The 144179-nt window shown below is 39.2% G+C and overlaps 1 protein-coding gene across 1 annotated transcript; it reads right to left on the bottom strand.

The window, feature by feature from the left end:
• Window positions 1-31428: 31428 nt before the first annotated feature.
• On the bottom strand, window positions 31429-115127 carry grik3 (glutamate ionotropic receptor kainate type subunit 3). The gene is made up of 16 exons (XM_010731656.3): window positions 114205-115127; window positions 67391-67564; window positions 66914-67171; window positions 66646-66827; window positions 64200-64253; window positions 61216-61386; window positions 59559-59702; window positions 55282-55389; window positions 53053-53166; window positions 50026-50229; window positions 45015-45238; window positions 40752-40870; window positions 35800-36017; window positions 32951-33176; window positions 32442-32692; window positions 31429-31726 (listed from the first exon to the last, which is right to left on the bottom strand). The coding sequence occupies exons 1-16, from the start codon at window positions 114317-114319 to the stop codon at window positions 31532-31534; spliced, it is 2757 nt and encodes a 918-aa protein (XP_010729958.1). The 5' UTR covers window positions 114320-115127; the 3' UTR covers window positions 31429-31531.
• Window positions 115128-144179: the final 29052 nt, after the last annotated feature.

The following is a 144179-nucleotide window of genomic DNA, read 5'->3' as shown; positions in this document are numbered from 1 at the left end:
CTTCTTTAATGAGTTAAGATTATTTTATGAAATAAGCCATCAGTTATGGATTAAACAGATTAATGTTGTTTAAAGTAACCATACCTCTTTAACACTAAGTAGTACCGGAAGCTACATTTTAGAGAGGAAATGAGAAGTGAGAGAAATGGTTCGTGTGTTTTTATTTCATGTTCCAATATCTCAGAGCTACGACTAGTTTCTGGAACATATTAATTAACATATTAATCATTATTAATTTATTCAAGTGATTTAAATGGTCACCATCGCCACGCAAACCATTGTTCTCAGTGAATGCTGATGTTGGAAATGTATATAAAAGACCATTTTAAGTAAAAAGTCTGAGATGATTAAACTACCTCCTCTAATTAACATTACGTCTGATCCTTTGACAAACATTCTAACTTACAGTCTGTTCCTCATAATAAAATAACCACGTCATAATTATCCTATAGTGGAAGCTCTGAAAATAGCTCTTGCCATTGGTGCCATATGGAAACAAAACATACACAACCTTAAAATATCATCATTGTGTGGCAGCTGTTTATAATCTGTAAAGAGTAAGCGACCAACTTCATTCATATGTTTGTCCATATGGCATGCAAAGTTGGGAAGAAATGCTAATTTTATTTCTGGCATTGGTTATGAGAAACATAAATACATGAGGTGGCAAGGTGGCACAATAATTTATGGTGTGTGGTGAATATATGGTAATATTTGGAATAATAAGTTGTAATAATAACTCTCCTTTCTGGCATGTGACATCAGAGCTTTACTGTGAATGGCACGTACATATTCTGCCAGCATCCCCAGCTAAAATTATTCTACCCTCCTGATGACTCAGCAGGATTATGGTTTCAATGTCGATGATGCTGTAAACGGTGCAGAGTCAGAAAGAATCATATCCATTCTGGATGAAATATGTTTATGAATATTGCGTTTTACTGAGAGTTGTTTCTAATGTTTTGTCCGTAGACTAAATATTAGAAGTATAAAACAAATACAAAAGCTACAGCCTCCAAACTGACTGAAGTTAAATAAGCATTTTTTTTTTCAAATAATTATAACCTTAATGAATTTAGGATTTATTGCAGGGCTGTCATATTACGATGCATTACTTTTATCATTGGGAGCAGTGATGCTACTAACCCACTAGTCCTTGTATCCAGATGCCAGGTGTCAAAGTCACTTATCGCACAGTGCAGCAGATTCAGCAGATCTGAAATGGATTATAATTTTCTCAAAATCACGACTGAACCAGGTGTCACAGGCCCCATTCAAAAGAGGATCACAAGGACATACTGGGCATAGTGTTATCAAACCTGCAGCATTTAGATGGAGGAGGGTGCTTGCCTGTCTGAGAGCCCTGCAGATTTATAACGATGTGTCCTTTTTTAGCCTCCATCAACCACCACCAGCATGCTCAGGCTACATTCGTTTTTAACTAAATGACATTTTGAGTGCTATTTCTAAAGCCTGATATTCATACATTCAGGATTATGTCCTGGTAATAATAAATGATCCTTAAAGAGAAGCGTGCATGATTAATTTTAAAGTTAGTAGACATTTTGAGTGATGTTTTTTGATCTGATAGAGACATCCATTTAAAAGAGAAAAGCTTGAATCAAAGTTTAACAACTAGCGTCCAGTTAACTTTAAATCTATCACCTTTTTTTCCCCCCTTTAAAAATCCAGTAATCCTTAAACCTGGCTCTCTAGGCTGCCATGTGTCTGAGCCAGCAGCAGGTATGCGTCTGCTTCCAACCACTTGGCATCTCTCATAGGCCTCATTACAGGTTCCTCCCAGCGTTCCAGCAGAGCTTTGACAGGCTGTACTTTGCAGACCTCAAATCAACAGGTCAGTAATGTTAGACCTAAATCACACTTTTACATTAATCACTGAACATAGACTCATGTGTGGGGAGGCATGTCAGTGTCACTTTCTATTACTGATTTTCCTATATAAATTCCACTGACTGAGATCAGTGGTGAGAAAATAATTGGAGGGATGGGATGTGCGAAAGCGATGTGAAAGGAATTACTCATCCGCTGACAACTACGTCTTATCCATTAGGCAAGAAACCAAAAGAAAAACACAGAAGCCCTTCATACAGGAGACTTTAGCAATACTTAAAGGGAGAGTTCACGCAAAGCACGAGATAAATACACACCTTTTTCCACTTACCAACAGTAGTATTTGTGTTCACAAGGTTTTCAGATATCTATTGTTGATACTTCTGCAGCCACTACAATATGAACGAGGCAACTGAATTTTTATATTTCCTTTACAGAATGTAGATAGTGCAGGATATTCTGCTGAAATTAAAGATGTTGTGTTTGTGTTATCCACTGTGAGAAGTATGAAACCGTCCACTTGAAATGCCAATGTAATTCTTTGCCCCTATTAGCATTACTGCCCACAAAGACTCTTAACCAAGTAATGTATTTATAATAGCCAGAAGCAGTTGGATTTTTGAAAACAGCGGGTGTGTTTGACTTCCAAGAGGCAAACCTGCAATTAAACAGATTGTTGGATTCTGACTGCGGAAAATCCATTGGTGGGTTTACCATAGTCATTGATCCATGATAACCATGAGTACAAATGTGGATGCACAATTATGGACGTGTCAAAGTCCATAAAGTCTAGTATTGTTAAAGATGTACTAATTAACAATGGATGAAATGACTGCATGTAATATTTAAGGAGTTGCTCGTGGTGTTAAACCCACATAGAATTATTACCCAAAGCTGCCGTTCCACTCATGCTCACTCATCAGCCTCATTTTCAGCCTCAGCAGACGGATGTTTTTTTAGCAAAGACGAAGTTGGTGACTATAGCCGGTGAACATAATGGAGCATTTAGCAGATATTTCCCTCAGGAGTTGATGGAGACCAAAACAAAGCTGAAAGGAGAGAGAGCATTGAACCAGTGGCCAGATGACACATGACTTTAAATGAAAGTTTGCTGTCATTAACTTTTGAAGATAATAATAGGTCAATACTTCAGTTTAAAATGTCTTCCTCTTCTTTTTCCCCCCATCATTCCAACAATCGGTTAATAATACATCTCCAGAGTTATGCTCCTGCGGAAGAATCTGGATAAAGCCAAGCTTGTTTTAGGCATTAGCTTGCGCTTGACGAATAAAGCACTAACGAGATAGCGATCAGAGAGGGCCCAACTCCAAAGGCAGCCTGCTTGCCTGGCAGCGCTTGATAATCTCTTCGTTGGTTTCACTCAGCTCCCTTTAATCTGACTTCACATAATCCTTTTTTTTTACCCTCCTGATCAAGTAAATGCTTAATTATGGCTAATGAATTCCATCCAGAGCTTGGGTAAACACGTCTATCAAATAAGATCATGTTGATTTTTTTTTTTAACTGAAGAGAGGATAGAAGGGAAAAAGAAAAAGAGAAAAAAAAAAAGAACAGATATGGGAGAGCAATCACTAACGGTGAACATTTTCTGTGCCAAAACAACCGTGGTCCCACTAAGGACTTGGAAGACAGACGGTTTTGGCAGAAATATGCTGCTAAATGGAAAATCTGTGTTGTCATGCTATTATTTTGTAAAACTGAATCCCCTTATGAATTTATTTAGGTTGCCGTATTATTATTTCCAGGATACAAATATGATCTAGGTACATTACACACTATTCACACCCTTGATTTGCAAGTTGTAATCGCAGTTTCAGAAACCAGCAACACATGGATGCATGCTCTTGGCATCTTCAGTGTGTACAGGTTTACATACAAATCTTCCACAATAAAATAATAGGTCCGAATGATGAGATATAGCAATAAAAAAAAGATTATTTATTGCGATCATGAGAGGATGCATAACTTTTATTGATCAAATTTAACAAGTCTGACCCAAGTCTGAGAAATAAATTTCATCAGTTGTTTAACGGATTGTCCTTTTTTGTGCATTGCAGTAATAAATGTGAAGTATCCAGCCATATTTTGAGAAAATATCAGTAAGCGAGTTTGCATGTTGTGTTTTCTTGTGCTTGAGGTCTTTGGGTTTCTTAATTTGAATGCATGTAGTTGTTAGAAGCAGTGTAGCTTTTGTGAGACTGCTGTGGTGTTTGTTTTTCTTGGCCTCTGTTTGTTTGTGTGTACGTGAGAGTAAAGTCCATACATTTTTGATGAGGGGTCTGTGGATGGCAGGAAAGCACATGGAGGATGTGCTGTTTTTTTTTTGTTTTTTTTTTGCAATATTAGATGGAATTATGTTGTCAGTGCATTTTAAAATGTATTTATGTCCATGGCAAACATCATATATAAGCTGAAATAAAAGTAAAATACATATTTGTGTCTTTAGAGTAAAGACTAGTTGATTATATGAGAATGAAAATCAAAAAATGAATGTGTCTCACTAGCTGGTTGATCGGCCACCAAGCTGCCTGTCCCGTGATGTTATTTACTCCAAGGAGGCGACCGCATTGAAACGATTTAGCATGGTGCTACACGGGTTATTATTATGACACAGTCCATCAGTTTAAGAAGCTCATTACTTATCTTGGCTCTGAACGTTGTTTACCGGAGGATTTGAGCGGTCTACGAGACGCGACTGTTTACTTTAGGTTGCCATTGTCATTCTCTGCCCATGCTTGACAGTTGGGCCTGGGCAATTTGTGCTTGGCATCCTTGAATAGGTTTCCCCTAATGAGCCTGATAGAATGACCATTCATCCACAGGGGGGCTCTTGATGTGCCACAGTTCAAATGTTAATCACCCAAGCTACTTTGGCAAATTGACAGAGCTCCATTCACTGCTCGCTCTGTGAATGTGTTCTCTCTAAAAGCCAGGCTTGTGTGTCCTCTCTCATCTCTTGATGTGGAACTAGACACAGGGAGTCCCCACTGACCCTGTTTTACAGTCCTCAGCTTACCTCTCCCTCATTTTTTTTCTATGTTAACGGACAGAGCGGTGGCATCCACATCCGCTGTGGCGCTGCTGTGGGGGATGGCGCTGTGGCCCAATGACAAGGTCCCATCCGGACTCCCTCCATCATCATGTCAGCGTTCACTGGGAGTTCAGTCTGCTGAACAAAAAGGGTTCTTGTTTACACTTACTACTCAGCTAACCTCCCTGGCTCTGGTGTTTCTGACCCCCTTCAGTTAGTTTGGATAACTAAACAATCCTATTCAAGCTGCAGTGAAAGCAGCAGCATTATAAAGTTTATAATTGGACGCTTGCTAGACCAATTTATTCTGACAGCTGAATTCTGAGAAATGATGAAATTGGTAGCACTGTATAATTCCACTGAAAGTCAATACATAACATTGGATTATCACCAAACCCGAATCAGAAGTATCACTTGCATTTTAAACATGAGGCTCTTCATATTTCCTCTTTTCTTCTCACAAAGTTTCACCTCTGTTCTGATTTTTTTGCATGCTCTAGAGAAAATTACTGCATTTTTTAGGCCTAAGAGTTCCTAAAGTCCAAGTGGCATGCAGCATTCATTCCTATACTGCATAACCAAGACAGAAGTCAAACAAGGATCAGCCAACTTCAGTCTGCTGTGTTGTACATTCACAAACTCTCCCCTGGACCTCCTCAAAAGCACACGTGTGCTTGTTTAATCCATACAGGTTACGTTTCTTTATAGATTGTCCTGTTTGCCTTCAGCAAATAAAAACTGGCCTTGGCCATATGTTAGCCCAAGACCAAAGCCTCCCAGGTCATGGTTATGGATTTTTCCCCAGTGAGAGCAGAACAATCTATATTTATATTGCACTTCAACAGCATGACGTCCAAATGATCCAGCGCTGGCCAGCTCAGAGGTGCAGTGAAGTCTGGGTACTCCATCACTGAGTGCACAACCTACTCATTCAGATCCACACAATTGCACTCTAGTAGTTTATGACTACAACTCATTGCTGGGCTGTGGTTAAACCCTCAGTGGTCCTAATGGCCAGCAGCAGTGCACCTCCCTTGAAACAGGTGATGAATTACAGCTACAGTCACATTTCCAGCTGGGGATCGGCTTGTAAATGGCTTTCTTCCTTGTCTGAGGCGTTTTTGTGACACTATGTTGGAGCCAGATATCAGGGGGACACTTGTTGTTCAGGATGATGCAGTATCTCCTGCGTAAACACATATCACTGTATTGATATTTTTTACAGAAAAAATGCACACCAGTGAACGCTTCCTCCCCTCGTCGTATTAGTCTGTTGCGATGAGGCTCCTCTGCTGCGGCTCAGTACGGCGGAAGGGAGATCGCGGCATCTGTCGCTGACAGTGATGAAACAGCCGTTTAACGCAAGGCGACAACCAACATGTGTAGAATCATCACTTTCTCAAGGTGTGGAAGTGGCACTGTCATATTCTTAATCATAATATTCTCCCCAGCTCTGAGGCCAGATTAAACAGCCCATTACCCCAACTCTCATTAAAGTGCAGGCAGACACCTTCATAGGTAGAACCAGTTGTGTAGTGATAGATGGCAGAATTCTCTGTAGTGCTGCTTTAAATGTGTAATGAAATCCTTCATTATTGCATTTCATGTTTAGCAATATTTGTCATAATAGCACTGTCTGCATTACCACAAACAACTATTTCTATTCAGTTTCATGACTTATAAAGGGTGTAGATTTGTTTTTAACTTTATTTGTTGGACAACCAGTGTACAGTGTAGAGTTTTGTATGTGCACATGCTCTATTTATCTTAGAAATGTACACCTGAAATTCATATTCAGTATCTAAAACTACCTGTAATTCTGTAAAGTTTGAATAATTCAAACCACATAACCAACATGTTCATTTTTTTCTGATTTAAAGACGCTACTGCTAGTGCAGCCGACAGCTAACAATGTGTAGCTTTACTACAGCAACCTTGCGTTGACTTAACATATTAAAATGAAGTTCATCTGAGGGACATACCTTGACATACCAAAATCAATGCCTGTGCTGAGAGTAGATTACAGAGTAGATGACACTGTAGCATTTTATTTACCACATATGGTAATACACATTACCAGCTTTTATCATCCTGTATAGATGACCAAAATATACCACTTTGGGCCTCTCGAACACCATGATGAGTCAATTAACAATAAAACACCAATAAAGTCAAAGTGGCAGAAATTCAGCCTGATTCTAAAAGTAGTTTGGAGCAACCACTTAAATCTAAAATTGGGAGCAATCCATACGTTTTCTGCCCAGCTTTACAATCCTCATAAATCAGTAATTATTGCCTATGAATTTTTCATTTACAAGCCGTGCCAAACATCGAAGACATTTATTGTCTAAGTCTATTATTTCCTGTGCAGTTTTGTGACTTGGATGCGGCTTTACAATCCTTATGAATCTATGATTACTGATTTTCTTTCTGCATTAGCTGCTACTGAATATCTAGATTTTAAAAGAACACCTGTTTTGACAGAAAGGTTACTGACATCTTCCCAAACACCGATGTGACCGGCTGAGATATTACTCTCCACACAACTGAAGGCAGCGCTCTAAGTGTAAACATGGTTAGACCTTGGGAAATAACCAAGATTTATTGCCTGACAGCATGTGTCTTCTTAACCCAGCCTCAGATATACAAGTGTCAAAAGGCAGGGTAGATAACACGCTTTAATCACTGTTGTTTACACTACATCCCACCTCATTGGGAATGTTATACTGCTGACATAACAGCAGAGGTTATCAACCAAATTATAAGAGTTCATTCAGTGTGTTACGTGGGTGGAATGTCCATGGATATCCAGGCTGAGCATGTTCAAGCTTTAGTCAAGCTGAAAGCAGAGGATATTCAGAAGAAAATAAGTTCTGAATAATGGTTTGAATATTACGGTGAAAAAATAAAATGCATGCTTTCCCAAGAGGAGTAAATGGAAAAAAAATCAATTTTATACTCTGCTATATTAATACTCTCCCACACTGTTATGACATATTGACCTCGAATATCAAAATAAATGAATGTAGTAAACTAAAAAACAAGTGTTTTTAATTTACATACCATAATTTACCTATTTAATTATGCAAAAACAGCCTAATATTCTACTTATAGCAGTTAAAAAAAAAAGGTATAAAGGGAAGAATTTTAATTCCTAACCAACCCTTCAGGCAGTAGTGATTCTTCATTAATTTATTGCATCATATTATTTATTTTTTTCCAGTACACTAAGCAGCACTCAGCCTCACTGATTCCAGCTATGAAGATCATTTTCTGCTGCTGCAAATATGCATTAATGTGTCCATCAGCAACGCTGTTTCTGCTGTCTGCACAGCATCCTACTGTGCCGTGACCAGGATAATATACGAAATATTCTACGGCATCTAAATCCTTTGCAACTGCCAACATGCTCGATAAAAACACGGCAATGAAGTGTATCAAGTATATAGAACATGAAAAGCAAATCTCAACAAACAGTGGTTTTCAGTTGTGTCATTCAGTTATATTTAGAATCCTGATCAATAGTCTGAATGAAGTGATCTTGGACTTAATCGCTCCATCAGTTTATTCTAATTTAACTGATTAATTATTTGAATTTGATCTACAGTTGCCACCGTTCTCATGTCAAGGTCTAGTCCTAATGTGACATTGCAGTTTAATGCAGTCCTGTCAGCATGTTTTGTCCATTTCCAAAAGAAAATATGCGGTTTGCAGTGTCTTTAATTTCTGCCAGTCAGTCCAGATTTAGTTTTTTTTCAGAGACATGCAGAGCTACATTAATGGCAGCTATTAAGAGTGCATATCAAACCACAAGCTTTGAAGATCTGTACATTTAATCTGGAGGTGCATTTTTTTTCCACGAAATATAAAACAACTGAGAAGTCGCAACATAACACAGTCCATAGCTGAGAAAGAACAAAGCAAAAAAACGGATAATGGATGCAAGAAATGTCTAACAAGTGTCTATGCCTCCCTCGAGATCTCAGGGCACATCAGGAAATGAGAACACAAGCGATATGAGGGCAATATCCAGCAAACACTCATCAGTTTGTAGAGCTGAGAACAGGATTGAGAGATTTTCACTTCATCAAAAATTAATGACTGGCTCAGTCAAACTGTTTTGCTTCTTTGCCTCCTACAGGCTGCCAGTGGTAGGCTATTTTGTAAGTGCTCCCTCTTAACATGATTTCGGCTCATATGTTTGGCTTTTAACTGTTAGAAATTATTTGAAAAAGGGACAGGATAGAAAACATTCTGCTGCAAGAAAATGTTGTATATAGTTTACAGTAAACAACAATAATAATGACAATTATATATTTGTTTTATGCAGCGCTTTAAAAGGTCATCAAAGGCACTTTACATGGTGGCAAAGGGACAATAACAAACAGAAGAGGCAATATCAGTAAAACAATTACTATTATATCTATAAACAGGAGAAGCAAAAATATTAAGTAGTAACCACATGTGGTGAGGATGGATGGATCCCAGATTAAAAGCAGATTTAGATACATGGGTTTTGTGTACATTTTTAAAGGCCCTGTCCCCTCCAGGTTCAAGCAGGTGAGAGAAGTGAGGAGGTTCGTGTCAGCGGATCTAAGGTTGCAGGTAGCAGGGGGTCAGTGAGGTAAGAGGTAGCTAGGTTGTGGAGGGCTTTGTATGTGATGAGGAGAATTTTGAACCGTATTCTTTGTTGAATTGGGAGCCAGTGGAGGTTTGAAGGACTGTGGTGATGTGATGTCTGCTGCGGGTGAGTGGCTGACTTTTGGACATTTTGCAGTTTGCAGAGGATTTTGGTGGATGTGCCATACAGAATGCTGATCCAGTCGTCAAGGTGTGAGGTGATGAAGGCCATCAGCATTCTCAGCATTTCAGCATTTGAGAAGGAACGCAGGGGAGTCGGTAAGGCTCACCACTAGGCCTTGTATGGATCTTTGAGGTCTAACAAGTGCTGTGCGGTTCTCTCCTCATGAAACATTTGCAAAGCTGGATTTGAAAGTATATAGTAGATGTTTTTTTGTTTGTTTGCTTGTTTTTTGGGCTTTATTTCCAGGGATATTGAGCCTATTTGAGCCATGTTTGGACCCTACCATGTCCTGATCCATTCTTCTTCTCTGATATGACACCCAATATTCTCAATTTATGTAATTATTGTAAATGCACTTCAATGTTTTATTACTAAGTTAAGCTTGTTTTTTCACTAAACAGCAGATAGAGCATGAATTCTGGAGAAGTGGAGGGGAAAATCAAGCAGCTTTCCCGAAGTTTTTACCTTCCCCCTCGGGCGATGAAACTTTTAAGGCAAATCTGCCAGTGGGAGGAGAGGGAGGCTATGCTCTTCATGCTAGAGCTCACCTGGGAGACTGACAAGACCTTGCTTTATGGGTCTGCAATTCCCTTCATGTACAACATTTGAGTTAATAGAAGTCCTCATCCCTGACCAACCTCATCAGGAGCTTACTGCCAAGGAAATTATGGGGCTAAAAATGGCCGTACAGCAGCAGCAGGGTAACTGGGGGGCGGAGGAGAGCTGCTGAGACAGGGGGAGGGAATATCATTACAAGGTTAGATGAGATACGGATATCACAAAATCGTAATCAGAGCTCAGTTCACACACGGAGCTGAGACTGTATCCAATAGCACAATGTAGATGGCAGAATTTACTGACAAAGTTGAAGCTGTTGGCTGACATTGTGTTGTGAAAAGCAGCTGCCTCTGCCATGACAACAAATCGGAGGAGTCACCTGATAAAAATAAATACCCCCAGTGAGTCAGCTGAGGCATCAGGAACAAGTGGAGTGATGTCAACTGTACAACCTTGTCTGACCGCCTACTCAACAAACACAGTGTTAGAACACTTGACATGACACCACGTGGGAAAATATAAGAACAAACGTGAACAAAAGCGTTCCAGTTGTCATGGGAAAAAGGTAGTTTTAAGTAACACATAACTGTAAAATACATATTCCATAATTACTTACTGCAGGATGTCTTTGTTATAAACTGTTCAGCTCTGTTCCCAAGTACTGTACCTTGTAGTTGCCCAGTATTTAGAATAATACATAGTATATTGTAATTTCCTGGATTTCTTTTGCTGTACCCATCTGATCCATACTATGAACTTAAACTGTAGTCTCAGTCAATTACACTGTAAATTGCACACTGTATCACCAAAGTACACCCTAATGCCTTCAACCATGACACCTGCCAACAAATTTGGCATGGTACCATAATTTAGGCATCAAAACAATATATAATACATCCCTAGAAGATGCTGTTGGACATATGTGGGTTAGGGATTTGAGCATTACTACAGTATGTGGTATTCTGTACATCTGCAGCCCAACAAAGTAAAACCTCCGAGCAGATAAATGATGTAAGATATACAAAGTGGATGGATAACAGGGATCTAACGCCCAAATAAAAGCCCCCGTCCCTTTTTGTGTGTGGTGTCTGGGAAGTGACTGCCTAAATGAGCTTTTCGATTGATGTATTATGGGAAGGACAAGGGTAGTGTCAAAACCATGCCGTCAGTGCCACTTAGAAAGGGAAAAGCTCCGGATAAACATATGGTGTATTCAATCTTGCTAAGCCTTGGGGGGCCCAGGCAATGAGCGATACAGTGAGGAGTTCCATTAAGGACCGGCTGCTTGTATTTGCACTTTATTATTGCAAATAGATGCTCTCCCCCTTTATTCCATTGTTTCGTGAGTGCTCAATTTCTCTACTGACGTCCCTTTGACAAAGCGCTGGTTTGCAGTTTTGATTTTTAAAGTCTGTTGAGTGGAAAGCCTGTGTGCCAATTGATCATGTTGTCTTTGTAGAATGGTCAAGTGCACCACACTGTTTTCCATTTAAGACAACACTGCTAGACAAATAGATATGTTTGTCTAACATATGGTAATGGTAAGCCATGAAATCAATCATTCAGGATGTAGCGTACCAGTAAGTAAAAGCGAGCGTTGCTTTGAGCGCTGGGAACAGATTCGTTCTTTTTTGTCATAAGTGCTGTAAGCAGTAGGCAGGCAGGCGTCTTACTCTGTGTCTGTTGGTTTTGAACCCAGGACTCTTGCCAAGAGATTTGATATATGATACAGCCGTTCACCCAGATTACAGACCACATGCTTTGCCAAGTTAATGTCCCAACCCTTGCTAAAGATTGGTTAAAAGAGAAAGTAAACCTCTTCACATTCACTCTGACCTGCAAGGAGAGACATCTGTCATAAGCATCGGGGAAATTGGGGTCATACGTTATATTTTCTGGCAGTTTATTCACCCCGGTACATGGCTGGAGAAAGTATTTAATTCTCCTCATGTTGAAGCAATGCCTCCATAGAGCCAGCTGCAGTATGTCAGTGGATTATAAATGACACCTGTCACATTTTTTAGAAAATAAGAAGTGATAACGTTCATCTGTTGTTGTTCTCCAGCAGACATACCATCACAGTGTTAGGACACAGTGAAAGGTTTTTTTCCAGAAACCTTGTCAAGTGATTGTTTGATTGACAATGAAAACACGGTTTACCTGAGTTACAGCTCTCCCTTGCAGGATAAAAAAAAAAAGAGAGAGAGGGAAGACAAAAACCAAAACATCCTCTGCACCCGATGTGTAAAATATTTGTAGTGGCATCCAAAATACTTGGCACACACGTTCGCTGAAGACAGTGCTGGCTGTAAGCGGTGTCATTTTTAGCTACTTTGGGGGATCAGCTTGGCAGGCCTGACATGTTGCTATTCCTCAGTATGTATAACACGCTCTCCAGCCAAATTAAATGTTCCCGCAAAATTAAGGTCATTTCTATTCAGATATTTGTTGTTCTGACAATCCAACAGGAGGGAAGAGATATTACAAGAATAACTGCGATGACAAAGGCAATGTTTAGTCTAATGATAACATTGTTAGACAGCAACCAGTGAAATCTGTTTTTTTGTATTTCAAATTATGTTCATAATTACCTAGAAAAATGATAATATAAATACATGCACAGCATTTGCATGCATATTGTCTCTGTTGCATGGTGTTGTTGCTTCAGGTTGAGCTGATTTTAACTACTTTATATACTGTTGGGTAGTAATCACCAGCAATGCATCATAATCTATAAGATCATTGTATGTTTGTAGTGTTGTCCTGCGAGAAACACACCATGTAACAGTTTCCGGTTTATGTTCTGGTTTATGCATCTAACTCTGAACCATTCAGAGTATTTCAACCAAAAAATAAATTCGTTCAGGTCCGGAAAGGTTGGTTTTCCGCAGACATAGCATGTGGACCTTGATGTCTTGACCTTTTTTTGGATGAAAAACAAATAATCCGTAATAACTCAACAAATGCTTGCAGGTCCATCTTGCCTCTACTGTTTACCTCTGTTGTGCATTATGCAATCCAGTCCTTGATTACAGTGGTTTTGCTCAAAACTGGTGGAATTGGGGGCTACTTTGCTAGATGGTTTCAAGACTACTGAGCAGAACTGGTTCAATAAACAAGAGCTAATTTAACAGAAAGTCAACTTAAGCTCAGAAAAATAGCCCTGTTTTCCAACTAATTCAAGTGTTTTTAAAGAAACTATGTCTATGTCAAAGAAATTGAATTTTCTCAACCAGAACATTTGGTCCTTCAGTTTATCAGAAGAAAAATCACAAAATTTGAAGCTATATGGAAGATGGAATCGATTTTAAAAGAAATGTAGTGGAGTAAAAAGTATAATATTTCCTTCTGAAATGTAGTGGAGTAGAAATATGGAGTGGCATAAAATGGAAATACTCAAGTACTCAAGTCTACATTCCACCAGACACTAAAGACATTCATATCAAACTAGCTGTTTTTGGACAGATTAGCACTAAGATGAATGCATTCTTGTTCTCAGCCTGAATCTCAGAGTTTCTGTAGGATGTGTAATACTATGCTTATGTATAATATATTTGCACATGAATGAAAAGCCCTGTGATCTGGAGGATTTGTAATGCAACATAATTTGTCTGAGCTTCAGCCTTAGTATTTTACTTGCTTAATCAAACTGCAAGAAAGGGTAGTGCACACTACTAATTGGATTGTGTCATTTAATTCAATAATGAACATGAGGGGAAAAAATAAACAAATGAGCTATCCTACTCATTTGTGCAATTCCTTCCAAATCATATTGTAAGTGCCAGTACACTGAGAGTTAGGAATATTAAAGCTTGCTCTTAAAATGCCTGTAATAGCACAGTAGACAATGCAGTAAAGTAGCATTAAAAAGCATTCTGTCTAAATATTTTCAGCTGCTCATACCGTGTGATTTCCACCTGTATAGGTCTACTCCTTTAGTTTACATTCAGATCAAGCCAGAGTGAAACGTGTTTCATCTCAAACACTGCTGTGCAAGGTTTTTACTTCGGGGCAGATAAGATGATTAGCTGCCTCATTTTAAACACCCTAAATAGCATTTTTTTTTTTTGATCAACTGACGTTTTATCTAAAAAATCTGCATAACACCTTTAGCGTTGACAGATTATAATTATTTCTATGACTGTAAAACACATGATAGTAGCGCTGCTGAGTTTAATACCATCAAAAAACATGGCTTTAGATCTCACGATAAATCTGATATTATTATGCTCTAAGCAAGGCACCACAGTCCAAGATGCTGTAATTCAGAGAGAAAGTTTTCCCAACATTAATCAGCAAAGCCTTCACGCTGTAATTGTGGATTTTTATTCAGATTGAAAGCAAAGTATCTCATCCTGATCCATCTTGGTGGTTCTACATATAGCTGTCAGGCATGTTCTGCTTGAAACTGACAGCAAGGAAACTGGATCTGGGCAGCCGTTGGCGATTTCCCGAGGGAAACCCAGGACATATGGTTGTTACGATGCAGGGACTTGTTATTCTGCAGTAAAGGAATCCCACTGGACCAGTTAAGTGGTAATGACAGTATGGAATGAATTGACGAGAGTCATATTTCCACAGGTGCTGCCTTGAAGTCCATTTAAATTGATACCCCCGACTCATCAAGGAATGTCGTTCCTTTAGAAAATAAAACATATCTCGCGGTAGTTCTTGTGTGGTAAGGGGTCGTCTGGGTTGTTGTTATGGTGCTAGAGGCTAGTGCTTACCTTCTCAAGGCTAATAAGACTCTGATCACATTTAGTACATCTTGATATGGCAGGTCAACAAGCGTGTAAAAACCAGTGTTCTCATTAGAGCACGGAACATTGATTAAGATTAAAATTAAAATGTGCAACGGCGTAGTGAAGCCCAAGGACCATGCATAAGATCATCAGCAATGTTTCATGCACCGCAGCCTGTGTTTGGTTCATGAAACTTTAACTTTCCCAATTTACAAAGCGGTATTTGCCACTCACTCAATAGAATTACGGAAACAGAACATTGCCTACACTTCCACTGCACATCACGTGACCTATAATGGTTATGTTATGCTCAATATGAAGCACAAAAAGCTAAAACATTTTAACCGAATCAACACTGTGTTATTGTAATAGTGGCAGACTGTTGGACCAGACGTAACCAAAGTGGACATGTAGGGCGAGGTGAACGCTGCAGAAAGGTGAGCGGCTTCTCGACTGTCTTGGGTCCACTGATTATGATCAGCCAGCGTCAAGCAGCTCCCAGCAGATATCAGCACATTATCTCAGGTTTAGTACAGCCTCTTAATCACACCAGGCACAGAAATCCATTAGTCTCTGTCACTTTCTCCCCAACTCAGGAAGCTAGATCCCAATCTGCCATTTGAATGTTGTGGCCCCTCTCTTTCCACTTTCCCCCCAGATTTATTTATTTTTTTCCTTTTTTTTTTTTGCTTCCATCCCACAAGACATCCATCCAAACACCGCCTTCCCATTACCTTTTCTGCATTTGTTGCATATTGTGTATTTCTATTTGTGTCTCGCCAGCAATCTCTCTGTATATCACCTCACCATTCTATCAGCTTCATCCCCCCAAAAAACATATTTCCTCCACATGCACTCGGCAGGAAAATGTATAGCATACAAGGCAATCTTGCAACTCGAAAGCGATACTCTTTCCAGTGTCATACCATAAGCATATGAAGTCGTGATGTGACAATCAGACTGTATACACTTTCCTGGGAATTGATATAGCCCGATAGAAAAATTGAATAGATAGATTCACATTTGATTTCTTTTTGTTCTTGTTTTAGAGAAGATGCATCAATTGTACAGTTCATCTTTGTAAAGTTACGCGCACAGACAAAAACATTTCAATATTGATCTTTAAAAAGGCATGTGGACATAACCAATATTTTTTGTTTATGCCTCTGTGCAGACTATTTTTGCTTATAGAAAAATCAATAGAGCTTGAGTTATCAAATCCAACGTGTGTTGGAAGAGAGTGCCAAAGGGGAGAGCGAGCGGCAGCAAAATCGATCCTGAGATATTGCCTTATTTAACAGGTGCCATAAATAGCAACATTATGATGTTAACTATTGCTGAAGTTACAGAGAGGACAAGGAGAGGTCAGACTGCATGGTATACTCTTTTTGCCGACTTAAATGCGTCTCATCCAAGTACAGTATCCTTTCTTGCCTAAATGCAAAATGCTGCATCTAATGCCCTTATCAGAGAATGTACATTGCCCTGCTGCTTAAATTGGACTTATCAGATTTTATCAGCAAAACGGAGATCACTCCTCATTTTATGATATGGTAATCGCCGGTGACCTGAGCTTTGCTGGAAGGGAGCCTGTTGACTGTTAATTTAACAGGTCTGACGCCCGTGCAGACACAAATGCATGTGCGGACTAAATAAAGGAGACATTTGTGACAAGATAGTGAAAATTAATCAATGAGGACAATTAAGGGGAACACAAGCAGTTTACAGAAATCAGTCCATCAATACGAGCAATACATCATTTTGAAGAGGACTGGCAGGGCTAAGTCGATTCCATTAGGTAAATAAATGTATAATCAAGGTGATTAATTGACAGATGAGGTACATTAATAGAAGAAAAGCTTCATAATAAAATGGAGAGAAAAGAGGGTTGGGGAGTCTAAATGCTCAGAAAAAGAGACGCATGTGTTACATGAATGTACTTTAAGACAAGAAAGACTTGCATGAATTTATTTTACAATCCTGTTTCATTCATTAACTCTTTGGATTCATATTAGTATTGTGGCGAGGCTGCTCTCAGCTGCTACGTTTCTTATAATTAGCCTCCCCCATCTGATCTGTGACTAAGTGGCCATGCTCCAGCTGCATCTGGTGAACCTGTACTGCCACCCTTAGTGTGCCCTACTGCCGGTGAGCCTCAGGTATAACCTCTTCCTAATCCTCCCACCACCATCCCTACTTGCCTCTCTGCATGTGTGCCATCTTGGCAGAGCTACAGAGAAAGATGGGCTTATCAGAAATGTTCCTCGTGTTGCCCAACGTCACAGCGAGGCCTACTCACCCATTCGAAGGATAAATCTTGCGAGAGTCTGAGCTTAAAAGTAACATGATTAAAACGTTCATTTCAAAACATTCACTCTAAAACATCTTTGCATTAATTGTGTGGTAAATGGAAATAATTACTTCAACAACAGCTAATGACTACCGTTTTGTGACCCAAGCATACGCCAATCGGATTTTTGTAAATCGATGGTTCAGCCAATAGTCCAGTATGAAAAGGGTTTTGTGGTCAGAGGTGTGTGAAACACCTGTGGCGCAGAAACTTGGTGGGAGATATCAGTGGGTGTGATAGGAGCTAGCATTAGTCATGGCAAATCGAATCTCTCTTCTCTCTTATTCTTTGGTTTAAAAGCACTACACTCCCTGCCTTGGTATACCATGACATTTCATAATGGTTAGCAGATAAGAGCGAAGACCTGCTTCTGTAGAGATGAAACTTCTTATCCGAGAAGTTGCACAGTTGCAAGGCACAAATATGTTACCACAAAATGAATCTAATATGCTGCCTTCTTTATTGTACCATTACTTGGGGTCAACATTTTATTACCCATATTGTGACATATTCATGTGCCAACCAGTGTCAAACTAATGGCCAGCATGAGTGGGAAGCACTGACAGAAATGTGCATTTTACCAACAATAAATTCAACCAAGTGAACTAGAAAATCGAGGACAAATCTTTTATTTGAGATGATAATGTACGCCCTCTTCGTATATTTATTTTAAGGTTTAAGATGCACATAAATATATCCCTGGGGTATTTCTTCCATATCTCACAAGTAAATATGTGCAGACTTATATAAGTATACAGAATCTTAGTTGTACGTCTGGCAAGCATATAATTTCACTGGGTGTACTCTGGCTGTTAGTTCAACCTCAACATTAAACTTAAACAGAATTCTTTAGAAAGACTTTTTTAAATAGGCTGGCAGACATTTTGTTACTGGCAAGCTGAGTTGCACCTGTTTTCTGCCTTGGTGTTGCTTTATCCAAGCAAGAATAAACTGTGGGCTAAATCCATAAAAGAGAGGGAGAGAGAGATCTCGCTGTCTTTGCTCATGTTCCTCTGACAGCTACAGAGGCATGAGAGGCCTCCTCCAGGTTACAGGTGCCATGCCGCAAATGTCAAACAAATAGATGAGCTTGTGTTGTCTCCAACAGTGGGATGGAGAAGGGGTCAACCATGCAATGATGATGAAAACCAATACCATACAACAAGGTGAGACCGGCAAAAGCTTGACACTGACATGTTTCAAGAAAAGAAACTGAGGATCAGAAGTCATTCATCCAAATTTTACCTCCAATATCAAAACCAGAAGGTCACTTTGGCCTTTTCATTTAGATAGCAACAGGACACCAGAAACCAACCAGTTCTTCTAGTATGGTAGACTATTGCTCTTCTTCACAATGAAATATAGCAAAGGTTATGGATTGCAACTCATTTATCCTTTTTTTTTTCAATCTGTCTGCGTCTGTAGACCAGTAATATGAAAGCAGATTGCTAAATATATGTGTAAAACTGCTAAATCAATGTTAAAGCATCTGTTGGATAACTCAAAAGGGGCCAGTCGTAAAGATTAGAAGACATAGTGGTGTGATAGGTTGAATGTTCTGGACCAAGAGACAAGCAATTGAATACACACAGCAGACAACAAGTTGATCTTCAGTTGATTGTTTAATATCAGCGCTGAGGAGACCACAGACAATCTGGTTCAACATAGAAAGATACAACCTTAATGTCCGTTGGCAAACTCCACATTTTTAAACCCTGCACATTTTTCTGGACCTCCTTCTGAAGCCGGTCCTTTACTCATCCTAGGGTTTGCCTCCACAGACAATTCTACGAGATGTGTGCATGTCAAACTAATGAATTAACTCAAACATACTTTTACACAGGACATACATCTTAACACAAATGGATCCCGAGTCAGTGTTTCTTGAGATGTGCTTGTTGGATTTTAAATAGAGTTAAAAAGACCCATGCCACTCTTTACTGTGCTACCTTTGTGGACTCAACAAAGTACACACAACAGAGACTGACCAGAGTGTGCTTTTCTTATTCATTGAGCAATGCAAGTTATCTCGGATGCTGCTAATCAGATAATAAACATTTGGGAATGATTCATGTCATCATTTTAGGACCACATTTTCAAAATTGCACTTTTACTAAGTTATCTAAGTGGCTCTGTTAGGATATTTATTTATTGCACAAAATGCACAATACCTTGGATGCTGCTATTTGTGTTTTCTTCAAATCTAGCAGAATGATGTGTTCCATGGCTGCGTTTTTGACGTTATGTATGGATCTGTGGTTGTAAACAACGAGAAAATAATTAATCAGAAAAAAGGCTGAGTTTTGTTATTTTTAAAATCCACCTGTCTGTTGGGGCGGAGGGGTGGTCTTACAAAGTTTGTTTACTCGGTCCTGACTTGGGACTGCATCCTTTGTAGAGGGTGACATGTTTACTGTTGCCTTTTTTTCTGAGAGGCTCATTCTCCCAAAGTATCACAGTGGACTAAGTGACGGTTCCTGAGGGATTTACTTGCAGCCTTCTCATTCACTGTCACTGCTGTCACTTTTTAAATCCACGACAGCTTCACCAATTAATGGTTCATAGTAAAGTAATGCTGTATGTTCCATAGAATACCTCTCATTATTTTTGGGGCTGTTTGTTCGGTTACGGCAGAGTCACTGGTGGCTAGAGCTTAACAGATGAGGTCTCTCTCTGAGCAGCTGTTGCAGGTTATTGATGACCTCATTAGAATGCTGCCTGCGGCACGACGGCTGACTTTGAAGGACTTCCCATATGCAATGGCACAAACCGCCAACGAAAACCGGCGGCACTTGCTTCGTGCCAAACAACATTTTCTAACGGTCTTTTAGTGAAAGAAGTCAAAGGCAAGGAATTTGCAATGCTGTGGAATCGCTGTGGGGGTCCCAAATCTTATCTCAGAACTGGAGGTTTTTTTATTGCGAAGTTTGATTTGAAAGCTTGGAGGAGTTCCAATAAACAGCTTCCCTGCTCCCTTTTCTGATACATATTAATTTGGATCCCTGTCATTTGACCAACAGAATTTTGTTTTTCATCTAATTTAATAAACAATAGTAATAGATTACTCGTATCTCCAAGTTCAGTAGTGAATGAATTATACAGTTATTCCATGTCACCGAAGAAGGTAATGCACTCTCCCATTTATGCTCGGCTACAGGTGCTGTCTCTTTATCTTTTATATCTGAAACACTAGCTTGCATTAACAAAGGCTCATTGAGCAATAATGCTCTGTAATTAAATATGACTTTACATGTGGCCTTACTCATAAACACAGGCAACAAGGAGCCACAAAAATAAAACACAATGGGGGACATAAATTGTTATTTTCAATGACTACTCATTAACATTTTTGTAGCTTTGTGTGGCTATTAAAACAAGTCTAGCACAACGGAAGTCATCCACCATAAATACAGAAGACACGTTTTAATCATGCACTTTATGGCTACAGTGTGTGGCTTTGTTTCAAACTGCATATTTAGTGTGCGGCATAAGGTGATGTTAGTTAAAGGTCTAAAGGAAAGAAAAACCCTTCCAAGATCCAAGCCAAAAGACTTAAAGTCAGCTGTGAATGGATATGTATTAGATTATCATTTAAAAGACTAATCATGAATAAATGGATAACATTAAAGAAATTAAATTATCATTCAGATGTCCAGTGTGTGTTGAATATTCAGGATAACAAACATTGCATTTTTCACCTTTACAGGACGTTGACATATCTAAATAAATGGAGTAATAGTTGTAATTCAATGATATTTATGAAATAAAAACCAAATAAAATTAGTATAGGTATAACTTTGCGGTAAAATTCATATGGTTTTAGAGTTAGAGCACATCATGTCAACACCGCCAAGGACCACCTCGGTCTTCGGAGTCCAAAGCAGCTGTTCTTTCACTTAACCACCACATATTGGATTAAACAAAGCACCCAGCCATCACTTGCAATCCCGCTTGAGATGCCAAGTGTGCATGCCAAGTCTCTCCAACTGTCACTTCCTTATTTAATATTAATGAGCAGGTTACGATACACAAATCCATGCCACTACCACTCAAAATGTTAAATAGTTTTGAACAAGAGTTTTGTTTCCTTGGTGATGGTGGATTTTTTTCTTTTTTCAACGTTCTATTGGAGGGTGATAGAGGAAGGAAGGTACCATGGCGGTTTTGGACTCCATCTGCAGCCTGCTTAAATTGGCCTTCACAGCCCATAAACTTTCCCCTAGCCAGCCAGACACCCTCTAGCATCTTCCCTGTGGACAGGCCATATAATGTCCCCTTATAGATGAGAGACATGAGAGAGAGGAGAGACTGTCTGGCTTCCACCTCTAAGAATTTTTCATGTTCTACTAAGGAGGCAAAGAGATTTTGTTCTGGTATAATTACTCCCACTTTGCAATAGTAAAGCAAAACTGCCATCATCCTCCTGCAGTAACAGAAAGCCTCCATTAAACTTATCGTGATCAAATCAATATACAATCGATATGCCAAGACAGGGAAGCTGCTGCTGGCCAATTCTGAAGATGTACTTTTATCCCACAATTATGAAGGCTGTGTAGAGAAATGGCACAAACCCTTTCACTCATAACATTCAAGTCTAATACAAACCATCCATAAACATTGATAAACATTCTGTTTTTTTTTTTTTTTGCATCATCACTTATTGTATGTTATAAGACCATTTTCTGGTGATTTACATGCTGGGTACATTGGCAGCTTCCCAAGCTGAAGAATGGAAATGTTGGGATGGAGTTTGATAGAGAATAGCAAATCATTTGCTGGTGAACTTCATCCCCCTCTGGAAACCGAATGAAATCTGGTCCTGGGCCAACATCAAACAGCCTTGTGGTAGGCTGCAAGAAACCTTGGGATAAAACACAGACAGCATTACCTCAGGTACTGCAAGCAAAGAGGTTTGGAGTTTCTGTTTGATGATGGAAAGACCTGACTTACACAACAAATTGAAACCTTAAAACTACACTGCGGAACTTTTGTCGCCCTGTTCTGGTAGAGAAAGTAATTAAACAAATGTACATTTGTGACGTACATAGACACTAATTATTTACACTATTATTTACAATAGCTCAAGTAAATGTAACATAGCCTGCTCGAAATAATGTACAAATATCCATCTGTCCAAGAGCCGTTATGCAACACCTGTGCCTGTCCTCAGTCCCTTCTCTTCTTTCAGCACTCTCCAACAAGGAAAAGCTACCCCAAAGGTTATCTGTGATTGTCCTTACCATTGATCACTTTCTTTTTTAGAATGTAACTAAGGGAAAGTTACCACAGCTGCAAGACTTAAAAACTCTGGTATACCACAAAAAAGACAGAGACTTAACTCACCTTAAGTGAACTTGTTGGCAAAGGCTTGAATATAATGGAAGTCCGTTTGTTTCACACTCCAAATGCCATTGCTATTGTATTAGAAAAACATAGCCAGGGTTAGAGGTCGAACTGTTTTGTTATAGATGCAACTGAAGATGCAGGTTAGCAACTCAGACTCGCTCACAAACAGACTCATATTTGGCAGAATGCAGAAGAAAATGTTTAGTCTTTGCTACAGGAAACGAAAGAAATAGCAGCTTCGTTTTAATACGTCACCTGTGGTGTTATCGCCTCCCATGGTCAGGGAAAGTAGTAGCTGCTGCAATTTGAACTCTAATTCCCCCTGCAGGTACACCATTGATGCGATGACAGCAATGACAATGATGCAAAGCTGTCTGTGATTCATATAGAGCACCAAATTCTTCTACAGACCCAGCAATGCCAGAAGCTTTGAAAGGGATCTCGGTTTTTGATGACTGGATAACTTCTAGCATTTTCTGAAGTAACTTCAGTGAAACATTCATGCTGCTAATGTTTCAGGTGCTTTGCTGATTTGTGATCCATTGTTTGGACTTGATAGAGAGTAGTTAGTCTTCTGGCACCAGATAATATAGCAATTTCTGGATGTGTTTGGACACACAATCTGGGTTAAAATGACATTAAATCACTACTCTAGTTATTCTGGTGACACTTGAGTAAAACAAGTGGGCTGTTGTAGTCTTGAGTTACTGAAACCATCTTGGGAGAGACATATCTACTTTTCAAGCTGGTAAACAATAGACACACAGAGACGATGAAAGCATATTGTTTTTTATTAATTAAATGTAATTAATTATTTCTATTTTATTAAATGAATTCCACTTAGTCACTCACTAAATGATGCAGTTTCCTCATGTCTTTGTAATGCAACATACATATCAATACAATACTTATAAGTATACATGTACATTTATTTCGTATATGTGTGGGATTGTATCTGTGTTGCATGTTTAATGGTTAATTTCATATTAATGTATAACATTTATATGTTCATAGTACTTGAAATATCAATTTGCAAAGGTAATTTATAGTGAGCACTGTTTGATTTTGGCATTTAAACGATATTTTATTGGTTTAAAATTATGAAATGAAAACAATGCAGTATCAACACACCATCACTGCTACAACCTCCGTCATATTGTATTGGCGTTACGTTGTTCACATCCCAATCTTGCTCATCAACGTGTTCCCATGGAGCATTTTCCCATTCCTCCATCGTACTGCACCCCATTTAAGCTACTTTTCTGGTTTAACCTACTCACGTCAAGGAATTACGGTTGTATCGTGGTGTTCTTTGTGCACTTTGGGCCCATCTGTCAGCTTGAATGAGTCTCATCACTCTCTGACAGCTCTCATGAACAAGGTGTTTTTTGCCCTCCGTATTGCAGCTGATTGCATGTGTTTTGTGTGCTGCACAAATTCCTGGTAAGGTCTCAGATGCTGGCGCAAACCATTCAATTTTTCAAAGTAAACAACATGTAATTATTGCATCATGTGCATTCTAACATTTAGCTTGACAGTGTGCGTAAGCTTTACAGTGTACACAGTCCTCATTTACATGTGACTCACTCTCTAGAGGGGGTGAGTGATTTACATAAATGAAGAGTTGTACCTAATAGAGTGGCCACTGAGTGATGTTAAACTGCAAAAACACAGCACCTTCTTGACAAACACTACTCCACATTAAATGTTCAAGAGGGTTCTTTTTATGCACACAGAAGAAAATTGCCTTTCATCCAATTCTATATTTATATTCATGAAAAGCCTCTATTCCGGTCATTATCAGGGTCAAAGACAGAGAACAGAAAGAGTAAGTCACCAAGGCATTTTTATGGGGAATGTCTCTATCAGGCTATTTCTCCTAAAGCCAAATGGATAATTCAATATGATGGTGTGAAGATAAAGCTCTGATCCTGGTGGTGACAGTGATTTGCAATAAAAGAGATGGAGTCTGGAATAAACAATGGTTTTCTCTCCGTTCCGCCATATGGTATCTCCCTGTACAAATACGATACATATGTGTCAAGCTCATTATGGAAGGTAGAATATGCACGAGTATTCCCACTGTGGTACCACTTCATTAGAGTATTATGGCATGCCGTAATTACACATTCATTAATCGTTTGTCATTTTTAATGTCACTGGGATGGACAGTGCTGTGGACTGTCTATTAGTCATGTAATCCAGCTTTGGCACACTGCCCACATATGAAAGTGAGAAAGTATCAGTGTCACTATTACTCTCTCTAGTACGACTCTACTCTTCACAGTACAGGTTATTGCCAGCAACTTTTTATCCAACAGTTAATGTAAAGCTGTAAGAAGAAAAAAAATAATAAACCTGCTTACGGAAATTTTTTCCAAAAGTGAGTGCTTTTAAGTTCAACGATTGTTGGGTTTGCATCAGAAGTAACTTAATACAGCTCCGATGCAACGTGAGAGGAATGACCAATGCACGGTGAGGGCGACGACATTGAAATAAATGTATAATAACGCTGAATATACATGCTGAAACTTTTCCTGCGAATCAGTTGTGCATGTGAAAGCAGTCTGAATCTAACACAGCAATGGTGGACTCGAACAGTGAAAGCTACTATATAGAAAAGTAATTACTGTATGTAAATACACTGAATGTCTATTGTTGTCTAACATATATAGTGTCAAGAATGGGGTTTGCTTTCATCCTAAGGATTAAAAGTTAACTTCCCCATACGCTGACTTTTAATACCCTCTGCTCTTTTGTTCGAAGGTGATATCTACCTTCATTCCTCCAGAACAATTTTTATTCAGCTGCATCCTTTGCAGCTACACATCCTGCACTTCCTGGGGGGAATTCAGTTTTCTGGGATGATGACAGTGCCTATAATAAGGTTCAGTGCACACTGGCCCTTCTATCAAGTCAATCCTCTGGTGCAGCTTCAACTAAGATGGGTCTCTCACCCAGTGGGTCCACAGAGATGGGCATACATGGGTCGGGCATTCATTCACCCCCAAATGGGTCGATGATGCACAGCCATCGGGGCTCCAGCACATCACCCTGGAGTGTCAAGCAGAACATCACCCACTGTCGGCCCTGTCAAGGTCATCAAAAAGAGTACTGGTCTGGACATGTGCCATTGGAGTGAGAAAACCGCCACGAGCTTGCATGAGCAACAGACCGAGGTAGTCTCCATAATGGCGAAGACACTGGAGGTCAGCTTTAGGTTGTACTTTCTCTATGCAACACTCCACTTATAGTATATGGTAGAGTGAAATATGTGAGAATAAATCTGAAGACATACGACTGAGGACCTTGAAGGTACTGCGCAGTCCTATTCATTGCCTCTCACAACACAAGCAACCCTATGTAAAACCACTCTAGATAAATAGTTTATGGTTCTACATTAGGCTGCAGCCCATTAACATAAAATCAAACATAGACTTTCCATCATAAAAGAAAAAGAAAAATGTGCCTTTTCTTGAAAGCCACTCTAAGATAATTGAGCACTGCTACATACAACTGCCATTAAATGGAATAATTCTTTTTATTAAAAGCCATTTATGAACTGTGTAGTTTATTGTCAAAAAGGCAAATTTCTTAATAGCTGTATATTTCTTGACCTACTTCCTGAGATAGTTACATTATTGAACCACCAGTCCAGTTTAGACTTTAACATGTAGCTGATCTTTAAAAAGAATGAATGCACAAAGCAGCTCATAGTGTTGTATCATCTTAAAATTCTGTTTTATGTTCCCGGAATCTCCTATAGACGTCTTTGCTTCTTTGTTTTATTCATTATTTTTTTCGCCTTTCTTTTTCCTCGCACGTATCTTGTTACACTCCTTCACCAACCCATTGCTCTTCTCCCTTCACTCTCTGTATGCCTCTCAAATCTTTGTTGGTATTATCTTCAAATCATTCCTTCAGTCTCCTTGACTTTTTTTTTTTCCGTATTCTCACCCCATCTTTTTTCATTTCACCCCACTGCTCCTGCTCCTTCCACCTCTCATGTCCTTTCACATCTCTTTCTCTTCATCTGACTGGCTCCCATCCTCCCTCGGTCTCCCTTTCTCTCTTTTACATACTCCTGACGCGCTCCTGCTGGCCTCGGTCTGTCCGAAGGGATTAATTGATAGTGAGAGATAATAAATCTTCCCATTAGGCGCAAGGCCCCTGCCCATCGCTCATTATGCGCCTGCTGCTCCTAAACTCCATGGCCTGGGGATTCCCCTGCTTTTTTTAACACGCACGTCTGCCATCCCATCACCGGCAAGGTCAATCTCTGCCTATCACAGTCAATTGGCTACTTCACGTCGCAACGCGTATTCCTTCGTGCATGAACGCCGTTTGAAGCATGCGTTTATTCCTTTCTCCTTCTCTAGTTTTGCGCTGCTCAGTGTTTTACACAATAGATTTGAGCAGCTTTACCATGCAGCAGCTGTTGCATGTGTGACACCGTTTTGAATTTGTAGACTCAACGTGAAAATCTTGGCAAAACAAAGTGTACTTTGTCTTTGTTCTTAAGATGATACATAAGAAAAATGAGTCCTTCCATGGAAAAGGTTTAATGGCACTGAATATTTCTGTTTACTTTTCAGTCTTCAAAGATTCCTCCATTTCTTGTTTCAGCGCACAGAGCTGCCACATGCATTAGCCGGTTACTGACCTGTATCCTGCTAACTATCTAGGCAGCTGTTTTCTCATCAATCTTCTTATATCTAATCTGTCTCATTTTGAGCAATATAGCATTATCGCTTTTGCTGTTTGACCTTAATAATAACTGTGACAAAATACACTGGTTATTAATCATACTTTTGTTCTAAGGCCATTGCTTTGTCTTGTTACTACGCTTATCCCTTTTTGTCCCTTTTTGTTTTCAGTCATATAATGCTGTAGGTTCTTAACCCCAAAAGTGAAAATCCTTAAATGGTCTACATCTAATACATTTAGCAACAAGATATTTGACCCAGGAAGATCTCGTCACTAAAATTTAGCCAAATTTGCTTATGATTTTATGAGATTTGTCGTTTAAAAGACAGATTTTAAAAAAACTACATGCAACCCTTTTTTGGGAAATAATAATTTTAGGTCACATTTTTTCAAGTCCACACTGTGCATCACTTGTACTCAAATTCAGTAATTCAGTACAAAATGCAGGTTATAGACAATGTGCAAGATTCTTCCCAGGAAACAATTTGAAAATGGTTCATGTAAATTATAAATTTACATCTGTAGATCTCATCATGTTCTCTCATCTGACATCTGGTAAAGTAATGATTATGGTGTATCTCCTATTTGTATAAATATTTTCAAAAAAAAAATTGCATTTATTCTGTCACTGTACTTTGTGGTGATGTATCTTTATTGTATGTACTACTGTCATTTAAAAAATCTAATCCAATCATGTTGTTGAAAAAAATCAGCTTGGAAATACTGGTTTAATCCTGGGTTTCTCAATAATACTAAACATCAATTTACTACCAAGGAACCATAAGCAAAGGACTGCAAATAATAAGTGTGAAATTTGAGCCCAAAGATTATTGCTGTGATTTCATTGTTGATACTCTAAAAGGGACACATGCATGCACATTTGACTTTACAATTGTAAATCCATGTTTCTTGTCATGTTTTTAACATGGTAACACAACACCAATCAATCATAAGCTCAACAGGAGATATAAATACTTTGTATTTTTTATTTAAAACTTCATATAACCCATACAGCAAACTGTACAATTGAATTATTCACAATGTGTTAAAAAGAAAATAATTCAATAGCTATTAATATTTCGTTGAATTTCCCCATGTTTTACTCAGATGTCGGTTATTCTAAGGTTCTCTTAACACATACAGTTACTAGGAAAACAAAATCATTTTTTTCCTTTTTTTTTTTACAAAAACCTTACAAAAACTATATTCATAGAAATTCTGCATGTCCACAAAGAAAACCCTGGTTGGCACCAACATATTTTTCGTATTGTTTGAAAGGTTTTCTGCCAAATGATAGAAGCTGTGCAACTCAAAAGAAAGGTATACATAAAAAGGCATACCGTTGTGACTGCTGGAAAATCAAAACTCATATCACACACTGCTAATGTAACACAGGTTATGTAGCTTACATTTTGCATTACTTTTCTCTCACATTTCATATAATTTTGTGTAAAATTACATTATTATTCACATTAATTTATAAAAAAAGATGTATATATTCAGTAACCAAACTGACTGAATCAGCCAAATCAGAAACCCTGTTGAAATTCCAACCAATTTTGATTATGATGATTTTTTTTTATTTTCACATATTACAGAGGTGAAATACAAGCAACCTTGAGTCTTTGATTCACCCGCATGGAAAGCTACAGTACACGTGAGGGTAACAGTAATATAGGATAACCACGTATTGGTTGCGGCTGTACTTTAGACCAGGTCCTAATTTGGATTTCAAGAGCAATAAAGGTCCAGTTACATAAGAAACTCTACTCTCCCTAGTCTAAGGGAGGGTCCCCTAAATTCTTGGGGAAGGTCAACATTTTCACTTCACGTTCACCTTTTAGAAATATATTAGCCATCATAAAAGAAGATTTACATACATTTCCCCATCTTGGATGATAGTTATCCAATATACCATAATATAATTAATTTCCATTCAATAAATAAACAAGGTTTGGGACTGTGGAACTGGGGTAAAGTGAGGAAGGTAGGTTAAAGTGACCTCTCTAATGAAATAAATAGCATCTATAACATATTTGACTGTGAACAGAATTCATTTATAACCGTATAAATTTAGCAAAATACATTTTCTCCTGCTGATCTTATCTACATACTCTACTTTGCAGAAGGGAAATCAATAAACAATTATACAGTGAATCTCTACCAAACCAACGCTAAGTTTTACAGATTGGAGTTTCCTTGAATCATAGATAGTTACGATTTTTTTTTTTTTATCTCGATGTATCGACAACATAAACCTCACAGAGGTTTGCTGTTCGTTCAGCTCCCACATGACAGCAGCTCACAGACTCCTCGAATCTTCCCACGGCATGACACTTGCTGAAGATGTACACTTACGCAACAGGCATTAAAGTCAACATGAACACAAAACCATCTCTCTTCTGTCTATTAACCACATTATCTTTCAGACACTACTAAGTATGGATGTTCCACGTCAGATAATTAAACAGAAAAAGCTTTTAAGTCTGAGATGACCTTCGGAATCTTTTCACAATTTTAACCCAAAACCCCTTTTCCCAATTTTCATAATGCAAAACAATCAGTTTCCTGCCAAAAAGCCTCTAGACGGCATCCGATGATAAATGAAGTAACTGTTCAAAAATGTGTTCAGAAGTACTTGGGACATTCAGTGGTCCAGCACGTAGTTTGATGGATATGTCACAATTAAATGCACTCAAAAAAAAAAAGCAATTTAACTTTAAGGACACAGTCTCTTACCTTTTGTCTCTGTGACTTCTTTATTAAACTAAGATATGATCAGAAATACCCCCAACCCAATCTCAACATGTTTTTCATCAAAAGTGAGCACAAACGTTTTGAAACTGGTTCATTAAATTGCTCAAAATCTACATGATTATCTGTTTTTTTTTCTCCAAATTTACACGAGAAGTTTGTTTTAAGAAATGATTAAGTTATGTTTCTTATGCAATGATTGTTTTACATTAGGGGTCATTCTCAATCCAGGAAATACAATTCATGACTGTGCCAAATACAATTAACTCTGGATACATATTACCCTGCATGGCTGGAAAAACTATTATAGCAAGAACCCTTAATAGGCCCATTTAAACCGCCCCAATTTGCTTTGCATTGAACACAAAATAAGTGTTCTCTAAAAAGCTAAGTGAGGAGGAACTGGCTCGTACTGTACTGTATATAGTAGTATATAATTGAATGGTCACATCTTTGGCAATTTAACTGATTAAAATTCAACCATGTACAAAATTATTTGACATAAAATGTACTTCTGTTCAAATAAACGTAATCATCATGGTCTGATGGTCCACTGTGGAATCTTTTTTAATAAAGAGGTCTCCCTATTCCAGCTTTGCATCAGTGATTAATTGCTTTTGGGTAACAATATAGTTAATTTCACACCACAATTTGAGCAAACATAGATTTACTGTTGTTGAATCTTGCTATGGATTTCCACCAATAGCCAAACTGCAGATAGTGAATGAGCATTCTTGCGGGTTTTCATATATGTCCCTGTGAACAATGCTTTCAAAAGATCCTGCAGTTCATGACTCAAAGATAACCACTCAAGCCTAGACGACATGTTTGAGGTAACATTATTTTCTGCTGCCGAAGGCCATTCAGAAGTTTGTGTAAATCAACAGTAAGAACTCGATATCATTTTATTGTGGCAAAACTGATCTCCAATGAAAACCTCCTTTCCCTCCTTGTATATCTGCCATTTATTGCCATTCTTAACAAAGCCTCTTCTTGCTTCAGTCCATATTTTCCAATAAAATTCTCAGTCTTTTCACTGATTGCGGATCCCTTGAACGATGTGTATTTTCTTGTGTTTTTGTGTTGCGCACGTAAACATCAGACTTGCTGATTATTTGGGTATACTGCTTTCCCAGAACCTCCGACAAATATTTCTTTTACCTCTTGTGGTTTGGAATACAGTGATAAATGTCGTCATACCTGTGTGGCTGACGCTGCCATTCTGAGTTGCCCATGTTTTGTTAGTGTCCCCATGTCACTGTGGTTAATGGTGAATCTGGTGATTCCATCTATGCCATTGTCTCTAGTCTCTGGCACCACCCCTGAGACATTGCTCAGGAGGTTCTTGCCCTGGGGGGAACACAATGTCATGGGAACACTGGAGTCATCCCAGTGCTGCAGCTCATGTTGTCCTTTCCTGGGAGTCGTCGGTCGTTGTAGGCGTGCATGTTGATCACTGCATCCGTCTTCACCATGACTGGAGGCTGAGGCTTGTGTTTCACCCGCCTCTCGCAGGTGAATGACAGTCTGATCTCGTCCACCATGGCACTGCACAAAGACCTCTGGGCAAAAAGGGAGGATGCGGGGAGGGGGGCAAGAGGGGAAAGGGATGGGGGGTAAATGCCTTAGCTTTAAATTGTTCTGACAGCAGAGAGTGTCGACAGTCTAAAGAGCACAAAATGCATTAGAACATAACATTCATGCTGTGTTACTGCTGGGGTGTGTGTGTGTGTGTATGCACGCGCATCTGTGGCTGTCAGCAATGTCAAATCGCACCACAGCCACATGTAGCCTGCACACACTTCATTATTGTCAGAAAGAGTGAACAAGTGTGCATGGGCATGCATGCAACTACTCACTTAGCATGACTCAAATTAGTAATTTACAACAGTAAAGGGTTCATGCTATTCTGACATCTCCAATGACTAATAATGGATTAATTCTCTATGCTCCAATTTGCAATTATGCCTGTTTTAAATAAGTAAATGTCGTGGTGTTATGGCCAAGTACTCCTAGGGATTACCCAAAGGCATGCAAATCCTTTTATAAGATGTTTGAACTAAAAGCCATGAATAGAACACAGCTCAGGTTTAGAGGCTATGTGTATCGTAACAAAATAAGCATGGTTAGCAACTTGTTTTGCTAAAATCAAGGGTGAAACGAACTGAAATCCTGTTTGAGTGTAATTAAATTAATGTAAGATACATTTTCCATCCATTCAAACCACAGAGCAAAGATCAAATTAAGAAATTCTGAATGATCTATGGGGACATATACCTGCTCACGTTCTGCAGTCTTCCTTAGCTTGTAGATGAATTCAGCAATTGCCACAAAAACAGACAGCACTAAGCCAGATGCCAGCACAATGAATATACCACCCAGGTTCTGGATACCCATGGGGCCTGTCTCGCGACGCTCTTCATCCAAGCAGCTGCTCCCACTCCACCACTTCTCCTTCAGCATGTGTAGGCGCCCATCCTCCAAGATGCTTAGGATTGCTATGGTGATTTTGTCCCTGTACGGGGAGCCTGAAAGCAACATAAGGCCTGTTTTACTTTTGGAAGAAATGCCAGCTGGATTCTGCGATAATAAGGTTCATAAATACGTTGTGACATACTGACTGACTAGTAGCTAAAAAAAAACACACATCTTATGCTGCTGTGTTGCCTAAAAACCAATCCTTCATTCATGTCCTTTGAAAGGCAACACGCTACTTATAAAAATAACTTGAATATTTTATTACTTGGCAGTCTGAATTGTATTCTGTGGTCATGCACAGGTCTTACCGAGGGGAGTTCCAATGCCATAGCCTTTGCTGTCGATGAGCCCTCCCACCTGTGTCAGGTTACAGTTCCTTTTAGTGATGTAATCGATAGTCGTAGACTCCATAATGAGGGCATAGTCAGACTTTAGCACCCTCTGAATCCCATCCTCAATAGACTTCACCAGTGATGTGCTTGGCTTGCTGCTCATAAAGGCCCACATCTTCTCAAAAGTAGAAACCTTAGATTTCTGTAAGGGATAGAAAGAGACGGTTTAAAAAAAAGTGTCTTTTGAACCTCATTTGAACAATGTCCTTTGCTGCAGGTGAGGAGAAAAAGTATTTGAAAAATATACAATGCTTTTACCACTTAAAAAAAAGATTTGGCTTGAACAAAATGACTTCTCAGACACTACAGCCCAAGGTGTTAAAGCTGAAAATACAGCTAGGCAAGAAATCTTGCCTAGTCCCTCTGTAGCCCTGATGAATGGCAGAATAACTTTACACCTACATCTTTGAACGCTTGAATGGAAAATGTCAAAGATCACACACATAGTATTGAAGCATACAGAATCTTAGTGACCAAATAGATTCATACGATTTCTCCTGCAGATTCCATTGTCACAGGATTAAAGGACAGTAAATTGAAGCTTTGCGCACATCTATTCTCATAAGTGCTACTGAAGCAGCAATAATAGAATGCCTCTCCATTAGTCTTGCATCAGGCTATGTGGTATTTCATGCAATTTTCTATGAGGTCACATTTATGCCATGTCTAATCCTAGATAATTACTGTCTAAAGACTATAAGCCATTTCAAATTGTGAAAGATGCTATTATAAGAAGCCCTCTATTATGTGTAACTACGGCAGAAGCCACAGTCCTGGTGGCTTAAAACTGAGATATGATAGTCTGATATTAAAACTTAAACCTACCAATTAGAATGTACTGCAAGCGTTGCCAAGGTTGGCATCTTTGTCACAAGATGTAGTGATTGTTTTTTTTTCACGGATGAGTAGGGGTAGGTCAGAAAGAAAAATGGGACCATATGGCAACTTAGTACACAGCTCATGCTGGTCTCATGATAAAGAATGGTTCCCTATAGATGCCTTATCTCAGCAAAAATGGCAAACAACCGCATCCAGTAATTTCCTTCACCGTTTTAACAGCAGATGAAAGCTACTCTGCTTTGAGGCAGTTGACTTGCCACTGCGTGCCCTTGAACGCTCTCTATGCGACATGACGTGCAATTTAACAAAATAACAGCCCTGCGTAAGAAGGTGTGACAAACCTCCTGGACAACAGTGGCTACAAACCTACAAAGTAGGAGTATCAAACCTCTTATGTTTCTAATGCAATGTGCAGTATCGTAATGAAATTGAGATAGTGCCTTCTTTTAGCACCTGGTCAGCCATCACTATAACATTTGCTTGCTGATCAATTAATTCATGTATCTACAGTAGTAGTTGGAAGTTAATCTATGTACTGTATTAGTGTAGGTAAATATGTGGGGACAACTAGTACTGTTTTTTTTTATTTTTAATTGGGACAAATGACAAACCAAGGAGAATTTTCTACACCAATCAACCGTCTTCTGGAGGTGGTGCACGAAACAAAACATTGCAAAACAAACTGGAACAAAGCTTACAGGTAAAGATTAATGGATTTTGCCACGTTCCACAACCACAGTTTTAACTGGATGTCTCTGAACATATATCTTTGTTTTGGAGTCACAGAAACACACCTGGCTTATGCCGGAACATCTGCTATCTGGCAGCTATTTATTTGAGTGAACTTTTCTTGAGCAAAAACAGACACCATAAGTTTCTGACTCTATCCATCCAGTTATATACATCTGCAAAGTCTGTATCTACTCCCAGGTCTCCTCAGTATTTATCATGCTTCTCTGCCTCATTGAGTCGACATCATTAGGCCTTTCTGTAAGAGCAAGAGGGAGCAGAGGGCACTTGAGCCATGCAACTCTGATGAGGTAATTAAACACCTGCGTCTCCTTCTATTTCTGATGCTACACTCACAACTACGATTTATCTAGTACACAGAATCAGCGAGAATAACTTTCATTTACATAGCGACTATATTCAGAGGAACTGAAGGTTGATTTCTTTTCAAAAGGGTCAACGAGCTAAGTTGGAGCCAGACGTGCAATTTATCATTACAGGCCATTTCATATTCATGGGTTGCAATGCAAAAAAAAATAAAAATGCAATCTTAGAGTTTTGTGATTTTTTTTTTTTAGGATAAAGACAATAGGATGCAATTCCAAGACGTTGCTATTGTTTTGAATGTGCATGATATCAGCAAAAAACCCTAAACCAAATGACATAATTAAAGCTGGGGGATCCAGGACTAGGGCAGACAGATGCCCCGGAAGAATATTTTTTTGCTTTCTTGCTATTGAATGTCATAAACTTATAGACCATCTTAAATAGAAATGTGCAGTGTTTTCATTTTCTTACTCGGAGAAACCGTAACTGTGTTACATGTGTTATTCAGCACCACAGCAGCAGTAGCAGCATCTAAAGCCGAGCTCAAAATAATAAAATAAAGTGAAAGACCCTGAAGGCAAACGCTGAAACTTCGGAATAAAAAAATCATTACGGAGGAACACATCAAACAGTGGAGAAGCTGAAGAATTTGCCTTTGCTGTGGGAATTAAGATCTAACCGTTAAAAAAAAGTCTATATTTTATATACACTGTAAAATACATAAAATGAATGAAAGCATTTTCAGTGACTATATTGTGGTTCACATATTTTATTCTAGTACTCCGTAGAACCTTCAGTAATTGCTCCAACTTCATAATGATAATGACCCAATCATCACTTTTTAAATTTTTTTTCATTGTCTACTATACCTTGAAAAAAGTCATGGTTGCGCCATCTTTGACCACGCCATACTCAATCTTGGTCTGCTTCGCGATGTCATCAGCTGAGTCCACGGGCGAGTCCATTCTCTCCACGGTGAGAAATGCTGCTAGATTAGCCGTATAGGATGATATGATGATCAGTGTGAAGAACCACCAGATCCCACCGATGATCCTGGTCGACAGTGCTTTGGGCATCAGTTCTGAACCTGTACGCAACACAAAGTGAGAGAGTATTAAAGCGATTAATTACATGAAATTGGACCTGCTAACACAGTAACTGAATAAAAAAAAAAAAAAAAAAAAAAAATGCAGAAACATGATCACTTGAGTTTTTGTTAATTAGCCTACAAATGTTCTTGGCAGTGCTGGTGGGGTTGATCAAAGTGCTGTCAGTGAGGAAACAGTAAGCCAGTTTGGCAGTTTGGTCAAACTCTTCCACATTATGCGTAACTCCACGTCAATAACTTTCACTGCGTACTCTATCAAACTGCAAATGGCAGTCATTGTACATGCTATGCTTGCTTTAAGATCTAACTTATACCATTAACAAACTGCGTTTAATTGAAACTGTAATATGTATGAAAAGCTTTTAATGCGGGAATATAAAAGCTATTCCCACATCTACCTTTCTGGTGTGGTGTAGTTCCAGTATTCGAACAATATAACAAGGAGGATGGCTTTCCTTTACAATTCAAACATTCTCTCTAAGAGCTTGATTCATACTCTGCAATTAAGCAACTGTTCCACTGTAATCACACTTTAACAGCTTTCTACTGCTAAAGCACTGCCGGCATTAAGACACCAATTTAGATTTATCTAGTGAGGATTATGAGTATTTGCAGTTGATCCTAGTCTATTGCTTTTTTTTTTGTTTTTCCTTAAATGAGTTTTGGTGAGAATAATTTGGCAAGTTGGTCTGTGAAAACAGCATCAAAAGAGATGTCAGCTCAAATATAAATGAGCAAAATTAAAACATCACATTGCTCTCTTATCACTTAATGCTAAGTCACTGAAAATCTTTTTTTCACATGTAATTCACACAAATATTTCCTATTCTGTCATTTCACAGCTTATCAGATTTACCAGATGTGCACACTAATCTATTCTGCAAACAGATCATCACAGTCTGTATGAAAAAAATGGAAAAAGAAAGATATAATACCGAGCCAGACTGACAGTGCACCTCTGCATCAGCCTTGACTTTGAGTGGTCCTCTGCTGAGTAATACCATGTTTACAATGGCTCACTGACTGGTGTTAAAGTTACTTTATATCTCATCTCTGACAACCTTTAAAATACCCTTGTGCTTTGTGCACTCTGTTACTTTACTGAGAAGATTTATGAGGGCAATTCTAAAGAGTAACAAGCCAACAGAAGGGGAGCAGAGTGGTCAGCTCTTTAACCTCTTCCACCAAATTTGATTGGATTTGTCCTTTGTGCTTTGACAAGACTCTACATGGTTACAAACAAGGGAAGACAGTAGCATCCCTTAATTCACTATGACTTCAGAGAGCGAAGATCCAGATGCATTCTCTGGTTGCACTAAAAATGAAGTGAAGCAGCGAGTAACTCAATTGAAATCCACACTATAAAGTGCTGTTGTCAGCAGGGAACGGTATATGGCGCTGCATCAGAACACTCTAATAAATACAAAAAGCAGATCAGTCATGTGGTGCCAGGGAAATAAAACGGTGTCAATATGCCATGCATTTCCTTGAGGAAGGACTCGTATCTTGTAAACCAAGGAAATATAAATGTTCTTTCAGGGATGACAATACTGAGACTATTTCAGTAACCAAAACATGACATCCATCTCACTGAGTGTTGCTCATTCACTCGGATGCTTGAAATAGCTGCCTAAGACTACTATTACACAACACTGAAGCACAAATATTATTGTGGGATTAGTGTTGTGGCAAAACAGAGTACATTTTTTGAAATTTAAATTTATGTGAAATTAAGAATAACACACTATTGTATTAAACACTCTCATAGAGAGACCCAGGCTAGCTGTGCCCCCTGCTTTCAGTCTTTTTAAGTTAGGCTAATCGATTCAGCTCCATTTTACGCTGAATGCAGGTGTAAGAGCGGTTGATCTTTTTAGTTCTTGGAAAGAAAGTGATTAGGTGTATTTCCTGAAATGCAGAGCTATTTCGTTTAAGGAAGTTATGTACAATAGCTTACAACATTATATTTGTTGGAACCCTTAATTACCAGCATTTTATGAACACCCTCAGTAAAAAACAACCGCTTTGCCTTGTCTCACTGTCCATTTTTTAGTTAACACAGTAAAATGCTAATGAGTGATTGTGAATATGCAGCTAACTGCTCAGCTTTTACTCGTCGTCATCTGAGTCTGTTTGTACTATGTTGCGTTCGTTTATTGTTCTAAAACCAACCACAACCACGTTTTACGTTTACAGAATTGATCAAATTTTAATTTCTTAGTAAGATTGTTCAAAAGCGCTTTTGGCAAGGAAACTTCTGAAGTGGCATGAATTTTGAAATGTGATTTTCTTTCAGTTGAGGTCTGAGGAAAAACTGCGCTGTTGCATTCTTAACTCGTTTTGGATTTGTTTTATGAGTCGCTCTCATGATTTATATATCAAAGTGAACACTGGGGCTCTCCATTTCCTTTTCATGTTTCAACAGTTTCTCTGTCATGCATACATATTCTTAGTTAACCAGCACTCAGGGAAACTGTCTTAATGTTGACTGAGGTTAAATGTATCCATTCATTCATTAGTCCATTTATTTCATGTGTGAGAAAGCTGTTCTCTGAGGATTCAGTACCACATTGTACTCAACACGATGCCCCGATTTTTCTAGAATGTTTCTTCCCACTAGCTATGCCTCACCTTAACATGAGAGAACTAGGTTTTCCCACGAGAATGATTACCTGCACTTAGCATTCTCTCTGTGGAGTCATGCACAGAAACTTTCTTTCAGAGCTTGGGGCTTTACTGGTAGTTAATCGCTTTTAAATAATGACACTTGTGAATGGAAATGTTTATTTCATTGCAAGTAAATCTTTGGTCTGAATCTCAAAAAGGGGCAAAGTCACAAGTCAAGACAGAGACAAAATGCCAGCACAGATTAGTTCTTGCAAGAAGCAAATAAAGAATGCAATAATTTGGGAAAACTGTCAGTGAGAATGAGAGGATTGGGAATAAGTCAACTCGTAAATCAAACTTACTTTCAAAATTTGTTTTATAATGGGAATCCAATTTACGGGAAATCATCAGACATATGTTTGTTGTGAGCAAAAGCTTACTGAGACCCCCCAGGAGCGCCTTTGAAGTACACAAAGTGTTTGCTTTTGCACCTCCTCACATTTTGTGTTCTTTGTGTTGTCTATGACACCTTCCTCCCACAGACAAGCTGGTAGATTTTTTTTTTTTGGATCTCCTCAAACACGTCCATTTGCATTTTAAACCTGTCAAGGAAATGGCTTCCGTCTCAGCTGCTGTCACTGTGTTTGGCAGACAAGCAGGGGATGTCTGTTTATGTGACACAGGCAAAATATACCTCGCCGCAGATACCACCGTGCAGCATGTGTTACAAGGTACTGTAGCACAAATAGGTGTCACGGATAAACCAGAAACAGTCTGTGTCAATTTTTAACTCAGACGAATTATATGTTCAAGATCACTGTCAAGATATTTTTGGCAATAGCATGCAAGATAAAAAATAGGTCTCATATATGCATATTTTTAATACAAATAAACCGGTTAGAGAACATACAGGCGCTTCATATTAACTGTAATATGATATCCTGATGTGAAAATTTGTATTGAGGGAACTGTGATTAAAAATTAATTAGCAGCAGGAGCAGCAGCTCCGTTTAGTTATTGTAAATATGAGAAACACTGGAGCTAAGGCATTGACAGACAACACTGTGAGCCAGTATGAATTGTAATAGGGAATTCTCCCCTGTTTAGTTTAATAATATAGGCAACTAACTAGCTCATTTTGTTTTGATCCTCTCTCTCCTCTCCCTTCCGGCATGCTGGTGCTACACTCATAACCCTCTGCCCGCACCGGCAAATTGGCAGAGCTGCTATGCAGTTTCACAAGAGTGCTGCCGAGCTTCTGTGCTTAATGAATTGCTGAATGTGTTTGCTATCCTTACGGGCAAAGATCCACTGCAGAGTCTCACTAAGCCTCCTTGATTTGTCTTGTTACATTGAGGTTAAACATTTTATTACTTGGGTCTTTTTTCCTTCGCAGTTGACTTCATTATGTTATTTCTCTGCCTTAATTTGCTCAACTATCTCTTTTAAAAGGGACACCAAGCTGATTTAGGTAAAAGGTAAAATTAAATCTGCAGTGGGGAGGTTCGGTGAGATGTGTTGGGTTCATGTGTTGAAAGAAATTTTCGTTCTTTTATTCTGACTGGTTTCAAAATGATACGCAAGATCGCAGACATTTAATTGATAGGCTACTTGTTGGACAGTTGGAAGTGAGACATATGGATTGTCATCAGCGGTCACTCTCAGTGTAAGTCATACATGCGCCGACAACATTGCACCAGTCAGGTATAGCATGGATGACAGCTGGTATTTGTCAGACATGTTCCTCAACTTACCCTTTTTGTCCTACCACTCAGAAAGCTCTTGAGCAGGGCCAGCATCTGCGTTATGGGGAAATAAATGCAGCAATATTTTCCATCCTTAGCTGACAATCTCTGACAAGTGCCAGGCACCTACCCTTCCCTTTTGAAACAGCGGGTAGGTGACAACAGCCTTCCTTTGTCATGTAAGACTGAGCTCTGTGGTTGTTCTTGACAGGTAAACGTCTTATGAAACAGTCACGGAATGGAAATCATGGAGCTTGTCAGTTAAAGAGGCACAAAGTGGGAGCTAGCAGTGCACAGGAAAAAGAGGGCTTGTGTGATGGTATTGTTTTTGACAGGGAAGACGATATGAACACCAGTATACCTTGTTGCATTAAGGAACCGACTCCAAACCAGAAGCTGTTGAGGAGGGTGAAGTTGTTCTCCACTACATCTGATCCAGGGTTACAAGGGTGGGCGTCGTACCATTCGTATGGGCTGAACCTGGGAAAGAGACAGGAAGTCAAGAAGATGGTTTTTCAAGAAGTCTGTATGTTATGAGATCTGAAAAAATGCAAGAATGTCGTCGCCTTGAAACTCCTCAAGAAGAATCTCAAAAACTGAATCATATTAACTTGAGAGATATTCTGAGAGTTACAGCTATTTTGGAGTTCTGCCTTTGGTTTGTAGTAGCAAAACTCTTGATGACTGCACTTAGAGTAGCGGTTTCAAAAAAAGGCAGTTAGTATGAGCAGCATCAACAGATTATTTTTGCCACTTGTGGCTGCAGCTTTGCAAACACTTGCCTACTACAAATACAGAGCAAGACAAGCATTGATTTGAAATCGTGTTTCTGGCGTCCTGATAATGTAACTGTAAATCAAATTTCGATTCTGCCTGTTTTCCACCCACTCCTGTAGGTCAAAAATCTATCTCTTTAGCAGCTACATGCTTCACGTCTATCGGTTAGACGCAGCTAGTTTATCAGAGCTTTTTTCACTAAGAGCAGCTTGCATGCTGCTGCTGCTGGAAGCAAAGTTGACGAGAGCAGTGAAGAGTGAATGGTGAACCAAAACAATGAGCTGAAAGACATTAAAAGGCGCTTTAAAGCTGAGGGGAAATGCAGCAGAGCTGTGGGTTCCTCACAATGAGTGACAGCTTTCAAATGAAATATAGTCTTTTAAATCATTGTTCACATAAAAACATTGACTAGTACAGCCTTAATAGTATGTCTCTATGTGCTGTTATAACATATAGGGAATAATGGGACCACCCATGTGTAAAAGGTTTGTCAATCTATTATCAAATGTCACATCAGAACATATATATGGTTTAGCCTTCACCTTTAGATAGTCACCTTTGAAGTACAGAGCATATAAGAAATAGCTGAGAGACTAACAAGACACAAAAATATATATTTTTTAGAGGGTATATATAAAATGTCATGTTTGAGAATGTGAGGCATGAAGGCACCTCTTAAAGTCAGATGAAACCGTAAAACATGCATCTTTCCAAATCCCTGCCATTTAGTTTGACACCTGCTGAAAATGCTGCACAAGTCATTTTCAGAGACAGATCCAGAGATAAAACATGCTAAATGTCACTACTTTCCCCTTTTTAAAATGTATAAGTGGAAAATCTTTCAGGCTCTTTGTTCTGGGTGTTCTGCTGAGTGCAATTGGATCCCTTAGACTCCAGAGAGTATCTCCTCGAATTGTGGTATATCACTTTCTTTGCTGAGATAGTAGTAGCCAACAGTCATAGAAAGTACTTATGGTGGATAAAAAAAAACATGGTCCACAATACTGGAACGCACACTGATAAATCCTCAAGTGTGTATTCTCACTTCTGAAGGGCCGTAGTTTGAATAATCTGGAAAGAAAGATTTAATTGACTTAAATTTATATTGTTCAAGAGATAGATACACTTCAACGTAATTAGATGCTGCAGAAATATTTTAATATGTCAGTCTATTTTAATCAGACACTTAACAGGACTGATGGTTTATCATAAAAGAGCTCTACAATGGAGTATTTTCCAGCCATCATTCAAGTCTGTCTCCTCTTACTTTAGACAATCAGACATCTGCACTGATGGACAATAAGAGGTTGTTTCTGTCTGATGTTGGCATGTCTCTGTTTTGTTTCTTGTGCATTAAAATGACTACTGTCAAACATATTGTAGTGTTTTCATCTCAGAGTGTTTCTCTTAATATTTGCAACTCATGTGCCCATAACATTTGCAGACATCAGAGAGCCCTTGGGCTCTACCATTTCAATTAATTCATCCAGTCTCATTTTGTTTCACTTTAATGTTAAATTGAAAGCCACGGTCAAATAATATGTGATAGAAAATAGGCATAGAAAATGGGAGAGGCTTTATGCCCATCCAGACAGACTACACTGAACTGGACTTAAACCGGCTACAAATGCAGAAAGGCGTAATGTTTTTGTTTTTTTTTCTCTACACAGACATTGTAACAGGGTTGATTCAATTTCCCTGTTTAAAAAAAAAAATGTTGTACTGGCAAGCCGAGCCATAAGCTTGCTTCCGACTGTGTACTGAACCAACCTATACAAAAGTGTCTGCTATACAACACTATTAGCTGTCGGCCAAAAGTACAGCCTACGCATAGAGATGATCTGGAAACAGCTTGGCGTCCAAACAAAACATTGACAAAAATATTCGCCACTATTTGATTTGCACCTACTTCAGCTATATGCAACACGCACAGTCATCTAATGTTCCAGTGATGAGCAATTTACTTAATACTTATACTTGTTTATCTATTTTCACACCCTAACAGTTCTGCTATTTTGCTGTTCCTCATTAAGTATTTTATGTTTGGCTACAAATAAATTAAACCAAGGATACATAATTATGCAATTTACATTGTTGTAATGTATTAAATATTAATGTATTGAACTTTCTTTAGTCAAGTTTTTTTATATATATATATATATATATATATATATATATATATGCACAAACACACAAATGACTTATAGACCTTAGATACTATGGTCCATGATGGACTTGTGGACTGATCTACTGCTGTGTAACACAATGCAAGCTACTAGGAAAAATAGCACTTCATCTTTTTGGTTTTACAAGTCATTGCAAATATGTTTTCTCCAGCAATAGAAGTCCGAATGCCAGAAATTGAATATAATATGCATAACTGTTTTCATTCATGTATAATTACCTGCAAATAAGAATCAATTAATTGCAATTAGCAGCCACTGCCACTAAATCCCACAATCTCTCTCCATGGTATTACAGGAAAATATGTTTTTGTAGCCCTACAAAAATATTGTTAAAACCATAATCACTAAAAGAAAATCTAAACGTCATTGAGTTGAGCATAAAGAAACATGGCACATTCTTAGGCAGACTGAACTTGATGAAAACTGAAATCGGGTCCCTGTGTTTGTATATGAGATGACATATGGAGAAGCCTCCATCATTACACACTTTGAGGATAATAGTCTGTTCTCAGCAGCTCTGTAATTTTCAAAAGTACAGTATCTCTCTGGGTTATTGAATGAAAGAGGCAAATCATTTCTTGCCTTACATCATCTTAAACCAGCTTCAGTTTTAATGTACAGTATAGGCTGATGTACAGTATATTAAAATAAAGAGCAGCATTTGTTTCAGTCACATTAGCATTACAGTATTTTTGACATGTTGTACAAAGTGTTTTCTGTCTAATATTGTTCATAATAACTTAACACCTCTGTCCAGGATTTAAAATAATCTACATGCCTTGAAATAGCCCTATTGTTGCTCACTACTGTCCGTTTTATGCTCACATGATGCACGTTTAGAGATGCAGCTTTTTCAGCTATTGCGGCCGGCTTCCCAAAAAAAAAAAACCCCTCCAAATAAAACAACAAAAAAACTGATAGAACAATTTAAGATGATTTTGTACTTATGCAAAGCTACTCCAGAATTTGTTGGGTCTCACAACAACGAATGAGGATAGAGGAGTGCAGCTGTTTGCTCTCAAGTCCCAGATCTCCTCTCTCAAAGCGCTCGCTTTTCCAGTTCCACTTCCTCGAGCACCACTTTGCATGAGAAGCAGCAGGAAATACTGACAATGATGCTAACAGGATATTCATCATATTCATGACCCAAAAAATTACAAGTGAGATACTTTCCCAATCAAACGGATAAGCTTCCATCAATAATAACTTCATGACTTATTACTGCCAGCAATCTCATTTTCTTTGTAAATGCTCCCGATCAGCTAAAAATAGAATCACATCAGGTGTGTATTTTTTCTCTTGCACTGCTAAATATGATAATTAGAGAAGTTATCATTTTTGCCTCAGCAATTATTTATTCTTTTTAACCTCTTTAAGGTACGTCGTTTAAAGCTGCATTACGAATTCCAAAGGCATCACGCAGGAAACAAGAAATTGCACACTCAGTGGTACTTTGCGACTGAACTGAAGGTTTTTCTTTTTACTTCTCCTCCCGCTGCTGGGCTGTAGAGAGCCCATGCAGACATAAATGCCTTGATCACTCCCCAGCATTATGTACTCAGCCTGCAATGATAACAGAGTAAATGACTATGTCTATTGATCGACCTGTATAAATGTATGAAGGGCTACTACAGCGAATAGTATTCAACTTGTGGACTCACCTGGCAATGACAAAAAGGACGCAGCTAACTCCCAGGTAGGCCAAGAGGATGTAGACCCAGATATCAGGAGTCATGGGGTTCAGGAAGGAGAAGAAGCCGTTGTTGGTGGCATTGGGTTTGCGATACAGGATGCTGATGCCCATGCTCATGAAGGGCTTGGAGAAGTCGATAACCTTTTCACGCATGTAGGTGATGGTAAGAGGAGCCACTGCCAGATCTGCTCTCTGTAGTGGGGAAAAAAACAAACAAAAAAAACATGAATGGACGATTGCTCTCAGCAACCCTTGGATGGACATCCATGAAATTTGGTTTGGGAGACATTCATAGTGCCGCACAATAAAATATGACTAACTTTCAATGTGTATGTGAATCTGATAATGTGAAAGTGAAATATGCTTCCGCCTCTTTGATGATGTCTTTTGGAAAATATAGAGACGACGTGCATCAGATGCTGTTTCATCTATGAAGCCATTATCTAGCATCACTAGAGTGACATATGACGCCATATAGCTTTATGCAACGGACACGGCTGAAGATGACAGATAGGTTGCAGTCACCTATTATATGCATATGACTGCATATTCGGAAGGTTACCATTTATATTGGCAGCCCCACAACTCCCCGGCACCATGGCTGGACAGGAGGTTAATGAAACCAGCTGCTTGGTTCACGCTCGGATACCTCTTTCCTCCAAGAAACGACACAACTCACAAAGGGAGGCTTTCTTTTCTTCCTACATACTGAGCTGTGAGAGAGGAACAGGGCTTGTTTATGCAACTATTTGCTTCAGCATTTTCGCCAAGTAAAACCGGATCTTATGTTTGTTCTGGAACTTGATATAAAGGCATTAGACCCGATCCAACAGCAACTGAACCTGCTGATTCCAGAGACGTACAAAATCTTAAATATATTAAAAGAAAAGTGTCTCTCTCTCTCTCTCTCAATTTAACAAATGTATCAATTCTTAACATGACTTTAACTTTCCCTGTAGCTTTGACAATCTCTTCCCTCAGATTAACGCGATAACAACCACACAGCAGTAAACAAAGGTCAAAAAAAAGACTATTTCCACATTGAGTGTGGCTCTGCGGATTATGTACCCCTGTGGTCAGCACCATGGTGGCTAAATACATGGTAGCCTCTGAAGAGACGGAAAGATGGGAAAACCAGCACATCCTGCAGTGCATCTGCTGTCTCTAAAGTATTCAAATTTGTACATCACATACTGCTCCCTCTGTTTTCCACTGCCAACTACAGCTTTGAACCAACCTGCCACTCAGCCGGAAGATCAACCAGCATGCGATTTTCAGACATCCCTACGGTGGGCTAATATACATGCCGCATGTCCTTGTTCTGCTTACTGCTTAGACACACAAACTGGGCACAAGCAAGATAACCTGATAGTGCCCCGCTGTGTGCCACATGGCTCAGTGTTATCTGGGTTTGCAGATGGTGGGCTTAGTGGTGTTCTCCCTCCGGACCTCCTCAGCTGATGACAGCCTGGAGGATTCATAAAGTTACAACCGGCGTGATCCTTGCATTTCCAATCAACTGACTGTACGCTGAACATACTTAGCATTATTACAGTGAGCTGTTTCTTATTCTTTGTTTTTAGTGAACTAATTAATCTGCATAGGATATTAGTGAATTTGCTCCAGCTCCATATACATTAATTACAAACTGCTTTCAACTGAGGCTTTTTATCTTGTAACATTTACACACTGTGCTATACAAGACGTATATGCATTTTACAGCTCAGTTCTGATATAAGGACTTTAGTTTAATGTGTTGCAATTGCTGAACTGCACTTTGCAGAACTATGAAATGGTAACCTCAGAATGAACAGTATTTTTTTTTTGCTGTAGGGATTCTGAGTGACTATAAAAAGTCAGATTTTTACATGCATTTACAAAATCCACAGTGCACAACAGTATAGAGATGCCTGAACCCACTTATATAAGGCAGTCGCATATCAAAATATGCAAAGGGGTTAATAATAAAGCATATGCAGTGTAATCAAGAAATTGTTGTTTTGCATAAGCAGCATGTTCAGAGTGTGCTCGCCTGGAACTGTGATTTTACTCGAGAGCTTTGGCAGGCGAGACAGACATGTTTGCTGTTGAGGCAGTTGAACTTTTGCCCCTTGCAGCTATGGGTCACCCACTCTCACGAACAGGTCATCCTGCTGCTGCAGAAAAAAAAAGATGAAAATCACATTTGTCTGTCCACGTCCAGTCACATACTTCTGTCAATTACCCCAAAGGAAATCTGTGTGTTTTGCCGAAACACACATAACGCTTTGTAGCTTTTTATTCAGACTTAAAACTAGTCAGCTGCAGTAAAAAGAGGATGTGGGCTGGCTACAACCTTTCAGTGTATCCGTCAAAGCAAATATTAATTGTCATGACAGAAACAAATGATGTGCTAAGCACGTTGTTAACATTTGCATCACAGCGTGATTAAAGTGATCATCTATTGTGACTAAATCAAGTTTAACAAGGCCTGTTGCATCATTTAGCGCCTTCCAAACAATGCCCTTTGGCACCGCAGTGAGCTCTGTGACTACACAGAGGAAAATAAAGGGCCGTACGTTGCACAATGCTAAATCGTTGCACTTGGCAACGTTGCACTTTCTCATTCAGAAGCACCAGTTACAAGGGGAATAAAACCCATAATAGTATGACATTCATCCAAAAAATATAGGAAACACACATACGCACTCTTACAGAGCTTTACTCTATTTTCGTCACAGCACCTTCTCTGTGTGACAACTTGATGACCTACAGAGATGAATGAAGCTTGCAACTGATTTAAAAAAAAAAAAAAAGTCTTTTGAAACCATGTCCGTCAAACTGTTACACTATGTGAGCAAGAATGCATGAGCCTTCTGATTCAGCACCAGTTTATCAGCTAAAACCAACTGTTTCCCCATTTTCTACCTCAGACCTTATCTAACTGTGACCTGTTTTTTTTTTATTTTTTTAGTGAAGGTACTGATCCCCAGTCAACATCTTATCTATTTGTATTACAATGAGAGGGCAATGGTTTTTTAAGAGGTTAATAGAAAATAGTTATGAATACAAATTGAACAGATAACAACGACGACAGTGGCCATTTACTTTTCCCTTTCTCTATGTCTTCCTACATGGTGTACACAATGCATGCAATTCATGGACACAATATGTTTCATAAATAGTATTTTTTGTAAATAATAGATATATAAGGAAATAACATTTTACAATAAATGTAACAATCCTTGTTAGAGTAAGGAAAGAAATACAGCCCAAACTTATTACTTCAGTGAATACGATGTGGCAGTTTGAGGTTTACTCCAGAGAAATGTGTTGCCACACTGGCCTCATATCATTCCAGGGTCAGATCTCTTTGAGCTTGCCTTAAAGTTTATGTTTCAGGTCTAGTGAGTCACGATCAGCTTATCCAAGCCGACAGTGATAGGGGAAGCACTAGACCACAAAATAGAACCAACTAAAAATCCACAAAGAAGATGTCATGCGTCCTTGGTCATGCGATAAGGAGCAGTAAAAGCAATAACTAGTGGTATCGATTATAATCTTCACTTCTGCTATTTACAAAGGCGATTCACTTAAAAACGGACGCACTGTCTAAAAATTGATGATTAAACGCATTTCTTTAACTGTATTCATCTAATTCAATTCTTTAAAACAAAAGCAAATGGAGCTACTCATTCGTGTGGATGTGTGCGTGTGTTCAGCAGTCCAGAGGTCTCAATCACCATATGCTACACTTTGAGAAAACACATGCAAACCTTATGTCACGGACAACAAAACCCTTTTTTTCCCTGTTTGGTTGTAAGATAATGAGCAGACTCTTTGCAGCCACCTGCACATTCTCCCTTTAAACCAAAGACCAGACTAATACAAAGAGCATATGTGCTGTTTAATGATGGAGTCATGCATCTCCATTTCGTGCCAGCATTTTCAGCCTTTAGTAACCCATTTGTTCCCCTCAAGGTTATTGTTATTAACATGGATCTAACAAAAAGCTTGGATGGAGAAATAAAGTGCTGCAGTGGGAGCCCACCTTTCCCAACCCTTTCAGCACCGAGCCATTGACTCCTGCCATACGATTCTCTGCACTAAATGCCACTTAAGCTATTACAAGTTTTCAGCTGAGTACAGCGCTGACCTGATGGGGCTGAGGACAAAGAAGAGAGCACTGACAGGGACACTTATGAAATGCCAGCAGGGAATTGCCACCATCACTTCATCGTGAGGCTGTTTCATTGCCGCTATGGCTTTGAATTTGCCACAGACACCTGTGAATGCCCCATCATGCCTCAGCAAGATGATTGTCGGTGTGTTCTCCTGCAAACCTTAGAATATATGCAGTCTCAAATGCTCATCCTAGATGAAGGAAGTGGTTTGTCTCACTGAATGGCATCAACGCACTTGTAACTTTTAGGCAACCTTGACATAATTGTGCCATAAATGTAACTGACAGCTTTGCAGGCTCTTCCTGACTTGTACTCAATCATAACTATATCACTGCCTGCACAGAGGACATAACCTGCAATTCAGTTCAATGGCATGCTTTTGAAAAGTTTGCATGATGACGTAAAACACTCTTACACTGTATGTTGCTGTGTAATTGTACATATGGAGCAGATAATAAAGGAATAATTTGACATTTTTGAGAAGATTTGCTGTGAGTTAGATAAGATCCATTCATGTCTGTATAATTAATATGTAATTAGAGCCAGCAGTCGATTAGCTTAGCATAAGATTGCAAAACTACAAAATGAAAATTTGCCTTTTGAAAGGCGTTATTAAACTATTCCAAATAAATAAAAGCTGGAAGCAGTCATTTCTTCTCTGCCTGTTGCCTGGCAACTGCTAAGATAGGCTAATCAGCTGTTGGCTCGAGCTACATATTTACAGACGCATATTTAGATAAATAAGCATATTTTCCAAAATGCTGAGCCATTCCTTTAAGGTAAAATGTGAAGTAGACGATATAAAGCACGACTTACATGTTCGATAAGTTCCCTGATCATGCCGTTCCACTGGCCCTTCTCGTCCTGGGAGCCGTATTTCCCATCAGGCACCAGACGGATCTCATACGTGAAGCCCAAGATGTTGGCCAGCTCTTTGAGCAAGTCGATGCAGAATCCTTCGAAGCGGTCGTTCCCAACCAGCGCCTTGTCAGACTTCTTAAGCATGACATATGGCTCCTCCTGCACAGAACCAGAGATCAAATGAAAAGCAATGGTGAGGTCAGCTTTTTCAATTTGTTTCAGCACATGCATCTAATTGAAGCAAAATGATCTGAGCTGATGAGTCGCTGTTGCGTTTAACAGGCGGTGACAGCAGATTCAAGTTCAGTGTGCAGAAACTGAGTGTTCAAATATGAAAGAAGGTTTTTCCTACATTGATGTATTAAAGAAAGGAAACCCAAGCTAATGTAAGTAAATTGCAAAACTGCGACTGGTGTTTGCCATAGTGACCATAACGCACACAGAAGGATTGTTTATCAATGTGCTTGCAGTGTTGAGCTAACTAAACCTACTGTCTCCCCCACACTGCTGTGTGTTGACCTATATAGCTGGTGCACAGGTCGGTTCATTTTATGGTCAGGTGGCTGACACTCTTTACTGGCCTGTAATATCCTGCCTGGCTGCTCATAATTTGGGCTGTATAAAAGCTTGATTAGGAACAGAATGCCGCAGTGAAATGGGACATGCTCGCGACGACGCCTTCATCAATTGACACCAACCTCCGAGGGAGCGCAACTGAGCTGATGCCTGCAGTGACAATGACTAACACAGAATAGCTTATAAATGATTTCCTTTATTTAGTGCCTGTTACCATTTCCCTGCCAGATAGACTTGCATATCCCGCTGTGCATTTCAAAACGTGGACGTCCATTTATGCAAGGCCTGTAATACAATTTATTGCCTTCAATAGCCAGATGTATAATTTACAAACTGAGCTCAGAAGCACAGTAATTGATTCTCTAGTGAAGGTGACCCCTTGCTTTTTTCTTTTTTTTTTGACTGTCGCTTGTGTAGCACTAAATAAACAGATACAGTAAAACAGAAAAAAAAATAGGTAGTAACAGCATTATTTATTCCCTCGGGAAGCTGTTTTTCATGAGGGAAAGTAGAGGTGACGAGGATACGGTGAGGTCACAGAATGTGCTGGTGGCATGTGGACACAGTTGCACTGTTCGTTGAGGTTACTGCCTGTAAAGAATAGTTTAAAACCAAACAAACATCAAGCTGGGCATAATTACTTCCATAAAGTCTAAGAAAAAATAAAAAAAATGATAAGCATCTTTAATCATTTGCTCTCAAAAACACAAAGCCACTTGGACATTACAATTAAGCTTGCCTCTTAAAAAAAAAAAAAAGTTATGAATACTTGATGACAATGCATATAGAGAGCAAGTGCATAGCCACAAACTTTGCTCAAGTTGTCCAATTAACTTGATCAAAAAGTTTGCATGTTAAGGGAAAAAGTCATTACCATCTGTTTCTAGCCTTCCAATTCTTGCTATTCCCCAAGGTTTGGACTCAAATCAAAGTGTTTATCCCAGTTCTACCCTCACAGTCGCAGCATGGGCGTGCAATACAGAAAGAGGAGGGAGGTAGGCTTGCGCAGAGACATCACAGGCAATGGAGTGCAAACAATTAATGTAAGTGGGGAAAACACATTAAGTGCCTTAATCTCTTCGACAAAGTTATCACTATAAAGCTGTCAGACGTCTTGTTCATGCATCACTGGAATCAGTTTGATGCAATGTCATTACACTAAGAGGGGAGATTGATATTAAAGTTGAAACTCTCTTCTGCAATTTGAAAGTAGGCAGTTTTATTATCTTAAACTAATGAGTCCCAACGAAATAGCAAATAAGGGAACATGTCAGAAATATTCAAATATGCTTTAAGGCAGAAGTTATCCAAATTTTTCTTAGGAAACGTGAAATGCAACTAAAATTCTCGATGAGAAAACTACTTGGTGGGAAACACATTGACATTAATAGCAGTCTGGCTACAACATAAAATCAGCAAATACCAGCACTTCCTAGTGCAGTAGTTCAACACTATACCACTTAAATCGTTCTTCCATTTCTCCTCTTTGAGACAGAATTAACATAGATGGCACCTGATAGGCATTAATTATGTCCTGCCTTGACCTCACTTGTCATAATTACAGCCTTGTGGTCCAATATAGGCATAATGACAGTGTTTATCGTTGTAGCTTGTATATCTGTCCTGAAAAGGTGCACGAGGGGGAACATTTGTGTCAGCATCTCCCTGATAGCTCCACAAAGACATCCAAACATCCAGTGACAGTGTTAAGTACATACAACTGAGGAGCTACAAATGAATGTGATGTGGTGCTGGGGGAGGGTTTGCGTAGTTCTTTCTATCTGCGCATGTAATTAATGCATTTTCAGGAATAGGTCAATGTACTCCAATGTCTCTCCTTCATTTTTTTTCTCCAGGCCTTTTAACTTAGTGTAATCATGATGTGACATTAAGTCTCATCTGAATCATTGTAATTGATTTGCTACGCCCTTACCCCTTTAGTTACTGTTGCTAAGCGGTCTATTCTTGCATGGCACACACAGGCAGATTTAACATTTGTAATTCTTTTTCTTTCTTTTTTTTTGGTAAACAATGAGTAACTTGTTTATGTAATGTTTTTAACTAAAACCCTGTAAAGGGGTCTTAAATAAGCTGTGACTGTGCTGTATGACTGAGGCTAAAACTGAATGAGTCCAACAAAAACAGGATTGTTTTGTAGTGTTAGTGTATAACTATGAGGAACAATGTAAAATCAGACTTATATTCTCAAAAATTATATTTCACTTTTAATGTTAGAAGAAAACAAAAAGACTTTGTGAGGACAAAAAAAAAAAAGTTGGGCAAGTGAAAAGAGCTCAATATAAGACTGTATTGTAAAGCCTGAATTTCAGTGTATTGTCCAGAAGGGAAACTAAGGAGACATGAAGGGTAGGACATTTTTTACGCCAGGCTACTCAAGTGACCTACCAGGATGGTAGAGATGACAAGGGAGCGGTTAGCCAGGGAATCGGTGATGTTCATCCCTTTTCGCTTCGGTACTTCTGTGATGTTAAGACCTCCTGACGCACTCCACTTCCCCACCTGCGGAAGACGAAAAGCATGTAGCTAAGTGTTCTGTGTCTGTTGGTGGGCTCTGACCCTTGCAGACTCCCCCGCAAACCAGTCTTCCACATTAGTGCCAGGTTGAACACATCTCTGGCAGCATTAGATGATTGGCTGAGTCACCTTTGTGTCAGCCGGCTAGGCTGTTTTTGGAAAGCGGTGGGGGTAGTTCGGCATATGTATGTTTTGAAAGAAATCGAGCATGACAGACAAATCAAAGAAATTGGTCTAAATATAGATTTTCAAAAGATGTAAAATTACCTGCCAGATGCAAGAAAATGATGCAATATAGATATTGGCACTCACACTTGATGTGGTAAGAAATAAACTAGAATAATGTCAATAATAAATAATTATTACAGTATATGGGTATATTGATGCTGTGAGTTTCTAAGGTGTGTGTAAATGCAGAAAAAGAAATGTGAGGCTAATTATCGGGCCAAAACAAACAGAGTAATATTAAGAGCTGCACATAAGAGGTTACAGTTATTTTGAATGAAGGTGCAGCATGAGGTTGCTGGCTGGATTATATTGTGCAAGCAATTTTGCTCTGTAGTCTCAGTAAGATAAGCAGAGATATTTGAACAAATAAAAGGAGTTATACATGCAAGAAGCCCTCAGGCAAAAAGCTCTGCATATTGTAGAGACACACTCTGGAACATATCATTAGCACAAATAGTCCTGTGGCTGTCGGTAACAATCTCTGTTTGCAAGTCAGGCCCGCCACCATCCCTCCTGCTTTCTCTATAACAACAGACACAGCTTTTAATTTTCACTGGGGTTTGTGCTTGAGGTGGATCCATTTAAAGACATGCAACCCCCCCACACACACAAAAAAAAAGCATGAAAACTTCTGTTAATGTCCTCCCTGCCTAATCCAGAGAGGCATATGCTCTAATTTGAAAAGCACATTAGTTACAGCTTGTCACACAAGCAAAGAGGACTCCAGGAGAGAGATTTAAAAATATCTGTGAATGCTTTCCGCTTTGCAAAATTCATTCTAATTGTACCCAATTACAATTAGCTCAATTCATTAAACATGATTAGCAAAAAGGCTTGATTCAAAAGTTATTTACTCGTGGTACCACACGGAGAGCATTACATGCATTTCATCCTCTTGAAGCATGCACATGTTGAGTGAAAGTCAAAACTCTTGTTCATAATTCCGGCACAAGCTCAAATTTTGGGCTAATATTCAATTACAATGGATTAGCTGAGAAAAGTCCACATCTTAACCGGCTCAAACAGTTAAAGCCGATTCCACGGATATACAAGAAAAGGAAAAAAATTTTTTTTTTAAATCCAGCAATCCGGATCAATGTTAACATGCTTGAGTGTAGGATTTATCGGAGGCACAATGAGGAGATGCTAATGTGGCATCAAATACTTTTGCGAGATGACTGTGCTTCAACTTAATTGACCACGCGCAGGACCAGATGCCAGCGAAAGGGCGACGGAAGAATTTCAAAGCAGTGGTGTTAAAAGATCCATTCTTGAACAGAAGGGTTACAAGCTGAAAAGCTCCTGCTATTATATAATGTTGAGCCTTTAGGGAGTACTTGAGGAAGTCATAATGGGACTTATCCCTATTTGATGTATTCATAATGTATGAAAGCCCTCTAGTAGAGAAAAGCTGTTATAGTCCAGAGGGTACTTTGCCTTTCAGTATAATAAAAATAAGTTCTACATTTCCAACCTTTTAGTTCGTTTTTTTTTTTCCTTTTTTTGTAAAACATGTTTATACAGCTCATTACCACCAAACAGCATTTTTGGCATCACCTTAAATTATCATTAAGAGAGGCTGCAATTAACACCCTAATGTGTACCCTAATCCAATTTGCTTTATGATCCACTAACTTATGCTTATGTTGAAACAGCCAATTTGCTTCCTTGTTAGGAGGTAAATGATACTGTCAAATTTGCATTATCTGTCCCACATGAAGAGGAGAATCTGAAACTTGTTTCCAAAATCAATATTCTATTAAATTCCTTTTTTTATGGAATAGCCATCACAGATGTTTCACTTTTTAAAAACGTTTTTTGTGCTTTTAATCCATCCCTGCAAACAATGCAATAAAAAAAAAAAAGAGTTACCTTCTCAAGCCCATCCTCCTTTAGACTGATGATGTCCAGGTCGAAGTCTGTGCGGAGACCGCTTGTCTTGTTGAATGACAGTCTCCCCGTCAAACCATCCCAGTGGGACTGAAAGATAATATATCTCCATATTTATACTCCTATTCAAACACATCTATGTAGTAAATTCTACATTTCCAGCCCAATTTTGCTAAGAGGCTACACCCCTGTACAATCTAATGCAATCAAGACAATTATTCTGCAAGAAATAGTCTCTTCTGGGGGGGTGTATAATGCCTAATATGTGTTGAGACTGTACCCAATATTTGGTCATGCCTTTTTGTCTCATATGTAACAAAATATTTGATACACATTACGATATGAACAAATAAGCACAGGGAGAAATGGCTGTCAACAATACACACACACATACACACTGCAACACCCTCCATCTTTTGCTGAGAGTAATTTCATACCCACACACACACACACACATGCACACACAGACCAAAAGTACAAACACAAACCCATACAGGCTGCGTTTCCCTTTTTAATTACATTTTACATTTCAACGCCTCCAACGCATTTTCCCTCCAGACTGCGGAGTTAATTAACAACCATCTCCTTTTGCTTGATTCCCCATGAGGGGGAAAAACACATAACTGCCCCCTATTAAGATTCCCTGATACCCGCCACCTCCACAGACGTGTTTATAGGCAAACAAATGACATTCCTACATCCCTGTTCTTTTTAATTTTGTGCTAATAGGGGGTACCGCTCATGACGCTAACTCTTCTTACCCGTCATGCTCAGCAATTGTAGGTAGAATCCTTCTCTAGAATGCCAATATTTATTTGATCTTAATTATTTACTCTCTTGTCTGCCGTTGTCTTCCTGCAAAAACAGATTTGTAATTGTCTATCGGTGTCCCTTTCATTAAGTCTGATGCAGGCACCAGCTCTTTAAATAAGTCTTGGTACAATAAAGTAATCAATCCTTGTGTGTGTCGAGCTGCAGCACTTTTCTGATATTTAAAACCGTGACAACCTTACAGGCTATAGCTCTCACCTGTCTTCCCTGTAGCTTGCCAGAACCTGTTGTCAGAAGATCGAAGCTTCAAGGAGAAATATGTGGCGCACTCTTTTTCCAAACTCCCTCATACCTCATTCTATCTGGCCTCTCGCCACCGAGGTGGGTGGCATGTTCAAACAGCTCTAATTCAGAAAGTGACATAAATGCCTCAGTCACATCACAACCGAAGGGCCAATTCGACCTTCAGAACATGTCAGGCGCCTGTCTTGAAGAGAGTGTAAATCAGGCCTGAGTAAGTGTTCTTATAGCCCAACACTAGAGTATGTTTGTATAAGGACAATGCAATAATATTTCATTGGCTTTTAGTGATGACGATCTCTACAAGTCACTAATATAGCGGCTAATGCATACACATTAACAATGCTCACTGTTTAAACTGACCCTCACGCACACACACTAGACAGTGTTTGTTGTGCATCGTAACAATATAGGCCATTGCGATACTGTGTTGGCACATTTGGCAGACAACCAAATATTGCTTCTACAGCTCAGACACAAACAATAGTATTCATAAATGTTATCCCAGTTGGGGACGTAGCTGAGGAACATTGTAATATGGGGCATCAGATTTCAGCATATATTTCAAACAATAAATTCTCTGTATTGTAGGAATGGTTGAAGACAGTCAGTGGAAGAATATTTGCATTTTCTCAGCCAAGGTGAAATCCTTTGTTTCTAATATAGCACAATAACAATTAGTTAAGTCATATATACATATTCTTACTCTTGATAAATATAGGCAGAGTACTCAAGCAGGGGCTAGACTACTACACACTAAAAATTTGATGACGTGTACTTTTATTTCATCCCTCCTATGAGCTCTACCACCACCACTTCCTTCGGTTCACCACTGACCCTTTTATTTATTCATTAGGTCAGAAACTAAAGAAGCAGCAGGGGTGGTTTGAGAGCCTCACCCGTATTCATCAAGCCAGGCTTACAATAATCAATCAATTTATTTCATGCAGGATTCCATGTCTAACAAGCCTCTACAGACTTAAGAAGAGAGAAATGCATGATAGCTGTACTCTCTTCTTTGATGCTGACAAAACTCAGGTCAAACTTGTCACACTAGAGTTGCCTAGTGAAATTGATTTTGTGGAAGGTGAGAAGATGGGTGTGTAAGTTCAACAACACATGCACCTATTGCTGTGGATAGTAATTCTCGATTACGTCGAGGAGTTTACATATCTGGGAAGTGTCCTTCGTAAGGACAATGCATGCATCAAAGACAGCGGCATGAGGACAGCTCACAGTGCATTTGAAAGCCTTCAAACCATCTGGAATTCAAAGCAGTACAGCCTAAAAAATCAAGGAAATTAAACACCAGTGGCTCCAGGGGCACTAGGGCCATATTCCTTAAGTAGCATTGAAATGGAGTCCATCTGGAAAGATGAAACAAGGGAGGCTAAAACCAACCTGGTGGAGAACTGTGACCTTGGAGCTGAAAAGGACTAATCTGACTTGGGGTGAAGCACAGAGGATACAGAGGATAGCACCAGATGTAAGCAGATAGTCGCATGTTCCACAGGGAAGAAAGAGGATTAAGAAAGTAAACGTGCCAACACCTCACTGGCCTTAGTGTGCTGCACTGAAAACACAAGTACCAATCTTTAATCCTGGCAGGTCCCTTTTTTTAGTGCAATGCACAAACCTTGAGAAAACCCTGAATACACATGGATTGCCATGGGAACTAGGAGATTTTAAAACATCTATCCCACCTATTTTTTGCAGATCAAGAATAAAATCACAGAAGTGAGCTGAGGATTTGGGCTGTGCCAATTCCAAATACTGTTGCTGAATACTAGGGGAGAGAAAGAGCCATAATGGAATATCAGCTCTCTCAAGCAATGCCTGCTGGTGAAGAAAACCTGAAATACTTTTTCTCCTTTTCTTACTTATCACTGAACTAAGCTGAAAGTCAGATCACCTATTACCCCATACGTATACATATACCCCACATCATAGTACCCACGACCGGAAAGGGGAGTGGCCATGCACTGACATTGTTCTATGATTTCGGGGTCACCCTCAATCGTCCTCAGTTAAGTGGATGGACCACATGAGGAGCCACAAATGCATCAGGTCAGTAGACCGACAATATGTTACAGAGACTACTTTCTTACTGCTCCCTTGCCTCTCTTATTGGAGTCAAAGTACCGTCCAGAAAACAGCACACTATGACAAAGGGATTATGTTTTTTTGTGTGTGTGTGTGTGCCAGCCCCAGCAGCCTATTGTAACTTTGGCTCTGGGGCCTCAGCGTTTTTCTTTAAGCGTCTTTAACATGTCGATGGAAAAGGATGTGTGGATGGGTCAGTCCAGGATCTACAGCCACACTCTCTCACTGTCATCACAGTAAAGCTCAAGAGAGATCATCAATGGAAAACAGGCCAAATGCCATCAGGATGCTTAGCAGTAAGGCCACATAAAGCGCTGACAGTGTTGGTCAACCATGGAGATCTAGCCTGTGCAAGGAGAAAATCTTTGGACAAAGCCATGGGTACTAAACAGAAGTTGTCATTCATTTTGCTAATGAAAAGTGGATGAGGAAAGAGGTTTAGCTCTGCCCTTTTTATATGGACAGCCCCCCAGTAGCCATCATTCTGATTGCACTGTGGGTATATGCAAATTTATTGGGCAGTTACCACAGATGAGGCATCCTGGTTAGAGGACAAAGCCTGTATAAAGTGCAGTAGATCCAGGAGGTTATGGCCTTAATTTCGAAATAATAGCAGTGAAAATAAATGGAATTCCTGCCATTTTAAAAATGTTCTAAACCACACCCAGGACAAATACAAATGATTTTGTTGTCTGAACAAATCAAGATACAAATAGTGAATCTGCATCCCCTTAATCTGCCATTTTCCACATGCGTGTTTTCTGAGGCACTGTCAGACTCTCATGTTAGATTAAATAAGTTGTTTGTTTTGTTTTTTTTCAAAAGGTTACAGTACGCAGTTTCTGAAAAATAGGTTATGAATACAGGGAATTTATAAAACTGACAACAACGCTGCTTTGATTTGTCTATCAGCGCTTGGTTTGCTTTGTGTGTGGATGTGATTGATTTGCTGGGTAAATATCTAAGCCCCAAATGACTACACAGTCCTCACTCCACTCCTATTGTCATAGTCACCACTCAGTCAATATGCCCTAATATCAATAATGCTCAAATCAAATAGCAACAGGCCAAAGATGCCCCATCACCTCTTTGATGAAACTCATGAAGCGCCCTCCAAATCTCCAGGGTTTGTGGCGGTGGCACTGCAGTGAATTAACCGTCATCTGTGGAGCGTGCTGGTATGACACGGACACAATGTGGACTGCGTCATAGGTCAGAGCTGCATCTGTCTGGAATAAGGGGTGAACATTATTTCAGCTGATGCCTGTGGAAAGACATAAGTAGTTTGATCACCATCAATCTACTATTCAGACTGATATGGGGAGATCTAAAGGACAAAAGCTTTACGACAAAACTTTTTTTGTCTGATTTTCCCTTTGACATTCAAGTTTTTCAAGCATGAGGAAATAACATACAACATATGTTACACAACATACAACTATAGATAGATAGATAGATAGATAGATAGATAGATAGATAGATAGATAGATAGATAGATAGTATTTTTGCATCTGGATAACAGACTTCTAATGTTTAGTCCAAAATAATGAAACTGATAATGAAATGGAAAGTGAAAATACATCTTTCTTTATTGCATTTGCTACATTGTTAGTTAACATTTGATGATGAAGGGTTCCAAATTTGTAACATCAAATCGATTTGTACGCTTGTGACATATAAAAATAAAAGATTCAAAGAAACAATTGGTTTGGTAAATAAGGCCAATACTATGGAGTATTGTACCAACATCATCATTTAGCAATTAATATTTGTCAGTATGACACAAATGGGAACAATTTCTGCAGTTTTTGGTAGCACACTCATGCTTTGAACATATTCCTCTGTCTTAGCCCAAATGGGCTGTACGTGCGCCATCGGAGTAAGCCAAAGTCTCCATCATGAAACATACTGAGAAATTAAAAAAACTATCTATTTAAAAAAGATTGGCTGTGAAGGGATGCATCTGGTCAGAAACAATGTTTTGGAAGACTAGTGCATTCAAGGAGAATTGGTGTGAAAAGGTCTAATGAATGTTCGCCAAGCCATTATATTACCCCCATCTGTACTGTTGAAAACAAAACAAAAAAAAAGATAACTCTGTGGGTTTCCTATTCTTGCCAATATCTGACCCTGCCATCAACCTGCCAGAAGAAGAACCATGATTTTTTTCTGATGAGGTGGCTTTTTTTTTGTCTTTTTCAGCTTGTTGCTTAGATAATAGATATGAAGTCTGTACTCTGTCTCCAATCATAGCCAGCTTGTCCTAACTGGTTTACTTATTTGTTATTTACATACCTTTAAAGAACTATGTATTAGCTTGAGTGATTTTTGTTTTCTAACCTCTTCAGTCATGATATTTCTGCCCAAAAATACCATGAAGTAAAAGGACACAGTGGTGTACAAAATTCCAGGACAATAGTTATTTATAAAAGGCTGCAATCACTCAGTATGGTGCCAATGGTCACACCACTTAAAATCACTTAAGATAAGCGTGTTTCTCCTTCAACATTTAGTTGCACTGTAGGTGACCCTCTCAAATCTGTTTACATGCACAGCCTAAAAGAGTAAGCTGTTTGTATAAATCAACAGTTGTTAAAGTTGTAACTGCATGCCTGCTCTGTTAAAAGAGTTGGGTTAGTATGGGTGACTATTTAGGGTTAAAACCATTTCATCCCATGGGCAATATATTGACATTTTGATAACTGACTTTATATGGAACAACACATAAGTAATAAAACATACCGTCATGATGCCCTCCAGCAGTCCTGAGTCAGGTTTAGGTGGTAACTGCCTTTCCATTGACCATTTCTCCACAATAGATGCAACCTGGGGATTATCCACATTAAGGATGCGGAAGCCGGTCATGTTGACACCACAGAAGCGATACGGCTCCAAGTCAATGGCCATCAGGTCCTTTTGAGAGAAAACAGTAATGAAGAATGGATTCTCATTTAGTCTGCCAGCACTTTGTTCTGTTCACTGTGTCCTGGATGATTTCTCCTCATATGAAAAGAGAATGATGCAGCAGACGATTAAAGAGATACTATATTAAGACCAAAGAGGGTGAATGAAAGGAGAAGTACAGTAGTTTTGAATGTCAAATGAGAAGATTTAAGCGTAGAGTCTGAAGCAGTGTCTGTATTAAATTAAATCTAAAAAGACTCTGGTGGCAGAGTTACTTTTCTTCTGGCAAGTCCTTTTAGAATTGACAAACTGTTATTGTTTTTCTACCAACATAATAATGAATTATACCGCACAAACTACAACCTTGTGATATAATCTGTTTTTTCTTAATCATGTTCATGAGAAAAAAAAAATCTCTATGGGTGCGAATTTCAAATTCGGGAATATTCTAATTATTGTTTGTAGCTCAGAAAAAAAAAAGAAAAAGTAACATCAATTCTGTTGCATCATATTAATAATTCAACAATTGCATTCCCATGGCAACGTCTAAGCAAAAAAAGCAATTCAATCTGAGGCGCTGTAATATATGGGGCAGCCACTGTAGCTGAAGTGTGAAGTCACATGTTGACACATGTCGTGTTGGGATGGGCCAAGGGGACTTGGAAAAGACATTTGGATGAACATATAGATATTTCATTAGCACCCTGTGGGGTTACTGCTGGAGGAACGAGTGCGTGTAAAACACTAAAGAACAGTCACGGTCACTTCTCACTAGAACGCAGTACAGTACTCCATATTCTTTTATAAACCCAGATCAAAGTAATTCACTGTTGTTATATATGACATTCAAAAGTAAAAAAAAAAAAAAGATCAGGTTACAAGTTTCTTTAGCTTTTGAAGCTAAGGATACAAACTAACTGGGACTTATTTCTATTAGGGCATTTTCGGATGTCAGAAAAGGAACTTGTTCCAATTACAAGTTCACTTTTTGCTGCCTTGTACACACACCTATAACACAAAATCAACATAATCCTAGAACAGCATTAAGATAAAATTCTTTACCAGGAGAACATGCTGCATATGTCTGAATGCATACAGAAGAGTTATGGACGTGGCAAACATAACAAAGTTCTTAGCTTTAGGTTCTCTGTGATAGCTATGGCAAGGCAGGAGCTATGACAGACTCATTTCAAAGGACAAGGAAGTTATTACCCCATACCACTCTACTGTTGCCTTTTCACGCTCTAATAAGTCGGCATTGCTCTCACCTCTGAAGATAAAACGCAGACATCAATGGATTCCATCGAGAGGAAATTGTATTGCCATGTATAGCATGCAAGTATTCATCATTTTCGATCAAATCAAGCCGCAAGGTATAATCTTCTTAATGGCGTGTCTATCTATATGACAGCTTTAGATACCACACTCTGATTCTATAAAGATATCCAGCCTTTGTGTGGAAAATATTGTTGTTGTAGAAAATCATATAAAATAAATGTTTTTTTTAACGTTAATCCTCTTGTAAATACATTTCTGTTCCATCCACTGGGAAACTGTTCCGCTTAAAAACCGGTACACTAGTGATGAAAATGAGTTTTGGATTTCCCTATTAAAGCAATAGACATGCTACACAAGCATGAAGCACGGCAGACCAATGCCACGCTGTCAGGCATGAAATATGACACACATCATGTCTGGACCTCGGTGTCATATCACATTATCACAACAGGCTGGCAGAGTCCGGAGAGACAGGGAGTGTGTGTGCACAAGAGAGCCAGAAACAGAGACAATAACAGAGAGTGAAAGGAACAGCACATATCATGCTGGTATTCATTCCCATTCAGTCTGTTTGTCACCAGATAGCCAACGTCTCAGTGAAGAGCAGCAACGGCTCCCTGCTGGGTCTGCTTGCATTAGTCAGACGAGATCATTTCATCAGTGGGTGGGAACTCGAAATGCTCAAGATGGGAGTGAAACAAACATACTCAGGTTACATTGAACATATATGAAATATGTTCCTTTTTTGATTTTAAAAGATAACACGAGCTGTGTCATTTTATTGTGAGCAAACAACACCTTGTCTGTGGCACTAAACCCCAAGCTCACTTGTTCCTACTGAAGACAAACACTCCAAATCCAAGTGGGAGCGCAGAAGTGCCAAAAACTGCAGTTCCCTAAACGGCCACTTTGAGGCTGGCTACAGAACAAGTCAATCTCTATAAGCCCCAACGTGTTAAAATGCTGAACTTCCTTCACAGCAGAAATAATCATGTTTACAGCCTGGTGCAAATAACGGATTTGGTCATCATTCAGGCTGCCTCAGGCCTCACAAATTTTGGATCAGCTGGAAAAGGCGCCAGAGGCAGGACTGCCAAGATGGCGATGGCCAGAGCCACCACATTAAGCTTCAAAATGGCTAATGTGATCTAGTGCAATGAATCCTACACTCATAAAGTTTAGATTTATTATTTTACCCACATTTTGATTACTTTAAAATACATTTCATTTCATTAGGTATCATTTAGCGAGGAGGACTGATTTTAGTCTTCTACAAACTTGGAAGTCAGTTCAGGATTTCATGCTGTTGTTTTTTTATTTTTTATACTGCCACCTCAAAGACTTCTGTTGACTTTCCTATAAAGCCGAGTGTTTACTACAGCACACTGAAGACTCCATTATGCCTCCAGCTTGTCAAACAAAATTGATATTATGGACAGGATCCAAACCCCATTGGCAATTAGCCACTATTCATCAAAAACTCAAGCAGTGGGGAGATGAGAACAAACGAGACTCTATTTGCATTAACAAGCATGGTACATTACCAGAGTGGTGAAGATATAGTGGTAATACTCTGTCATCATCCCCATGGTCTGCGCCTGGAGGGATACAGAGAGAAAGGATATTAAAGAAAGGTGTGAATGAATATAGACAAGAAAGAGAAGATGGTCACTTTGTCATGTCAGGACATTTTAGAATCAACAGCACAGTAAGAACAAATAATGCTAAAGAGGTGCACAAAGGATTCTTTATCAGTAAAGAAAAAAGAAAGGCAGCTTTAATGAGCACTCACAGACAGTTTCTGATATCACCCGCTGGACCATAAGTGGTCGACAGAATTACAGAATAGCAACAGCACTTAATGCTTTTCTATGCATTTAAATGGTTTGCAATGGCTTCGGGCATGCAACATTATCCCAGCAGAGACGAGAGACTTCAATCAAAAGACTGAAAAGAATCTTTGCCTCATATCCGAACACTTCATCACCGCCACTTGTTTCACTCAATCTACATTCAAAGGCGCCACATTCTCATGGCGGCTGTGCTTCCCATTTAATTGTACCATCTGTCGTGGAAAAAAAACACAAAAAAAAAACAAGGTTATGTAAATAAGATGCTATGCTTATGTGGAGGCAAATTCACTCCGCCATCTATAGACGTCAAGCCAAATACATGACATTGAAACTTTGTATCGTGTTTTCTATTGTGAGCAAGGAGTTCTCATTAATTAAAGTAATTTTTCCACTGCTACAGGATGAATGTGCAGTCTGTCTGCATTTCTATTCTTCATCGAGCCAGTAGATTTCTATATGTCCTTGTTAAGTGAAAAATAAAAAGGTATGGCACATAGAGCTCTGAATGCAATGAATGAATGCAGGTGAATGAAAACAGGACGTAACGTTTTATTGAGAATCAATGGCATGACAAATGAAACACTCCAAGGCTATAACCTTTTTGTAAACCTGTAAATTGAGCAGTCTGCAAATCTTTAGATAAAGCGGTTCAGACCTGCCTGCAGATCAAAACATTTGTGACATCCATCCAAATTCGCCTACAGTAAGTCAATGTGGGAAATCATAATTTTTCAGATTGTTGTGTACTGTCATCTATTTTAATTAACATTCTTTGTTTCCAGACTCTGAAATGTCAACATTTCCTATTTTCGTTCGTGTTTTATGTCAATAAACTGAATATTTTGGCCTGTTGGTGGAAGCTGGCCTTGATCACAACCCTAATCTATGTTGAGTGACTTTGATAGATGGATAATATGGCCCGGTTGTGTCTTATGCTGCATTTTTATAAATGGATTTCACACAAAGCTGTTCTGGAAGCAGAGCACTATGTGTGGCACAACAAAATAACCTTTCAATTACAGGCTTATAAGCTGTGCAGTATTGAGCAACAGTAACCAAGCACAATAGTTGTGGCATTCTTGTCACCACTCATAACCAATTACCTGTTTCCCGTCTTTTATAAGATGCTGTGGCTTCCCTGACAAGTCGGCTCTGAGAGGGAACTGTCTGGAGCATTTTTGCCCTAAAACCTTCTCTCACTTCTTCTCCCAAAAGGACACCGATTCCTTGGTGCGACATTTGCAGACTGACCACAAGCGGATACATGTCACTTCACATCTCAATAATTTGAGGAGGAGGAGGAGGAGGAGAGGACTGAGTTATTTAAATATCTTGGGAGGAGATGATGCATTTTGTAAACATGTTAACAGAAGATGACAGGAAACTGGATGGAGGAGGGAGGAGGGGTCCACCCGCCTCCACCCGCCGCTACAGAGCATGAGACCACCTACACAATCTCTGCTCTGTGCATCACACTGACAGTTCTTTGTCAACTGATGAGTATTTCTATCAAAACACATGCACATTTTTGATAGCGACACATTTTGGATCTTATCCCTGCGTATGGCATGTGTGTTTAAGTCAACAATCAACAAATGGATCTGTAAAAAGCGTTGGTACCAAGATCAGAATGTGCCAGGCACTGATTTATATCCTCTATATTTGATTTTATAGTCAAATATTTAACTAGTAAACACCAGATGCATCAAATTGTCTAATATTCATTATACAAACTAAGCGTTACATCAATAGTTTTACAGTCTGCAATACAAAGCTAGTTGTAACAGATGCAAACTAACAGCTGTGCTTCACAACTGATCACAGCTCGACATCAAACTATGATGCATTTCTCTGCCTAAGATTGCTCAATCCAAAAAGTTCACAGATATTGGTATTTGTCAGATTTCATAATAAACGTCAGAGAATAATCTCACTGCACAAAAATTTCACTCCTGCTTAATTACCCCTGGCACACCTTCTGTTGCTATTCTTCCCCATCCTAGCCACTGCCAAGTCAAAGCCTATTTCCATTCACAACTTTAATCTAAGAGGAAGAGGACCGCATGCTTAGATTTGTCCAGCCATGCTAAGATTTGACATTCTTTCCGTGCCACATCTCTGTAGGACTCTCACTGACCTGTTTGAGAATCTGTGCAGCCATTTGGTGACTGCAGTCAAAGATGATGCGGAACTCCCGGCTTCTCTTCATTTCTTTGAGAAGGGGTCTCGTGTCCTGCGTGTCAAGAGGGAGCTGACGAATCTTTAGCCTGATGTTGTACCTCGACGGGGCCATTATCAGCTCCTGTAGTCTTATAAGACCTTAAGAAGACAAAAAAAAGCACAAATGAAGGCTCTGGAAGCAGTGACAATGAGGTAGATGGAAGAAAAATCTATATTATAATCACCTGTGCTGTCATCGTATACGACAGTGGCTGTTTTCCATTTGAGAAACTGCACCAGGTCCAAGATAGCGTAGCTTAGAGAAGAATAATCTGGGTATAAATTGGCATAAAAGGTGTCCCTGTTGTCCATGGGGTGATGTTTCCACCGCACCTGGATGTGCGGGACTTCCAGTGCATTGCAGATGGACTGCACAGCATTCGACGATGAGCTATGTGAGGGCCCAAATATTGCAACCACACCTAAAGACAGCTGGTCACAAGCTGGAGAAGAGTAAGAGAAGGAAAGTTGAGAATAAAGTGTGTTACCTCTTCAGCCACAGTTTATTTAATAAGCGTTATTTGAGGTTTTGTTCCACAGAATATTTAGATTTTTTTGAGGCAAAAACAATTTTCTTTGTCAGTTTTTTGACTGACCCGATTCCTGTCTTCCTCCACACTGTAATCACAACCCATAAATAAAAACAGAACCAAGCCACTTACCTTTTCTCGATGCTTCAAAACTGTCGTAGATATTAATCCTCTGTATGTCATATGTTAGTGTTGTGTTTGGCAACAAAGTCCTGTTTCTGTTAATGTTATTGACAGCAAATTTAAAGGCAAGCTCCTCGGCACTAACAAGTGAAACAGGTCCATCCGTTTGTTCGAAAATCCCGCCTGGAAAACAAAAGAGAAACCAACATTAGGCCCATAACAATTGGTCTTAACCCTGATCGCAAGCAAAAGGAGAAACAGAGACACAATTCTCTGTGCGACTAAACGGTATTGAGAAGCATTTGCACTTAGCACGAACAGTGAGGGCAGCAGTGCACAGTACACACAGTATTAAATTTGCTCAGCAAACATGGAGAAACCCTTTTTATTTTCAGGGAATGTTGAAAAAAGCTTTGAAGTCTAAAGCCATAATGGATTTAAAGAGTGCATGTCTGTTCCATAAGCAGAATATCTGAGGCTCTTGTGTCTCCATTAGGATGTCCTTTTATTTCACCAGAACATCACACTGGTGGAGCAGATAACTGGACTTTAGCACTGTTCTTTTACATAAAATTCAAAGGATTTTTCAGATGGTTGGAAACTTACAAAACATGTCTGTATGCACAACAAAGTACAGTTGAGATAGTCTATATCCTGCAGTATAAAGGGAAAACAACTTTTTTTTCTTTCTATATACTAATACTATTACTTAAAATGAAGCTTTTCATGATATATTGGGCCTACAGGACAAACAATAAAGCTTAGCCAATCAACATAAAGTATTGTAAGTTCAATTTAGGTTACTTAAAGGGGAATAACACAGGGTTTATACCTACAGACCATTTTGTTTGTCATTGAGAGTTACTCTGAAAACAGTTGTATGTCTTCTGTAGCTTAAAGGTCGGAGAAAATAACCCTGTGTCCATAGTTACTGGTACCTTTGTCGTTACCAGGCAACTCATACTGATGGGTTGGGCATCCGGACACACAAATCCAATTTTGGAAGGAAAAAAAAAACAGTGCGGACACTATGTCTTAAAGATCTACTTTGAGAGACAAATTTGATTTGTCTGCTGTCTGAATAAAACCTTAAAGTCTGGATACCTTGGCCTTGGTTTTTTCAATTTTGACTGAAATGAATTCCTGTGATGTCTCTTGTCATGGAGGTGCAAAGCTAAACCATTTTAAATGTGATAGAAAACTCGCACTCCTTATGGAATAAACCCAGACAAAAAGTTGCATTGTATGAATAGGTGCGTGTGTTTGTGTGTCTGTCCCTGCATAAGTATGCAGACACATTTAAATTTTCATAGGCTTTATTTCAAATGTGATTGTTTAATTATGGCACATTGAAAACAAAGTGTGCTGTTCAAGAAATCAAGCACAAATCCCGACATTCTTGTTTAATTCTAACATAGAATATAACGAAATCAGAGCACGTTCTTTGGCAATATTTCACTGTCATGTTCTCGGTATCTAACAGTAAAATAGTTAAGTTCCATTTATTGTGTGTAATCTGTAAACATTAGGCCACATATACTGTGAAATGTAAGACAACAAAGTCCCGTCTGTGGCTCTGCTGCAGCCTTTAAGAAGACGGCTCAGACAGCTTCTTAAAAGATGCCTGAAGAAACATCAGCTCATAGAGTGACTAGCTCCTCCACCTCCACTCTCATCATATTATCCATTTCAATAACAAAGCAAAGCGTCTCTGCCATCTCCCATAAATTCTGAAAAAGGAAAAAAAAATCACTGTCACCAGAAGTTATAAATGTCTTTAAGTTGAAGTCATTTAAGCTATAGAGACGTCCCTTTGAAACCTCCTTCTTCTTTTCAGTTCTAAAAACTGAGTCACTATGGTAGATATCTTTCAAGTTATTTCTGCAGCCTGTTTTAAAGCTTAAATTTTAGTTTGGTGGCGTTACCTGGCACATGTGAAAGTGGCTAATCGTTTTATCCCCTATACCACCATTTATAGGTCATTCTTTTATAAATCAGCTGCTTTTAGGGCTTATTTTCACATTTATAGGTATTATTCTCATGGTCTAATAATGTATTGATCATTATTGCATTTTCAAAGATGACACTCCAAAATATATCCAACTTTCCAAACCTAACAAAGAGAAGAGCAGTAAATTCTTCCAGTTAAAAGATCAGTGTGCAAATTTTGGATCTATTGGCAGTAATGGAATATTCATGAGTACAATTAATTAGCGTATAATCACCTGAAAATAAGAATTTCTGTGTTTTTTTTTTCACCTTAGGATCTTTTAACAGTTAACACTAGACACACAGTATCAAGAACAAACCCTGTGAAATTAGTCAAACATTCACTGTAAATTATTATTCTCACTGTTTCAGTTCAGTTTTTGTTCTTTAAACTTGTAAATATTATCCTCCTACACAATCTACTCATATAGTTCATACTGTATATACTGTCATATCCACCTACCTAATGTATATAAAGTAACCTGCAACATAAATCAACATTTTAGTATCCTTTGCACCACTGGACCATTGTCTAATTTATTGTCTTATTCTGTCTACAAATGTTATTTTTGTTTAAATACATATAGATCTACATATTTATATGTATTCCTATCTGTACATAGTGGTTTAATGTTCATGTTTACCTTGTATGTGTACACATAAAAGTGATTCGTATATATCTACAGATGTAGTGAGTCTGGCGTGTTTCACCATCATGGTTCTACAGTAGCTCAAACAGACCAAAACACTAGCTAGAGATAAGGTTTCTTTCATGTTTTTCACAAGTATTGTGGCCACTGTAGTTTCACCTACATGAGGACTGTGAGGCGAGAGGGTATTCAGTTGGTTGCAATCTGCAATCTCACTGCTAGATGTCACTAAATCCTACACACTGATTCTTTAAGAAACTGGGACCTTATCTTACATAAATGAATGAATTGTTGCTAATCAATCAATCAATCAACTAATCAAGACATGAGCCTTGAGTAAATTTTCCTGCAATATTGATATGTTAGTCTTTAGTTGGAGGATTAAAACATGTCTTAAAATAAAGTAATCTTTAAAAAAGGTGCACTTTACCATCCAGTATATTATCCAAACACTTTCTGGTCTCATGCATATTATTACCACTATTATATAATAAAGGGCAGAAAAAAAATCATAAAGGCTTTCATTTAATTCACCCATTTCACTTGAGGGTTTTGGTGTGGTGTTTGGATTTTGCACTCCACTGGCCTAGCACACAAGTACTGTCTGGTATTATTTCACTAATCCTAGAGCATACCTGGTTGTGGAGAGCTGAGCTTCTCAATAGCACCTGTGACCTGCTGATGCCCCTGAACAGACCCCCAATGCCTGGATCATAGACTCACACATCTGCTGCTGCTGCTGCTGCTGCTGCTGTGTGCAGAGTGGCAATTCTGGAAGCCAAGCTCATCCTGCTATTTATGACTCAAAGCCTCCCTGGATTGCGAGGGGGGACGTGATGCATAAACCGCCCGGTGGAATGCGTCACATTAAAATAAATGAATCCCTCCATTTCATGGGGAAATCTCATTAGAGTACATTAAGTAATTGCTGAAGTATATAGTAATTTGACTGTTAAGAGGATAAAATGTGCATTGCTCAGAAGCACTTTAACAAATTTAATAAACGGGGGGAAACCTGCTCCTTGGGAGGAAAATCCTGTGGATAATTTGCTTGCCATTTTCAAAATTCTGCCATAAGCACAGCATCGAGGCTTAATGTACATTGAGCTCCCACAACTCCACCAAATAAGGGATAAGCAGTTCTTTCCAGCATTGCACAAAATTTACTCTAATGATGTAGAGATTGCAATCTTATGGAACATGTTTACAAGTTCCCATTTAAACAACTACTGTAATTGTTCGTTATTGCAGTGGGCGCGTACAAATTGAGATGCATGAATTTCAGACTTGTTCTTGTGAATCTCAGTCGAAAGGCTTCAAATTAGCATGTCTCCAATAGACAAGAACACAAAAGCCTTTAATTAGTCTCTAAGGTCTTACCACAATATATAAATCAGCCACTAATTGCAGCTGTTTCCATAATTTGTCCTTTGTGGATCAACTACATTCAAAAGCCAAAGAGACTGATGTATGTGAACAGGGGACAATTCAAATCCAGTAAAACTCTGAAGAAACTGGACCGGAAATACTAACACAGACAGTGGGGAGTATCATGTAGAAGTAATTTCTCACTTACAAATCTGCACTGCTGGTTTCACCACAGTACAGTAGTGTTAACTAAAAATAACAAGTGGGATTCAAACTTCTGTAGCTGAGCTAAAACTCATCCCAGTAGTGTTATAATGGTGCCAACATGTATTCATCACATAGGTAAGACTTCCTAGTTTTACAGTTCTAGTTGCAGGATATATGAGAACTTGGCAACTACATGGAATACTAAATACAGTGTATATTAAATGTTTATTGATATCAGAGCACATAGTCAGAAAGATTTAAAGACAGTTAAACTAACAGATGTGACCAAACTGCTGATTAACAGTCATTATTTAAGCTAATAAATTATACATTAATGAAACATTTGGCCTGCATATAAATACAAGCCTTTGGTAATCTGTGGTGTTAATGAAAATCAAGTTGAATTTTATCCCTAAACAGGAGCTGTGAGTGTGGAGGGGTCTGCGAGGCCTCAAGGAATTAACAGAGACATGCTGTGCTGAGTCAAAATCAGAGATTTCACATTTCAGCTATAGACACCCTTGCAAAAATCCATGTGGAAAGCCTCACATTTCATCAACCCACAAACAATGTGGGCAAGTGTGCAAGCATAAACCCACTCTCTGCTGTTATGTAGTGACAGGCTGCCTGAGAGCCAGCTTAGCTGGTTTTGGTTGTAATCATCAGGGTAACACTGAAAACACTTATTGTTAACATCTCCTGCATTTATGGATTTCCGACTTCAAAGGGTGCGATCTGAGTGACACAATGACAGCCTGCCAAAACAAAGCAACATTAAAATAGAATGATGTTGGGGTTATTTCTGTTATTGCGTTTGACTTCTACAATGTTATGTTAAAGTTACACATTGCCCAGTTTAGGGAGTCAGTGTTGCCATTTTCCGGCTTTACTGCACACATTTCTGATGAGATGAGAGTTCATGAGACTGTGAAGTAGATTTCCTACTGTGTGAGTTGCACGAGGACTCCACTATCTGAATCAACTCTTCATCTAAATCAAATGTAGACCGTCTTTAATTTAACTTGATCTCCAAGAGGCTGTGTGATAGGATCTGGTATGTTGTTTTTCCAGCTATGATCTCCATCCAAATTGTTTGGGCTAACATCCAAGACTGAAGAAGTCATATTTGTTTGTATTGTAAACAAACAGGCATTTATGAGAATGCCATGTTCTTACAACGATCGCACACCGGCACAAGCCAAAGATCTATTGTCTCAAGGAATCAGAAAGTTAAAAAAAAATCCTTTTCCACTTCTGAGTTTAAACAGCTGACTGGTTGCTTTTTTAAAAAAAAAAAAAATCCTTTCTTTCCAGCAATATGTTTGTGCAAAATAACTGCAGTATCCACAGTTTAAAAGCAAGGCAAGGTCATTTTTGATATCTGCACTCTTTACTACTGAGGCAAAAAAAAAAAATGTTACTTTCTGCCAAGCAAGAACCTGACCTTACATGCTGTTATAAGTAACTTCACAACAATAATGAATATGATTTCATTGCCTGGCTTGTCCTTCTAAACCTGGGTAACCCCATATTTTGGGAGGTTCTAAAAATAGATGGATTTCACTGGGATCTGTGTTAGTTTAGCAACAAATGGGACATACTGAGATAGGAAAAACACATCCAAAGCCCCAAGTTAAAATAAATAATAATTGCATATAAATGCAATATTGATGCAAAAACCACCAAGTAGATAGATAGATGGAGTGCATACACATTTTATTTTTATTGCCCTCCACTGTATGATGCATTGAGCTTGTTAAAACAAACTCCTTGCTGCCAGACACACCATTGCAAAAGCCCAAACAATGAAACTAGCTCATTATGCTCTTGGATACATGTGTGCTCGCCCACTGCATTTCTGAGTGTTGCTCTTTTGTACTTTCTTTTCAGTGGTGGGATTCCCAATTCTCTCCGTGAATAGCTTCCTGTCTCCCTGGATGTGCAACAGCACTCAGTTTCACAATGATGGCAGCAAACAATGACCAGCACAAAGCACACACCAAACCACCATGAACATCGGAAATGCAGCCAATTTCAGGAAGAATATGTTCCTCCATAATTATGGGTAACAACACAACACTTGGGACTAACTGTTATACAATACCGAGACCAGCGGTTAAGCCGGCCAATACTGCATTTTGTACCACACGTAGCAAAAAAAAAATAAAAAATGCAGGCCAGGAATCTGTTACATTTAATCAATGATAAGTATCATGAGAGGAAATTAACGCTGCTGGTTAATTAATGATGTCTGGCAGCATGTTGGCTCATTAGATAGCAAAGTCACCTCACAGCAAGAAGGTTCTGGGTTTGATCTTAGACGTGGTTCTTCTCCCCATGCCCCCCCGACATGCACACACACACACGGCTTCTTCCTTCAGTTCAAACACATGCAGGTCAGGTGAAGCTTGAGACTTGAAAAATTCCCTAGAGGTGTGAATGTGTTTGTGTTTGTCTGCGTGTTAACCCTGTTCAGGATGTGTTTTTCTCCTAATGCTCCCTAAACTCCCTGTAGTCTTGGTCAGGAATACCTGAGCACAGATGATGAGATGATTAGTTAGGTAATTAAAACTCTTTGTTGTTGCAGTTGAGAAAAAAAAAAACACAGCTCGATAGTTGCAGAATTCCTCCAAAACGGATCCATAATTTAAAACTGCAGATAGTAAAATCAGTCTCAACACTGTCATCTTTACCTTCCGCCCACCATTGGCAATGCACATCACAGAGTTATGGTCTCTGTGATTTGATGTTTCTTGCCAAAATACACAGCAATACACATTAATTTCCGCCTAAAATGAGAAGTTATTTGGACTCATGATTCAACTGTTAGAGCTTATGTCCAATCTAAGTCACATTTTCTATGGATACTTAATACTAATGTTGCTACCACTGAGGCCACTGTGTTGTGTAATACACTGCATGTCAGTGTGGGATGGAATGGTGACAGAGCAGCTTGTGTTTATTCACTTAATCAAAGTGTCAACTTTGATTAGAAACGTCTCTAATGTTGATATTGGTTCAAACAAAAGGTAAGGGTGATAGTGACTTCCAGGTCTGTGGTGACGTGCTAATGTTTGTACATGTGCTAATTGCCTCAAATGAATATTAACACTTTTTTAAATGAAATGAATAATTGCATGTTAATTATGGAAGTGTTATCTGAGACATTTGTGCATGTGCTCATCTCGCATTGCAGCCACACACAAATCAGACTGTGACAACAATAAGTGGCCTATTTGGTTATTTAGTTTAAGCAGATTAAAGCAACAACAAATATATATCACATTAACAAATAAATATATGAGTTAAAATATCTCAAAGATATCACTTTGATTTCATTTTTTCAGCTTTAAGCTTCCTAGTGCTATAATCATGTTTATATATGATTTAAAGGATGTTAGAACAAAAAGGAGGTTATTCTTGTTGTAAATGAATCATGTGGTCATTTTTAATTAAAAATCCAAGAGGGATTTGATGATATCATGGATGATTATGTAAGCTAAAGAACATAAATAGAGGAATAAAGGTCGTAGTTAAGTATAATAAGTATAAAGTCCATCCTTCATTCAAGACAGTTCTGGAAAACAAGTTAAGTCCCTTTTAATACCTCTTTAATCCCTGTAAAAATAATTAAGATGTTTTATCAATCCATATATAACATATAGTAAGACACACTATTTCAAAGGCCAGCTGTGTTCTCTTCTATAGTAATTATGCTTCAGTGGTGACACATTAGATGTAACTGGGCAAGCACATGTAACAATACTTCTATTAATATAACTCATCTGTCATATCATTGATAGTATATAATTATCTAAACAGTATTTTCAGTTTTCCTCCAGTTTAATTATTATTAACTTATCGGTTTTCTTAAATGTATTTAGATTTAATAAATAACTTTTTGCTGATACCTGGTAAATTCAGTTATTATCATGTTGTGACTGGTCACTTCTTCTTAGTCTCATTTAAGCTCATATTTTACTGATGGTTGAATGAGCTAATCAAACTAGAACAGACAAACGACCTCCTATAACAGCAGCTTAAAGCATGGCAGTAAGAAGATCGGTTATGTGTTACTTTGCATGGGATCCTTATTATTCAACTGCTCAACAATGGTTTGAAAAAAATTACATTTTTACAAAGTTATATCCGTCTAGTGGCATCTTTGACATATGGCTTGATAGTGGCACATACGTAATATTAATACAACCATTAAACCTAAAAAATATGTAGAAATAAACAGTAGGTTTGGCTTGTATGTAAGCCAAATACATGGAAATCTATTAAGTGGGCTTTAGTCCGATCAGTGCGAAAAAACGTGGCATCTGGTCTACATTTAATAAAGTTGTAATGACTGACCTCTCACATGTGAAAAACTTAGTTCCAAATGGAGTATTCAACACTTGAAAAAACACGAAACCAACTGTTACAAATCTGCAGACATTAAAAGTGTCTCAGAAACAGATTACTATTGACGTTATTCATGTGAAGACCATTGCACTGTAACAGAAACAACCATCATTATCTACTTGAAATCTCGAGCAATAAACATCAGGTGAAATATTTCCCTGTCGATTTATCACCATGGGGAATAAAAACCTCTGTATATTTATTCATAGTGCAACACATTTGCAGTGGGATCACACGCACACACGCACACTATTTCTTCTTAGAGCATACTGTAGATAAAGCTTGCCTCTGTGACTTGTCTCTCACACACAGTCTCTCTGCTAAGCCGAGTGGAATTAGAGCTTCCATTCGTCATTCAGACTGATTCATTGTTCTCTTAATGATGTATTTAACTTACTATTTGTACCACCAGTAATGTAGCAAATAATTGTTTCCACCGCTGCCGTGCCTCACAGCAATCCATTATGTAAAATGACTGTTTTTATTTCTTAAGTTAATAGGTTGTGCATACAGTAAATGTATGTTTTTATTAAATGTTGCACCAGTGTATCCTCAACTATGTTGATTGTATTAGAGGATCCAGAACAATATCAGTAATTGATAGCAGCAGAATTATCTAGTGCTGGAAGGGATAGATGCAGTTTTCAAGCCCCCTTAATATCATGGATTTGTCCTGCAGAAGTGTCCTTGAACCACTCTGGCAGTTCTGAAGCTTTCCCATATTATAAACATTATAGAATAATGACAGAAATGCACGTCAAGGAGAGGAATGTCACAGACATTAGAAAACAATTACTCATAAATTGCAAAAGGTTTTCTTCGAAATCTGAACCCGACAGTTGGTGACGATGTTTTAAGCGTCGTAGCATTTAGACAAATGTGTCGTAATGTGTACAGCTTTTACAGAGCGTAATATATTATCATATAAATTGAATTTGGGCTTCTAATGTTTGAGTCCATAATGAGAGAGGCTGTTTTAATTATGTTATTTCTCCCTCTAACTCACTGTCCACATTGAATATCCATCCAGCTCTATCAGAGCTGAGAGGCATTCTTATTTATTTGATACGATTAGTAGTACTCATGCAGCCCTATAATGTTGTGATATCTCCTCTGTCAGAGGACTGTCAGGTAACAACACATTTGTAAAATCTAATTTTATGCTCAAGTGGTTCTGCTTCTGCAATTTATCGCAGCTATCGCTCACCCTCTCCCCTGCTCGCTTTCCCTTACTCCCACTCCCTCTCCAGTCTCCACCCTCTCTTCCCAGCTTAGTGAGGTGTTTTGATCTCATTATCATTCCCAAACATTCACACCGGATAATCTGTCAGGGCGGGAGCCTGTGCTCTGCACCGTACAGGGCACCCCGGTCATGATTAGGGGTGTTGGGGCGTGCTTGCAATGAAAAAACCTTTTTTTTTCTCTTTAAACCAAACTAGGAATAATGGGTATATCTTTCTCCCTGTATGCTATAAAAACTGTGTCAATTAGATCCTTTAGTAAAGAGAAACTGTCTCGTACTGTACGAGGACAATTGTGGGACAACCCAGCGAGGACATCGAATTGATTAGCCAAACCGGGCAGCGGGACTCAGATGCCCTTTTACAAACCACAAATCCCTTTCCAGAAACCTTGCACAATGCACGGTGTACCTTCATTAGACAATCCTGTTCCACAATGCACGAAACAAACAACCACCTCCCCCTTCTGTGGTCTATTGTTATCATGGAGGTAAAACTCTCCCTATGCCAAATCCTCAACTCACCGCCAGTTCAATCAAAGGCAGTGCCAGGAAAAACGGGGAGCAAGACAATGGTAACTAATGCCAGGTGGATGGGAGCTCTGAGCTGTGCCAAGCTACCTGTGTCCATCACCATCCCAACCCCATCTATCTCCTCACCCGCTGCCACCTTTCTTTGTCCACATATGGTGGCAGAAAATATGGAGACCTGCAGCCTTGGCACTTTGTCATAATTGGACATAAAGGTGGCCAACAGCAGGAAAAAGCTCCACACTGTGTATAAACAGCAGCTTTAGAAGGTGCCCCTTCATAAATGCATGTGTGTGTAAGTAGACTTACATAAATACAGGATACAGTTAACCTTTAGTTTCATACCACATACTCTGCTGCTGTGTTTTTTCTTGGTCGAAAAGCAATAAAATGTCTCTAAACCTCTGTAATACAAAAGAAAATGTATATCTTGAACCCATAGTTCCACATTGGATATATACTATGAATAAAAGTCTTATCTGCCTAATTAACCTTAATACATATTAAGATATTGTGCCTTGTTCACGCATACCTGGGAAGCCTCGTACTTATTCTGCCGTCGGCCATGTATACCCTCTCTCGCTATCTTAACATTTTCTAATATTGTCAGCGGCATTCATGTGTGAAAATGGCAAAACTCCTTTAAACATCTGTGTGAAATTGACCTTGTAACAGTTGACTTTTAAATGGTAATTCAACATTGAATCATATAGTGGAAAAAAGAAAAAAAAAAGCCCTGCCGGCTCTCTTCTGTATGTGCTGAAACTTTCAACCAATTGTGGCCACAATGGACGCGATGTCACATAGAGAAAAAAAGAGTCAAATAAATAATTTAACAAATAATGTGATGTTGTGCAGCAGTTATGAGAAAACATGAAATAAAAGTGACAGACCGTGATTATATTTGTTAAGGCTAATTACAGCATGTTCTCAGAAACTGGCATAAAAGCACTATTTTTAAGTGACAAATGACGGAGGGCTTTCCTCTTGTCTTGAAAAGAAAAAAACATTTTTGAAGCGTGAGACATTTTATGTAACATTTTGAACCTCTTATCCCTGTACACAATCATAACATGCAAAAAACAAAACAAAGTGACAAACCGTCAAATAGACAAACTAAGCAGGCAGCTGAGTATTGTTGGTTGGTGGCACTGGCCTGAAAGTATAGGTTGTCGCCTATAAACACATGGCTTTGTTCTGTTCATACTATAAGTGGGATCTATTTGCCAGACGACCAAACACAGAGATTTCACCAAGCATCTGAGCGGCTATCCTACTGCAGCAACGTATGGCTGTGTTCATATGGACAACAGCACTGCGTGGAAAAATGCAGCGCCTTCCTTCATTCCAATGAGACGACTGCGTTTACACAGCAGGGGTGCCACCGCAAAGGGCTTTAGCAACAAAACAAAAAAAAGAAGAAGAAGAACCTGGCTCCACTTTTTCTGCAGGGTAATGTGATGATGTATGGCAAAGTGCTGCGTTGGCTAGTTAAATGCATGCAAAGTGTTTGTCATTTATTTCTGGTAGATTACTTTTTGACATGAGCAGAGTGTTTCTGCTCTTTACCCACTGATTCTAGGGGCAGAGGATAAAATGATTGTTGCTGTGAAAACAATAGAAGTCATAACATCTTCTCTCTCAGTATTGCTGTATACAGCCTCTAGTGTAATGCATCTACTTACTTAAACTGCCTGGATTACATCTCATCACCTCACTTGTGTACTTTCTATAACACACCCCCACCAACACAGTTGTTTGTTGAATTCCTTACAAGTCCCAGTGTGTAAGATTTTATTTACAGAATAAGGCAGAAATTGAATATGATATGCACAACTCTATTTTCATTAGTGTATAATTACCTGGAAATAAAAACAATTTTGTTACCTTAGAACAAGCTTTTTATATATACAGAGTCTTCTTCGGAGTCTGCCATGTTGAACCGCTATGTTTCTGGAAACATTGCTCTAGACAGGCTCTATTTTGCACATTTCGCAGCCACAATACCTTCTCCTCCACACTAGTAATGAGAGGGTGAAGCCTAGGGGTTGCAATCAACAACACCACCACTAGATGACACAATTTTTTTTAACTGAGATCTAGTTTTCGATCTGGTGACTGTTTCAACACAAAGCACACTCCCCGAACATTAAACACCGCCTTCAGTATGTCCTTTTCCTAGTATCTTACGTTTTATGTTACAATCAATATATTGTGTAGAGTGTCAGTGAAGCTGCAGCACTGAAGCCTGAGTGTAATAGCCTGCCACCTCAAGGCTTTCACCATAGAGTTTTATGTTCTTATTCTTTGTGTTCATATTCTTTGTGACGAGTCACTCGGGGGCTTCATTTTCATTAGTAGCACTTTAGAAGGACCTTTTAATTTTACTGTCACCAACCTGTTGCAAACCAATTGACTTATCCTGAGGGTTAAAGCACCACAGTTGGATGTATTGTCTCTAAAGTGAAAGGTTAGCAAACTACTCTGGGGCACAAAGCAAAAAACCCTGGTGTAATTGACATTGATTTTAAAACTAAAGGTGCAATTAATATCAAGGCTTGTGTTTATCCCTGCAAGCAGCTTCAAAGTCCATACTAAAATGGAAAGACGTTGTTTAATTTAGGCCACCTTATTACCATGCAGTTTTGACAACCCCTTAGTTGCTTTAATGCTTAACATAATTAGAACAAGAGTTTGAGTTCAGCTACGTATAAAACTCTTTGACAGTGCTATTATCGTCCCCCACCCACAGAAATTAGTGGCTTTTGCCAGGGGCATAATGAAAACAGGACGTAAGTATCTTTTTATGATCTCTTGTCTTACTTTTGTAAAAGGCAGTAAACATCTCTGACAGGCTTTTATTGCAGTTTAACAGCAAGACAGAAACACAGCATAGAGCTTGATTGTAACCTAAATAACAGCAAAGATATTCGAGATAAACTTGATTAAAAATGAAATAATACTAATTAAAAATTCCGGCTGGAATTTTCTAGATGAAAAAAGGGCCCTTGAGCTGTGAGGTTGATAAGGTTCTGAAGACAAGAGTCACCCTGTTTTTCAAAGTCATTGCAGGCGCGGCTAAATATAAATCTGCCCCACTTCTTACTGGACGGACCACACATGCAAAGTTAATGTAGACAAATGAGGGGGAGGTGCAGGTCAGATCATTTGGGACACCTCTGGCTAGTTTCTGGGACAGGAAGCACTCAAATGGAAATTCACTGTGTCTACGAGAGCACTGGAACAAGACCAATCTGAACACATCTGAATTGAAGCCCTGGGCGCTCGTTTTTATCCACATTCTCCAACTTTTCTGGTGGTATGAGGAGGGAGATTACTTCCCTCAGGGCACGTAGAAGGGCCCATGTACTCGTGAGGATTAACAGAGAGCTCGAAGTAATGAATGTGACGGACCAGTCAACCGAGGGACATTAACTGATACCTTCTGAACGAAAGTTCGACATTCATAGAATCTAAATTTAAGTTAATACGGGAGGACTTTTTTCATTTATTAAAAGCCCTAGAGTTAAAAAAGCCTTAATGATCTTCAAAGTACATTCCCTCCTGACTGTATGTAAATCTTCATGTTTGATTGCTAAGATGTGATTGACAGCTTACATGGAACCTCTCTTGTAAACACGCTGTCTATGGCCAATCTTCATGAAACAGATGATGGGTCCATATTTGAATCGCACATATAGTCATTTTAACTGTCTCTACTTCAAATCCTGCTTGTTAAATAAACACATGAATCTTACAGCATCCAGACAGACATCAAAGTTCTGGGGACGATGAGACAAAACAAAATGATGAGACAAGATTCACTGTGTGAAAGAACTGTTGCGTGCACGCCGTGTTCTGAATGGGAGCCATTTATTCTCAGTGTGGGGAACAAAATGCGCAGAGCTTATATTTTAGTTCTTTTTCAAACATGGCTTGACTATTGTAGGTTTATAATAAAAGCTGCCTGTTTTATCACAGTGCACAAGCATTATTCCTAAGCACTTTGCACCGTCTTTTCAAAGCCGATTAGAGCACGGAGAAGTAGGCCAGCTCATCCTCACAAAAAGGCAGGATATTTACATTTCAGTGCCATGTGCGGTGAATTTTAATTTGGCTCCTACGATTTAACACGCTGGCTTCCTAGCACTTTCACACATGGCTGCTTAATGGCTTCGTTAACATCCTGAGGGACTTTCCTCATTACCTGATCTGGTCAACTCTGACAGGTGCAACGAGTCTCATCACTGATCTTTGTTCATAGTGCCAGGTTCCCTCGCGCCATCGATCGCGGTGGAATCGAAATCAAAGAAACACATGTGAGTCAAAAAGCCAAAGCACAAAAAGAACCGTCAGTCAGTGGCATGAGGGAATAATTCTAATGAGATCAATGCCCTTGACAAAAATATACGGCCCAAAGTTAAATGTCTAAATTATTCCTGTATTGCCTTTCTGAGTATCTTTGGACACAGACCAAGAACACCATTAGGACATTTTAAACAAACCCATTAAGCATGTGTTTCATTACACAGGCACTGATAAAGTTGTAAGGCAATGCTGAAGAAAGATGCTAAGATGTTTTATTTGTTTTCCTCTATTAAATACACCAAAAATATTAAACTGTCATCTGAATGTACTGTATCCTTGAAACCGAGATGCTTTACAGCATTTTTGTTCTCATGTCTGTATTTATCATGGAAACCCCCTTATGGGCCATAATTCAAAATATTTTAATACATTGTAAACATTTCTAGCCTGAAAGCAGCTTGTGTTTCTTCTGTGAGATATTTAAAAAGGTTAAATTATCTTAATAAATCTCTCTGTCTTGGATAATCTGTGAAATTAAAACCTAAAGTTGTCCCCGTTTCTCTATTAACGCTCATCCGTATCCAACTAAACTTTGCAAATTCAAACAGATAATGAAAAAGCTGGAAGCATAACAGCAGCACTTGTCTCCTCGTCAACATCCTCTGACCGCCGCAACAACTTGTTCTCTCACATCACTTCCTCCACCCTCACTCCCACCGAGTGATGGTCACACACGCTGCACAGCATAAATTGTCTTCACTGTTCACTTTGATCCCTGACATGGACATGGCACCCATGCTAAGGCATCTCCGTGTGGAGTACTGACAATCAGCCAACACTTTGTTGTTGGAAGAACACATAACAAGTGTGCACCTTGTGAATCGCCTACATAACAGGCGGTACGTCATGTCTGGTCGTTCACCTGAAACACACAGCGAAAAATACCATATTCGCTGTGTGTCAGACATATCTGAGGTGGAATATTGATTTACAATCCGACCTGAGACAAATTTGAAACTAGAAACTGTAGAAAAGTGTGTGTGGAATAGGTTTTCTCTCAGATATGAATTTGGAAAGGCTGTTTATTGTTATATAGGGCATCCAAATGTTTGTTGAATAATTTAAATCACTGTCAGTCCAACTGAGCAAGGTCAAGTAAAGCTATGACAAGAAACCGCGGGAGCTGTAAATATTCTCACATCGCTTTTCAAGCATAAGTACGATAACTTTTAACAAACATGGCTCCACATGATTTTTATTCCGCAGTGTAGATGCTCATAATTACCTTCTTGACCTTGTTTAAGTGCTCACTTAGGGCCGTCCATAATTTTTGATAATAAAGTTGCTTCTGTTGTTCGTAAGAGGTATTAATTCCATCCATAGTAAATTGTGTTTAGGAAAGCTGAATCTGCCAGAAAGGGATTGCAACTAATAATTATTTTGTCATGTCAATTTTGGTAAAAGAGTTGCTGATTAATTAATCTAATTACAAATTTACTAGTTTCAGTTCTATAAATTATTGGGAATCATTTATAATAAAAGATACTTGAGATGTAATAATAACAATGAACTCCATTTGGAGTCATGTACTCCACATGCATGCTCATAACATCTTAAATATAAATAATTAAAACATAAGTTAATAATATTGTCAATGGAGTATTACCTGGTTAATGTAATAATGTTATGGTGCTGTGCATTGTTGGTTTTGTTGTATTTTATTTGCTTATTTTATTCATAACCTAATTTGAGTGACACTGTAGTGCATAATACGTGATCAGCCCTCACTCTTTTTTTGTCCATGAATTTGTATCACAAGGTCATACAAGGTGTCATAAAAACTTCATCCAAGCCGCTGCAGTGCAGCGTCTGTTACCTGAGCCGATGGCATTTTCCTCTGCCAAATGAAAAAGGCAAGAATTCTCAAATGAAATGAAAAAGGACTGAGGCAAATCCATACCTCAGAGTAACCTCACCTTCTTGTGCAGTCAAGACCCAGTGCTTTTATCTGGCAGGTCTAATACTATTGATGGGCTGTTGAAAAAGAATAGAAAATCCCCTCGCTACAACGGCGTTTTGGCTGCTTAGCATTTATGGGAATACACAGTAGGAGCATTATGGGAGCAGATTATTTATTTTGAATGAGAAGCAATTCGATAGCTTGGGTCCAATGGGAGAAGCTAAAATGTGTTCTCGGTGCAAAACAAGCGGCCAAGCGGAGACTTGAGAAATCATTTGGGGCAGAAGAGCGACCAAGGTGCTGAATTGAATAATAACAAAGAACGACAAAGGCAACAAAGTCTAAAACCTCAGAGCTGACAAGTTCATTACCCACCGAAACCTCGTGGCTAGCAGCTTTTCTTATGAGCCTTTTACTAATAAAAGGTTTCAAAAATAACTGCACACGCTGCAATTTCTATCTGGCCACCACAATGGTTGTAGCTTGGTGTCAGATCAAGGTCATGCTTTTAATCCCATATTTCTCCTTCTTTACACTCAAGATTTTCTATGGCTGCTGTTACTTATCAAACCAAGTGTGTTTTTTGTTCCATTATTTAACTGCAGAGGCTCCCGCCTGTCCACTTCATACAAAATGCATTTTGATGAATACGCATGAGGACTAAATCAAGATTTCTTTAAAGATTAGACGGAATAAGAAATATCATTGCTCCTAAATAGCAAGAGGAGGTAACAGACACACATATGCAAATGTGCAAGAGACACGCATGGGCATACGAACTAGAAAACAGACCGCCACATGAAACTCCACAGTAACCTTCCTGCACCAATCACACTGTTCAGCTCTGACTCCTAAAATTACATTTCTACACTAATATGCAACAGCAAATGTGTTTTGCAAGAATGGTAATGCAGCCCTGATTGCATTTTTATCAACATATTGTGGAACCTGTAATTAAACTATCTGAAAAATGCTGGTACTGAAGATATCAACAAAATGTTTACTGACAACGTATGTCATTTGTTTTCGTTCTTGCAATGCAATATTCATGGGTAGAAATTAAGGTTAATTCAACTTTTGTGGTCGCTAGGCTCTGAATGCACTTTGTTAAAGTGAGGGAATGATCTTTGTTGAATGATAAAAAAAAAAAATTAGGGGATTTAAAGTGTCAAAATTGAAAGAAGACTATAGTTTTCCCCTCAATGTAAATGTGTTCTGTGGAGTTTTGTGCATATAAACAAGAGTTACATTTACATTTAGAGTGTCTTGCCTAGTTTGTCGATTTTTGAGGTTGAATGCACTCCTTTTGTCATAAAACCTTTTGTTCTTTACATTGTTTACATCCATGTTTAGGGTCTTGTTGTTGGCACATTAAGCTATTTCTTTCTGCCACCAACTGTTAATCAGTTGGATTGCATTAAACCAATGGTAGGATGTAAATCAAACTCCCAGTCTTTGCTTGCATGTGTGCATTTGTGTCCTCGTGAAGACGAGGACCCACTTGTAAAGATGTGTCTCAGTAGTGCTAACAGTGGTTAAAAGCTCCGCCGAGCACCTTTTAATCAAAGTGCTTTTGTTGCACAAATCTAACCACATGTCAAAAATGTAGCACTTCCTGTACTTAAATAACATTGGCAGGGAACAGAGTCCAGCCACATTCCATTTCTCCTCAAAATGTGTTTGGCAAAACACATTAGTAGAATATAAACATAATTTCTAGGGGACAGGGTTGTACTGTGGGAGTTGGTGAATGCAGTTGGTATTTATTGCTGACACCCTTGAAACTTGGTGGGACCCTGCCCTATAGCCTGCGACACACAGAAAGAAAAGTGCAATTGTTTTCTTGTGCCAATCTAACACAGTATAATAAAGGCCATATGCCAGAAGGTAACTACTAAATCCGCCTGGCCAATCTCAAGGGTTCTTGTGGGATCAAGAGACCGAAGTAAGCATAACGCCTGGCCTAGACAAGCACACAGAGAAACAACCGTGATACACTTGCTTCCTTGAGGACTTTCACACGGCACTAGTTTAGTAACAGTCACTCCAAAGGCAGTACTTGAAACGTGAAAGCAGAGATACTGTAAAGCCAGTGAGTGGATGGAGTCAAGGGCCTATTTTTCCATTCAAAGCAGAGACAGCCTGAAGCGCTAAGATGTTTAAAGAAACTTGAATATGAACTGCTCTACCTTGTCCATAATATCCTGTTAGTTTTCTGAGGGAGCATGGTAGACTGTTGAGAATCAAGTTGTACAGCTGCATAACTGTTGTGCATCACTGACTCCAGATCCCAAACATCAAGGGAGCCTCACTGTCAACTCTTAAAGGACACTGCACTAAATCATTCTGGGTGTCTGGAGGAATCCGGAAGGAACGGTTCATGACTCATTACATGGGATGCGTAATGTTTCAGACACTGTCATAATCCGTTAACAGACTTAATTAAAAAGCTGAGTGACTTTGCAATCATAATTCGCTCTACTCCCAAACCGACATCCGCTGCTTGTTTATATAACCTGGATTCAAACGGGGACAGTCAGTCGAAAATCAAGTCATCACTTGGTAATGCCCTCGTGAATGCGTAGCACCCCACCAATGACTCATGAAATATGTTTCTCTGATCATAGGTTACTTCCACACCATCAATCCTCAAGATTAATTTGGCTTGGGAGATGAGTTATTCAATAATTCATTGTGTAATATTTGCCTGCAAATTAATCCTTATTCAATGTGACAAGGAGAATTAAATGATTGCTTACCAGGTAATTTGGACATAATTATTCTTCTTTTATGCTATGGTCTACTGTGCAAAATCTACAGGGTTTATCTTGTTTCTGCCAGGTGTTGTTGTTAAGACAAAGAACCAGTCTGTATGCATTTCCCAAAAGATGAAAAAAGCTAAGTTTAGACTGGGGCATATGAAAATGATACATGTGCTCTAGTTATTCATCTCCCCCGGAAGAGATTTATGATTGGTATGTTACACAGGATGTTAAATTATCATGTTTTTTGTGCCATATGTCCTGATAAAAGCTAGTGTTGTCATCTTTTCCGCTAAGTTTATTTGACTTAAATCTGGTGCGCACAGCGGGGACATGTTCCCCTTCTTCCCCTTCGAATTTTAAGAAGTACAAAACAATTAAGCTTACGCAGCACCCACATCCCTCACCGTCTGGTGACCCACATTTAACCACAATATCTGTTGTGAACTTAAGTGTATGAAATTTGACACTAACAGCAGATTTTGTTTGCCTTTGAGAGCATTCATGCAAAACAAAATTAAGACGGGGAAAATGCTCAGGTCAGCATTTAGTGAGCACTTAAAAAAAAGGGTGGGTATTCATTACATGTTCAGCATTGTAGTACGTTTTAAACAGCACCATATCCTTACTGTAACGTATTACAGGTTGGTGCATCGCAGTCTCAAGACTGACGATACAGTGCTATTTTACACTGAAGCAGCCATTGTACTTGTAAATTCAGTTCAGACTGAAGGTCAGCTTGATTAAGAGTAAAGTTGGACAGGAATTAATTCATGTAAGGCTGTTAACTCCAGACTGAACCTTAATTACACAAGTCTACAGAATGGAAACGGTAGCACTTCATTGAAGTGACCTCAAAGGCAGTTTTTCATTCACTGCTTTTTCCAACACAGTTATAAGAGTTATTGCACCATGTTGCCACAATTACTGTTGAACATCAAACCCTTACTTTGACATTTTAAAAGTGCAACTTGAAAATCTACAAAGCATGTCAGTGGAAGTGGAAGAAAGAATAGAAAAAATATTTGGCTATATTAACCTTAAATGAAATTGTTCAGAGAGATGACTAAACACAGTTCACAAATCAGACTCCACACATATATACTGTATATATATATTTACAAAAATCCCACAGATTTTAAAAAGAGCGAGTGGGGGGGGGGGGGTATATTGGAAACACTTAAAGTGATGCAGCCCACTCAGCACAGGAACAAGTCTATCTTTTTTACTCACACCTGCTGTCTACCTGTCAAAAGCCTTCACTGTATTGCTACTTCCCTCCTTCACTGCCAGCCCCCCCCCTTACTAGTCGAGTCTATTCACAATTGTAGGCCCCCCTATTGCGGTCTGTCAGATGCCAGCCTCAGACATAGTGCACCACTGCGCTGGAGTCTCCGGAGCTAACTGTCACTTATTTTTCCTTGTGCTTCTCATGAGGAGAAAAAAAAAAGCACAAAAAACACGGGGAGAAAAGATGTGGCCGAAGCTGTCAGCAAGTGCTAGAAATCATTAAGGCATACACATGTTGGGAGGCATGTAGCATTAGTATTGTCAGTGATGCTGTTACAGTATGTTACGGGAGAATTTGAAGCCAAGTGGTGTGTGTGTGTGTGTGTGTGTGTGTGTGTGTGTGTGTGTATCTCTTATCTTATAAGAGATGGATAATAATTCAATATCTAAATTGTATTAAATGTGCTGACATTAAAGCTGCACTAATCAATATTTTTATATAACCAATAAATCAGTTTACAATGTGTAATGTAAAAAGGTGTCACTCGTAATGACTAACCCACAAAGAATTATCACCAGACTTTGCAGTTCCCCTCACTGCTACCCTCAGCAGTGGAGCATTTTAGTATCTTTCAGCTAATTGTTTTGGTTTTAAAACCCACAAATTCTCTGCTTTGCTTTACTCTCATCTAATCAACCCCGGTTTAGTTAATGGCAATCTAATATACAGTGATATCAGAAAAAATACTTTAGTATTGTGATATTGATTTTATTTTGATCAGCCAACCCCTATACATATAGTATACTATATCCAGCCATACATTCCTAGCATCAACTTCCCCCCTGTCCTTGGTCCCTTTGTGCTTCCCCCCCATGCCACCACTTGAGTTGATGCTTTTGTTGTACATGATATTGGGAAAGTACAGCCCAGCTGAGTTAATCTGTTTTCTGCATCAGTGATTTGCAACAAGTCCACTCTCTTTTTCATTAAGTGACTGAGGGATCCTGGAGGCTGAGCTGAGCTGAGAGCTGTGCTGCTGTCAAAACGCCTTGCCTAACCATCACACACATTAGCAGGCACCCATTTTGAGAAGTAGCAGGGCTTTCTTACATTTGTGCATATAAACAGAAACACAAAATTGCAAACAGTACACACACGTATACACACACAGCCTTGTGTGTTTGCCAAAAGTTTGCATAGTAAGTTTTCCACAGCAGAGGTTTGAAATGTGCAAAAAAAACATATCAGATAGATTATCCTGAGGCAAAAGTATTTGGCAATATGTTTGTGTTTACTTTTTTTCCCCCTACTCTTTCTCGGTTAGAAAACTATTGTTTACAGCTTCTTTGCTTCCGTAACTAGAGGAAAGAACAGGGGGGGATCAGCCTCCCTGGCCACGAGGTGCCACCATCTCTTCTCTCCATCTGTCTGCCCACTCTTCCGGGGGCTAATTATCCTAATCCCTTGAATCCAGAATGTAGACTGGTGGCACACGCCTCAGTCCCAGGACGCTAACGTTTTGCCTCCCAGTTAAAACGTGGAAATTAATTACCGCCTGCCCTGCTGCCAGTGGGAGGAGGAAGAGGAGAGGCAATCGCAGGAAGGCTTGTCCCTGGCAGGTGTGGGAGGGTGCTAGGGACCTGAGAGCCTGATGTAGGGGGGGGGGGCATGACTGCAGTTCAGTTTGTTGAACGCTGTATTGTACTATGGGAGCCATGTTTCTCTCTGTACATTGTAACATTACTGTTACCGTACCAAACTACATATAGAAAAGGTTTATCTTGATGTTTACTTCACAAAAACTACAGGTACAATAGAAAACAGCAGTCTTTCTTTTCTTGTGATTGTTCTTAAAGTTGAACCGAATTATTGCTAAATTGTTGCCAAGAATAAATGAATATCGAAATGAATAAATACATAAAATATGTTTTATTTATTTTTCTGCAGTGACAGGACCTCCTATATTAGTGTTCTTCAGAGGACACGAAGTTTTGTTTCTGACTAACAGTGTTGGTGTTGGTGATTCATATGGAGGCATATCATGACTTCAATCATCTGAGTAATGTACAGAGAGTTACAGAACTACTTATTGCTGAGTTCTGACAGTCTGGTCATTCCATCACCACCACTGGACCCATGAAAGGGAGAAAGCCCGCCCCTCCCTTAGGAATACACCTGTGTTCAAAGAACTCATGTTAAATTTAAAGTTTTGCAACATATGGGCCAGAAAAGGCAAACCCATCCATCATTTTCTTTTTTAATAGTCAGTAGCAATCAAGTAGCAGTTATTTGCTTATTCTACATACATCATACAACAATGAAACAATGAAACATTGTGTTCTTTGGAATTTTTGTCATATACACGCAACAATGATTGTTAGAACATGTATGTCGATGTTGTTAAACGTCATCTCTCTATTTGATCCTTTGACGGTACAATGTGACAATGTGACAGTAGCTAGGATGTAATCATAATTGTTTGCACTAGGGCTCATAAAAAGGAGAAAACACTTTGTATCAACCTTCTTAGACCAAACAGAGCTATGACGTGATCCAGTCAGGAGCATTTCACAGAAGTTGACAATGTGTTTCCTAGCAAATCTCGCTGTGGGAGAGCCCGCAGGCCTGAATATTAGACTTATACAGTATATGTATATGTACTGTATATATCTGTATATACATAAATAAATAACCCTAAATGACATAATCAATATAGATGATGTGACTGATTTAAATAATCATTTGAGATTATTGTCACTGATCATCATCAATTCTTGGTTTAGGACCGTGTGTGTGTGTGTGTGTGTTTTTCCTGCTCATTTAACTTTTTCTGCATTATCATTCAGCCCATGTCATACCTTAAGCAGTTTTATTGGGTGTGACTGTATCATGAAGCATGGAATAGTATGATGTACAATGTGGCTTAATCTTTTGTTTGAAGAATGATACATGGGGAACTAACACTGATACAAAACAAACTGAGATAAACAGAAAAATGTCTTATTTACCATTAAGTTGACAGGCAAACGAGAATAACTTCATTTTATAGTTCAGGGGAAAAACGTTATCCATTATGAACCGTGAAGGGCCATTTCCAAAATATTGAGAGAAACATAATAACTGATGTACGGCATGTGTTTTCACCATTTCCTTAACACAGTTGAGCAAATAAAAAAATAACCTGCAAGATATGTGAAAGCTTACACTCTATTCCAAAACACCCACATGGCCAAATGACACAGACATACTCAGTCACGCTTTTACTTTGCCAAGGGAAACGGGGTGAAAAATACCACTATTAAAATGATATTCATAGTTGAGAAATTACCGTTGTTGGCATCCACAAAATAACACTTTCTATTTTTCTCAGGGGGGCTTGCTCTCATTAACACAAGTACTGGTCTTGAAAATGAACTGCCTGAAATGATGCCAACAATTTGACAAGTTTTCTTATGGATTTACAATCTATACCTCCAGGACCAGGATGTTGGCATTTGATGTAGTATCGTGCCCTAGTTCTGCTGCACCTAACAGAACGTCACACCTGTGGACACATCAGGTAAAGAATTAAAAGAGGAGAGTATTTTCTTAAATGCACATGTTCGGTTGTGGATCACAAACACCACTCTCTCAGGCCTGGCCAAGTGCAAGCCAGCATGTTGTTGCTAGTAAACAAGTGTGTCCCAAATTTCACAAATGGGGCGACATATGGGAAATCTGAGTAAAGTTATTGTCCTTATTTAGATCCAAGTGTTAATCCTGGAGATAGATCAGTGGGGGAAAAAAAGAATTGCCCCACTGATCTATTATATTCTATTCTAACATATACTATGTTATTATATTGTATCAGCATGTCAGCCAGTAAGAAACTGGAAGATGTGACCCAAAATTGGCAAATATATGCCATTTACAGTGATACTGGAACCACTGTCCCACTTCACATTTACTTTACATATTTTGGTCACAAGTTACTATCAAAAAGTTATTATTTTATGTAATTATGAAAAAAAAAATCTACTTGTATATTCTTCATGATTATTCCAACTCTCAAATATCAGTATCAGCCTCAAAAATTCAGTATCGGTCAGGCAATACTCAGTTATAAGCTACTATATGTTCCAGGTTAGGGACTAGATGCTCCAAAATGCAAATGAGGCTTTGTTTTGCCTGAGTTCTCTGTATCCCATGCACCATTTAGTCACAAAGTCAGAACTTGACAATGTTTTTGAGTTCAGGAGGTCATCGCTGGTCAATCTAAATCTATACCGTTAATTCCATTTTTAATTTTGTCTCTGGTTTAGAGCAACTTCCTGCTTTATTGTGAAATACATTACTTCAGGAGTTGCCCGTGAATTCCTGAATGCACCATTCGGGTTTGTTCTAGTTTTGTTTTCTGTGTGGCTCTGTTTTGGGGAGGTTACTTAGGTTCAGTGACTTTGTCTATGAATCCTCTCTTCACATCCTTTAATGTCAAAAATCATGCGGTAATATCCTTTTGCATAATAAAGATGTTTATCATTAGAAATCCTCGTATGTTTTTAGGACCTTTGATTACTGAATGCGAAAGAGTGGGGAGCACAGTGAAGTGGTGGGGAGATTACATTTGCAATTCAGGATGTCAACTGCTTCCAATGCCAAAAGTACATTCATCCACACAGATCTGTGTGGAGATGAATCTGGGATAATACAGTATATAGCAGCGCAGCCCATGATTGAATCAACCTATAGATGCACAGATGGTTCCCCTTTCTGTCAAGGACTCTCTTCCAGCCACTCTTTTCTCTCGCTCTCTGTGGCTTTGTGTGTGAGATTGTCAGGAAGTACATTTTATTTGACGCAATATGTGCCTGACCTGTGTGCCAGGTAGGTAATAGGGGTCATCAGTGAGCAGGTTGCTACGGAGATAATCAAATACCCAGAGGTGCTGAGAGAGTTTGCAATGTCAGTGGTATCATGCTCTTTCCTGCCCAGACAATGTTCACATCCTAAAGCCAAGACAGAGCTGGGCTCAATCCACGCTGTCTCTTTACTACCCATCTATTATGGTTTCTTACTTGAAACAAATGTTTTTGTATATCACCTTATTATCAGAAAAAGAAAGGGTAATTACAAGCAGGCCATCCAAACATGCACACGCTATTACCACAATTACCCTTTTGTGCAAAGAGATGTCAAAAGTTGTCTTCCTTTCAGATTTAGGTAGATATATACAGTATGTTGCTGTCTTTATTATGTAACGACTTGCAGCCCAAAAATTATTATATTATTATATTTTATGATCTTACACAGGACTTTTTTATAGCTAATGTGCCAATAATTGATTTTCATATCCAGCGAACGAATGCAACGTTTCTTATTACCTGACAGATGTAAACCCAATATTTACTTTTCTGTTATAAATTATATACATTTCGTTTACCGGAGCATTTCTTATATTAAAAAAAGGACTGCCTACTGCTGCTGGGAATAGGTTTGCTGAGAACAGTAAGACTGGACCGTTACAATTAAAGTACTGGTCGTAAAAGTAAAAGAATGAGCTTTAAGTTCACTAAATAAGCATATTTGGAAGATAAATCTGAGGTTAGTCATGTGAAGGACCTCTTTGTCGTAATATATATTGATTAGTGTAGCTTTAACAGAGATCAAATACTGATTGCTTTGTTAGCATTCGGTGACTACAGTTCCCATCAGGCTTTGACAATGCTTTTGTGGTTGAACTTTAAGGAATGTGGTGTTTAGACTTTTTTTTAGCTTGAAACATATGGTGCAGCACAGATTTACATCGTATGCGGAAAAATTTGATGACATGCTTGACGTCTTGTCTTTTCGCCCCTTTAATTCAGATTTTATACACGAATATACTCGTGTTTTCTTTGATTGTAGTGTTCCATATATTTCTATATGGCAGTCAACTTTCGTACCCTTCTTTTAAATCAGCAGACAAAAAAAAGAAGTGGCCGAGATCAGCTCATTGTCTCCAAATCTGTATTAGAGACGGGGATAAGCAACCGTGTGACAGCGAATGGCCAAGAGTGTGCAGGTATTCGTTCCAACCAAACAGTACACAGGGTGATTTCACTGATTAGCATGCCTTCTAGCTGACAGAAGGAACTAATTAGTGTAATCACCTGCTGTACCACAGCACATGGTTTCCCACTGCAGCTTTAAAACGAAGCAACTTTGTTTCTCCCTGAAATAGTGCTAGCTAAGTTGATTACAGCGTCTAATGACCTTGATAGTGTGATGAGTGGGCCTGCGTGCATTCATGGCTTTTAGCATACTGCTGGAATTTTAACACTGCACTTGACTTCCAGAGATGTGATCCCACCTTCACATATCCTCATTAGGAATCCTTTGCTGATCATTACTGCCTTAAGTGCCTTTAATTGATAGTCATCTCTCACAGATGACTTTCCTATTATTTGCTGACTAGCCCGAGCACTTGTTGGCCTTACAATTTCCCACTTTCACACCTTTCACCCCTGACTAGATTGCACTGTGATGCCTTGAAACAAATTGCTTACCGCCGCTTGGTAAGTATCTCCCATTCTACTGCATGATAGTGCTGCAGCACCTACAGTGGCAGGGCATCTGTTTTACTATTTAAAAATGATTTCTCCATAATGCAGCGTATGATGCCTCTGATGGTGCGCATCATTTTGAAGGTGAGTCAAAGTAGATGATATTTTGGGGTTGGTCCCATCAACAGAGCACCGCGGAGTGAGTGACAGATGACACTAGGTGACTGCTACTGTCACAGCCTTCATTACTTTTTTTTCTTTCTTTTCGTTATTAACCTCTCACTGACCGCAATCATCCATCTTTATCAATCGTCGCCGTCATCTACATCATCTGTTGCTGTGGTTTCCTTCCATCTTCCTATAAATCTCTGCCTATGCTGTCCTGTAATCTTCACATAAGTGACATAAATCGTTTTGCAGCCATACAATACACGTCACTCTTATATCTTTCTCTTTATATGCGCGTGTGATATATGAAAAGTCTTTTTTTATCGCTAAAAGCAAACTCCTTCAAACTCACCATTAGCAACTGTCAATGTGAAAGATTTGCTTTGATTGATGAGACGGGCATCTTCAATAGCCAAACTCATGTTGTGCTGTAACTGGTGACGTTTTAAATAAAGCGCACGTCCTTTTGATTCACTTAGTATTGAATGCTAATACATTAATTACAGTATTTAGTATTTTTCTGAGCATGTGTTTTAAGAGAGAGATGAAGTAATAGGCTACATTTGTTCCTAATGGATACAGGAGACTTTGCCTAAATGTAAGCATGAAGAACTAAACTGCTGCTCCAAGAAATCAGCAATTAGTTTAAGCGACATTTCTGAATCAATGCAGAGTTGGTCAATTGTCGATTCTTGATACAATAAATGTGAGTATTTATAACTCCATATCCTTAAAAAATCCTAAAGAAATATTCAAAATCTCATCGGGACATATCTGCAGTATGTTTTATCTGTTCACGAATGAACGAAAAGACATCTAGAGCCAGCTCTTCTTCTTCTTCTTCTACAGCAGCAAGAATTTGGCAGCCAGCGTCTGACCTCCAGGCACGCTAACAGGCTAACGATACGCTAATGTGTCCCATTACGCCCGATTTGCCAGGAGGGGATTCTTTTTGTTGAGCATCATGCTGCTGGTGGATTTCAGATGGGCACTGTATAATGATGCGCGCCTTTCTTCCTGGCTCATAAAAGATACAAGAAGTAGTCCTGCTGAGAGTCATTAGGAGGGCCATTTACACTGCGCTTTTCTTATTCACACACTTTTTTCCCGTGGTCTTTGAAGAGAGCCACAAGGGCCACGCAGACATCCTGAAAATGAAACGTGAGCCGCCACTCGGGCTGAAAGTACTTCTTGTGAAAGAGTACACGAACAGCTGTTCAGTCCGTGCCATTATCACCAAAATTAGCGTTTGAGGTTAATGCCTTTCGAAGTAACCAGATAAATAAATAATGAAAGTGCCCGCAAACAAACACACACAGACAAAAAGCAGAAAAAATCTAATTGTGGACCGGCATTGAGAGGGAGAAACATTTGCGACTTGGCTTGCATTTGCAGAGCATGAAACACAAATTAGCCTGGTGTGATGCAAGCGAGTGGGGAAAATCACATACCATTCTCTGCATCCTCTCTATGGCCTTACATTACCATTCCATCCACAAATTGAATCCAAGGCTAATTTGAATTGCACCACTGTATAACCTCTTATTTATTCATTGCTTTTCCCTCCCCTACATACTATTAAATCTAATATTTCTTTTTCTAGTACAGCAGCAGCCACACACTGAACACCAGAGTGATTCCATGCTTCCCAGTACGTGCTTCCCAATGAATAGAAAAAGTCAGATGGAAATCTGCTGCATGGTTAATAACTCCATCATTTTCCTATCGGATGTTATTTTGCAATCATTTTCCATCACACAGATGATGCTGTAGAGGTACTTGATTCTTGGCCTGTGGCTCTAAAATATCTACAGAGAATAAATCCTCTACCACAGTACACATGATCTGATATTCATTTATTGCATTCACAATATAAATAGTGATATAATACGTTTTCTTGGGAATGGATGAACAAATTGCTAATCGATAGACTAACCAGACAGAAATGTCATCGTCTGATCCAGAAAATGAAATACCTGGAATAAAAATACTAAATCACAAAGATCCAATGTTGTCATAAAATAGTCTTGTTCACTTATTCATTTACCCAAAAAAATATAAATAGTATGACAAATTTATATTGTCTGAGGCTATGCATCATTACATTGACAGTTTGGATGCATTTTTTTTTTTTTGCATTAAAAATGGCGTGCTATCTATTATTATGTTGACTATTGTTTAGGCCGTCATCTTCAAATTAAATTTCCAACAAGATGAGTTACCACTCGTGCTGAACAGTCGCCTGAGTCAAAACCATTAATTGTAATAATTGAATCTTTCTATTGTACATGACATCAATCTCTGTATTCAAAATCGTATGTAAAAGATGTTTTGGGGATACATGGAGGAATTGCATCAAGGTAAAAAATGGATTGACTTATATTTTAAGAAAGTATGTGGCCAAAATATGTTATTAATTCAAAATTAATACCATATTTGAAGATTCTGTTGAACCACAGCATTGGTGAGCAGCCCTGTGCAGTCCTTCACTGATGGGTAATTACTCCATTACAGTGATACATCTAAAATCTGTCCACTGTTTACTCTGTGCATGCCCTCTTACATTAGGCTGTCTGCTATGCTTGACAAGAAAATTATGAAAGAGGCTGGGCCAGGCAGCACTGAGGTGTGTGTATGTGTGTGTGTATGTAAGAAAGAGAGAGTGAGAGAGAGAGCGAGTGTGCGTTTGGTGATGGTATTAAATGGGGCTGTGATATTTGCCACTACAGAACCAATCAAGTTCTTATAATGGATGACTTGTCTCATATTCATCCTTGCCTGAGAATATAGCCTGGAAAACACTAACGTCTTATCTGAGTGAGGGTGTGTTTGTGTATGTGCAAAGATGAATGGAGCAGAGGGATGGGTACTAGACATGCCGATACTGTGTGCGAAGTGTGTAAGTTTCACTTTCCATCGACACACTCTATGATCAATGCTGATCATGAACTTTTTCAATTAAACACTGTCAAAGAGCATGACAACCATGAGGTGATATGAGATGTGTAATGCATACCCCTTTGTTAATTAAGCAGAAACTAGAGTGAAGAACAGTATCACTTTCCTCTTATATTTGAGCAAACTTTGCACTGATTACATTTGGAGATACATTGACAACTCTCTGGCAGAAATTTAATTGAAGGTCATTTCTCAAAATTGTGTGCTCAGTGGAGACGTGCTGGCTGAAACAGTGAGTGTAATTACACTTTAATAATAGATACGTTCAAGTGATAATGTTGACACTCTGCTGGGTAGCCTATGCTCAGAATGACAAAGCACCAGGAGGGTTTAAACTGAAAGAGGCAGAAAGCAGGACTCAGAAAGATGTTGAATCACAACAAGTTAATAACCGTAACCACAGCACTGACTTCCTGCACTGAGAGTGCAGAAAACTAATGGATTCCATATTCTCCTGACCTGAAATGAAGCCTCTGGACAAGTTAATCACAATGCCCACATGCCAACAGCAACCCCTATTGATTCCCACTTTCCTTGTAGCTCCAGAGACTTTCTGAAATTAAAATATTGTCTAGGAAACACTAGGTAGGGCAATACTGTGAGTACATCAACTCTGACCTTTTGCATTGGAAGGGGGCAAAGCTATAATGCACAGGATCACTGCCAGACACGGCTTTGCTGTTCAACATTCATGTGGCTTAATGCCTGGAGATGAGGTCAGCCAAGTGGGTTTGCAGCCAAGAGGTCACTGATGTAGCCTGAAGGAGTTCTTATCTCACTCACAAAACCTACAATGCCCTTGAGCAAGGCAGCTAACTAAAGGTGGATAAGTGAATAGGGTAAATAATTGAACTGGCAGATATGAAGTTTTCTATACTCGTCTGTCTAAATGTGCAACCGAGGCCATATATAATTAAAAAGGCAGTATTTTGCATATGTTTCCATAATATGAACAATGGACAATCAAAATTCTTGTTTCTTTTCCATAATATGAACAATGGACAATCAAAATTCTTGTTTCTATATAGTTTTTAAAGGTTTTTCCATTTTTTTATCGCTCCAAAAATCATAACATACTGTCAACAACCATAAAAAGAAATCAATTTCCAACATTGCTTTTAGGAATAACAATTATATAAGTTAGGCTATGAATTATATATAATCAAAACCTTTTGAGAAAACTGCTGTTAAAGGTATGCATTGTAAAATTCCATATCCAATTTTACACTAGTAAATACAGTACAGGTGAATAAGGTTAAAATATGAATTAATAGATATAACCAAGAAACGTCCCCTTTAGAGTACTTACATCAAGACAATTTTGTGTTGTTATGTTTTAATAGGCAACAGAGGCATTATCTAATGCTATTTTTTTGTGAAATTAGGAGAAATCTACAGACACAAATGGGCAAAGTGACGACAATTTAACACCTAAATGTGCTGAGCATTGTTTTTCCACTAGTTTGAAAGAAGACACAGAGGAAATTACTGCAAAGTGTTTTTTGGTTTCAAGGACACAGATGTATTTTACTGAAAAACAGTGAACATAAACATAACCATGTGTGTTTACAAGTAAACTTGACAGGCTACTGTCTAAACTGGGCTGCAGCATACAGTAAAGCATATTTCAGAGACAAAGCTTTTAATGGCATTATATTGTTCAGCATTATGTTCCTACCTGGTTCTGTGATACCAGTGTGCACAAATGAATGTTTCTGTTTTAAACACTGGATCAGCGATACCATTATTTGGCCTTTGATTTTCAGTCACATTTAGATGCTCCAGTTAAGTGATTTGAGCACACAGCACTGACAGACTGTGTCACAATACCGATTTTTCTGAGAAAGAATACAGAATTAGCCTGCATGTCTTCCCAGGCACAAGCATGCTCACAGGCACCCAGCTACAGCTTGTCAACAAAATGACATGCCTTACTTTGAACTGAGGTTAGTGTATTTGTCTCCAGCAGTGACACATTACCAGGAAGGTATGAAGCTTTTCACAGTGTTACATATTATGAAATGAAAGAGGAAATTCACTGAGGGTGGACATTGGATTTAGGAATTCACATTATTTTCCTGCCATGCTGAGAATACTGTGTATTCACAGTACAATATACAATAGGTTAGACAAAAATGTCAAACATGTCAAAAGCTAGGAAACCTCTTACTGTGCTTATCACTTCCAGTTATTATTGAGTCCTGATTTTTCTGGAATTGTATTTGAGCCATAAAAGAAACCAAAATATGATAAGACAGCCTTTATTTTGAGCAGGAACTGACACTTATCTTGACCAAATGTCTACTAATACCCATCAACATTCAGGCAACATTTCTAGAGAAAGCAGACTTAATGTTTTCGCATCTGCTGTGCTCAGAGCTGTAATGAGGTCTGATGCAGTTGAGCATATGTTAATGCAAACACAATACTTCCAGTCACAGCTTCTTGTAGCCTGTCTTGTAGTCATCATTCACATTGATGACTGAGGCTACAACTCTTAAGTTTGTATAAAATGCATCCACATTTGTGGGAATGAAACCTGATTTGTTGAGGTGAATGAGACAGACGACACTTATTGCAGTTGGCATGAGAACATAAAACCAACACCTCTTGGCATTCTGACATCCCACTATCAATTACTGACTTTGCTGACAACAAAAGTAAGATGTTTCAGTTGTCAAAAGATTTAATCCGGATCATCAGGTGCCACAAATGTGTGCTCTGATGCTTACCCTGCCAATTAAATAGCACACACAATGTTCAAATGTGTCACACGATGAGGTTGGTACAAAAAGGGCAACAAACAATCAAACAGAAAGATGATCCCAATGCATCTTGGCCATGACCTTAATCATTTGACAAATACAATTAAATATGTCCACAGCCAGTTTGCGCAAAAATGCAATAGAATCACTTGTTGTATCTTAATTATCTTTCTGTTGTGCACAGATACAAACACAGATACCCAACAAAAGCTGATATAAACCAACATGTCACTTTTAGCCCGGTTAGAGCACTCTTCAGGGACCCTTGACAAAGCCAATATTTTCTCTGAGGCTTCCCTTTTGACGCACCACAAACATGTTGACTCATTTCCTGACTGAACAAATGTGTAATGTTACGATGAGCTACTCATCTGCTACAGGCTTCTACTTCTTATGTAAATGCTTGTGTTGAATATGATGGTGGATTTACTTTGAATACAAGTCTCCTTCGGCACTGTAAAGTCTATCACGCTGTACAAGGCTGACACTGAGTCCTATTTCATTCTCGAGAGCTGTGCCACTATAATCTCTATCAAAGAAACACAAAGAAAAGTCTGGTAAACATGTAGCAGGTGAAACCACTGAAACTATAATGGATGAATGTAGCAAATGTGTCAAAACAGATGAAAGATTATACAAAGCCAGAGCAAAACTGAGCCAACGAAGACCATGCTTTTACTTCTGGCTTAAGGGAAATAAGAATAAAGGGAAGAAAATGCATCAGCAAACACCAGTGAGTGATTTTATCCAAAGCTTGACAACAGAAAAAAGGCTATTTGGTGAGTAAAAGGTCTGAACATGAATACGCCTGTGGCTACAGTCACCACTTTGGTAGAAAATAAGATAAAAGCTGACATGCAGTTAAATACAATTGCACACATCACAAGCAGCGGTCAAGTTATTTTCATCTTTTACATTTTAAGTTTTTCCCCATATGTGCTGTGTGTTCCTTGAACACACAGAGTGACTTCTAGGAGCCAAATCTGCAGAGAGATGTCATTTCATGTGTCTTGGTTGAGTGAAAAGCAGCTGCTGAGTTGAGTAACTGGAGGTCATTTCAACTGTCAACTGTCTGGTGGGTAGAAAAGACATGGTGGACGTGCTGAGCCTTTCACCAGAGGCAAAAATATTTAACTTGTGCCCCCTGCTGTACTCCCTGTACGTAACATGACTTTGGTGGTCTGGAACAGCTCCAACTCCACCGTCAAGTTTGGTGATGACACAATAGTGATGGGCTTTATCACCAATGATGACAATGCCTACCTGGAAGAGGTGGCAGGGCCTTCTTACTGACGGTCAGTCAAACCAGGGAGCTGGTTGTGGATTGTTGGTGAACTTCACACCGCTGAGAATCCACAAGACACTTGTGGACTCTCAGGTAGAAAAAGGTAACACTATGTTTCCTAAAGATCCTCTATTCTCATGCTGTGGAAAGCATTGTAACAGGGGGCATTACGGACCGGTATGGTAACTGCTCTGCTCAGGACCATAAAGCCCTAAAGAAAGTGGTTTACTCAGCCAAGCACACCATCGGATCTTCACTTCCCACTCTGCGGACACAGTGCCCCAGCAGTAGAAAACTCCAGCTTCAGGCAAACACCCCTGTAGCCAAAAGTTCAACACAAAGAGACTCGGGGAGATTTTCTTCCCTCAGGCTATCAGGTTGGTGATCCCTGCCCTCCGACTTCTGTATATCTTCAGCCTTGTCTATCATGATCTCCTGTGAATCCTTTGCTCTGCCCTGCACGTCTGTATATTGGCACTTAGTATATCTACTATGCATTTAACATGTTTACATGTGTTATTATTTCATGTTGATTTTTTTTATCTGTCCTTTAGCACAGCCTTAAGTTTGTGCATGTGACAAATAAAGCTTTGAATCCTTGAATTTATTTCAGGTCCTAACCCACAGTTGCCCAGTGCAGGACCCAGAGACTCACTTCAAAGTAATGTCAGCCAGTGCATTACAGATTGATCGTCACTGCATGGGCACAAGTCTCAACTTTAAGAAATTCAAGTGTCACCAGAGGCTCATGCCAGCACATAAAAATAATTAATACAGTTTAAGATTTGATGAGTTCCACACCTCGGGCAGTTCACCCACATAAGCTATATGAATCAATAACCCAGGCCAGAACCCTCAGACTTCTCAGTTCTGACTGCTTTAACTTTCAATCATGTCTACCAACTCAATGATTATAAATGCCATGATGGCAATTCTTTTCCAATTGCCTTACTAAAAAAGACATTATACCGTGACCATTTGCAGCTGCTGGAGCTGGCAGAGAGAGAGGAAGAATGAAGACGCACTCCATGACATTAATGTTGTCCTGCATTTCTGCAGCTGCCAGTTCAGGTCAACCTAGCATCCATACAATTCAAAATGCACTGACCAGGATCTATGATGCACAATTTTGTTATTTTTACTTAATTAGGTTTTCCATTCCTTGTGCAGTATATTCTGAATGATGTATAATTTTTAGGGAGAGATGTCATTAAAATGTCTCAAATAGCATTAACATGTTGTCACCTGTTAGTAATTTGAATCTTCTGGATGTATGACATTTCTGTGACATTTCCTTTTCGTGTGTACATTTCAAGTACAATTTGAAAAAGCAACAGGAAAAGTTGAGCACTGCATGGCTCGTTCACTGACACAAAGATGATGTGGCAGCATACCGGTCACTAAAGCAGAATAGGGGACAATTATGAAGCACTGTGCAATCAAGGGGGTCCCTGACAGGCTGAGCGGGGTCTGATGAGCCAGTGTGTCACTCCGGAGCTCCAGGGCTCCACAGCTAATCAACCACCAAGGAGGGGCTTTAGGGGTGCGATCACTCAAGCCCTCCATCACCACGCTAGGGGGAAGGCAATCACCAGCCCATTTCCATGCACTGTTATTCCCACACCCCAGCTCCCATCTTCGACTCTCAAATCAAGGTGCACATATGACCAGGGAAGCACTGGATGGAGGCAAAGGTGGCTGGTGGGTGCAATCAAAAAAGAGACAAAAGAAAAGAAAAAGAAAGAAAAAACTTTCAGTTACGCAAGAGGTTTATTCAAGCCATTTAATATCTAAAGAAAATCATAAATGGATTGGAAACATGAGGGGAACAGATTGAATGAGGCTCAGTTGCTTTCCAACCAGCAGCTCATAAGATCCCTGTGATTGGGCTTGCAAATTGAAATGTAAGTCTTGTAATACAGTGCGTTGAGGAGACAGAAGGGGTATGGGTCAAGAAGGTGAGAGAAGGGAGTTCTCATTTTACCCTGGCAAGGGATTAACACAATGAGCATATGTTAGCAGAGTCACATCTGGTAAGTCTGGTAAGAAAGGATGAAGAGCAAGTGAATGAAACCCAAACAAAAGCTTATCTTTTCCCCTCTTAAAAGAACACGACTTCAACTAAATGGTTACTTCTTTTTTTTCAAGGGTAGGACGATGGGTAATAGGAAAAGGAGAAAGGAAAAAGGCAAGAGGTGGCTCCCTTTCTGACCCGTATAATGTGAAACCGAAAATGAATTAATAAACAAAAAAGGCAAAAGTCTTACAGTCTGACACTTTGGTAGTGCTTAGACTTCACAATTGCACCACAGCATGTAATAGGAGGCAGTATCTCCTCCTGTCCTCTGTTTTAAGTTTGGCAGTGGCTGGAGGAGGCACCCTACTCTAATGGGCTCCACTCAGAAAGCAACACACACCAGGCTCATCTCGTACTGTCCTCTAAGACATAGGCAGAATATTATCATATCATCATTACAGACGTGGAATACAAAAAATGGAAATTCATTTCATAAATCAAGCTGTTCCAGATTGAGGAAAAAAAAAATCATCCCTTTTTAAAGTCATCCATCCTTCTTGTGTGGTTTCAGTCTCAGATTTTACACCATGCTGGGTACAAAGGACATGTGCACATCTAACAAAGGAGAATGCTAAATTCTTACAATATGATGCACTCTGTTGAGGCGTTCCTTTGTGTTGGATACTGTATTAAATGTACTGAAATTAGGGTTACAATTGATTTACATATTCATTTATTTTGCCCAGAAACTAATACTTATTTTTTTATATTTCTCTAATAATCATTTGGTCCATGAAATCTTCTGCTATCTTCAAATACTGTAACAGGTTATTTTCTATAGATTTTAAAAGATTTTAAATATTGATCAATTATAATTGTTGCCATTAAACTTTATGTGGACTAATCCATTAATCAGCTAACTGTTTCATATCTTAATTTCATTCTGAATCGGTTATTTCATGTATAAAATGTTAAATTAAATGTACAGTGTCAGCTGTTAGATGCATAGTAACCAAAAGAGAAGAATGTATTCAATGATATGAATGAGGAGAGCAATGAACTTTTGGGTATTTTTACTGGATGTCCAGCATTTTCTGTTAAATGACTGATCAATTAATTGACTAATCATTTCAGGCCCATTTTAAATTGCTTCATTAAGAGATTGCTCTTTTTTATTCTGCGTATGGTAGCCTGTGTTCTCCATACAGTAGGAAGGGTAATTACCCCTCTGGCAGACAGGCGATCCATATGCGAACAGTGCAGAGGGAGGCTGAGCAGGACATTAACTGAGCATTAATTCAGTGATGCCAGCGTGATGCCAATTATTTTAAATGTGGTCAATGTTCTGATGGTTATAAATTTCTCCAAGCACCAATCAAGCTAACAAAAGCTCCTTGGTGTAAATGGAAAATACCCTCAACAAGGCAACTCCAGAGTAAAATAGTGAACCGTAATGTGATTGTTTAAACAAAACCAAATGAAGAGGACATCTGTGTAGACTTAAATCCGAGGTAAAGCAATTAGAGACCATGTTACCACTTACATACAGTTTGTGACATTTATAATCAACCTTTCAAGCCATTTACAATATTGGCATTTATAAACTGTGTTGCACTCCAAATTGTCTTAATAGATTTCTAAGTCTAGACATGTAATTACAGCACAGACCTATTTTCCCTTTTTCTTTGTTTTGACTCAAAAGACATTTTTATATTTTTTGTTTCACCTCAAATTAAGAGATGAGGCTCAGGTTTTTGCAGTTACCCCACCCCTCACACACACACACACACACACACACACACACACACCATCACATTTCACCATCAAAATACTGTAAATGAATGTGTTTTTAAGGACCCTCAATGATATCTAATGCTAATGTTTCATGGGATTTGTGACTAAAATGGCAGACAAGGAGGGACACGCATTGTTTGCTTTACCATTGAAAATAATCAGCCTAATACACTGCAGATGTCTCATTAAATTTGCATACGATTATTGCAGCGTTACTTCAGTTGATCCTTTTCATCAAACCAGATAATACTTGCTGATTGCAGATTATTTTGGCGCAGGCAAATTTCATGGTATTATTTTCACTCTTGGTGAAAAGCAATTAGGAGCATAGCTCGCAGTTTTGCCTGATATTATCCAGAAATTAGCCAGCTTTCACAGAATTAATTCTCCTATTTCTCTGGACGAGTAAAAGCACAAGCCTGGGGTTAAGGAGTCTGGGTCTGTTGCATGTAAAGTTTTGGGCTGTGAACTTTGATCAGCTAACATAATAAGAACTAAAGAGGGCAAGGAAAAGGGGGACAGCGGCAGATTTTGTTTTGTAATGTCCGGAAAACATATATACTCCATATATACCATACAATCAACTTATAAATTCCCAAATAATGAGAAAGATGATGACACTTTTAAGAAAAGGTTTCAATTGTAGGTGGTCAATGTCAGAAATAACAGCAACACACAAGACTGATCACTGAAAGAAGGGGGAAAAAAAACACTTGAGGCTGAAGGTGAAGAACCAGAAGCACTTGAGACTGGAAAACACGATTCAGGAACAAAACAATCAGAAGCCTAATTTTTCATTAACTCTCCGGGATAGAGAATTGATTTAACAAAAAACAAACCAAAAAAAAAAAAGAAGCAGACTAATCACACGCTATAATCTCCACCAATCACATACGTGAGCTTTGGTTACCATGACAGCCATCATCTGCAAGGGTAAAAACATGCAAGACACTTAGTTACTACCTTTATCTGGCTTTATATTTGAGGCCCTAATTCATACAAGCATCACTAATAGCTTTATTAAAAACTGCACTGCCAGCCTCAAACCGCCCACAATCTCTCCTCCTCCTCCTCCTCCTCCTCCTCCTCTGCCCCTCCTCTTTCTACTGCCCTGTCAATGCTAATCTCTGTCTTGTTCCATATATCTGAAGCTGGCCACATGCAGACAAGCTGTCTTCAGATGAGTCACGGGGGAACATTTTGCGGTTAACCACACTGCTCTCCGGGGGCAACCTGGACAGTAGATCGGCAGCCAGTAAAACATTCGCTGAGACAGGAGAGACCATCCCATACTGTCTTCCCTGCACACAGTGCGAGTGCTGAGTGGAATCTTCTGGGTATTGGCTGTGTTAACTAAATTGACATTGGCTTTCAACCTCCTGGCTATCCATCAGTGGAGAGATGAGCACATGCGCTAGGGTAACCCCCTGAATCGCATGCACTTCCTGCGGCCGCGTTCGCATTCGTTACTGCCGGGATGAAAAAGAAAGGGGGGAAAAAATAAAAAAAGATGCGTGAGGCAGGATGTGGAGGAAAACATCTCTGTTTCCCCCCCGTGATATTTTTGGTGATAGCCATTCATTTGTAGTGGTTTTGGCCTGAAGAGGTTTGTCTTATCTGTTCCTTCTCTTTCTCTCTGGGGGGAAAATAGAGGGTGAGTCTTCTCTGGACTACTCCCTCACAGTTGATTAGTTACTCCTGCTCTACCCCTACGCTCCAGGGAGTCTGTGCCAGCTCCCCTTATACATCCCCTTGTCATGCACACACTAACACTTTCTCTTTTCCTCTCTTTCCTGAATACATACTCACGCACACACACACACACACACACACATCTCCCTACAGTCATGGAACAGCAATTTGAGGGAATCACACAAGCAAGACCTGACATTTATAACAATGAGAGCTTGATTAAAAGGGCAGGATGAAACAGTGTCACCCTCCATTCATTGTCCTTAGCCCAAGTTAAATAGGATTTAAACCTGTGCATTGCAGCTGATACCTCCGCTGTCAATTCCTGATTGCTCTAAAGCAGTGAGAAGAAAAGGTCTTGTTATTGTAATGCATGTGCGTAACAGTATGTAACTGAGGTGTCAGAGGTGACCAAGTTTACACGGAGCGTCTGGGAATAGATAAGGACGTCTCTAACGCATGGAGGGGAAAGCAGAGCTAATGCTGCTCTGGTGAATGCCGTGGTGTTTGAAAGGCGCAGGAATAAAGCTTAGTTTTATCTGGCTTTGGGGCAACACACAAAAGGCGCCAGCATTGCAACGTGGCGGGTTTTAAAATTGGGATCAAAAGGTTCAAGCTAATTAACAAGCTAAATAAGAGTCCCCTAGCTTCATCTATGTAACCACCCTTGCTCTTTCTCCATCTCTTCTGCTGCAGTACTTGTGTGTGTGCGGTTTGCCAACATTATTCAGTGTGTCTGGGGAAAAAAAGTGAAGACAAATTGTGCTCCATGCTGAAATGTAAAAAATAATCACCAAATTACCTCCAACAAGATCATTCTAATTAACTATGTTATATTGCTACCATGACCCCGAACGAGAAATGCCCCGTGATCAAGCGTTCTTCCTCGAACTGTTTTCATGTTATTCGACTTTTCCAGCAGAGCCCCGAGGAGAGCTGAGATGGGAGAGTCAAATGGAAAGGACAAGGGCACATAATAAAGACAAATGGCTAGAGCATGAAATTTGATTCATTGCCTTGGTACAGAAACATTCACAGGGAAATAGCCAACATTGACATGCCATGAATTTCAAAACACTGTCAAATCTAAAAAAGCACACGTCCTGCCATAATGACATTAAGTCCCTCAGGGGGCTGCAGGGGGAACTCAGGCAGATTGTAGGCCGAATCAATCAGGCTGCTGTTTCTGATGGACGTCCCCACATTGAGCTAGATATTTAAAGGTTTGCTTCACCCATATTACTTTTTTTTTTTTTTTTAAACCTCGAATGGTCATGCATGAAAGTCATGCAGATCACACTGGAACACCAAACAATCTCAAGGTGTTTGACACTCTTGTGGCCTTTGAGAAGAACCTTACTTGTTGCTGTTTTTTTTGTTTTTTTTTACTTCTGGGCTTTTAATTTAGTTTCCTAGATTCCTTCCTTTCCTCTCCTTTTCATTTTAATCAGGTTTTTCACCATTGATTTTATGTCTGCATCGCTAATGCCATTTTTTTATTGTTTTTGTCTCACTGTTTTCTCATAATTTTTTTTGTGTGTGTGAGTGTGAATAATATAAATAAATATATTATTATCTGTCTTCCTCCATACCCGAATACAAAGGACGCAAAGGGAATTTTATTCCTGGTGCCCAAAGTATTTGTGTGTCTTTTCAGACTATTTTCATTGCAACTGGTTGCCACCAAAGAAAAAGTCCTTGTGAAACTGTTTAATGTGTGTTATGTCGAGTAAAATGAAATCCCCAAACTAAAGCACATGAAACCAAACCAAGCTGATCTGCATTGGTCTATAGCATTAATTTGGATAAAGCTCATGTTCTATCCCCAAATGGTTACAAATGACAACCAATGAAAAATGCAAAATAACATCAAGCATCTATATAACAGCAAAGGGCTTCCCTCATTTCTTTGAATGGAAATATATATATATTTATAACCACAAGAAACTCAGCACCTTTTTTTTTAATAGGCATCAGAAGCATATGCCTGCAGCAGACCTTTCACTGCAGAGCACCCACTTTGTAGTACGATATGAAAACACCATCTGGCGTGTTAGCAGTGGCTAGGCTAAGCTGGGGCTAGATAGGACCCTGCTGTGTGACAGGATTATCTTACCGGTTGGTAGATCCGCTCTATTAGCCCCTAGTGGCTTGGATTACTGGATTGATCATTATTATGTGTGACTAAAACAAGGAGCTAAGTACCTGCACTTGCCTTGACGCAGTCAAAGTCTTGTTAGTGTTAGTGATCAGACACATTACGAGCACATTTCAGAGCATTACACCTCGTCTGAGACGCAAACACGCACAATTTGTTAAATACGTGTCGACTGGCTTTACCGACTGGAGTTCGTGCTTCGGAAAAAAAAAGACAGACTATTGTATGAGCACGCCTGGAGCACACGTTTGTTTGTGGAAGTAGAACGTTCCTTTCTAATGTGTCTAAACAGGATCACAGGCGAGTACAGAAGACAGCACGTTCAGAGACGGGGCCCCTCTGCTCAACAAAACGAACATCTGCCGTTTCTCATCAGCGAGATTGAAGCTAATGACGAGCTGCGAGTGTGCTGACAGAGAGAATAGAATTGGATTGTGTACAAGAGGCCCATTGAGACCAGACATATGTTTTGGAAAATGTTGGATGGAATATGGCATTTTATATAGTGTGTCCGTCTGTGTGTGTGTGTGTGTGTGTGTGTGTGTGCGTGCAAGCCGAGATACAGATGCATGAGAGAGAGAGGGAGAGGCAGAAAATAGACCTCTGCTATTTCTTCTGCAATTCATTTATCCATCCATGTTTATACAAGTGGATGAAGGAGGGGTGTGTTAGTGCAGGTAAAACAACCGTTGTGTTCCTCGTCTCTTCAATCTCTGCTTTTGCTAACAGATAATGGAATTACACATCAAAGAGGCTTCTCCCCGTATCCAATTCTTCAGTGACCTCTACCAGCCTTTGTTCATATTCACCACGACAACTCCCCGGACCCAAAACTTCTACCAGCATGCTTCTCCCTGCTTCCTCTCTCTCTCTGTCTAGGGAGAGATTAAATTTAGATGAAAATGAAATATTCATTTGCACTCAGCAACTGATGGCAGTCTTAATTTGATGCAACATCACCCCTCATTGTTCATCGCCAAAAAAACACTTTTTTTTTTTAAAACGTCCTCTTCTTCCCTCTCTTTGCCAGCTTTGCCGTCCTCTTGTGGGTAATTCTCAATACAAGCAGCCCTTTGGGGGTTTGACTTTGTTAAAAGTAGAATTGCCAAGTACTATTACAGCTTTTTTTTTTTGCAGGTCTCTTGAAATACGTCTGAGTCATTTCAGATGAGACATTTGCACAAACCCCCGACGAGGAGGATCTCGGGGAGAATGCACTATCTGTAGCTCACTAGAAGAGTTAATCACATTTTTAAAAAACTTCTCAGTTTTACTCTGCTGTTGGTGTGAGGATAAAGACCAAGCCTCTGAAGTGGCTCTCTGTTTGCAGACTTCAACCAAAGTAGTGACCACGAAACCTTATGAAGCTTATGAGTGGCCACACACTGCATACAGCTTGGAGTGCTGAACATTTGTCAGCTCACATTTATATGTTCAGTCTGTTTCACACACAATAATTAAGTCTGCAGCCATGGCTGCCCAAAGCATTTTGAGGGAGGCTGAATGAAAAATGCATGTGACCAGGTGTTGTAGGAGCAGAGCGACGAGCTAAGGAAATGAAATCAACATGAAATCATGGGGGAGATTGATTAACTGGCACTGATTAAGTGCTTTAAGTATTAGGTAGATAAAGTAATTGATTATTCAATAAATCCCTGTCTGGCAGTGAATAACCTCAGTGGAAGAGAAAGGAGACAACGGATGATGAATTTGTTTCATGAATCCACAGATGAAGGAGAAATAATCTATTACTGTATACTTTAACAATAAATGCATGTATGAATACATTTTCACCTGATCAAATTTTTACAAATTTTGGGCAATTTCTATCTGATCGATAGAAAGAAGAAGAAATCAACGTATGTAGGGACTGTGATGAATTGTGCAGATACTGTACACTGCTGCTCACTGAGGCTGTGGAACAAAACACAAAAAGAGGGAGCCACCATATTCAATGAAATAATCAGTGTCCTGCTTTCAATATGCGTCTGATTTCCATGTTTGTAAACACAGAAATTATCACCAGACACATGCTATGTTCTGAGAGAAAAATCACATCCACCACCCCTCCAGCACTTTCATCTTTATTACAACAACACTGCATTATCAACTGAAATGGCTCCTAGATGAGATGAGAGGTTCCAAAACATGTCAGGGTAGGGGGGCGGGGGGGAGAAAAAAATTACGAAAGGCAGGCGGAGGGAGACTAAAGAGAAGCACAGCGGGTAAGAGGACAAATACAGGAGGAGTAGTCTTTTATTCCCTCCAACAAATAGAAGCTGCAGAATGAGACGGAGAGACCATCTGGCCTCAACTTAGAGCAATGCACTGTAAAAGCACTAAAATCAATGGCAACAACTCCACCTTGGATGCCCACCATTACCCAGATGGCGTACTTGGAGAACTGCACAGGCCACCTAACCAGGAGCAGACACAGCACAGACAGAGAGAGCGCCATGCTCAAATACCACCGCCTACCTCCATGATTCTCACTGGTTTGTTTGTGTTAGTAACCAGTGCTGAGGAGCAACGTTGGCCACCGTGCACTGATTATAAGAGAGCCCTCTGTTGGTTTTATAGCAGGGTGGCTGTGACACCGAGGACACACACTTGCACACCAAGTACCAAATTACTAAAAAAAAAAAAAGATGGGGTGGGGGCAAAAACGTTCTCTACACATCCACTCAGAAAAGCGCTCAACCGACATCCTCTCATAGAGAATACTATGGCGTGTCTTATAAACACACACATATTGCATATTTTATGTGCACACCCTGGAGCTTAACCACTATTAAAACAAAACGAAATTTTGCCAAATGCAATTTTATCGCGCGTTATCACGTACTCGGTGTTATTTTCACACAGGCCTATATTTTTACGTGGACTAAATAAAATGGATGCGCACACATGGCCGTTGTACATAAAAGCTGAAGAGCTTCAAAAGATCATATGAAGATGTGAGCCTTTTGATTTCTCTCTCTCTCTCTCCCTCTCTCTCTCCCTCTCTCTCTCTCTCTCTCTCTCTCTCTCTCTGTCTCTCTCTCTTGGCATTGAAGCAAATTCAGCAACCTTCTCTTGCATGTCCCTCTTCTCAGCTTGTCAAAATACAATCTCAGAAACACACACACACAAAAAAAAATACCCCAAAACTGCTCCTGCACTGCAAGCAATGATAGATTCTATAAAAAGCAATAGTGCGGCTGTAGCACATTTCAAGGTAAATTTGTCTCAGCACTTTTGACATTTTTAAAAAAAAAACAAAGCCTGTCAAGTCTATTTCAGGTCTTCATTTGAGTTGCTGCCACACTGAAAAAAAAAATAATATATATATAAAATGAAAAAATGTCCCTTTGACCAAACGATTTCAGTTCAGATCAGGAGAAAGAGAGCTTTCAGAATTCCTGCGGTTTCTAAGTCATCTCCAAAGTCCATACACAGCAATGTCAGAGAAGTCTTCAGAGTGCAGCAGTCCATCACAGGGACGTCCTGGGCCTGCAGGACAGCTGCATGTGATGCTCAGCGCTCAACATCGTCCTACAGTCTTGTACTTTAGTCTTTTTGGAATGCATATTAAATAAACACCATGCACTGGTGGTTATAAAGTCTAAGAACTTTAATTTGCATTCAGATGGCCACCCACTGAGAGCCTGACATAAATTATGTGTTACAAAATCAGAGTATGTGTGAGTGTTGGTGCTTTGCAGACATGTCATGCAAGAGACAACTGGTTCTGAGAAAGGCCATTTGCGTCTGTTATAGTAGTGGAGAAAATAGAATATGCAATTTTCTAACATTAATCCACTTTCAGCCATCATTAATACCTCGAAGACAAAAAAAAAAAAATCCCCATGCCATTAAGATGCTCTCACTCCCTGCCTGGACTCTCTGCTGTTGTTAATGTGGGCCAATGCCATTTTGAGTAATTGTCCTGCATGGCACTCCGCCAAATGTCAAAAACGATTTGCCTCGTGACAAAACCCGTATTGATCTTCATTCTGTTCCTGTCTCTTGGCGGCGCAAAATGTTTCATCGCATCGCCAGCCTCCGAATGACAATTCTCACATTGTTCCTCGGTGAGAGATTGGAAAGAAGAAGAAGAAAAAAAAAAAAACAAGACAACGCCAGCACAGACTCTGCTTCTTCTTTTTTTTTATGTGTTACATGTGTGAAAGATCAGGAGAAAGGCAACTTTGAACAGCTTTTCGTTTTCTGTGCATGCACTTTCTTTTATTACCATAGAAGATTAGATCAAACTTCCCTGCATTGAAGTGCAAAATTGTTTGAAACTTTCGGATGGTGTATTTCTTAATTTGATTCAATGGCTTTTTTTTATTATTATTATTTAAAAGACTGCCCTGAGCTTAAAAACTTCCTTCCAGAAGGCATGGCAATCAGCCTGAATTTAGCTGGTGACTCAACATGCTTGCTGCAGAAAATGGAACAGACAAAAGCAGAAGTGCACAGAGGTCACACTAACCCACAATGTTTTAGTTGCATGGTCTCAAAGTGGAGAAGGCATCCTAAATTTTGACAGTGTGCAATGAAGCACTGCTCTCTCTTGTTGCTGACTGGTTAAGTGAAACTGAGAATTCACACACTATACCCCAATGAGGCGAAAATGAAAGGGGCTGCTCGTTTACTTCCCCCCCTCCCCAAAATAACCCTAACCGCTGCCGCTGCGAGCGCACGGATGGTGACCCGCACTGGTCACAATAAATGAGCTGGATAAGGAGCAACTTTCAAGGTTATAATGCAAACGTGTGTGTGTGTGCGTACGTGCGTGATTAAATGTAAATGTGGATAACTTACCTATTCGAATGACATGAGGCATCCCGTAAGAGTAGTGAATCCAAAAGAGACATGCAATCAGCGATGTCCAGTATTCCCAAATCGCACTCCGGGGAGACAGCCAAGTATTTCGCATGGTTGTAAAGTCGCGGGATCCACTTTTTAAAATTCCAAAGACGACTCAGAATTGCTCATCAAAACTGAATTCGACGGAGCATATATGGATTTTGGTGTCTGCGACAAATTTGCGCTCATTGTACTTGGTGCAACATTCTCTCAGGTTTTTTTTCCTCTCTCTCTCTCTCTGTCTTTTTCTCTCTCTCTGTTACTCACAAGTCTGAGATCGGCTCGATCGGGATGAAACCCCTTCAGTCCCTCACAGGCGGATCAGTGATACACGTGCGAACGCAGGCTCCTTACAATTAGCCTGCAGGAGTCTCTGTATCCCCTCCTACCGCCGATGCTATCTGTCTACTGGCAAGTACCACGGCAACAGCCGAGCCTGACTCTCCGCACCGCTGTGGAGGAGGAGAACTGCGCCTGCGGAACTTTGGGTCGCCTCGAACGATTCAGTCGCCCCGAAAAGACAAAACAAAGAAAAGCGTTGACACGATGAGTGCTGAGGAATTTGAAGATATTCAGAAAAAAGAAAAAAACCCGCTTCTTGCAGTTTAATCACTCCAGTCCTACATTCCGGTCATGAAAACTGTTCAAATAACACAGAGATACTTTGTGAAGGTGGAAAAAGCCGCTCCGCGACGCTCCTCTCCAGTTGCGCACGCTGATGGCTGATGTTTATTGAAGAACGTCCAAATGTGTTCAAAAAGGGCTCTTTGTCACACAGTGTTCATTAAAACAAACCCTTCTAGTTTGTGCTGGATGGAAAGGTAGTGCTGAAAGCCGTGCATCTGCGTGCGTCTGACGACCCTCCTTTCACGGTGCCACTAGAGGCACGCGTCGTTACGCATACTTGTCAACTATGTCCAAGAAGTATTTAATGGAGGTGAGAGGGATCCGAATAATGAGCCGGTTCTCTACTTTTCCAGTTGTTGTGTACATTATGTTATGCATTAATTTATATCATGAGATTATTTTTATTGTGTGTGTGTGTGTGTGTGTGTGTGTGTGTGTGTGTGTGTTCTCAGAAATGTTAGAGGGGACATTTTCTTTCTTATTTACTGAAGTGAGCCGGGAATTACAGTTTCTTTCTTTGCCACAAGCAAAAAAAAAAGCAAAAAAAAAAGATGGACAACCTCCGACTGCCTACAGTATTGTGAATGATATGAATTATTTGCACGAGGAAAATAAGTGTCAGCTGAGAATTGGGCCATTGACAAAGCATGCTTCTTATCGCTGTTATTTGAGACATTCTGTCTGTGTCAACGAGTACATTAAACCCCCGAAACTGCTTGGTGCCTATCTATTTGTCCATTTTTCATGCCTTACAAAGAGCCGTCATATACAAGCTGCAGGATACATATACAATCACACAGAGAGAGAGAGAGAGAAAGAGAGAGAGAGAGAGAGTGCTGCTCATGGCTCTCTCACCACTGCAGTGGAGGAGGTTAAAGCTGGGGCTGAAAGTATTGAATTGCCTGTTCATGGTACAGAATTTAGTAAATGTATTAAGCATTTTGCCTTAAAATAAATGACAAACTTATAGCATCATCAAAAGGCTGAAATGAAGTTTGGAAAGATAAAAGCAGCCTCTGGGATTTATTTATTTTTTTAACTCTTTTCAGTTCTAGAAACATTTTTAATAGATAGATTAGATTGATAGAATTAGATCATTGTAACAGCAGATGTTTTCGATTTTATGTTCCTAATAAGCCAATACCGCCGAATGTGATTTTTTACATTAATGATTTGCAGTTTTTAAGCATATTCTGAAAAAAAAATGCACTGCTACATTTATTTGTGCTTAATAGAACAGCATTGATGAGATAGTGCTGCGGCTCATTGGTTTTATTTTTCTGTTTGGAATGGGGGAGAGGAATAAACTGTGCATCAGGGGGCATGCAAGCAAGAACAAGCCAGACTGACTGCCACTGCATATTCATGTCTCCCAGAGCAGATTTATCGCCTCTTGGCACAATGTAAGGACTATCAACGTGAGTTATGTGGCCCGGCTCTCGCATTATCGAGATTCATTGACTTGCTGCTCTTTCAAATACAAAATGTACACAGCTCTAGCAAACAAGACACTCTGGGTCTGTGGGTGCCCTCTATAGAGAGATGGCGGTCTGTGCTCTCAATCACCTGGGTTGATAACTGGAGCGAGTCAGGCCCCGGAGCAGGAGGGTTCCCCCCAACTGTGACACAAAGAGGAGATGTGAATCACATGATCTGGTTATCTATATTCTGAATAGCTGTTGAAATGAAATGTGTTTTGATTGTTTGTTGGCATTCAGTCTTCATGTAGCCATCAGTTTTGTCTCCAGTTCACTCATTAGAGGTGGCATATGTTATAATGTCTCCCACCATTACTGGAAAAGGTAGAAATGCACTTTGGCAGTGGCGGGAAGTGGAGCCAGGAGGATTATTAAAAGAGACCAGAGCAGTGTTTGTGCCACATCAGCAACATGTTATGTTGTACACAAAGTCTGAAGCAGTGTTGGAAGTAGTATTCAGATCCTTTTCTTTGGTAAAACTAAAAGTATCGATGGTAAAATGGCCCATGTAAATATTATTTTGCTCTATAAGACATTATTAGATTATTATTATTGATCTAAAATCTGCAAGCAGTACTTTACTGCTGTAGCTGGTTAATGGTGGAGCTAGTTTTAATCACTTGATATACAGTTTGGTACATTGGGGATTCACAAACTTGAGGTCAGCGCCCTTCAAAATGTGGGGTCGTGAGATTTTTATTGGAGTGCAGTGAAGAAAAAAAGACAAAATTCAGTTTGTTCTGTCTATCAAATCTGTCTCAATACTCAAATCTGCTTCTTCTTCTTTTTTAAATATTAAATAGTTGAACCATTAAGCCTCAATCAACTGAAGCAAACAGATATTTTCAACAGAACACTGCTAATAGCTCATAGACTTGTGAAACATTTCCCCACTTAAAGTCATAAACCAAAAGATTGGGAGCACTTGTTTAATATATAACAATGTATGATATTTCTGTAAGCTATCTAATCTGAATCTAAGAAAGTGAGACCCGGCTGTCAGGTAGAGATACTGTGAAATAAATAGTACAGTATTTCCTACTGAACTTAACAGTAGCATCAAATGGGAACGCTCAAAGTACAAGTACCTTGAAATCTACACAATACAATGCTCGAATATATATCTTTTACAAAATAAGGCATGTTTGCACACTGATACTCTATTTTAAAATGGTGTCTCCAGCGGCACATTTATCAAAAGCAGGCTGCACACTTCCTGGTTTATAGATAATCTAATATATATATATATGAGTGGGGGAAAAAATGGTGGTATTTTGGGAAAGGTGGTAAAATGTTCTTCTTTATATGATACTGATGTGACTGTGCAAAGTCATGTTGAAGCAAAAAAGAAACACAAACCTAAGACCGTTGAAATAACTCAGTCCGGTCTCTACTTTGAGTAAATAAGAAGTCATCTAAGCTGACACTTTTTCAACAGGTCACACATCCATATACGGCAGCACAGTCAACTCTATTCTTTTCCCTGTGAAATGATTGCTATTGCATTTACAACAGAGCAGCGATCAATGCCTCGTCTGGCAAGTTGGTCATAACTAATGGCTCCTGAAACATCAAGTCTCCATTATGAAGCTGGAGACATTGACAAGAGGTGTACTTAGTTGACAGGATTGATCAGCGCATTTTGTTTATTTTTTGAAGATTGGGAGAGAGGAGAAAGAGGACAATCAATTTCCACATGGTGCCTTTCAGAGCTCGCTTATACACCTATGATTGGCTGGAGAAGATGTGCAATCCAAGATGTTAGATTGTTCATAATTATTTGTAAAAATTGCTACACTTCGATTGAGCCTTAAAAATGAATCATGTGAAACATTTTCACCATTGATTTTGCTTTTCTCTTCACGAGAAACATAAAGAAGTCTGCCACCAGACTGAACATAATGCTGAAGATCGAACATCTCCCCTCAACAATGGGTCAATAGGAACTCATCTCTAAGTCTAAATCTGTGGTTATAAATTAGATGCCTCTTTTCAAGTCTATTTGATGGGATTTGCTTTTTTTTTTATTATTGCACAGCTTTAGCTTTGTTAAAAGAAAAGATGATTGTTTCATCAAAAGGCCACAGAGTCAACTTTTCAAACTATGAGGGAGTTGTATTGATCTCTTGGAAGAAAAGAGAGTGACAAATCAAAAAAGGTTTGAAGGCATAGAAGCTTGATGTTTGGGATTTTAAAAAAAATAAAAATCCATATTTGGGTTTTCATTGTGAGTGGGATAAAGTGCACCTGAGATGTCTATTTTATATTTTGTTCTTTTGTTAAAGCCCTCTTGTCTTCATAGAATTAAAACATTTCAAAAACCTTTGTTCAAAATAGATGTCCGCTGTCAGGTAGAAGACAGAATAGCACACACTTCATAAAGCACACTGCAATGTCACATAGCTTCTGGTTGTACATATTGCTGCCATGACAGAGTTTGTGGCAACTCCATTACGTCAGGTCTACAATGCCCATGCAGCTTTTGTGGGCAGAGACAGATAATTAAATGTCGATTTACACTCTTCAACTGTACTGGGGCAATATAGCTGCTTTGCTGACAGGTTGAACACTTGCCACAGCCTCACGCTCTTATGATTCAAGGCAAGGTGCCATGTGCAGACAAGGTTATGAGGAATTGGCCCAATTCTGGCGCTGATTGCAACGTTTACTGGGGCTCTATACCACTCTGGCTTGGAGTTAGCGACTGCTCAAGATGTATGTGCCGCTGCTGACGTATGTGGCGGCAGTGTGTTGGGGAGAGGGGTAGACAATCACAGCCCTGATCAGTCATCCAGACAGTCTGTGAGATGGGAAATGACTGCTAGCGGCGGTTCAGCCACTGGTTATAGATGAGAAAGGCACAGAGTAATAATAGATTCCTGACCAACCTGATTCATCAATTGAATTATTAGAGTTATCATCCTTATCATCCCATCGTCTATCTTCAATAAGTACTGAATATGAGCTTAAAATTGTGATGCAGTTTGTACGCATGTATAAAAGGGGGGGGGGGGCAGCCACCGTTTTATGACCTTTAAATCAACTTGGAGTGAATAGAAAAAAAAACATGATAAATGTCTCCTATATAAAGATTCTTATACGAGCCTGTCAAACAAAGAGCATTTCTCTGGCTGCGACGAAATCCAAAGTCGTTCACTTCTCGAGCGATCGCTCCTCAAATGTTCAAGCAAACCTCTAAGGTCGAGGAGGCAAACCGGAGAATTAAAATCTCACTTGAACACTTCTATTGGAGAACCTATGGAGTGCAATCAATGAGTAATTAATTTTCTCACAAAACTCTCTGTGTGATTATACTTGACCCTGCGTACACTATATGCATCACTGGTTCCGACCTACACTCAAGCTGTCAGCAGGATGTAGTGGGTACCATGACGTAGTTTTTGTCCTATGCTGAGGTCGTAGTATTTGTAGTCATTGTCATGCTTGGAGGCATTTTTATTCCTTTTTTTTTTGTTTTCTGTTTGAGTTCTTAGCAAGTCATCTGACTGTCACTGGCAGTTAAGCATGATATTGGCACATATTCAGGAGCTATACATATTTACACCTGAAATAATACTGCCGTACGTTGATTTATGATACATTTTAAAATGTTACTGAAGCAAGGCATCCCTGTTGCCTAGTGGTCTAAGGTGTACATGTATTTCCAGGTTCATTAGATTTCATACACATTTCCACTGTCATATTATTGACCCTTATCTAGGTCCAGCTCATCAAAAGTATATACTTAGTATTTAGCACAAATCGTTGTTACATTTTATATTCGAAAATAAACATCTACCCGTCTTCCACCACGTTTCTATCTCCTTGATAAGACCGTGCTCAGCTGAGGTCACAGGGTGTCTGCTTTGTGCTGTTTGAGCAAAATATCCTTTTTCATTTTAGTTTTTCTTGAGGGAGAACTATACAATATTTGACAATTTACCTGTACCCAACTTTCATTCATTTACAAAGCGCAAAGTATCAAAGATAAGAGAAGCTATCAATTGACCAAAATAAAAACAACCCTAGCTACAAGTCATGATCCAGGTGATACATTCATATACTGTAAAAGGTGAAGGGAAGGTGCCGCTGTGGGTTCTACAGCACAGAGACACAGAGAATGATGACTGATTGACACGTTTACTTAACTTGTACACAGATCACCCAATGATTTGAGCCGTTCGCAGGCTGCAACACTCCGGACCACCGCGCCTTTGCTGCTGACCTTTGGTGTGTCTGTCTCATCACTCCAGGTCCAGCACGCTACTGTCTTAAAAAGGGGAGAGTGATTAGACAACTAGATGCAAGGTGTTCTAATCACCTCCCCTGGCCACTGCTCTCCTGAGCCCTCTCCACGCCACTGCCCTGCAGCTGATGCACCACACCCCCTCCTCAACATCTCTTGATACACTGAACGTATCTAGTTTTCAAACAAAATAAGCATGCGCATACATACTTTATATCTAGAGCTACAACCAAATTATTTTCATTATTGAGAAATCTGCTTATTATTTTCGTCACATTACTTTGTTTTTACAATGTGAGTAAACCAATAGTTCTAGACTAGCTGCCTGTTGGCTGAGGGTTATGGAAAAGATCAGTGACGGCCTGGGTATTGATGCTGGTCTCATCCCTGTTCCATGCCTCATGAATAGCACAGAAAGAGAATAGGAGGAAAGAAGGGTCATACTGAGGCAGTAGAATGGCTTCCAGCTCTATCAGACTCTCTTATGAGACACTGATATACAAAATAAATGGGAAAATGGACACCTCTACAGAAATTTGGAGCCCTTTTCTAATACAGATCAAGAAAACTTAATCTAAGATAAGTGTCATACAGTACACGTGATTCAAAACCAAGCGTACACTGTACCGTGATTGACTGGCAGGACAGGGATAGCATCAAGGGATAAGAGAAAGTAGTTTCCTTTCAGAAGAAGTACTCACATGTATGTCCACATGTGTGTATACATGTGTATGTAGCTTTAACCATTTTGTCCGTATCCACTGTTTGTACCTGCAAATGTGCACAGTTTCCAAGTCCAAGGTGACATCTTTTGATGTCCTGTGTCGTCCCCAAGCCCAACATTTCTTTGCTCTCATATAAAACAAGCTGCAAGTCTCCACATTTGATGAAATCTCAAGTTATGCTCTGAAATTATTTGATCAATTATCAATTTCTTTTTGCCTGTTTTCAAAAATGCTGAGCAAAAGTGAGATATTATTGTAACAAGGACAAACCTGTTTGATGCTGATTTTCTTCCTGAGAAGAGGTCCTGAGGTGGACTCATGGCTGTGCTGAGCTTACTACAAGTAATAATAAAATAATATAATAAGTATTAGGTTTGGATCATGTGAAACTGTGTAAATAAAACCATAATTATTGGATTTTTAGTTTAGAACTATGAGTATGCCATCAGCGTACCACCCTTAAAGTGTGTTTACGATCTCCAGGGAGTTCGCTCGGTGCTTCAAAGTGAAGCAGAGTGAGAGGCCGGTATCATGACATGCCTTGCAAATACTTCAGCAACCAATACCCACAAGCCTTTGTTTCAGAGGTTATCTTCACTCTGCACTCAGTTCACTCGAGTAGCCTATCTATCAGTGACGGAAAGGGAGCAGTGGTGACAGCTACAGTACGATTAGACGCTATGTCAGCTAAAATTGCGCAGGCAGTTGAACAGGGCCAGCCTTTGTTGTTGTTTACACAGCGTTGCCCATCATTAGGCTTGGCAAGGCTGGCTGCCTACTCCTTTTATGTTAATTAAAATGAATATACAGTAAAGACGGCACGTGTGGCTCCCAGCCAGAATTTTGAAGTAAGACTCAATTAACCTCAGTGACCCCGTCTAACACAAACAATGAGAAATTAATTATATGCAGCATCCAACCTAGACAAGTTTAGCGGTTTTCAAAACTACATTATAAATGGTTTCGAATGCATTTCCACCTTGTTTTCGTTTGCGTCTGCCAAATCAATGGCCCGTTAAAAGAATGCACATGAAAGCACAGGTGTTTGCAGAGCATGCAAGCTCCGAGAATCAGCGTTTTTTACATATTACTATCGTAGACTTATGGGATCTTCATCGATTTAACTTTAATATTAGACAGACATAATCTTGTCCAGTATTCTGAAACATTTCCGTATCTGTGCTGTGTCTTTTTGTGTGTCAAAAGGGACTCTGAGGTTTCCTGCATCTGACTTTATTATTCTTGTTTGAGTACAGTACAGTACACAAGTGGGTTATATTGTTTAAAGGGTACACATTAATTTCAGACAGGTCACACTGAATTACAGCTTGGAGAGAGCGTGCATCCCCGTGTGTCTTTTTAATATGTGCGTAAACAAGTCCAACTCCAACGCATGCATACATGCATTCAGACAACCTGCGAAAGAAAGTGTCTGGCTAATTTTAAACGTGTTTGCATTTGTGCACAATACAGTGATCCGCCGTCTTTCATGTTATCACATTGGCAGTTATGAGTAATTGCACCCTGCAGCAGTGCCTACCCCTGGACAACTTTTAATTATGTTACAAAGTGCACATGCTCTGCGTCCTGCATTAATGTCTCCACTGGAGTCTTGAACGATTACATTCTATCTGGTGTTGTACAAGGAATGGCTTCTCTAAATCATAAAAAAAAGCATGTTTATTAATCTTATGAGATAAACTCACACCATGGTATTTGGTGATGTGAGTTAGGGATTATCCTTTTGTGTTATGTATGATAAGGAATTTAAAAATAATAAGTAGCAAAGCCGTCGAATGCTTACAGAAGCTGAAAAGAAGGCAGCAGAGGAGCTGAAGTCTTTTTCTTTCTTTCTTTTTTTTTTTTTGAAGAAAGAAAGGCAGAGATGGAGCGCTGACAATATGAATGAATGAACCCACTGTAACATATTCCTCGGGCACCGTGGATCATTTATGTCTTGTATGGCCTATGCCTGGAACATCTCTCCCTGCGGAGATGAATGTGTGTGTGTGCTGTCCATCATCGTAGGAGCAGATGAGTGTGAAGTGAAGCACATATACAACCAGCAGCATGTCACTCACAGTTTCATGTTGGGCAAGTCCCTCTTGTCACACTTGAGTCAAGGAACATGTCAAGGTGTGATTGCCTCAAGACCAGATCAACACATCAGGATCTAAAACATAAATCTCTATCTTTCTTTCTTTTTTTTTTCTTTAACACTGCAGATGAGATGAAAAAAAAGCTACATTTTAGAAACATTCGTATTTTTTATTTTAAAAAGTATGATCAGTTTCATTATACAGCTCACGTTGTGAACCATGTAGGCACCCGATTCTGTTCAATTAAAAATGCTGCAAGAAGAACTCAATTATTCCGCTATCAGATACGTACTACGGTGAATAATGCAAAGAACTAGCTCAAAAATGTGGGGTATTATACCAACAAGTCTCTTAATTTGTACACTTTCTTCCCTCCAGAATTTCTTAATATCCTGCGTGATATGAGACCAATTTTCTAGAGAGGATTAGAGAGACCTTTGGGATACATCTGTTGAGATAACATGATGATGAAACCATGAAGGTGTAGCAAACTCTTGATATTAGGTTTAAAAATATTGCATTTTTCTGTGGTAACATTTACCATCAAGACATAATTTATAGCATATTTTTTCGATGATTTCAAAGTACGGACTTGTTTAAGTATGAAACAGCTTTTTAATGCTTGACTGATTATGACTGCATACATTATACTCAGTGGGAAAATGACCAGCACATCTACTGAAATCACTGACTGGGTTTTAAAAGAAAATTGTCAAGGGGTCGCTCGGAAACGTGCTCTTACAATCAATGTACACTGTGCCGTGCTGGCTTAATCAAAGATCTTGTACATGGATAATCACTACAAGTGAACCTTGCCTGGCTGAAATTAACATATATTGAGCTACAGGAGTCAGTCTCACTCCGACTCTATCCGGTGGATCACATGTGATGTTATCTACATGCAGCTGGAAACATCAAAAGCGCTTTCTTCAAATCATTTCTTCACGCACGAGTGTGGTTATAGTTTGATGTTGATTCTGTTTAATGGGGGGCTGGAATGTAATTCGAAATCCATTATGGAGTTACAGTGATTTTGTTGAAGTGGATATGGAAAATGTCACTGGTTTATTTATTAGTTGGTGAGTGAACTCGTAAGCACAGTTATGATGGGATAATGGGTCTGTTTGTCTTTAATGAAGTATATCATAGCTATAGTCCAAGGCAGTATCTCTCTGTGGTTCATGATCCACAAACAAGGTCGACCCCTGACAATTTTCTTTTGAAACCCAGTCAGTGATCTCAGTAAATGTGCTGGTCATTTTCCCACTGAGTTTAATGTATGCAGTCATAATCAGTCAAGCATTAAAAAGCTGTTCCATACTTAAACAAGTCCGTACTTTGAAATCATCGAAAAAATATACTATAAATTATGTCTTGATGGTAAATGTTACCACAAAAAAATCCAACATTTTTTAAAACCTAATAAGGTTTTTGACAGGAAAGTAAAGCAGCAAAGAAAAATGATCTATATTCCTGCCATATAGGTATGTTTATCTTTCAGACTCACCTTTAATCTTTTTTCTGGGTCTGTGGAGACAGAACTTATTAAGACCAAGAGGAGAAACCAAACTATGTCTATCAAAACACACAGGTGACCTGACGGTGGTGCTAATGAGCTAGTTTGCTTGTTTTTCCAACCACAATTAAACTCTCTGGTGGAGAAGAAAAGTTTCAAGCATGTTTTTGGATGACATTTATTTATTTGATTATAACAAAAATAATAGACTCCTACTAGAATTACTAGATTTCCAATGAAACTTCTGACTTGGATTTTTTTCCCCACACAGTTTTTATTGGTTTTGTAACATAACTTCCCCTGAATAATACAAGAATGTTAACTGTTAACTTTTAATAGCTAAAGATAATATACAAGAATGTTAACTGTTAACTTTTAATAGCTAAAGATAATATGCTCTGCACAGACTTAAATTCACTTATATTTTCAAGATGACTGATGGGAAAGCTGAAAAAGGTTATATTTTACTACAAAGGTTAGCATAAGAACACAGGACCAGAGCCAGAGGGAAATTGTTGTATGGGCATCAGATACACAGCCAAGCCTCCTATTATTATTCATTCATTAATCATCTGTCATGGGCAATAATATAAATGTTGTCAATATTTATTTATATAATATTAATATTTCGTATATTTTATATTATCTTGGACCAAATTCAGTCGTCATGAAAGATTCACAATATTTCATTTCATTTCATATTCAGTGGGATGTGGTTTTCCTGCATAAAATTCATATGTGGTTTAGCCAATTAGAACCAGTCAAACAGTTTGACTTAATTACACTTTTGTGCAAAAGACTTTTCATAATGCAGAAGCAACATTGTAAAACATGACAGCACCTATACAGACATTTTGTCAGCGAAATAATGACGGTATGAAAACAGCGTATTACTTCAATCATCATTATAACTCCACTGACAGCGCAGAGTCGTTACTTGTGACAAAACCACAGGTTTTTAAGTGCTGCTGTTAGTTGAACGCTGCATTTGAACAATATTTTGTTCATTCAGACAGGCTGTCTGAATCTGTTCCAAACCAAACCCTGCCACAGCAGATCAATAGGCCTAAAGACAAATTACTACAGGACATTTTACAAAGAAAAATAAATAAATATAGGAAACCATCTGGGAATGCTTGTGCTGCTTGCGATAATTAAAACAAAAGATAACACAGGTGGCAGGGAACAGGGGGGAAATAGGAGTGTGTATGGTAGGATAAAAAAAGTAAAAGCACCTGGGGGTGGGGAGTTGCTGCACCACCCGCACAACCTTTCCACTGGCCTGTAGCAATATTAATTAAAAATTAACAATGCTGATATTAACTGAACTTTTGCTTAATGAAATGATCCTATGCAGCATTAGAAAATATTTGTATTTAATCTATTAAGAAGATGTTGTTTCAACTAATCCAGCTGTTGCTGGAGAACTGGTCTTCATATCTAAGCTTCTTTTTTTTTCTCCCCCCGCTGCTGTTCTGTGTTACATAAATCTCTCTGAACATAGTCATCATAGACTAGTACAAGTCTCTTGAGAATTAATTAACCTATATTGTTCATGGTGACATCCCTTGAAAGCCCTGTGGGAAATAGTGCATCTGAGTGCTCCTCCTTTACTTGCATAGTCAATAAGGGGGAGTGACCTGACAGGAATGTAAATTTGTTGTAGGCACATTGTCTAATGAAGCACACTGTTCCTGATTTCTTCTTTTTTTTTTCAATATTCTTGGTAGAAATATCAAATATCCTTTGAAATTTCATAAATGCTTTATTGCTATTGACGAGAAGACTATATACCACATCTCTAGTGGTTTGTTTTTGATCACATTTGTCACTTTTTTTAAACATTTTACAATTTATCAGTCTTTACTTCATATTAGATCTTCAACAGGGGGTCCACAACACAATAAAAATAAAAAAAAATCAAATATATCAGAAAATGCATATTAGCATGTATACAATATATTATTATATTAAGTGACCTATTCATAAAATAATAATTATAATTTGAACATTGATGATAGAGTCCTTGCAAAATGTGAGCAGGTACTACATCTGTAGGAGAGGCTCCATCTCTCTATCATCCTTGGTTCTTGTCTGGAAAAACGTTGAAGAGGATACTTCTCTACTGTCGGAATGGTGGAGCTTCAGTTCGAAATAAGAATTCTCACTTTTGTTAAATAAACTACAGAGCAACCGAGACTCCCAGCTCCACTAGAGAGCACCCTTAAAGATTGGAACTTCAACTCAAAGAACAGACATTTAAGTGCTCCACCACTGGGAGGTTGCAAAGGTCTAATTAGCCACTGTGTCTGCTCTGTCAGCTATGGCAGACCTGTGCAAGGCCCTTCCTTCCTCTGCCAAGTGAGCTCCAGTATTCTGTAGCTCCACATTACGGTGTCAAGCACAACTGCGCCTGTTTCCTGTGTGCTACTTGGTTCTCCCCATGGGAACGCTTCAGAGGAAAGGATACAGCAATTATCCATGGACTGCAAAGTGAAAGGTGAAAGGATTTGTATTTACCATCCAGTGAGTGGTTAATGACAATACAATATGCTGGAATTATGGGGATTAGAGGCCAGGGATTTGTTTACTGTACAGTCAATAGAATTTCAATCAACACCTTAGTGCTACCTCAGTAAATTAAGTAGGGTAGTTATATGCTGTGGGAAAGGACGAATGAGTTGGCAACTTTTTATTTTCCTCATGGGTTGCATGTGGTGTTTAAGTTTGTGTGTGTGCGATAACTATGTAAAGAAACAAGACAACTGGTGAGAGATCACAGTATGCCAAACATTAAGGTGGCCCAGGGGGGCTCTCTAGTCCAGACCAGAGTTTAATTTATTGCCCTTAATTACAGGTACAGTCTCTGCAGCCACTAAATAATGAAAGTGAGTCCCACAAAAGTGTGAGGTCATATGAAAATGCAAATGGTAATATATCAGTAATATTCAGCCTAATATTGGAGTATTATTTAGCCCCCTTCCCAACGAGCTAACTTGACATGGTATCAATGGGAGAACCAGGTTTCACACGATACCTATATCTATCTATCTTTGGATCTGAGCTGGCTACATCTGTGTGGAGTGGAAGAGGTTAACGCTAATTGTAATTCTCTTACAATCATCATTCTCATGAATACATTGCCAGTTTGTGAGTTGTTAATGTACTCCATTTTTTTTTTTATATATGTGAGCTCAACGTGAGGCCGAGGGTTAGAATATATATATTTTTAAAGTCTGTGTTTGTCACCTAGCTCTGAGACAAATAGTCCTTCTGGCACATAGGAGAAAAATACAACAACAAAAAAAGACTGCAATTATCTTCAGTAGACGATAATCAAACAAGTGCAGGTGATAGTAATTAACAGCAGATTACTTGACAGAGCAACACAATATTATTTTTTTTAATTATGTGTAAATAGATTTTCTTTGCCTGCCGGTCATTTATAATGTATGAAGGTGTGTGGCCGTTTTTGCAGCGTGCAATGATTACATTTAAGAGTGCAATCATAAAAAAAGCAGCAGCACTTAGTTTAGCACTGTAGGGAGATATAACCCATTTGACTGTTCAAGCTTAATTTCAGGAGGGATGGCACTGATTTACTAAAACAGCTTCCAACGCTGTGTAGAGAGTGATAGAATGGCAACAGAATTTGGGAAAGTACTCATCGAGGAGAATTTAAACTAATTTGGCATTTTGCACTTGATTTAAAAAACCAAAAAAAGTCCAACCTACATTTGGTGATAACCCAATAACTGTCTTCTGTATTCAGGATGTGAGAGTTGGAGGCCAGTGGGTACCAAGTAGAGGGGGAACTTATGAATTGCTTTGTAGATTTGAATTGTTCCTGTCCTTTTATTCTTCCAGTTTAATTTAAAGATTTGAATGGCTCTGTATCTAAGCAATCACATCACCATTTAAACGCCAACCCTATCGCCAGAATCTCCAGGTTCTTCTACCCTCAATCTTTTTCTTATCACTACCAAAGCTTATGCCCATAGATGACAGCCAGATTGAAGACTAAAGCTTTGTTTTTTGTTTTGTTCCTGCATTTACTACCATAGTCTAATTCAGAGTCGGTATTACTGCAGTTTTTCAAACTACAGTGGGGATATGACACAAAAAAATAGTCTGAAAAATAAGTTTTTTTTTACACCACTTACAACTTGAGTGATTTTTACAAAGGTTGACTCAGAGTAGCACATCAATTGTGACAACGCCATGGTCTAACCGTGCATGTAATTGAAACAATCGATTGCAATTTCATAAACACAAATGTGCATAAAGCACAGAACCGGTAAAGTGAGCTTCTGTTGGTTGAGTGATCAGAACTGCATGCCTATCAATCTCTCCGTCTCCCCCCTCCAGGCTTGTTTATTGTTTTCCCATTGAATGCTGGATAGGGAGGCATTGCGCAGGTCTTCTATCATTTCAAGGAGAGGCAGTTTCTGAGCTCCGCTTAAGGATCAGTTATCTCACTTCAACACAACAAAAGGTCTTGTGTTACAGGCTCAAAATATGCCCCCTATCACTAAATTGAAGCCTTCATAGAAGAAAAAAATGGTGTAAGTGTTTCTCTTAGTGGTGTGATGCTTAGACTCTCAATGCAGGCTGTATGAAATCACCAAGTCTGTAAAAAGAATGCCAGCAATTTTCAGCCTTCGGTATTTTATAAACATCATAATGTAGATCAGGCTCTCTCCTCAATGCCGTTAATCAACACTTAATTAAACCCCTCCCCCAAGCAGCGATTGTCCAATGATACCTTTGCAACTGTAGTCAGGTCTGTCGTGCTTTCTCCACATGGTGAAGTGGAGCTCTACTGAGACTGATACTCATGCATGGAACAACTCAGAACCCGAACACTTCCCAACCTCCTACTAGAAAAAGTGCAATGGAACAGCACTCAAAGTTGAAGTTCCTACTTGTAAACTTGGAGGAAATCCATTTTCCCCTGACTTCATGAAGAAGCAGTTGTCTGACATCACACCACTTCTCTTACATTTCAATCAATAGAGGAAGGAGGGTGTACTTGAAGACAGTATTTCTATTGGGTCGGAAAAAGGCATGGATATGATTCCAAATATAAAATAGCTGTAAAATAAACTGTATAATGGTGTCTGTTAGCTCATGCATTGTTTTCCCCCTTTCTGCTTTGTTTATACATTCAAGGCTGCACTTGTGAGAGGTCAACTGTGTTTGTCTTCGCCAACTGTGGGTTTTTTTTACGTCTAGTGTCCAACCTCTGACTTTAACTGGAACGCGGTACCTGTATCCCAAAAGCCTGCGTCTTTTAAATAACTGTTTATATCAACAATATGAGAAAAAAGTGTAAGAAATGGATGAAACAGTGTTTTGCTGCTCAGACCTAAGCCATTAACATTAGCATATATTACCATATTGGCCCAAATATAGAACAACCCTGATGCATTTTTGTGTCTTTGAGCTCCTCATCATCTGTGACAGCCAATCTAGATGATTCAATCCCCATGGTGTGATCATGCAGGACGATTTGGGGCTTATCATTCATTTATTTTCTCTGTAGGTTAAACTGGGTTAACAGAAAATCTTTGAGGATACTCAAGACATTTGGGGGTCTAGCAACATTAAAGGCAACGCCCCGTAATGCTACATTCTCTGCAGGAGCTTATGTTGACTTTCAAAACGAATATTTAATCTTGTGAAGAGGTATCTGTGAAATTTGAAGATGACCCCACTGTTCCAAATCTTTCCAAAAAAAAGTATAATCGATACGAAGTTTCCTGCTCAGGACAGACACATCCTGTACATGGAAGTTGGTGTAACTCTGTTCCCAAATGCTACTGTATCAGAGTTTAGGGTAACATTTTTGGCTCTGTCCCACCCTATTGTATTTAGATACGGAGGACAACCATCTTGACCTTGCAATGCGATTCTATCTATATCTATTAATATCTGTATCTATCTAATAATATTTTCTCCTGCTTGCTATGCCTGTCTCCTCCCTCTCTCTCTCTCTCTCTCTCTTTCTCTCTCCCTCTCTGCCTTTCCTGGTGTTAAATTAGATGAGAATAAGTAATGAGAACATTTCATGCCAGAAGCATTAGTAATGATGATAATTAATGTCCATTGTCTTTTGGATCAGCTAAATATTAGGCATCAGGCAGAATTATCTCCCTGTATCAAATCACATTAATCAGCATTGGGGCCACCTGCTAATCACACTAATGTGCTCCCTATCCTGAAAATTGGAAAAAGGGGCTGCATGAATGCATAAGGAACTCCTGAAATCAAATGCGGTGGGGAGCATTCAGATTTAATAAGTGTGTGTATGTCTGAGAAGATTTGTTGAACAAACAAAAAATATTTGTATAGCAGTGGGAGTGACAAACAGACAAAACAGCAATTTTCCATTAATCAAGTCTGTTTATTTGCTATATTTGATTTTTTTTCATCCATGTAAAATCCATTTACTGTATCAGTGATGTACTTTGTTTAACTGTGCGACTTTTCCTGTCTGGTTAACTGGGCAGCTGTGGACAATGTGATTCTTCAGTGCCAGCCACATTTGAAAGAAGGACTCAGCTTTCTAGAACAGAAATGTAAACAGCAGGTTTTTCTAAGATTCAGAAAGCGAAGGTCTTTTTCTATATGTAATTTGTTGCCTCAATTTTCAGCAATCATTCAGGAAGAAATCCATTACAGACAGAAGGGCAGGTTTTTGAGTAATGGGTGCAACTCACCTTTTTGTGACCTGAAAAATTCCCGTTTTATTGCTTTTACTATTTTGCTATCGCTCTTTTCAACCACACAGAATGAATGGAAAAGTTCAGGTGTCTTCTCTGGTTATGTAGAGAGTCATTCTTGGATATGTACTGTCTAAAGAAAACAGTTGCAGAAAAGGCGATTGAGAGAAAGTGTAACTAGAAGACCTGGCACAACATGATGCACTGAAAACCACCAAGTTTGATTGATATCTTGGAGTGTAATTTTCTTTCAAGTTATTTATTTTAAGAGGATTTGGAATTGTGTTGATCATGAGAAGGTGCAGAGCATTTTTTCCTACATTGTTTGAACTCCTGCCACCTATCTCTGCCAGCAGAAATCCTCCCAGATTTCCACCTTGGAGGTTTTGCCAGCTACTATATGCATGATGAAAACCCCACCCGCAACAGTAGTGCACAATGTGGTGCGACTGAAACAGCCCTGGTTGGGGCCAAGAAGTTGCTTTGCTCCAGAACCCTGATTAAATAAAGCTAAATGTCAGCCAGAGAACACTCTGCAGCACATCAGTGGCTAGATTTACTGTACTTTTTGTTGCATCTGTGTTTCAGCATGTTATCAAGGAAGTAAAGCAGACACCAACGATGTAGTGTACTGTAAATAACAATGTTTTGCCAGATGTGCTCCTCCCCATGTCTAAAAAGAGTCCATGTTCAGTTGTGGATTATTTGGACTATCTGAAGGTGTGTGGCTAAGGACAGTGTTTGCAGTAGTTATTGGTGGCGTGGGAGTAATCATAGAGGATTTGAAGGAACAGCAGTCTTATTTTGGAGTTATTGATTTTTTCACTGCCACTGGCAATGTTCGAAAAGTGAGGCAGGAATTTCAAACCCCCCAACTGTTTTTTTTTTTGTGAAGTGTAATAGAGCTTCTCCAGCATCCACAATGGCATATTCACTGATAACACTTTCAGATATTTTAGGTTAACTCCAGACCTCAGTTGCTTTCATTCCCCACTGGCTGTGTTTTGTTGCCAGTTTTATTTACATGTCATGCATCTCGTACACATTCTGACAAGTATAAAAATTGCATATGTGTCAAACCTCAGGCTTCCAGTGAAAAGCTTTGCAAGGAGCTCTTCTAATTTCTCTTCCTGATCCGATCCCTCCAGGTTTTGGATCACTGCACACATACAGTGGTGCATTACTACCAGTGCCTACGCACAAACCCCAGCTGCCTCTCCTCCTCTTTTTTTTTTTTCTTACATCTGATTTCTGGAATAATCCAAGCAAATTCCCTTCAAGATTCTACCATTGCACCACCATTTCTTGATTTCCCCCCCTTTACCTGCACACAAATGGAAAATGCCAATCCAGGCTCTCTTGGCTGTCTTCATACTGCAGCTCACAAGGATTTTAGCATTTCTACAGTACAATCAGCAAAGAGATTTGCATATATTGTACTTCTCTGTGCGCAGTTTTTCTATTGCTTGTGTTTAAGTTAAAGGAGAGATATCATCTGTCAGACCAATGATCTGTGCACTCTACTGACAGCTCCCAGCAAATTTAAATTAGCAGAGCAGTGTTTCAAACTTACAGAGATGTCAGTCATTGTCAAGTGACTTTAGGAATGGCAATGTAGGTCAGATGGATGGTCGACCAGACTGTAATACGTCAAGAACTATTGGACGGATTACTGCAAAATGTTGTACACACATTCATGTTCCCCATAAGATGCACCCCAGTGACTTCAGCAATCCCCTGATGTTTCCTGTACTGTTACCATGAGGTTGACATTTTAGGTTTTTCAGTCAAATGTCTCAAAAACTACTGGAAGGATTTCCATATAATATTATACACATGTAGTCATAGTCTCCAGGGGATGAGCTGTAATAATGTTGTTATTCTCCTGGCATTTCATTTCCCCAATATTTTGATTCATAACTAAATAACTGGAACATTTCCCTTTGCTTAAAGCACGGCTGTGCCTTATGATATTCTTACACACCTTGGCAGTAGACTTTCAGTCTTGTTTAAATATTATCAGTCAACTCTGGATTCCTGTTTGAAGTACATTCCTTAGGTAAAACCAACGATAACTATTACTTGTGAAGATCTGCTCCCTGCTTATGAAGATAGTAACAGATAATTAGCCAGGATCAGTAATTCAATGGGCTCTAACGTCAGACTGAGGGACATGCTGCAAAATGTATTATGACAGTGCTTCGAAGTAAGTTCAATTCATCACATTCTATGGTGCAATGAACACGAACATTTGCCCAACCTCATTTCACTCACGATCCAGGAGTGAGGCTTCTGCCGAGGTCATGAACCGTGGAGCAGCACTCCATATCAGGAATCATCTTGTGATTACTGTAATGCTAATCAGCCAGTAATCACCTTAAGAGCCTGTCAAGTGCTTGATGGAACGTTGTGTGAGCCACCGTTCTCATCAATGTGACCACACAGCTGACAGAAGTCTCATCCTGTTACCGGGCTTCATTTGAACTCTCTCCAGCAGGAATATGCTGACTGAGATATCCATCCTCCAGCTATTGTTCCTCTTCTAATCTCCTCACACAGAACATTTTCAATTTGGAGCTTTTCACAAAAACTACTGTGAGGACCTCCGGGTCTGATCTAAAATTTCTCAAAAAGGCAGTTTCAGATATATGGAGATTGGGCCTGCAACTAATGTTTTTTTGACTGTTGTTCCAGAGCCCACGGTGACAACCTCAAATGACTTGCTTAATCAGGAAACAAGAACATTCAAAAACTCAGAGATACTCACTTAATACTGTTAAAGCAAATCCTCATATTAGAGAAGCTGAAACTGGCGAATATTTAGCATTTTTGCTTGTTAAATTATATTACTACAATATTGTTTTTCTTGCTGATCAACTGGTTGATTGATCGACTAATCCTTTCAGCACTATGACGCCTCTGCAATTACTGCCACTTCTTTTCAATCTAGGGAGAGATTTCAGAAGCCTTAATGTCCAACACTTCAAAATAAAAGCTGTTTTTAGTGTTATCGTGGAAAAATGGACGAGGGTAACATGAGGCAGTTTGATGAACAGACTGATAAGTCAAGCACGAGTGACTCATTTGTCCCAGAAGACTATACAACATTATGGTAACTGCTCATTTGGTAGTGTCAGCTCAATTGTGCTGCTATGCATTCTGGTGTTATTCTTTGCAAACATGTTATCTCTTTATTCCAGAGCTGCTGCTATGTCTTGGAAGTAAACAGTTGTCCTACAGCTTATTAAAATGGTCATGAGCAAAATACACTGTGAGTCATTGTCAAAGTGTGTTTACTCCTCATCTGCGGGAGATATTAAGCAAAATTTTAATATCTAAAGTTTTAAATACTTGTATTCAGACAGTGTGGGTTCCCTGAATATTAAACTGGTAATGAGAAGAGAAAAAGCATCATTTCAGTACCTTGCGTGAGTGATTGGTGAGCGTGCACTGCCCCGCTATGTTATCTTCAGCTGTGTCATTGTTCATTAAAATCCCCTGAGAAACAATTAGAATTTTGGAAAACAATGAAGATGGCATAATGCATTTGGGGTTTTCTTTCCCTTTCGCATTAAGACACATTCTGTGAATGCAGAAATACATTCAGTGGACTCTGCGAGCACTAGTTAATTAGGGGTTTATATAGCGCACTGTATTTTTCATGGCTGCTCAGAGGCAGAATTACAAAAGCAGTCAGAAGTCAAACAGCAAATATGCCACACAGAGCAAGTTATAAGGGTTTATTTTCTGTCAGCTGCAGCCTGTGCTGCTGTCTGTTCTCGGGCTCTTTTTAAAATTACTCCTGCTTACCTCCTTCTAAGGCCAATTTTTCTACCATTAAGCTGACAGATTTACTCTTGTGATTTAATTCAATCAATTGGAAGGGGCAATGAGATATATTCCAGCTATGGGACAAAGGTCTGCATCATTCGTCTGCACTCAGTCCGACCAAAACAATTATACAAATGACCTTTGAACACATTACCTTATTTACTTCATTAGGTTAAGTGGTTCCTTTTGAGCTACACGGCCAGATAATCTCCACTTGCCACTGACTTGGCTACTTTTGCAATGAGCTCCATCTGAGTAAAATGCAGAGAATAAAAAGGTCAAAAGTCATCTGACAGCATTTATCATCCAGTCTACATCCTCCCCCAATTGCCTTGAGTTCATATATTCTCATTGAAATCTTACCTCGATGTCAGCAAGAGCTTTTAGTCACCTTTTTATTGTGAGGCTCCACAGATAGAAGAAGGGAGTGCAGCATTTTAGGGCAAAGTGGTTAGTGGTGAATATAGACTGTCACTGCTGGGAGAGCAAGAGGGAACGAAATGAGAGAAAACAGGTACATCTCCCCCAGGTCTATAATCCTGAGATTACTGTTTGCTCTGGGGCCTGTCTGACTGCACTCCGGGCCGCCTGTGCTTCACTTCTAATCTCCTCGGCCCCAGCTGTCCAAGAATTGATTTGAAGATTCTCTGAATCAATTACTCTTCTGTCCAAGGTCCCATTGCCTGCGAGACATACTCACGCATGCACATGTGCGCACGTGTACATGCACGCATGGAAAACAAATGCAGAGAGAGAATTTGCACCAGCACTCACATACACACAACGTATTTATCCCACAGTAGTAAACACTCATTCACAGAGGTTAATTACACAACCTCTGACTCCCCAGTCTTGAATCAGACCTTGTACGTCTTTGTGGTACCTTATACAGTTAAGTATGAGGTCATTAACCAGCCTCAAATGAGTTTTGATCTTTTAGTTAGTCCATCTTCTTCACTAATGTGATTGTCTTCTTCCACCTTCATTTTTCATTGGGAGAATATTCCGGTTCAGAGTGACTGTGAATATCTGTAAATGCAGGCACTGCTTTTATCACGCATCATACTGCATGTTTACCGCTTCTGACTCTGGATTTTCATGTGGTTGAAATGATAAGATTCAATGGATAAACACAAAAACTCTAACAAAATAGCGTGTTTTTCAGTATACCTATTGTGATTTATGTGTGTATAATTCCCAATCTGCAGTCGGGTTTCCAACCACACACTTGTATTCCTAAACGTATGAATAATGCATGTGAGCAGGGAATAGGGAGGTTTCTGTGTAAGGGAGAAGAAGCTAGAGCATGAACGTCTACCAAGTGCCTTCAATTGAGCTTATTATTTATTCATCTAGTTTTTATTGAGTCATGGAAAGCCACAGACAAGCGCACAAATGTATTATTATTAAAGCAGGGGAAAAGAAATTGACTCCTTTGGTGCAGGGGAACTTTTAAGGTGAACTTGCTTACCCCCTCAGCAGTAATTATTATCTCTCCATACAGCCATGCAGGGTGGAGAGGGAGAAATTCAAGAAAGCTGGCGCTGGTATTCTTTTCATTTGCTAGGCCAACATTCTTTTCAATTCGCTGTTTGTTGTAGCTTATAAATGCAGTTTGCAGCTGCAAAAAAATAATTGCAGTTTATTGCCAATTAAACTAATGAGTTCTAAAATAGCCTCAAGTGTGTTGTCTGACAAAGCTGCATAAAACCGCACCATGAGGATGAATAGTAATGTACGAAAATTAGCAGGAGGAATTGTGAATAAAGGTTAGGGAAAGTGAAGGTCAAACTAGAAGAACCCCCTCGGACACACACACACACACACACGTACACTTCTCGTCCCCTCAAGCCATTCTGGAACTGAAGAACCTCAGCCTAGAAAGAGATGAGCTGCTCTTTGACAGATGTTGTCCCTAGGCTTGGCCTCCAGCTTCTCCCTAAGCGGTACGTCATTAATAATGCAACATGCTTTTGCTCAAACCTGTGCAGACAGATGTGCATAGATTGAGCCAGAGGTTTCCCCGTCGCTCGTCAACATTCTGCTGTTATTTTTAGGGCTTGTACTACAGTTGTACACTATGTTTTTAGGTAGAGGTGACTCAGTCAAAACAATAGAAAATGTGTCACTTCCCCCACTGCGTTGGTTATTCAGGCAGCAGTGGGCAACCGGTAAGGAAGACATTGAGATAACTCATTCATAAAAGTGACGCTTCTCTAAATGTCACTCCTACATGTGTTTTTAGCTAAAAAATATGTGTAGGAGTGACATTTTGTGTCCAGGCTGAAATATCTCAACAACTATAGGATGGATCGCTGTAAAAATGACAGACGTTCATGGTCACCAGATGATGAATTATAATAACTTTGATGATCCCCTGACCTTTTTCCCCAATGGTGTGACCATGAGGTTGATGTTGGTGACTCTTAAATAAAATGTCCCCTTCAGGATTAATTGTAAAAGCTTTGATGATCCTTTAACTTTTCCAGCAGCAGCATCATCATCAGGTCAAGCTTTCATTTTGTCCAATACTTTTACGATTGATCAAATGCGTAGCATTCACAGCAGCCTCATTTGTGTCTTTAGGGCTAATTAGGACAGGTTAATGCTAAAAAACTAAGGTGGCGAGTAAGCTGCCTGACATTACTGTGTGAGCATGTAAGCCTGCCGCCAGCTTAGCCGTAGTGTACAGAAAACATGCAATCTGACTTCTCTGAAGGAATAATAACAGTTATTATTCCTTCAGAGAAGTCAGATTGCATGTTTTGTGCACTCCAAGATTTTGAGAGTGTGTGTGTCTTAAAGTTTGATCACAGTCTGCATTGAAAAAAGGAATATCTGAGAAATCCAGCATTACAGTACAGCTATATTAGTATTTAGTACGTAACGAACACCTGGACCTGTTTGCCGTAGGCTGATTTGAGCACTCTAAACTGTAGTATGTATGCTTTTACCATCTCTTACGCTCTCAGTTTGTCTCTCAAATGACTGCAGAGCTCACTGCCAATGGCTGGAAATAATTACCAGACCCTTTGTGTAGCTGTACTCTATCAACACTTTTAAACACTGTTCCCATTAAACATTGAGAACCTCATAGCGGCCTTTCTGCAATTCACATCAAATTGCACTGTAGAGTAATACATTATTTATCAATGGCCAGTCAATAGTTAGTTCTATTTCTCTACAGGGCTCTCAATTTCACTCCTTAACTGCAATATGCTGCGTGATGGAGCACAAGTGTCTTAGTATGTGCAATATATTGTTTTAAAATATTATCTCTAGTGATTTTAAATTGAGGTTTAAAAAAAAGCACGGCATGTTCAGTTTGGTTATGCTAACGTGGGCTACCCCTACACAGCAGTGAGTCATTAATGCAACATTATGATGAGCCGAGGCAGTGATTAATGATGCTAATGAAAAACCAACATGACTGTCGACACTAGAATTCAGCGTACTCTTAAGAGAGACAAGATCAGTTCACGTTAACGCTCATGCGGTCAGTTGTGGCTCTTACTGTAACTGTCACAGAGGCAGTCAAAGCAGCTTTGCTGAATCTTGTGAGATGTCATTCCAGCTGCAGAGACATCACATGGATTGAGCTTTGCTGCTTAAGATAAATGGCTTTGACCTGACATTGGCTGTGTTTGCTTGTGGGCTGCAGCATGTGAAAAGCCTGCCTTGTTATATGAAATTTGGTGCATAGCCTTCAGAAATGTTGCTTTTCAAAGTGTTCATACTAAGAAACCTTAAAGGAATGTCAACCTGTGACACGATATCTGGCTGTTACGTTTGAATCTCACTACATTTAAAGGAGACATTAACATTTCAAAGGAAACAAAAAAAAAGCAAATTCCACGGCACAAATGCCCCTCCTACCATATTTCCATTTTTAGAATGTTAGAAAAGATGTTATCACCTTTGCCGCTTTACAGATGTGCGAGCCAAGAAGGCACAACAGTGTGGTGTCCCTCGCTGGCACCCCTGAGTCTGGCATCATTGCCGTGCCGCGGTGGCACTGAGGTTATTAAAAACACAGCCTCCCCATCTGTCTGCGCACGGTGTGTTTCTGGCCTTTTGTCACTTTGAAGATGCAGGCTGTCAAGCTTTCCACCCTATGAAGTGATTGGAGATAAAAACCAAAATCCGATATCAGCATGTCTGTCAACTATCAACAATCCCATCTGTCTTCGCTGATAAGACTTGTCTCGCATCACGGCTTCAGAATCTCACAAGGCGTGAACAATTCTGACTGATGCTTCGAAAAAAAGGGAAATGTGATCAAATTTGAACCAGTCTCATTAAAGATTAAATGTGGTAAATGTTGAGCCTAATAGAATTTCTACTCACAAAGCATTGTGAGGGCAGAGAAGCAGGAGCAGCCACAGTTGTAACTTTGAGTTCACGACTGTGAGTTTGAGTTTTAGGAGGTCATAGATGTTTTTGCACAAAACTGCAGCTGCCTTCGACCTTAAGAACTTCGAAACCTGAAAATACTCTATGATTTTGCAAAATGAGACAACTCTCATTGTAAATCAAAATACCTTTGGCTGATACATCGCTGTTTGTGCTCTTTCTTCCACTTTCTCCACTGAGGATGAGATCCTTTCCTCTTTACATGTGCATAATGGTTTAATATGTTTCATTCATGAATATTCTGGCCTAGAAAGCAAAGGTTGCCTGATAGCAACACACAGGGATTTGAAGAGCAAATAAGTTTGTGGACTTTTACCGAACGCGACAGTAAAACAAAGCATTGATGTTGCACAACACCGCAAGTGCAAAAGTATCTGTGTCTGAGCACCGTACAGGATAAATTCTGAATTATTAATATATGAAGGCAAATGAGTGCTGCCATTTCAGAGAGCAGATAATCAAATGAGAAAGTGTGGAAATAAAAGCTGGATTAATAATGAATGAATTTGTCCCAGATTTTTATGCTTGCAAACTCGTCTGCAGACGAAATTAAACATCTTGGGTCGCAAAAAGTTAAAGTTTTAATTTCATCATTTGTGTAGTTTAGAATTCTTACTGTGTTCATTCTCATGTTGACATCACTGATGAAAAAAGTTCAATACCAAATGTTTATATGCATTTTACAGTCCAATATCTAACTTTATAAGTTGTCTATTCTCTACTAGGAAAATAATATTGAGTTGTTTTTTTAATAATCTTTTTAGATATCTTTTTTTTTCATATTCTGAATATTTTTCTCAATTGATACTCGAGTTGGTTATGTGCAAAGTATCTATAAATGCAGGAAACCATCATCAGATAATGTTTTATACTGAGCAACATCTTGGGTTAAGAGTACAGTGAATGTTAAAGAAATAAATACCATCCTGAAACTCTGGGGAATGAACAGTCTGTAAATAAAGTATCTTCTAGTGATGCAACTTCTTTTCAGTGTCACCTTCATGCAACCAAGGCCCAAGTTTTCAGTAGAAAACAAAACAGTGTTACTCCTACTATTGTTTTTACATTCTGTGCAGGTTTGGCACCTGGGTTGTGCAGAAAAATCATCACATGAAAACACATGTCAAAATGACACGTGTAATTATTTTAGTAATTACTTTTGTCTGCGTAGAAAAAGACAATTTTAAACAACTCCACTCCACCAAAACACAGCAATTAGCACATATTACACCAATTTAGTAAAAAGTGTTTTTAATCACATACAAGGCTCTGAATAAGGCTGAGTGTCTGGGTATATAATTGCGCTCCTTACACCATGCTTGTCTGAACAGGTCTGGTCTGGGTCTTCCAGACTAGAATCATTCCAGAGTCCAGTTTAAAAATAAAGGGTGATCAAGCCTTTTGCAGTACTGGCTCCTTGGCTCTGGAAAAGCTGGACATAAGTTCAGCTGACTCTGTTGCTGCTTTTAAATCTCTGTAATAGAAAGGCATTCCCTAACAGCTGACATACTGTGGTCATGAGTTGTTGGTTGTTTTGTTTTTTTTTTGCTTTGAGTTTTTATCTTTTTATGAATGTGCATGTGTATGTATGCTTGTGTTAGGTGGACCACAATTACGGCTGGAGCATACAGCCAAAAGAATACCAAGGCAGGATTGTAGAGTGTCAGACTGGTCTTTTATTGGTCCGTGTTTAACAGCATGGCAAACACTCTCCACATCATACCGCAACAACCACCCAATGATCCCAAAATGGCGCCTTATATAGGGTGTCTAGGTAATGAGGGAGAACCCATTCACCATACTGCCTTACTCTCTGTCTAAGAAACGCTTATTATTGATTTACGTTATCCCCATAATCCTCCCACTATATACATACACACACATATTTACCAACACAACCTTCCCCCAATTCTAGCATCTACACTAACATTAATAAAATACACCATTTCCCAACACCCCCATCAATCACCACTTGGATGCCCCCAGAACTACAAATATGGAGACCGTTCCCTGGGGAAGCCTTTTGCCCAAACACCCTGGAGACAAAGGAGACTGGTGAGTACCATTTCACACACACTTTACCATTCCCAATAAATTAACATACAATTGCACACATATATGAGATAAATCACGTTGTCATTTTTGCATTCAATTACCAAAAAAATAATGCACACTAAATCTCATGTCCCTCTTTTTCAGGTGGAACCATGTAACCATCACAGAACCTACCAGCACCAATAAGATTTAAAAGGACAATGAATGTAAAAATATTCCATTATGAATAACAAATATCTATATGTATATCAAATGTGCAAGTATGCCATGTGCAAAGTGTGCAAACCTAATAAAGTGCCACTGCTTTACAAAAGTGCCTGTGCAATTCTTAAAGTGCATGTATCTCGGTTAAAGTGCAACTCCATCTCAAGCTCCAGGGAACGAAGTCCTCTTCGTTACAGCTTGTTTGTATATGCACATTTCATAGTTTATCTCTTGCAATTGTACTAAATGTTTGCTTTTGGAAAGTACTTTGTGCGTGTTGTTTGAAGAAGTGCTCTGTAAATATTACTGAAATAACCTCTTGGCAGCATTTTAAAGCAAACCACACTGGTGAGCACTCATCTTTCTGGCTTATATGAAATTGTAGCCTGGAAAACAGGCAAATCTGAAAGCTCATGTTTCATTTGCTCTGGTAGATTTGGCGGGCTCATTCAGAAACATTTCCATCCACTCTGAATCTTGTCAAGCTAAGCACAACCCTTTATCTAATATGGGGTTTGATACAATGACTGCATTGGAGGGCCAGAAACAACCAACATGGCTGCTGACGGTATTTTTTCAAACAAACAGCTGCACTTAAAACTTCTTTTGATAAGAAATGCATGTTTGCTGTACTGCTGACAGAATTTAAGTTTCATTCACCAACCATGCTACATCTCACGTTTTGTTGCTCCAATTCATTGTAGGTATATTCCCTTTCGTCCAAAGCCATTTTTCTCTGCGCTCGTTGATAATGCCTTCAAGAGAGATTCGAGATAAAGTTAATGTCAGACTGATGGAATCGCACTGCATGTAAAAGAAAAGAAGAAAAAATTCAAAGCAGCAATGATATCTTGGACTCTTTAAATGCATCTGATTATTCATGACATGCCCGATATGTAGACATTTTATCCATTTGAGATTAGAAATATCACATCATCAGAGGGCCTTTATTCATGGTAATCTGCAAATATTGTAATATTCACCAATGCTAATATAATATTAGAGGCTACGGTTTTTTAAAGTATTTCTTTCGCTGCAGATTATCCAGAGTTCAGTGCCTACAGTAATTGGTGTTTGACTTCAACATACTCTTTTCCGCCCCCACATCCCATGAGGTAGGACACACTTTCAATCATACCCTCCCACTATTCTAGCATTACGGCCCTCCAGTGTTCCTCAGTAAGAAAAGCAGTAATGGCCCATTATTCTGATGCACACCAACTATAGCATTTACCACGGGGCTGCTAAAGAGTAGAGGTGGAAACCATGGTAGAGAGGGTGGCCCCTGCATGTCACGAGGGATCTACAGTAAAAACCTACATTTTCAAGAATTGCTCCACTGATCAGGCTGGTGTTGGCTTTAAAGAGAATCTACTTTTTTTCTTTTCTTTTATGGCTAGTTAAGTAAAGGGCACTAGAATAAATGCAGTTAATTGCCAGAAATATTATTCCAACGACTGGTCAAATTAGCAGTTTTTAATATGAGTGTTAGATATTATGTAAAAGAAGAGGGAGAATAAGCATGCAGTCAAGGGAAAGTCACAGTAAACCCAGAATGAGAGGAAGGATGGGATGAAGGGTGGAAAGAGCGAGTGAGTTCAGTAAATGAAGAAATGAAGTGGGAGAGAGAGCGAGAGAGAGGACAGTCACCAACTGACTAAAAAGTGGGCTTTTATCATTTATTCATTTGAAATGCAAAAGCAGGGAAGCAGATACTGAACATACCCAACTAAGCCCTCCTCTCTTTTCCTCTCTCATTTGCATTGAAAGGACTGCAGGGTTCGTGTGAAGGCTGAGGCTTATGAGCTTCATGGCACTGTGTGGGCCCCCTTGAGCCAGTTCATACTCCCACATGTTGGTGAACATGTAAGAGCTCCGAGCAAAGGCAAGGCAAACAGCACTCACGGCCCCTACTCACATTTTTGGCAGTCATGCATAATACAGACATGGAAACTTGGGTAAATACTCAAGTATATGTATGTTAATGTGCCATGTATGGTAATTTGCATGC

This window comes from Larimichthys crocea, chromosome XIII, assembly GCF_000972845.2.
Source record: "Larimichthys crocea isolate SSNF chromosome XIII, L_crocea_2.0, whole genome shotgun sequence".
NCBI classification, from domain to species: Eukaryota; Metazoa; Chordata; class Actinopteri; family Sciaenidae; genus Larimichthys; species Larimichthys crocea.
Note: the sequence above shows the minus strand (reverse complement) of the source record. Positions and strands in the feature narration are given on the sequence as shown.

Excerpts from the sequence above, each read along its gene's own strand:
- grik3 (XM_010731656.3), bottom strand. The coding sequence starts at position 114,319 with ATGCGAAATACTTGGCTGTCTCCCCGGAGTGCGATTTGGGAATACTGG. Across the intron at positions 64,254-66,645 it reads CTGCACAGATTCTCAAACAG|GCGCAGACCATGGGGATGAT; the intron begins GTCAGTGAGAGT and ends GTATCCCTCCAG. Across the intron at positions 32,693-32,950 it reads TGGCATTGGAACTCCCCTCG|GCTCCCCGTACAGGGACAAA; the intron begins GTAAGACCTGTG and ends TGTTGCTTTCAG.